The sequence below is a fragment of the Panulirus ornatus genome, chromosome 55 (genome assembly GCF_036320965.1).
Source record: "Panulirus ornatus isolate Po-2019 chromosome 55, ASM3632096v1, whole genome shotgun sequence".
NCBI lineage: Eukaryota > Metazoa > Arthropoda > Malacostraca > Decapoda > Palinuridae > Panulirus > Panulirus ornatus.
This window is the reverse complement of record NC_092278.1, coordinates 14,273,892-14,418,070: the sequence shown is the minus strand read 5'-3', so window position 1 is coordinate 14,418,070 and position 144,179 is coordinate 14,273,892. Positions and strand designations below refer to the sequence as shown.

The window sequence follows — 144,179 nt, the reverse complement described above, 5'->3', positions numbered from 1 at the left end:
GAGAGTAAGTGAGCTTGGGAAGGAGACTTGTGTGAGGAAGTACCAGGAGAGACTGAGTGCAGAATGGAAAAAGGTGAGAACAATGGAAGTAAGGGGAGTGGGGGAGGAATGGGATGTATTTAGGGAATCAGTGATGGAGTGCGCAAAAGATGCTTGTGGCATGAGAAGAGTGGGAGGTGGGTTGATTAGAAAGGGTAGTGAGTGGTGGGATGAAGAAGTAAGAGTATTAGTGAAAGAGAAGAGAGAGGCATTTGGACGATTTTTGCAGGGAAAAAATGCAGTTGAGTGGGAGACGTATAAAAGAAAGAGACAGGAGGTCAAGAGAAAGGTGCAAGAGGTGAAAAAAAGGGCAAATGAGAGTTGGGGTGAGAGAGTATCATTAAATTTTAGGGAGAATAAAAAGATGTTCTGGAAGGAGGTAAATAAAGTGCGTAAGACAAGGGAGCAAATGGGAACTTCAGTGAAGGGCGCAAATGGGGAGGTGATAACAAGTAGTGGTGATGTGAGAAGGAGATGGAGTGAGTATTTTGAAGGTTTGTTGAATGTGTTTGATGATAGAGTGGCAGATATAGGGTGTTTTGGTCGAGGTGGTGTGCAAAGTGAGAGGGTTAGGGAAAATGATTTGGTAAACAGAGAAGAGGTAGTAAAAGCTTTGCGGAAGATGAAAGCCGGCAAGGCAGCAGGTTTGGATGGTATATATATATATATATATATATATATATATATATATATATATATATAGCCCACGCCTCGCAACCATATAACATTGTTGGAACCAATATTCCTTCAAACATACCCATTTTTGCTTTCAAAGATAACGTTCTCGCCTTTCACTCATGTTTCAACGCTCCCAGAACTTATGCCCCCTCCCCCACCCTATGATTCACTTCCGTTTCCATGGTTCCATCCGCTGCCAAATCCACTTCACTTCCTCCAGTTTCTCTGCATTCAAACTTACCTCCCAATTGACTTGTCCCTCAACCCTACTGTACCTAATAACCTTACTCTTATTCACATTTACTCTCAGCTTTCTTCTTCCACACACTTTACCAAAGTCACTCACCAGCTTCTGCAGTTTCTCGCACGAATCAGCCACCAGCGCTGTATCATCAACGAACAACAACTGACTCACTTCCCAAGCTCTACCATCCACAACAGACTGCATACTTGCCCCTCTTTCCAAAACTCTTGCATTCACCTCCCTAACAATCCCATCCATACACAAATTAAACAACCATGGAGACATCACACACTCCTGCCGCAAACCAACATTCACTGAGAACCAATCACTTTCCTCTCTTCCTACACGTACACATGCCTTACATCCTCGATAAAAACTTTTCACTGCCTCTAACAACTTGCCTCCCACACCATATATTCTTAATACCTTCCACAGAGCATCTCTATCAACTCTTATCATATGCCTTCTCCAGATCCATAAATTCTACATACAAATCCATTTGCTTTTCTAAGTATTTCTCACATACATTCTTCAAAGCAAACACCTGATCCATACATCCTCTACCACTTCTGAAACCACACTGCTCTTCCCCAATCTGATGCTCTGTACATGACTTCACTCTCTCAATCATTACCCTCCCACATAATTTTCCAGGAATGCTCAACAAACTTATACCTCTGTAATTTGAGCACTCACTTTTATCCCCTTTGCCTTTGTACAATTGGAATAGTTAATTGGAATAATGTCGTATACTGGGGGCAACGTGCTGTCAGTGGACTAAACCATGGCAAATGAAACGGCCGGGGTAATCTATGGAAAGTTCTGTTGGGCCTGGTTGAGAACAGGGAGCTGTGTTCTCGGAGCATTACACAAGATAGCTAGAGAATGGATGTTAGCGAATGAAGCCTTTTCTTCGTCTGTTTCGCGCGCTGCTTCGCTAATGCAGGAAACGGCGAACAAATATGAAAGATTCCCCCTATACTTGATAGCCGTTTCCCACGTTAGCGAGGTAGCGCCAGGAACAGACGAAAAAAGGCCACATCCGCTCACATCCACAGCTCCCTATACACCAGACCACATACTCATATTCACAGGTTACACCAGACATTTCACTTGCCCTGGCTCAGTCCACTGACAGCATTTTGACCCCGGTATGACACATCGTTTCAATTCACTTTACGCCGTGCACGCCTTCCATCTTTCTGCATATTCAGGCTCAGATCGCTCAAAATCTTTTTCACCCCAGCCTTCCATCTCCTTTTTGGTCTCCCTGATTTCCTCGTTTCCCCCAATTGTTACACATATATTGTCTATGTCAACCTTCTTCATTTTCTCTCCATGGATCCAAACCATTTCAGGACACCCTCTTCTGCTCCCTCAAAAACTCTTTATTACCACACACCTCTCTTACTCTTTCATTACTTACTCGATTAAACCACCTCATTACATATTGTCCTCAAAAATCTTATTTCTAATACATCCACAATTCTCCGCGCGGCCCATGCCTTGCATGTATATAATACTGTCGGAACTACTATTCCTTGAAATATACCCATTTTTGCCCTCACAGATAGCGTTCTCTCGCTCCACACATTCTTCAACGCTCCCAGAACCTTCTCCTCCCTCCCCGTCCTATGACTCACTTCCGCTTCCATAGTTCCATCCACTTCAAGATATCTAAGACACCTCATTTCCCCAAATTTTTCTCCATTCAAACTCGCACCTCGATTTTGTTCATAATGACTCAGATTTCTCCTTTCATATACTCTTCCAAACTCAGTCACAAGCTTCTGCAGTTTCTCACTCGAATCAGCCACCAGCGTTGTATCATCGGCGAACAACACCTGACTCACTTCCCAAGCCCTCTCATACCCATCAGACTGCACACTTGCCCCTCTCCCCAAGACTCTTGCATTTACCACCTCTCCATAACCACCCCATCCGTAGACAAATGGAACATCCATGGTCACATCATACACCTCAACAGCAGACCAAACTTCATCTAGAACCATTCACTCTCCTCTCTTCCTAGTCGTGCACACGCCTTCTTGCAGCTTTCCTCCCACACCGCAAATTCTTAAGCCCTTCCAAAAATTATCATCATCAACCCTATCATACTCCTTTTCCAGATCCATAGATGCCACAGACTAATCCACCTGTTTTTCTAAGTATTTCTCGCACATGTCCTTAAAGCAAACACCTGATAAACACATTCTCAACCACTTCTGAAACCACAATGCTGCTCCCCAATCTGATGATTTGTTCATGCCTTCATCCCTTCACTCAATACCCTCCCATACAACTTACAAGGTATACTCAACAAATGTATACCTCTGTAGTTTGCCTTTATACCTTGGGATTATACATGCATTTCGCCAATCCACAGGCACCTCACCAGGATCCATACATACATTAAAAATCATAACCAACAACACAGTCACCCTCGTAACAAATTCAACTGCAATACCATCCACTCCAGCCGCCTTGCCTCATACAATCTTGCTCAAGGCTTTCACAACCTCTTCTCTCTTCACCAAACCACGCTCACTGACTCTGACTTCGCTACCAGCCCGACCAAAGTACCCTACATATGGCACTCTATCAGCAAACACATTTAACAATCCTTCAAAATACTCATTGAATCTCCTCCTCACTTCATCACTACCTTTATCACTTCCCTTTTGCCCCCTTCACCAATGTTCCAATTTGTTCTGTCTTTAGCACATCATCTATTCCCTTCCGCATCATCTTATTCTCTCTAAAGTTTAATGATACTCACTCACTCAAACATTCATCAAACATTCAATAATATTGCAAAAGTCTCTCTTATACACGTTTACTAATCAATGTGTAATCTAGTAATGCCCGTTGAAAATCTCTCCTAAGGACTTGAATACGTATACTTGTGTATATCGCTATTTCAAAACCAGGTATTACCAATTACCAGTCCATTTTCAGCACACAACTCCACAAGCTCTTCACCATTTCCATTCATAACGCTGAATACCCCATGTGCAGTAATTATACCCTCAACTGCTTTATTGCTTACGTTCGCATTTAAATCACTCATAGCTGATACTCGGTCTCTTACATCAAATCTGCTGACACACTCACCCATCTGTTCCGAAAACATTTGCAACTCGGTCTTTTTGCTCATGGATAGATGCATTAAGCACCCTTAATCACCCATCTCTTGCTACTTACTTTCAGTTTTACCACCAACAATCTAGAATTTATTTCACTACATTCTATCACACACTCCCCCAGCCCCTGCCTCAGTAGTAGTGCTACTCCTTCCTCAGCTACTGTCTTCTCGCCAACATTCCCATACCAATCTTCCCTTTTACCCTTGAGCTTTGTTAACTCAGAGCCAGAACATCTAGGTTTCTTTCCTCAAATACACTACTTTTCTCTCCTCTCTTCTCACCTTGATTACAGCCATACACATACAGACAACGCAACCCGATCCTTCGAGGTGGATGAGCACTCCCTGCCTGGCTCTTTCTATTTCTTCTTTCAATGAACTGAAATACAAAAAGGAAGCTGGGGGTTTCCAGCCACCCTCTCCCATACCCTCTAATCTCCTTCTACGACACACGGAGAATACTGAGGTAAAATTCTTTCTCCCATATCCCTTTTCATACAATCCTGTATTTGGACGAAACTAACCCCAGAAGGACCATAACAAGACGGACGCCAGATTTCACCAGACGAGACCTGAGGGTGCTGCTGGTGCTAGTGTTGACCACGCTCTCTCCAGCTGCAATCATCACCATCACAACATTATTTTCGCTTCTTACTAACTGAAACAAAAACAAAGATGGTGCATTAAACCACACTTACCTGTTAGTGAAGACACAGCCAGTGCAATTTACATATACTTTTACGGATGTAGCTGATAGTATATATATATATATATATATATATATATATATATATATATATATATATATATATATATATATATATATATATATATATACGTATATATTTATTTTTTTATTATTTTATTATACTTTGTCGCTGTCTCCCGCGTTTGCGAGGTAGCGCAAGGAAACAGACGAAAGAAATGGCCCAACCCCCCCCATACACATGTATATACATACGTCCACACACGCAAATATACATACCTACACAGCTTTCCATGGCTTACCCCAAACGCTTCACATGCCTTGATTCAATCCACTGACAGCACGTCAACCCCGGTATACCACATCGCTCCAATTCACTCTATTCCTTGCCCTCCTTTCACCCTCCTGCATGTTCAGGCCCCGATCACACAAAATCTTTTTCACTCCATCTTTCCACCTCCAATTTGGTCTCCCTCTTCTCCTTGTTCCCTCCACCTCCGACACATATATCCTCTTGGTCAATCTTTCCTCACTCATCCTCTCCATGTGCCCAAACCACCTCAAAACACCCTCTTCTGCTCTCTCAACCACGCTCTTTTTATTTCCACACATCTCTCTTACCCTTACGTTACTCACTCGATCAAACCACCTCACACCACACATTATCCTCAAACATCTCATTTCCAGCACATCCATCCTCCTGCGCACAACTCTATCCATAGCCCACGCCTCGCAACCATACAACATTGTTGGAACCACTATTCCTTCAAACATACCCATTTTTGCTTTCCGAGATAATGTTCTCGACTTCCACACATTCTTCAAGGCCCCCAGAATTTTTGCCCCCTACCCCACCCTATGATCCACTTCCGCTTCCATGGTTCCATCCGCTGCCAGATCCACTCCCAGATATCTAAAACACTTCACTTCCTCCAGTTTTTCTCCATTCAAACTCACCTCCCAATTGACTTGACCCTCAACCCTACTGTACCTAATAACCTTGCTATTATTCACATTTACTCTTAACTTTCTTCTTCCACACACTTTACCAAACTCAGTCACCAGCTTCTGCAGTTTCTCACATGAATCAGCCACCAGCGCTGTATCATCAGCGAACAACAACTGACTCACTTCCCAAGCTCTCTCATCCCCAACAGACTTCATACTTGCCCCTCTTTCCAAAACTCTTGCATTTACCTCCCTAACAACCCCATCCATAAACAAATTAAACAACCATGGAGACATCACACACCCCTGCCGCAAACCTACATTCACTGAGAACCAATCACTTTCCTCTCTTCCTACACGTACACATGCCTTACATCCTCGATAAAAACTTTTCACTGCTTCTAACAACTTGCCTCCCACACCATATATTCTTAATACCTTCCACAGAGCATCTCTATCAACTCTATCATATGCCTTCTCCAGATCCATAAATGCTACATACAAATCCATTTGCTTTTCTAAGTATTTCTCACATACATTCTTCAAAGCAAACACCTGATCCACACATCCTCTACCACTTCTGAAACCACACTGCTCTTCCCCAATCTGATGCTCTGTACATGCCTTCACCCTCTCAATCAATACCCTCCCATATAATTTACCAGGAATACTCAACAAACTTATACCTCTGTAATTTGAGCACTCACTCTTATCCCCTTTGCCTTTGTACAATGGCACTATGCACGCATTCCGCCAATCCTCAGGCACCTCACCATGAGTCATACATACATTAAATAACCTTACCAACCAGTCAACAATACAGTCATCCCCTTTTTTAATAAATTCCACTGCAATACCATCCAAACCTGCTGCCTTGCCGGCTTTCATCTTCCGCAAAGCTTTCACTACCTCTTCTCTGTTTACCAAATCATTTTCCCTAACCCTCTCACTTTGCACACCACCTCGACCAAAACACCCTATATCTGCCACTCTATCATCAAACACATTCAACAAACCTTCAAAATACTCACTCCATCTCCTTCTCACATCACCACTACTTGTTATCACCTCCCCATTTGCGCCCTTCACTGAAGTTCCCATTTGCTCTCTTGTCTTACGCACTTTATTTACCTCCTTCCAGAACATCTTTTTATTCTCCCTAAAATTTAATGATACTCTCTCACCCCAACTCTCATTTGCCCTTTTTTTCACCTCTTGCACCTTTCTCTTGACCTCCTGTCTCTTTCTTTTATACATCTCCCACTCAATTGCATTTTTTCCCTGCAAAAATCGTCCAAATGCCTCTCTCTTCTCTTTCACTAATACTCTTACTTCTTCAACCCACCACTCACTACCCTTTCTAATCAACCCACCTCCCACTCTTCTCATGCCACAAGCATCTTTTGCGCAATCCATCACTGATTCCCTAAATACATCCCATTCCTCCCCCACTCCCCTTACTTCCATTGTTCTCACCTTTTTCCATTCTGTACTCAGTCTCTCCTGGTACTTCCTCACACAGGTCTCCTTCTCAAGCTCACTTACTCTCACCACCCTCTTCACCCCAACATTCACTCTTCTTTTCTGAAAACCCATACAAATCTTCACCTTAGCCTCCACAAGATAATGATCAGACATCCCTCCAGTTGCACCTCTCAGCACATTAACATCCAAAAGTCTCTCTTTCGCACGCCTGTCAATTAACACGTAATCCAATAACGCTCTCTGGCCATCTCTCCTACTTACATAAGTATACTTATGTATATCTCGCTTTTTAAACCAGGTATTCCCAATCATCAGTATATATATATATATATATATATATATATATATATATATATATATATATATAGAGAGAGAGAGAGAGAGAGAGAGAGAGAGAGAGAGAGAGAGAGAGAGAGAGAGAGAGAGAGAGAGAGAGAGAGAGAGAGAGAGAGAGAGATAGATCCCTATGAGTCCACGGGGAAAATGAAACACGGTAAGTTTCCAAGTGCACTTTCGTGTAATAATCATATCATCAGGGGAGAAACAAGAAAGAAATACAAGTGCTGGAAATGAGATGTTTGAGGACAATATGTTTTGTGAGGTGGTTTGATCAAGTAAGTAATGAAAGGGTAAGAGAGATGTGTGGTAATAAAAAGAGTGTGGATGAGAGAGCAGAAGAGGGTGTGTTAAATGGTTTGGTCACACGGAGACAATCAGAAAGAAAAGATTGACCAAGAGCATATATTTGTCAGAGGTAGAGGGAACAAGGAGAAGTGGAAGATTTTGAGCGATCGAGGCCTGAAGATACAGAGGGGTGAAAGGCGAGCAAGGAATAGAGTGAATTGGAACGATGTGGTATACCGGGGTCGACGTGCTGTCAATGGATTGAACCAGGGCATGTGAAGCGTTTGGGGTAAATCATGGGAAGGTCTGTGGGGCCTGTATGTGGAAAGGGAGCTATGGTTTCGGTGTATTATGCTTGGCACCTAGAGACTGAGTGTGAACGAATGTGGCCTTTGGAATCATTTGAGGAAAAGAAAGAAATGGAGAGTTTCAAATGCTTCGGAGACAATGAAGGTGAGAGCGGCCTCCTTTCTTAGGAGTGGGTTGTACCAGAGCAAGATTCCGAGAAGAAAGAAGAATTTGTCTTCATGGAAAAAGACAAAACAGGCAAGCAAAGGATCGGATCCAGCTCAAAGGCACGATCCTTTGGAAGAGAACATTAGCCACCTGGGTTACACACCTTGTCAAGCTGCAGCTGGCAAAGTACTCTGAAGGTCCTGCTTGAAGAAAAAATGAGATGTCTTATCTTTAGTGGGACGAGGCAGCAGGGGCAAAAGATTGAATGCAGAATCATCCAAAGGCTTTCCAGTGTATGTATACCTAAAGGCGAGGTGCTTTATTCCTGACAGAATGCCTGTAGAGTGACATTATATAAAGGCAAGGGAATCAAAACTGAGTGTTTGAATAACACGAAGTGAAAGTCTGTTGATTATACCTGGCAAGGTGTACTGGGAGAGTGGTGGCTGAAGCATCAGACTAGGGAGGATCACTGTGGCTTTACCCTTAATAAAGAATACGAGGACTGGATGTTTACTCGGAGGATTTGTGTGGAAAATTCTCAAAGAGAGAGAGAGAGGAATTTACGTGTGGCATCGATAAACATGGAAACACCGTTTGACATGGTTGACAAATAAGCCGTGTGGAAGGTGCTACGAATATTTGGAGTGATAGAAAAGCTACCCGATACAATGAGGAGTTTTTAATAAGAATGAGTAATGTGTGCTAGTAGGAAGGAAGGAGATTGAGTGGTTTCAAAGTAAGCATGGTTCCGCGTCAAGGGTATGTGACTTCACCATGGCTGTTTAATCCTTCAAAGGGCAAGGCCCTGAACTTTTTCAGTTTAGAAAAAAAAAAAGTTAATCAAGTATCCCTTACGAGATAAATCATTGCAAGGGTTTTGGAGAAAGGTGCGGGTCCATAGTACGCTGGTAGTCCTAGAACCTGAGGTGAGTCAGTTGCTGTCTGCAGATGACGCGGCTCTAGTGGCAGACGAGAGAGAGAAAGAAAATCCAGAAGTTGGTGACCAGATTTGGGGATAGTACATATGTAAGGAGGAAGCTGAGCTTTCATGAAATAAAGCAAGGTGATGAAGTAAAAAGAGGGTCGAGGCAGGATGGTTTGAGGGTGTGTTTGAAGAGGAAGAACCCTTGCTATCTAGTAAATGGCAAACAAGGGGTGACTCACCTGTGTGAGGGTCAGTAAGATGCCTTCAGTTATATTGATGCTCCCCGACAAGTGGCCAAAGGTCATGCTGGCCACTGACTTGCGAACGCCCATGTCGGTGAGTTGGGTCAGGTTCTTCACCATCCTGGTCTCGTTTCTGTTGAAAGCACACAACACCATCATCCCTTCACCATTATAAACACAGTTTCTTTCTTTCCATTGTTGAATTTCTTGAGTGTAGTCAAGTTATGCCACATATTGTAATATTTTTAAAAACTATTTTTGCTGGTAAGAATCATACCCAAAATTCAAAATACTAAAGCCTTATGTGAAACAATTTGAGACTGGATAAAAATGGAATAATGTAGAAAATATGTCTGCCATAAATCCCATGCACATATGTTGCTGAAAACAAATGTTGAATCAAATATAAACGAATGTTGCTTCCAGACAAAGGTCTTTACAAAATGTTCAGAATCCATCTGCTTCAAATCATACAGTGTCCAAAGCTGTGTTGTGGAGTTGAAGCAAAAACATTTACATAAGGGTCTAGAGACTCGCAGGCCCCAGCCTCTGACAATCGTTGAAGGAAGAAATTCTGAAGTTCTGAGCGGGAACTGGGCCAAGTGTTGTCTGTGATCTAACAGGTAGATGTATTGCTTCGTAACTTCCCTCATGTTCTCTTAACTTCCCCTGAATATAACGATAGTTATCATGTCTGTCAAACATTTCAGAAAGTTCTCCTTCAAAAGCCTGTCAAACACAGACTGAATCCATTTTCCCTTTTACTGTTTTCCGATCTCCTCAGCCCTGTTTCCTCAGAACCCTGTATCATTCCAATGATTCCTGACTTATCATTCCCATCATTCCGGACTCTTTCACCTTTACATTCCTTTCCTTCTATGCACGGAAGAGAAACAATCCGTTTACACTGATAATACCGATTACAATTCTTCTTAAGTTCAGTTTCGTCGTACCATGTCAACGTTTAATCTGATCACGGACGGGCTGGCGGAGGAGGTAAATGGAAGGGTCTCGGAGATACAGGCGGGTCTACAGTCTGTTAGGGATGTAGGTGAGGAGGGCTGCTGGTAGGAAGGTCAGTCGCTGTTTGCAGATGACACCGTTCTAGTGGTAGACTCGAAAGAGAAACTCCAGAAGCTGGAGTCCAAACTCGCGTGAATATGTGAAAGGAGAATACTGGGAGCTAATGAAAATAAAAGTGTACTTTTGAAGGGAGAGTACCTGGAGGAAGGGAAGTGATCTAGGTACCTGGAAATGGACGTGGCAACTAAAGTGAGTCAAAGGGTAAGAGTGGGTTTGCAAGAGGAAAAGTCTATCAGGACAAAAATGGTTATGTTTGAAGGTATAATAGTCCAGGTGGTGTTGTATAGTTGAGAGTCTTGGGTCCTAAATGCAAAAAATAAGAAAAAAGAAAATGCCTGAGGACAGTATGTAGTGTGCAGAGGTGTTAATCAAGTAAGGAACAACAGTGTAAGAGTGGTATGTGGTAGCAAGTGCAGCCTAACAGAGGGAGCTGCCTGGGGTGTCCTGAGGTGGTTAGGGAATCTAGAGAGGATTAGTGAAGAAAGACGGACGAAAAAGGATCTATATCAACGGAGAGGAGGGGGTAAGAGGAAGGCGAAGGAGAGAGAAAGATGAAGGGAGTGAGAGGCTATGAGGTGCCGGGACTTGAACATTCTGGATAGAGGAGGGCATGTATTGAATAGAAAAATCAGAGAGATGCGATATACGGGGAGCGATGTTATATCAGTGGATCGGGCAAGGACAAATGACACTGACAAAAGAAACCACGACAATCATCAGCGGAGCTTGGCCGTGGATGCAAGCTAATGAAGCCATTAATTTGCTTGTTCCTGGTGTTACCTGTCCAAAGAAAGAAACGGCAGAAAAGAATGTGTTTGTGCATAAAAAGAAGAGGAGAGTTGCAATACGCTGTGTCTCATCAGATGCTCACATTGCATTCATGAACTTGCTTGTGCATACTGCTGTGTATGGCGTATGTTTATTTGCAAATTCATGGCATTCAGTCGGTACGTCTGTTGAGCTAGAGGTAGTGTATTCTGCCCTGAGTCCAGACTTTTGACATGCCTTGCATACGTTCACGGACGGCTCTGCAACCCATGACCTTTCCCAACACCTCACAGTTCCGGACACCTACCCTAGAGTTACGATGCCGACGAAGGAGCCGGACGCCACCTTATGTAGGATCCACCAGCGGGTCGTCTGGTTCACTTTCCTCATCCTGTCGAACTGGGCCATGCTGCTGGAGTGGTCCAGAACCAGGATAAACTTGGTCATCTCCTGACGGAGCACCCTGAAGGTGGGAGGTGACCACGTCTTGGTGGAAGGGTTCCTGAAGGAGAGGAGGAGGAGGAGGAGGAGGAAATGGATTACTGAAAGGTAACTCAGGTTATATTAGTTTATGAGGAGAAAAGTAAGTTTCATTTTTGGCAGACGAATACTTTATAACATGTAAGTAGGGAGAACTTTATTAGAAGTGGCCCACCAGACGATATGGGTCCTCAGATGTTCCTGAAGTAAGCCGCTTCAGACGGTCGACTGATTGAATACTACAGTCGGCACATTCCACCTTCTGACTTTTCTTAATCTAGCAACTTTCAAACGTTTATTATGTATTCAGTAAAACTTCTGGTTTATACCACACGAGTTGAAGCAGTTATGAGCATGCACGTGACTATATGCTCCAGGAGAAAGACACAAGAATCTCCCCGGTATCTGTTCGAATCCCGGATATGTCGATCGGCTCTTAAGCAAGACAGCTGTTTCCCCTTAGGGGTGGTCGATGAATGGCGTAGGCTAAGGTGTGAACGTGCGTATGCATGTGTATATATACTGAAGGTTAGGACACGTCGTATACGCACGGCTAAGAAACGGGGCAACAAGAGTGCTAAACCTCCTCCCCGCAACACATAAATATTCATATACTGGAATTAGGACTCCTCCCCGCAACACACATATAATCACATACTGGAAACAGAATACTAACGTTCCTTTAGCGAAGTCTGGGTGGCGGCGGATCACGTCCCACACGGAGCGGCCGCCACACAGCTCGTTGTGTCTGGTGGGAGCAAACTGATTGTGCTGGTGACCCGCCTCCTGAGCAGAGTCGCAGAATCTCTCAGTCTGTGAAGATGAAGAGCAAAGTGAGGTAGACATCCGTGTCATACATAGTCTACTACTTCTACCTGAAAATGAGAGAGAGCGAGTTATGTCGAAAATGACGTCACCAGAATCGTACCCACAATATCAAAATTTTCTGATTCATCAAGACGTGCAATAGTGCAGGTTTTAAAGGATAAGAACCTATGTCTCTACCGAACATATAGCTCAATGAGCATCTGAGAGGGAGGTGGTCGACTGGAACGGGTTCAAAAACCATCACTGTTCAGACCCATGACGTCGCACAGCAATGGTTACGTGACAGGGACGGAGTGAATCCCGCTATTGTCAAAGACCAAAAGATGGTATTTTCGTAAAAGGGAAGAAGGGAAAGGATGGGAAGTGAAACAAAATCGATGCTCGAAGAGTTCTGCCTCCGGTAGAAAAAAAAAAAAAAAAGTGTTTTTTTTTCATCTTTCTGAAAATTCACATTCCTCACCTACGGACAGCGTCGCGTGAACATCAGGTGGAGGAAAAGGGACTTAATTCCATAAGAAAAAACATACAAAAACCGACCCTTTATGATGATAGGCCTGCCGCTCCAGACTGTCCTTTTCTAAAGATGACACACCCAATGCCACATAAGGGAGGCAATCAGACCCATAGATACATCATGGAATGTTTACCCAATAACAAAATTCCTATTTGTTGATCTTGTCTAATGAAAGACGTCTTTAGAAGGCCATGGTAGATGCCCCCTGGCGTAGAGCCCAAGATGTGAAAGTAGACCCCACAATTAGATACATCCCATGCTATCCGATTTTCAAGGAACCAGAATGAACCAATCGCAGATGGTATGTAAGGAGGAACCATCGACCAGAGGGATACTAGTTATCTTCTCACTTTAATCTGAATTACTCTACAGGTCGCCATCCTTCACCACCTCGTCAATACCGTGTTCTGTATCTTCCTCGTGGAAAGTCTTCCATAGATTCTGCTAACCACACGTGGGCAAGAGAGATATGGTCCGGATAACATACTTCTTCATGTCCTTAAGGGGTTTAGTCGCCACTTCTCGCACGCCCATTTCGTCTAAGTCATAAACCGAAAAAGTTTCCCATCTTGGAGTCATTTTCTGGTGCAGCCCAGCCCCCGAGAAACACATTGTGACAGCCGTCATCCTTCCCATTAACGTCCCGTTGCTCTCACGTCTACTGTTTATAAACTGTCTTACATCTGAAGGGAGAGACTTACACCTGAGGAGAGGGACGTACACCTGAGGGGAGAGATGTACACTTGAGGGAAGAGACGTACACCTGAGGGGAGAAACTTACACCGCTGAGGTAGTAGAAGGCCATGAGGGAGGAGGAGGAGGAGGACGAGGAGGAGGCCATCTTCTGGCCACTGTCGGGGACGAAACGGCAGTTGTTGTCAGGCAGACCATTGTGGTAATGACAAGGTCCGTCGCTCTCCCTGTCTCTGTACAATAGGAAATATACTTTACAGTTAGCAAGGGATAAGTAATGCAATGAGTTCTGACCAAACACCTTCAAGAAGGAATCAAATGCCGTGTCTTACGTGATTGTAGCCTGAACATTAATGATCTCGGGTAGGCTACTGTAGGCTCAGACTCTATTGAAAATCTTAAAACCGTTGCGGATGTAAGATAATACTCCTATCTTTTTTGATCCTACAAGAATTATACTGACAGTTTTAATCTGTACTTGTCATTTTTCAGCCATCCCACAATGACCTAAGATGTCTTAATCTCATGCGTCACAACACTTATATCATCTCTATCTTTTGGGAAACAAGATTTTTTTTTATTCTATATATTCTACCACAAAAAAAACTGTATTTCCTATTATGTATAGCTGGAAAGAATGAAACACGAGAAGGTGAACGTTGAGCCATGGAGGACCTTAGTATCCGATAGACCTCTCTAGGTCAAGAGTGGGTTGCCGTAGCTGTGATGGACCGGGGCTGAGAGTGAACACCACCACTACCTAAGCTACTTCTATCGAGGCAGAGGACACAGACAAGCGGAGCCTCTCCAGTTTGTTTAAGACTAATGACACCCTCTGAATTCTCCTCAGGTGACAACGCCATCTAGATCCACTGGAGGATTTATCTCGTCCCCACGAATGTCACACGAATGACGCCTTTCACCAGCACATCTTGCGTCCCTCAACAAAATCTGCCATCTTTAGTCCCATAGGAAGCCTCTGTCATCTACCTTCGCCCTAACTTGTCCAAACTCACTTCATTACTCTCATGGCTGAGTCTACTCGACCAACTACAATAACCTGACCTGAGCGAGCCTTTGGGCTTCTCGTTGGTGCAGTAGTTGGGCATCACGACTGGCTTCTCTCCCTCACCGCTGGTCCAGTACAGTAGTGGGAACAATGTATCGTTTGGGTAACCAAACTCCTCAAAGACACCCCACCGCAGTTTGGCCCACTCGTGCACCAGCGCCTTCCCTGTCGGTGGACAGACTGGTCAATTAGTAATGGTCAGCCAGCGATGGGTCATGTGACGGAAGGTGTAGACAGTCAGCGGAGCTTCCCTGCCTGACAGGAGGGGAACGATACTCACCCCGAGGGCCCCACCATGCAGCCAGCTGGTCATCAGTCAGGTACTCTGGAGTCAAAACGACGTGCTGGCCCGGCTGGCCACAGCCGCCCGCCCTCACCGTGTATGGCTGGTCCCCATACAAGCTCCTGGCCTCCACTCGTATGTCGCTCTCCTGTAAATTAGCCAAATTTTGATCTGTAAATAGAAAGGCTCGTCCTTTGCCCTGACTCGTCAATGAGATACAAATCTTCAAATACGTATATTGCATGAGCGACCAGATTTTTCGGAAATCATTTCATGTGAGATAAGTTGGCATAAGACGATGAAGACTCTTGGTAGCGTCAAACTATTAATGAATCATAGTTTTAAAGTCGTAAACCGTTATGTGTGACTGTAATAGAGTGTAGGAGGCTTTACCTAAACCTGCTTGATAATGCCCTAATGTAATTGATAAACCTATGGCCGACAAGGATATATCAGGTTTAGTTCTAACTACAAATGAGGATCTTGTTAACAATGTTGAAGTTGGAGAAAAGTTTGGTACAAGAGATCACCTGCCAATTACCCTTGAGTTAACGTTTAACATTACATGTGATGCTGGTCAACATGACAGTTGTAAAAATATATCAAATTTTAGACTTGCTAATTCTAAAGACCTTCGCATTGCTTTTGACGGGCAAACTTGAGATATTATTATAAATGAAAGAGATACGGACGTAGCTTGGGAAGAGTTTCAGTAAAACGTTCAAAGCAGTGGAGGGTTCATTTGTCCCGACTCGTAGAAGATGGAGGCTTTTTGTCTTTCTTTATCCAATACGAAGCCGAAATGGTGGAACGATGACATGAAGAAGTGTCTGTTGTCTACGAAAGCATCACATAAGAAACTCAAAGAGACCAATAACCAGCTTGATAAAGCAAACTACGTAAGTCTGCTTTAAGAAACCAACGACTTACACGTCAAAGTAAACGTCAGTATGAGGCGTATATTGTTGAAAATAGAAAAAGAAACCCAAAGGCGTTTTATGGGTATGTTAGAAGCAAGAATCTAATCACCCAGTCAATTGGTCTACCAATAAATGAAAATGGTGATATGGTTCACAACAACGACAACAAACAGATTTTACATGATTTCTTTTTTTTTTCTTTTATCTGTGTTTACAATTTAAGATACTGCTCATGTTCCAAATCCGCCTCCAATGCTAAGTGAGGAAAGCATTTTGCAACACATTATGGATATAAGTGCTGAAGATATAGTATCAGCACTAAATGAAATAAAGATAAATAAAAGAGGAGGCCCAGATAATATGTATCCGAGGACAGTGAAAGAGGCGAAAAACGAGATAGTTAAACCCTTGATTCGTCTCTTCAATAAGTCACAAGCTACGGGGAAAGTACCAGACGAATGGAACCTTGCTAATATAACACCCAGTTACATGAAAGGTCATAAATCACTGCCCGGAAATTACCGTCCTATCAGCTTAACGTCTGTAGCTGATAAACTAATGGACTATAAACCATTGATAGGACTACCATTAAATCAATGACTATCAGTATGGATTGCGACAACATGGTTCATGTCTGACAAATCTGCTTCAATTCTTTGATGATATAATCAACATGTATGACGAAAATAAAGCTGGTGATGTGATCTATTTTGATTTTCAAAAAGCATTCGATGAAATTTGACATCAAAGGTTACTAATTGAACTTAAGTCACATGGTATAGAAGGCGTTGTACTACTGTGGTTAGGAAAGTGCTTAAGTGGTCGTAACCAAAGAGTTGTAATCAATGGTCAAGCCTCAGAATAGTTAAACGTAATAAGTGGTGTACCGCAGGGATCAGTCTCGGGACCACTTCTCTTTTTCATATATATATATATATATTTTTTTTTTTTTTTTTATACTTTGTCGCTGTCTCCCGCGTTTGCGAGGTAGCGCAAGGAAACAGACGAAAGAAATGGCCCAACCCCCCCCCCCCCCCATACACATGTACATACACACGTCCACACACGCAAATATACATACCTACACAGCCTTCCATGGTTTACCCCAGACGCTTCACATGCCTTGCTTCAATCCAATGACAGCACGTCAACCCCTGTATACCACATGACTCCAATTCACTCTATTTCTTGCCCTCCTTTCACCCTCCTGCATGTGCAGGCCCCGATCACACAAAATCCTTTTCACTCCATCTTTCCACCTCCAATTTGGTCTCCCTCTTCTCCTCGTTCCCTCCACCTCCGACACATATATCCTCTTGGTCAATCTCTCCTCACTCATTCTCTCCATGTGCCCAAACCATTTCAAAACACCCTCTTCTGCTCTCTCAACCACGCTCTTTTTATTTCCACACATCTCTCTTACCCTTACGTTACTTACTCGATCAAACCACCTCACACCACACATTGTCCTCAAACATCTCATTTCCAGCACATCCATCCTCCTGCGCACATCTCTATCCATAGCCCACGCCTCGCAACCATACAACATTGTTGGAACCACTATTCCCTCAAACATACCCATTTTTGCTTTCCGAGATAATGTTCTCGACTTCCACACATTTTTCAAGGCTCCCAAAATTTTCGCCCCCTCCCCCACCCTATGATCCACTTCCGCTTCCATGGTTCCATCCGCTGACAGATCCACTCCCAGATATCTAAAACACTTCACTTCCTCCAGTTTTTCTCCATTCAAACTCACCTCCCAATTGACTTGACCCTCACCCCTACTGTACCTAATAACCTTGCTCTTATTCACATTTACTCTCAACTTTCTTCTTCCACACACTTTACCAAACTCAGTCACCAGCTTCTGCAGTTTCTCACATGAATCAGCCACCAGCGCTGTATCATCAGCGAACAACAACTGACTCACTTCCCAAGCTCTCTCATCCCCAACAGACTTCATACTTGCCCCTCTTTCCAGGACTCTTGCATTTACCTCCCTTACAACCCCATCCATAAACAAATTAAACAACCATGGAGACATCACACACCCCTGCCGCAAACCTACATTCACTGAGAACCAATCACTTTCCTCTCTTCCTACACGTACACATGCCTTACATCCTCGATAAAAACTTTTCACTGCTTCTAACAACTTGCCTCCCACACCATATATTCTTAATACCTTCCACAGAGCCTCTCTATCAACTCTATCATATGCCTTCTCCAGATCCATAAATGCTACATACAAATCCATTTGCTTTTCTAAGTATTTCCACATACATTCTTCAAAGCAAACACCTGGTCCACACATCCTCTACCACTTCTGAAACCGCACTGCTCTTCCCCAATCTGATGCTCTGTACATGCCTTCACCCTCTCAATCAATACCCTCCCATATAATTTACCAGGAATACTCAACAAACTTATACCTCTGTAATTTGAGCACTCACTCTTATCCCCTTTGCCTTTGTACAATGGCACTACGCACGCATTCCGCCAATCCTCAGGCACCTCACCATGAGTCATACATACATTAAATAACCTTACCAACCAGTCAACAATACAGTCACCCCCATTCTTAATAAATTCCACTGCAATACCATCCAAACCTGCTGCCTTGCCGGCTTTCATCTTCCGCAATGCTTTTACTACCTCTTCTCTGTTTACCAAATAATTTTCCCTAACCCTCTCACTTTGCACACCACCTCGACCAAAACACCCTATATCTGCCACTCTGTCATCAGACACATTCAACAAACCTTCAAAATACTCATTCCATCTCCTTCTCACATCACCGCTACTTGTTATCACCTCCCCATTTACGCCCTTCACTGAAGTTCCCATTTGCTCCCTTGTCTTACGCACCCTATTTACCTCCTTCCAGAACATCTTTTTATATATATATATATATATATATATATATATATATATATATATATATATATATATATATATATATATATATTTATATATATATATATATATATATATATATATATATATATATATATATATATATATATATATATATATACATCTTTATATATATATATATATATATATATATATATATATATATATATATATATATATATATATATATTCTTTCAAACTATTCGCCATTTCCCACATTAGCGAGGTAGCGTTAAGAACAGAGGACTGAGCCTTTGAGGGACTACCCTTACCTGGCCCAATTCTCTGTTCCTTCTTTTGGAAAAAAAAAAAACGAGAGGGGAGGATTTCCAGCCCCCCGCTCCCTCCCCTTTTAGTCGCCTTCTACGACACGCAGGGAATACGTGGGAAATATTCTTGCTCCTCTATATATATATATATATATATATATATATATATATATATATTCTTTTGCTTTGTCGCTGTCTCCCGCGTTTGCGAGGTAGCGCAAGGAAAGACGAAAGAAATGGCCCAACCCACCCCCATACACAATGTATATACATACACGTCCACGCACGCAAATATACATACCTATACATCTCAATGTACACATATATATACACACACAGACACATACATATATACCCATGCACACAATTCACACTGTCTGCCTTTATTCATTCCCATCGCCACCTCGCCACACATGGAATACCATCCCCCTCCCCCCTCATGTGTGCGAGGTAGCACTAGGAAAAGACAACAAAGGCCCCATTCGTTCACACTCAGTCTCTAGCTGTCATGCAATAATGCCCGAAACCACAGCTCCCTTTCCACATCCAGGCAACACAAAACTTTCCATGGTTTACCCCAGACGCTTCACATGCCCTGATTCAATCCACTGACAGCACGTCAACCCCGGTATACCACATCGATCCAATTCACTCTATTCCTTGCCCTCCTTTCACCCTCCTGCATGTTCAGGCCCCGATCACACAAAATCTTTTTCACTCCATCTTTCCACCTCCAATTTGGTCTCCCACTTCTCCTCGTTCCCTCCACCTCCGACACATATATCCTCTTGGTCAATCTTTCCACACTCATTCTCTCCAGGTGCCCAAACCATTTTAAAACACCCTCTTCTGCTCTCTCAACCACGCTTTTTTTTATTTCCACACATCTCTCTTACCCTTACATTACTTACTCGATCAAACCACCTCACACCACACATTGTCCTCAAACGTGTAGGAAGAGAGGAAAGTGATTGGTTCTCAGTGAATGTAGGTTTGTGGCAGGGGTGTGTGATGTCTCCATGGTTGTTTAATTTGTTTATGGATGGGGTTGTTAGGGAGGTGAATGCAAGAGTTTTGGAAAGAGGGGCAAGTATGAAGTCTGTTGTGGATGAAAGAGCTTGGGAAGTGAGTCAGTTGTTGTTCGCTGATGATACAGCGCTGGTGGCTGATTCATGTGAGAAACTGCAGAAGCTGGTGACTGAGTTTGGTAAAGTGTGTGAAAGAAGAAAGTTAAGAGTAAATGTGAATAAGAGCAAGGTTATTAGGTACAGTAGGGTTGAGGGTCAAGTCAATTGGGAGGTAAGTTTGAATGGAGAAAAACTGGAGGAAGTAAAGTGTTTTAGATATCTGGGAGTGGATCTGGCAGCGAATGGAACCATGGAAGCGGAAGTGAATCATAGGGTGGGGGAGGGGGGCGAAAATCCTGGCAAAAATGGGTACGTTTGAAGGAATAGTGGTTCCAACAATGTTGTATGGTTGCGAGGCGTGGTCTATGGATAGAGTTGTGCGCAGGAGGGTGGATGTGCTGGAAATGAGATGTTTGAGGACTATGTGGTGTGAGGTGGTTTGATCGAGTAAGTAATGTAAGGGTGAGAGAGATGTGTGGAAATAAAAAGAGTGTGGTTGAGAGAGCAGAAGAGGGTGTTTTGAAATGGTTTGGTCTCATAGAGAGAATGAGTGGGGAAAGATTGACCAAGAGGATATATGTGTCAGAGGTGGAGGGAACGAGAAGTGGGAGACCAAACTGGAGGTGGAAAGATGGAGTGAAAAAGATTTTGAGTGATCGGGGCCTGAACATGCAAGAGGGTGAAAGGCGTGCAAGGAATAGAGTGAATTGGAACGATGTGGTATACCGGGGTCGACGTGCTGTCAATGGATTGAACCAGGGCATGTGAAGCGTCTGGGGTAAACCATGCAAAGTGTGTGGGGCCTGGATGTGGAAAGGGAGCTGTGGTTTCGGTGCATTATTACATGACAGCTAGAGACTGAGTGTGAACGAATGGGGCCTTTTGTGTTTTTCCTAGCGCTACCTCGCACACATGAGGGGGGAGGGGGATGGTATTCCATGTGTGGCGAGGTGGCGATGGGAACAAATAAAGGCAGACAGTATGAATTATGTACATGTGTATATATGTATATGTCTGTGTGTGTATATATATGTGTACATTGAGATGTATAGGTATGTATATTGTGCGTGGGCGGGTTGGGCCATTCTGTCGTCTGTTTCCTTGCGCTACCTCGCTAACGCGGGAGACAGCGACAAAGCAAAATAAATAAAAATAATATATATATATATATATATATATATATATATATATATATATATATATATATATATATATATATATATATATATAAAAGGAGAGATAGGTAGTGTGTTTGAGGAAAGGAACCTGGATGTTTTGGTTATGAGTAAAACGAAGCTCAAGAGTAAAGGGGAAGAGTGGTTTCGGAATGGCTTGGGAGTAAAGTCAGGGGTTGGTGAGAGGACAAGAGCGAAGGAAGGTGTATCACTACTGAAACAGGAGTTGTAGGAATATGTGATAGAGTGCAAGAAGGTAAACTCTAGATTGATGTGGGTAAAACTGAAAGTGGATGGAGAGAGATGGGTGATTATTGGAGCCTATGCACCTGGTCATGAGAAGAAAGATCATGAGAAGCAAATCTTTGGGAGCAGCTGAGTGTGTGGTGTACATGGGGTGTTCAGCGATGTAAATGATATGGTGAAGAGCTTGTAGATTTGTGTGCTGAAAAAGGACTGGTGATTGGGAATACCTGGTTTAAAAAGAGATATACATAATCAGACGTATGTAAGTAGGAAAGATGAACAGAGAGCGTTATTGGATTACATGTTAATTGATAGGTGTGTGAGAAAGAGACGTTTGGATGCTAATGTGCTTAGAGGGGCAGCTGGAGGGATGTCTGATCATTATCTTGTGGAGGCGAAGGTGAAGATTTGTAAAGGTTTTCAGAAAAGAAGAATGTTGGGAAGAAGAGAGTGGTGAGAGTAAGTGAGCTTGGAAAGGAGACTTGTGTGAGGAAGTATTAGGAGACATTGAATGAAGAATGGCAAAAGGGAGAGCAAATGATGTAAGGGGAGTGGGGAGGAATGGGATGTATTTAGGGAAGCAGTGATGGCTTGCGCAAAAGATGCCTGTGGCACGAGAAAGGTGGGAGGTGGCCAGATTAGAAAGAGTAGTGAGTGGTGGGATGAAGTAAGATTGTTAGTTAAAGAGATAGGCGTTTGGGCGATTTTTGCAGGGAAGTAGTGCAAATGACTGGGAGATGTATAAAAGAAAGCAGCAGGAGATCAAGAGAAAGGTGCAAGGGGTGAAAAAGAGGGCAAATGAGAGTTGGGGTGAGAATCATTAAATCTTAGGGAGAATAAAAAGATGTTTTGGAAGGAGGTAAATACAGTGCGTAAGACAAGGGAACAAATGGGAACATCGGTGAAGGGGGCAAATGGGGAGGTAATAACAAGAAGTGGTGAAGTGAGGGGGAGATGGAGTGAGTATTTTGAAGGTTTGTTGAATGTGTTTGATGATAGAGTGGCAGATATAGAGTATTTTGGTCGAGGTGGTGTGCTAAGTCGGAGAATGATTTGGTAAAGAGAGAAGTAGTAGTGAAAGCTTTGCGGAAGATGAAAGCTGGCAAAGCGGCGGGTTTGGATGGTGTTGCAGTGGAATCTATTAAAAAAGGGGGTGACTGTGTTGTTGACTGGTTGGAAAGGATATTCAATGTATGTATGGATCATCGTGAAGTATCTGAGGATTGGCGGCATGCATGCATAGTGCCAATGTACAAAGGCAAAGGAGATAAAGGTGAATGTTCAAATTATAGGGGTATAAGCATGCTGAGTATTCTTGGGAAATTATATGGGAGGGTATTGATCGAGAGGATAAAGGCATGTACAGATCATCAGAGTGGGGAAGAGCAGTATAGTTTCAGAAGAGGTAAAGGATGTGTGAATCAGGTGTATGCTTTGAAGAATGTATGTGAGAAATACTTAGAAAACAGGTAGATTTGTATGTAGCATTTATGGATCTGGAGAAAGCATATGATAGGGTTGATAGAGATGTTTTGTGGAAGGTATTAAGAGTATATGGTATGGAAGATAAGTTGCTAGAAGCAGTGAAAAGTTTTTACCAAGGATGTAAGGCATGTGTATGACTTGGAAGAGAGAAAAGTGATTGGTTCCCAGTAAATGTCGGTTTGCGGCAGGGGTGCGTGATGTCTCCAAGGTTCTTTAATTTGTTTATGGATGGGGTGGTTAAGGAGGTGATTGCAAGAGTTTTGGAGAGAGGGACAAGTATATAGTCTGTTGAGGTTGATAGGGTTTGGGAAGCGAGTCAGTTGTTCTTCGCTGATGGTAATTCGCTGGTGGCTGATTCGGGTGAGAAACTACAGAAGCTGTTAACTGAGTTGGGTAAAGTGTGTGAAAGAAGAAAGCTGAGAGCAATTGTGAATAAGGGCAAGGTTATCAGATTCAGTAAGATTGAGGGACAAGTATATTTGGAAGTAAGTTTAAATGGAGAAAAACTGGAGGAAGTGAAGTGTTTTAGATATATGAGAGTGAATTTAGCAGCAGATGGAACCATGGAAGCGGACGTGAGTCACAGGATGGGAAAGGTGGCGAAGAAGAATGTGTGGAAGGCGAGAACGTTATTTCGGAGAGCAAAAATGGGTATGTTTGAAGGATTAGTGGTTCCAACAATGCTATATGGAAGGGAGGCATGGGCTACAGATAGAGTTGTGCCGAGGAGGGTCCATGAGTTGGAAATGAGATGTTTGAGGATAATATGCTGTGTGAGGTGGTTTGATCGGGTAAGTAATAAAAGGGCAAGAGAGATGTGTGGAAATAAAAAGTGTGTGGGTGAGAGAGCAGAAGAGGGTGTATTGAGATGGTTTGGTCACATGGAGAGAATGAGTGAGGAAAGATTGACAAAGAGGATATATGTGTCAGAGGTGGAGGGAGCGAGAGAAGTGGGAGACCAAATTGGAGGTGGAAGGGTGGAGTGAAAAAGATTCTGAGCATTCGGGGCCTGAACATGCAGGAGGGTGAAAGGCGTGCAAGGAATAGAGCGAATTGGAACGATGTAGTATACTGGGATCGACGTGCTGTCAATGGATTGAACCAGGGCATGTGAAGCGTCTGGGGTAAACCATGGAAAGTTTTGTGGGGCCTGTTTGTGGAAAGGGAGCAGCGGTTTCGGTGCCGACTTAACAAAAAGGTTTCAAGACCTCTCTCTCTCTCTCTCTCTCTCAACACCCATTTCCCACTCCCAACAAAAAACGAGAGCCTCGATACAGATACACCGTGTACATTACTCAAGGATCTTTTAGCTAAAGATGTGGGCAAAACTAAGGAGGGCAAGAGGAAAAGAGTCCTATACAGAGTCAGTAAAAATGGAATAAGCTCTTTCAACTAATGTCATCACTGCCAAAACAATAGATTCATTAAAGACGACACAAGACGATAATCTTCCAGTCAACACAAGACGATAATCTTCCGGTCAAAGTTACAATTATATATGTAAAAATAAATAGAAATCCCTCAGCGAGTAAACTCTAGATATACCAATAGGTTTTCTGTTGTTCGTTTGTTGCATGTATCTATGAATGACCGTAAGTTTACTGTATTAGAAATTGAAAGCAAATCGACTGAGTTTTCTCAAATTCGGTGACCACAGGATCGAGGATAACATGTAACGCTGGCTCAGAGGACATCATCTTGTGTCTACGGCCAATTCTCTTCCTCATAACCTTCAGATAAAAATGCACAAATGAGCTGGTGGACTGCCGTTGAAAACCTTTGCATAACCGTCTGGTCCTCCAGTGGTGCAAATATCAGCTGCCCCTCTCAGCACATTGACATCCAAGAGTCTCTCTCTTTTTCACGCTTATCATTAGTAAATAATCTAGCAATGTCCGATTTCCATCACCCCTTACTTTCCCGCGTATACTTCTGTGCGCATTAACTATCGTTTTGTTTTTACACCTACTGAGGGAGTTTCTAGCAGTCAAGAGTTATAAAGACAGCTTCCCTGCCACTTCTACAGAAGAACTGTATACAGAGCACGTACCTCGCTGTATGATATACTAAAAGAGTCTAAAGCAGATGAGCATGATCAGCAGCTGGAAAGAAATTATAAGATTGAATACCATACATAAACCTGCGTCTAGGAAGGCAAGGCTGTAGGAGACAGCACAAGGACTGCTGGTACGTGCAAGGCAGCTTCTGTCTGCACCCATTTACATATATGTTGATCAGAGTTGAAACTTTTCCTACGTGTGTGTTTAAGACCTTACTTGGCGTGTCTGTGTTACTTGGCGAGATGTTCTATTCGTTTACTGTATTTCTGAACGATTATTTACCTATTTCTTCCATGACCCAAAATATCTTCAAACCCATAATAATTGTGAGTTCTGTGCCATGCTAAATATATCACTTCAAACTCATAAAAATTGTGAGTTCTGTATACACCATGCTAAATGTATGGGCACACTATCCATGATCCCTTTATCTATCACCACTTTTCAAGTGTCTGCATCTATCACACTTTCCCTCACCGAGCACCTCTCCAGAAAAAGTAAGTCTAGGTTTTTAATGACTTTATAAGAAAGATTCCTAATGCCTGGTATCAAATCTATCACCGCCCAGCATCATGCTCCACTCACACATCATTGTATCTCTGAAGTCTCAGGATGATAAATACTTATTATCACCCAACTCGATAACATCAAGTTAACATGGCTCTGTGGGCGAGTTTATTTCAGGAAACAGCTACTCACATGAGCGCCAGAGACTTCGCCAGAGCGTCAAGCACTTCAGCACACACACACACACACACACACACACACCCGACATAACTGGCTCTGCGTTCCTTACTTCAAGGGACACACCACAGCCTTCCACACCACACGTATGGCCCACGTCAGTGTCACTCACCTCAAAGTTCTCGTCAAGGGCGGATTCATCATAGGACGTGTTGGCCCAGGTCACGGGAAGGAGGACCTTGATATCCTTAAAGTAGGTCCTGTTGCGTGTGGCACGAAAGAGCACAGCAGAGGCCTCCGTCATCACTGTCTGGGGAAGGAGGATACGATTCACGTTACCTGCGAAGGCATGGCCAACTGAATGCCTCAAGGCCATCTCAATGACTTCCTCCAATTTTTCTTCATCTAAACTCGCATCCCAACTAACTTAACCCTCAACCCTGCTGAACCTAATAACCTTGCTCTTATTTACATTTACTCTCAGCTTTCTCCTTTCACACACTTTTCCAAACTCAGTCACCAACTTCTGCAGTTTCTCACCTGAATCAGCCACCAGCGCTGTATCATCAGCAAACAACAACTGACTCACTTCCCAGGCACTCTCATCTCCAAAAGACAGCAAACTCGTCCCTCTCTCCAAAACTATTGCATTTGACTCCCTAACCATCCCATCCATAAACAAATTAAACAACCACACCCCTACCGCAGACCGAACTTCAGTGGGAACCAATCACTCTCCTCCCTTCCTTCTCGTACACATGCCTTACACCCTTGATGAAAAATTTTCACTACTTCTAGCAGCTTACCTCCACATCGTATACTCTTAAGACCTTCCACAAAGCATCTCTATCCACCCTATCATATGCCTTCTCCAGATCCATAAATGCCACACACAAATCCACCTGTTTATCAAAGTATTTCTCACACACATTCTTTAAAGCAAACACCTGATTAACACATCCTCTACCACTTCTGAAACCACATTACTCCTCCCCAATCTGATGCGCGGTACATGCATTCACCCTCTCAATCAATACTCTCCCACACAATTTTCTAAGAATATTCAACAAACTTATACCTCTGTAGTTTGAACACTCACCTTAATCTCCTTTGTCTTTGTACAATAGCACTATACATGCATTCCGCCAAAAATCAGGCACTTCACCATGATCTATACATTCATTGCATAACCTAACCAACCAATCAACAGCACAGTCACCCCCTTTCTTAATAAATTCAACTGCAATACCATCCAATCCCGCCGCCTTGCCAAAATTCATCTTCCAAAAGGCTTTCACCACTTCCTATCTCTTCACCAAACCACTCTCCCTTACTCTTTCACTTCGCACACCACCCCAACCAAAACACCTTACATCTGCTACTCTATCATCAAACACATTCAACAAACCTTCTCAGTCCTTCAGTCCTTCTCACTTCATCACTAACTGTTATCACTTCCCCCCTTCGTCGATGTTCCTATTTGTTCTCTTGTCTTTCGCACGTTATTTACCCCCTTCCAAAACATCTTTAATTCTCTCTAAAGCTGAATGATACTCTCACTCTACCTCTCATTTGCCCTCTTTTTCAACCCCTACACCTTCCTCTTAGCCTCCTGCCGCTTTCTCTTATACATCTCCCGGTTATTTGCACACCTTCCCTGCAAGTATCGTTCAAAAGCCTCTCTTTTCTCTTTCACTAAAACTTTACTTCCTCATCCCACCACTCACTATTTCTAATCTGCCCACCTCCCACCTTTATAATGCCACATGCATCTGTTGCCAATGCCATCGCTGCTTCCCTAAATACATCCCATTCCTCACCCACTCCCCTCACGTCATTTGCTCTCACCTTTGCCATTCTACACTCAGTAATAATAATAAGAATGATAATGATAACCGGGATTCCAAATCACTTTCAGATATTACATATTAGACTTCCAATAAAGATAATTCAGACAAAATACCACATAAAACATTGTCGAATTAAAGCACACATTGTGGAAATTGAAACTGTGCATAGCTAGTGGACTTGGTCACAGTTAAGAACCACTCTGTGGTATTAAATGAGGAAGCATCCTGTGGTTTTTAAGGAATAAATCACAGTCAACAAGCGAAAGCTTCGCCAAAGTCAGCAGGAACGGATTGGCACTTTCCTACCTCAGTTTCCACTCACCTTAATGGAAGATATGATATCATTAGCCAAGCTTTCGTTCAAGGCGGGAGAGATGGCCACGACTATGCCATCATAGCCATTCTTGACCAATGAAACCCTGCTGCTGCTGCTGCAGTAGACCACAGCCACAGTTGCCACCACTGTCAACACGCCAACCAGGCTCGTCAGACGCATCCTGAAAGATCCATTGCATAGCCATCTTTACCATCACTTAGAGGGCATACGAAAGCTGAAAAACCCCGGGAATACGTAAAACAACCAGCTTCAATCTTTTGTCTTGGGGAAAGGATTGGCTGAGGAAGCGTTAAGCATGAACATTAGGGTGTCTGTAAAGTGTGCCGCGAAGCGTAGCTTTGCGCAAATCCGACACCTGCACCATGATCAGTTAGAAGCCTCGAGGTTTTAGGGGCAGAAAATTAATGGAGAAAGTCAGCCGAGGACACAAGACAAAATGAGAACGGAAGGGGGGCGAAAAAGCGTCCATAAAGCAAAGCATCAGAATAACAAAATAGCTGAAAAATCGTTAAGTATACACGAGACGATGAGTGGGGAAAAAAAAAAGTGTGAATCGTAGGTAAGACAACTGTGGTATATGGTATAGTCCAAGACCAAGACAATTCTAAATATAGATACCAGGACTATGAAACATGCCATATGAAGATACATGACGTTATAGTCTTTAAACCGTTTAAATAGATACTAACCGGCACAGATACACTGTCTGGAGTACCAAGAATGCAATTATTACGGGAAACACTACACTAAAACTTTGGGGACAGGTTTACCTACAGATGTTAAGGCAGTGACGAATAAGATGATTCAAAGCTGGAACATTTTGTCTACTTACGTTATAAACACTCATTGACGAAGTCTCTACAATACTACTTTCAGCTACTCTAATTGGTACCCAATCCTAGCCCCTACTATTAGAGAAAATGACGCTTTACAATGCAACAAAGCAGGTTAGGTTTGAAAAGATTAACGTGTTCACTATGGGACTAAGGCTTATGATCTTAGAAGCCTTGTAAACTAGTTCCACTTGAAATATACAGTCCACCTCTGGGAAAGAATGAAATCCCAGGTGCAAAATGCATCTGTATCAAAACCGAAGATATGGAAGTTGCAAACGAAACAAGCCCACTGCGTGACGAAAGCGTCCAAATGTTTGAACTGGCCAAGTACACTTCAAATGTCTTCTCTCCACACCGGGGATATGGATAATTGACGATGGCACTTAGAAATTACTAGCATTTTTCTTGTTACGGACAGGACATCTAAACTATACTACACACTTTATATCATAACATTTTTGTACTAACATATCATTATATTTCATGTGTGTTCAACGACACCATAGAATTCTCATACTGGAGAGAAAGATACAACCAAATTCTGAGCATTTTGACGAATAACAAATCAAGTTTTCTACGGATATCAATCTTCTAATGCACCAATGTGTGCATCAGCCATGTAGCTTCGTAACCTACTATTTTCAAATTCACGTTTTTGTATATAGCAAGGAAACTGTATAGTATAATAAATCCCAACGATTCATTAGAATCTAAAAACAGACATGATCTAACACAATTCAAGCTAAGCAAACTATAAGATGAATGTGATTTCTATATACAGTATGAACTTGATGTTGCTCTTACCAGTGCCCTTGGAGAAGTGGCATCACTTACGACAATATTAATCTTCTAAGACGTGTGCCTTGTAACCCAATATCAAAGCTGTATAATGATGGTTACCTTCTTCATGATCCAACAGTCGAACTGTACCATAACAAAACACAATCAACTTAATGGATTTCGCCCCATGTCCGTGGCGAGTTGACTCTTCAAAATCTTTGAGATGATGGTACTCAATAGACGACTACAGAGAATCAGAGAACATTTGTTACATTATATTAATGGTTTCACATATGTCAAAAGTGTACGCTACTGTATCATTACTTCCCTAACAGTTCTAGAGGACAGACTGCTTAAGTACGAAACATTTCTTGACCTAAATACTGCTTTTGATAGTGTAAATAAGGAAATTATTTTGAATGGGCTACCTAACCTGGATACATGTGGTCGGCTCTTGCACTGGATACTCGGATATCTCTCTAACTGCTGTTCTTTAAAGGTGACAAAAGTGTAAAGATACGTCGCTTGGCACACCTCAAGGTGGAGTACTATGCCCCACCTTGTCCAATGTATTAATTAATGCATTACTGAAATAAATCCCAGAAAGTCCCAGGGATATTACCATCGGTTGTGCTGATATTTTTGTGTACACTAAAACATGTTGCGATATACAAACCGTTCGTAACTGCATAATTTCTGGCCTTATGATTTTTACAGAGAAACCCCAAGGCGTTCGATAATCGAATACGTAACGGGAGGAGCGGACCATTTTGATTGAAAATTGAGGAAAAACCCATTGACTCAGTCTTATCTACTGCAGCTGCTGTGCGATAAAAACAAGCAGACAGCGTTTAAATAGAGTTCTCAAAGAGTTGTTGTAGGATTTAGTCCAAATCCTGGTGCAAATATCAGGATTGTTAAAAATATATATTTGGCTCATATAAGGTCCTCTTTGCTTCTATTACTGAAGGTTTCCTCTCCCATCGTATTCTAGGAACACCTTACACAAAAACAGCACCTCTATTACCTTCATCATATGCTGCCTCAAGATCCATAAATGCCACGTCCAAGTCCTTTTGTTTCTCCTGACATTTCTCACACACATTGTTCGAAGCAACAGCTGGTCCACGCATCCCTTGTCACTCCTGATACCGCATTGTTCCTCCTCAGTCTGATGCTCTGTACATGCCACCACACTCTCAATCAGCACTCTTCCATACAGCTTACAGGTACACTCAACACAAACACGCACCTTTGCCCCTTTGCCTTTTAGACAATGGCACCTGTATTTGCATTGTCAATCTCAAGCATGCATACATACATTGAAAATCCTAATTAACTAATCAACAACACAGTCGCTTCCTTTCTTAAGAAATTCAACGGCTATACCATCCATTCCAGCCGTCGTACCACATTATCATCAGCAAGGCATTCACCTCCTCTTCCCTCCTCACGAAACCACTCTCCGTGACCCTCTCACTTTGCATACCTCCTCGACCCAAACACCCTACATATGCCATCATATTATCAGACACATTCAACAGTTCTTTCCAGATATCATCTCATCTTCGATTCACCAGATCACTAACTGTTATGACTTGCCATTAGCTACCATCACCAATGTTCCCATTTGTCTCTTCTTTTTCTCGCGCCATTAATTTCCAACATTCATTCATATTCTACCTTAAGTTTGCTGGTATCGCTTACCACAACTCTCATTTGCCCTCTTTTTTCAGCCCCTCCTCATTCCCGATTTGCCGCTTTCTCTCGTACATCTCTGAGGAACTCGCACTCCTTCCCTGTAAGTACCACCCAATACATCTTCCTTTTCTCTTTTACTAGGAAATCTACTTCGTCATCCCACCACCTCCGACCTAGATATGCCATACACTTCTCATGCACATTCCAGAACTGCTTCCCAAAATATTTCTCAGTTTTCTCTTATCTTCGTTTTACTCTCACCTCTTTAGGATTCTACCCTCAATCTCTCCTGGTGTTTCTTCACACAAGCCTCTTTTCCAAGCTCCCTCACTTTCACTACTCTCCTCTCACTCATAATTTCCTCTATTCCGAAAACCTTTTTTGATTTTTCACACCTCGCCTCTACCAGGTAATGATCAGACATCCCATCAGCACATTCACATCCAAAAGACTCTTTTGCACTCCCATCGATTAGTATGTATACCAGCCATGCACGCTGACAATCTTTCCTATTCACTCACGCATATACGTCCCTCTTTCTAAAGTATATATTCCCAGTCACCGGTCCTTTTTCAGCACACAGCTTGATATGCTCTTCACTATTTCTATTCATCTCACAACCAAGAGAAAGACTCCCCATCTCTTCCAACGAGACAAGGAGCTTTGACGTAGAGCACTATACTTTATCGAGCGATATTAGTGAGGGTTATGCACAAGGTACTAGTGACGGTTATGTACAAGAAAAACATGGTTTATTATCAAAACCATGTAATATTCTCGTAAGATATCAACACAACTTACAGAACCCTCAACTTGTCGCAGAAGCGGAAGAAAAAATATAAATACTTCTGCTGCTGAGGGTCGCCTGGCCGCTCAGTCTGTCGTCTGCATATGCGCGTGTCACACCCATGAATTGGTCGAACTATACCACTCACATCCCGTGATTTCCTATGTTTTGACTACAGTTTGAAGTTGAATACCAGTCTGTTCAAATGAGAATTTTAGGTTCTGTTTTATTACGGACATATTACCTACTTTTACATTAATCAACCCTACATTCTAATTACTGTCGCCTTATTTAGTACCGTTCAATTAAACGTGAAACTCAAAACCATGCTTTGAAACTTTTAGGTTATTTCTAAACCAGTACTGCGGAACCATCACTCAATATCTAATTAGGGCTACTACTAATGCGGAGCCAAATTCAGACTTTTACCGACGTACTGCATCCAAGATACGCCTTGCCCCCAGCCATCCCTTGCTATGTGACCTTCACCCACACCCTCACTGAAATATTCTGTGCATTCTTACACAAATACAGATGCACAAATAGTAAACAAAACGGCAACTGGTAATCACCAGCAAGCAATTTATGTCGCAAACAATTGTATGTATAGTTATCTCATTCTCAGATGTTCTGTAGTGACCTACAGGATTCATGTTGCTAGTATTAATATTCATTTCTTTTTTCATACTTGTTCGCAGTTTCCCGCTTTAGCGACGTAGCACCAGGAACAGACGAAGAAAAGGCCTCATTCGTTCTCATGAATAGTGTACATTAGGATGATTTTCTTAAAACCTAATACTAGTGTACTTGTTTCTACGAAGTTTACTGAAAGCATTATCTTATCTTGAATTGTTTCATGTTATCGTTCATGTATTGCTTTGCAACCTAGGATGATATTACGTCCCTGGCATTTTTCTTAACTTAGTTTTCGCTACTATTGGTGTTGCTTAGGTGTCCAAACAGTTTTCCTCTCATTGGCGGTCGTAAGTGCATAGTGTCCACTATCTAACCAAGTTTGTTCTTCCACACACAAATGAACTATGCAAGAAAAAACGATTACCTGAATTACTAGTGCGAGCAGAACAAGAGTCTGCAGATTCGCCTTCGTAGTAGTCACTTGTGGATGCAGTTTGAACCTGTTTGACGAGTCTCACACCCACCAAACTGACTTGTCACAAATGACTGGACGACTAAGTGGACGTTCGTAGGGCAGTATTGACTCGATGACGTGAAGGATTTGTCAGTTCTCGAAGCAGTGAACTGGGAGACTCGGACCTACCCAACTAAAAACACACTCACAAAAATAAGTGAACGTCACAGTCTCATTCTTGGGTTCGTCACCGTCTCATTCCTCGGTTCGTTTGCTAGACTCGCAATATGTAACATTTCTCGAACTGCAGTGAAAGAATTTTTAAAAGCTTTGGAATATCATACGAACACCCAGCACTCTTATCAAATAACATAAGGTGTAAATTTTAATCTCTTGGCCAGTTATACATTTCTGCCATGAACTAATATGATAAATCGAACATGACTTTTCTGTGTGATCTTTAAGAAGGATAACAGTTATGACTGATAATATTTCAATAAAAAGGTGTTTTATGTTTTTTACAGACTTAACATAGTTCCAACAACATGGCTACATTAATGTTATATTTCGCCAATGGAAATAGGGTTATGCTCGGTCTGGGGGGACAAAAGTGATCGTTTGAAAATTCGTTTGCCAATGTGAAGCCTTCCCACTGCTATTAATGAGCCAAACTCTGTAGAAATTAACTAAATTTAGAAAACAATTTCCGTCTTTTTTTTTAAATATGCTAATGATATCTAAATAACTGAATGTAAAAGCCATAAGATTAAGTTATATAACAAACCACGTATCTAACAGACATACGATTCTAATACATTACATACTGTTTTTCATTTATCAAGAATTAACTTCATTGTTGTTTGCTTGACATCTATCCACACCACTCCTATACCTTTTTAAATAAGGAGTCCGTAGTGTGCCTGGATGCAAACTACACCATATTTTTCCGTGGGAGTATAACACACACAAACCCTGTTCTCCAAAAGCTTACGTTCTACTGATACCTCTTGAAAAAAGAAAGATAAACTTTTGAACTTGCAAGTTAAACGATTCTGTAATTGTTTATGTCTGATACAATATATATAATCGAGGTGGTGTGCAAAGTGAGAGGGTTAGGGAAAATGATTTGGTAAGCAGAAAAGAGGGAGTGAAAGCTTTGCGGAAGACGAAAGCCGGCAAGGCAGCAGGTTTGGATGGTATTGCAGTGGAATTTATTAAAAAAGGGGGTGACTGTATTGTTGACTGGTTGGTAAGGTTATTTAACGTATGTATGACTCATGGTGAGGTTCCTGAGGATTGGCGGAATGCGTGCATAGTGCCATTGTACAAAGGCAAAGGGGATAAGAGTGAGTGCTCAAATTACAGAGGTATAAGTTTGTTGAGTATTCCTGGTAAATTATATGGGAGGGTATTGATTGAGAGGGTGAAGGCATGTACAGAGCATCAGATTGGGGAAGAGCAGTGTGGTTTCAGAAGTGGTAGAGGATGTGTGGATCAGGTGTTTGCTTTGAAGAATGTATGTGAGAAATACTTAGAAAAGCAAATGGATTTGTATGTAGCATTTATGGATCTGGAAAAGGCATATGATAGAGTTGATAGAGATGCTCTGTGGAAGGTATTAAGAATATATGGTGTGGGAGGAAAGTTGTTAGAAGCAGTGAAAAGTTTTTATCGAGGATGTAAGGCATGTGTACGTGTAGGAAGAGAGGAAAGTGATTGGTTCTCAGTGAATGTAGGTTTGCGGCAGGGGTGTGTGATGTCTCCATGGTTGTTTAATTTGTTTATGGATGGGGTTGTTAGGGAGGTAAATGCAAGAGTCCTGGAAAGAGGGGCAAGTATGAAGTCTGTTGGGGATGAGAGAGCTTGGGAAGTGAGTCAGTTGTTGTTCGCTGATGATACAGCGCTGGTGGCTGATTCATGTGAGAAACTGCAGAAGCTGGTGACTGAGTTTGGTAAAGTGTGTGGAAGAAGAAAGTTAAGAGTAAATGTGAATAAGAGCAAGGTTATTAGGTACAGTAGGGTTGAGGGTCAAGTAAATTGGGAGGTGAGTTTGAATGGAGAGGGACTGGAGGAAGTGAAGTGTTTTAGATATCTGGGAGTGGATCTGGCAGCGGATGGAACCATGGAAGCGGAAGTGGATCATAGGGTGGGGGAGGGGGCGAAAATTCTGGGGGCCTTGAAGAATGTGTGGAAGTCGAGAACATTATCTCGGAAAGCAAAAATGGGTATGTTTGAAGGAATAGTGGTTCCAACAATGTTGTATGGTTGCGAGGCGTGGGCTATGGATAGAGTTGTGCGCAGGAGGATGGATGTGCTGGAAATGAGATGTTTGAGGACAATGTGTGGTGTGAGGTGGTTTGATCGAGTGAGTAACGTAAGGGTAAGAGAGATGTGTGGAAATAAAATGAGCGTGGTTGAGAGAGCAGAAGAGGGTGTTTTGAAGTGGTTTGGGCACATGGAGAGAATGAGTGAGGAAAGATTGACCAAGAGGATATATGTGTCGGAGGTGGAGGGAACGAGGAGAAGAGGGAGACCAAATTGGAGGTGGAAAGATGGAGTGAAAAAGATTTTGTGTGATCGGGGCCTGAACATGCAGGAGGGTGAAAGGAGGGCAAGGAATAGAGTGAATTGGAGCGATGTGGTATACCGGGGTTGACGTGCTGTCAGTGGATTGAATCAGGGCATGTGAAGCGTCTGGGGTAAACCATGGAAAGCTGTGTAGGTATGTATATTTGCGTGTGTGGACGTATGTATATACATGTGTATGGGGGGGGGGGCCATTTCTTTCGTCTGTTTCCTTGCGCTACCTCGCAAACGCGGGAGACAGCGACAAAGTATAAAAAAAAAAAAAAAATAAACAAACTGGAGTCGTAAAAAATTCATCTTTAAAATTTCTATATATTTTATGACTGGAATGTATATAAATAATGTGAATTCAAAATATTGCCAATATACTCCCCGAATAGTGGAGTTTGATCCAAAATTAATTCCTTCCAAGCAATGTTACGTTAAGTTGTACCCGAGCCATCCTAGCCTAGCTGAGCTTTTGTGATGTATTTCCAAGCAATGATACGTTGATTATGTAAGCTACCCATCCTAACCTAGCCTACAATAAAAACAGTATATCAATATTATTTAGTATTTCCCCTGAACTACAGTAATTGCTAGTTGGGCTAAGCGATACGGCAACACTCACGTTTTTCTTAATTTCACAGATGTCTGTACATCTGTTTGCCAAACATGTCGTCCATACCATGAGGGCAATAACAGCTTTTGATCTTGAATATAACACGTTCCCTCTCTGTCTCATATGAGATCTTCACCAGCTCCAGGCATTAGCAAGAATGAAAGAAATTTCTTATAATATGTAGATGAACACATATACCAATTCGAGTCTGGAGGAAATTCATTTGAGTGATACCGATGTAGGAAAGGACATTAGTCCATGAACGTCATTCTAATAAAATCGTATATAGAAAACAATGGTAAAAAGTTCTGGAATATTCTAACGATCGGTTTAGAAATATCTCCTAGTTAGAGGGGTCGTTTACAGCATTAAATTGCTCCAGTACTTCAAATCGTTGGTTATTTGCTTACAGGGTGGTATTGTTAGACCTAATTTACATTATTATGCGCAGAAATAATAGTAATGTTGATATTTAGCTGTTTTTCCATTACACTAGGCTACCATTCCTGCCGCATTATACTTTCTGGAAACTTTTTTTTTTTTTTTTTTAATACATAGGCGTCAGCCATACATAATATTGCAAAACTGTGAATCTTAATTTTTCATGTCCAGTAGTTTTAACCAAAACTATTTTTTCACCAATTTCACTCACTGTTTGACTCATTGTCATATAAAAAATTCAAGGGTGTTTCGTCCATGTTTCCAATACAAGTCTATATACGCTCATATTCCAGTGTTTGATTATGGATATATGAAATCATAGACTTATAGAATTATGAACCTATGAAAACTATGATATTATGATCTTATGAAATTCAATGACCTTGTCATCAAGTTCTTGTGGAAGACACGGTGATATTTTCCATCCACGTCTCAATACAATCGACTTTCGCTTTCTTTCTCTCCTTCAAAAAAATGTTACCGTAATCGCTTCTCGAACGATTTTCGCTTAAAAATGATAATAATACTGTATCCTAATTAATTTGAATATGTATTCAAACGGAAAATATATTCACTTTTGCTGACATTACCCGAGTTTCGGTGTAAAGTGCCGTAATAAGAAATGGTAAAGAATATGCCTTCGACGTTTGAGGCAACAGATTTATATCAGGCAACAGATTTACATCCAATACAGAGAACAAATACTTTCACATGAAATGAATCTTTAATGAAAGCAACAACTGTGGATGATTAGATTCAGATTTATCTTTGAGTTTAACTTCAAGTCTGTTAACCGAAACAAATCAGTAACTTAATGGATATTTTTCGTTAAAAATGTGGGAACATCAAATATTAAAATCTTAGTGCATTTCTCCCTTGTTGGAATTCATATATTGCATCCATTGTTGCTGGCTATTGATCGTTCACTTAGAAATCACTACTGGAAAGCTGCAGGTCTTCCTTCAGTCTGGCAATATATGTAGTGTTTACTTCTTCAGCCATAAGATTTCTCCATTTCTCCTTGTCCACACGTCCGACCCTCACTATCTGTACAACTCATTGGTTACCTTTTGATCAACAACCATATCAAAGACTACAATCTTCCCCTGATTTCACACTTGAGTGCAAAGTAAGAAGCGGTTGAAATTTTTCCAAATGCTGATTGTGACGCTGTTTGCCGAGCAATATAGAGCCTAGCTAATACCTTCACAATAATTACTGTGTGGAAAATACACTAGATACAAAGTAGAGGGAATTTCATTTTGAGAGTCATGTTCCATATTGGTCTTCCAACAAAGGAATTGTGTACTTGTACGCGTTAGGCTTGAGCAAGAAATGACCATGTAAATGTTCTGGAGATGAATGGTAGTGAAGGCGTTTAATGTGATCTCTCCTAAAACGGTCTAAGCCAGGTTCAAGGCCAGGCCACACACCACACAAGGAAGCAATCACACATAACGTGTTTCTGTATATGCGTCCGCATATATGAAGTGTATGTATTTGTGCATGTGACCACTGTTAACCTTTGAGGGTTAGAATTCCCTCAAAGTTGTCCGCCAAACGACTTCTGGGTGCACTTTTCTTCTAATATTAACAATAAGCCAGGTTCAACGCAGCCACATACCTGAACCAAGAAGCTATCTCACATATCGTGTTTATGCATATATGTCTGCATATGTGAAGGAGTGTATTTTGACCTTGGTACCGGCCCTGTATATACCTAGGCAGCTGAAGCGCCTGGACGTTTAATAGAGTCGTCTCAATATAGTCAAATCTATGTTCCTCAATAGTTCAAGATATTATATTCTCTCTTCCTCAAAATTTCAATTTACTTATATTCATTTCCTTAGTAATATAACATAGTGAAATATGTCTTTCTCAATGATTTGATAAGGTTAAATGTATCTTCATTATTAGTATACTATAGTTTTTGCGATGTCTGAACAGTTCACCCGTAAAACGTGTTGCTACAGAATACAGGTATTACCCTCATATTTTGTTTTTCTCAGTAGATATTAGATGAAACAGACTAAAGATAAGTGGTTTAAGATGTCTTTTATAATATCCTGTTGAACTAGGAAGGAGAACAACCATCAGGCTCACTGTGAAGAGACGCCATCATATTATCTGGAAAATATCTTCCTTGGACTCGATTTTACTTTAAAGACGGCAAACTCATCTTTACTACGCCCAAGACACCTAACAACCCTTATGTGTGTTCTCTGACCTTATATTATAATTTATTTTCAACTGTTGAAGAAACTTCTTAACTAACTAAAGAAACACTATGGAAGAGTCCTTATAATAGCTAAATTTAACCCTTTACGAGAGCAGTGCTGCATTTTTGGGATCAGTAAGTTACAGAAACATATATATAATTTCCACTGCTTGTCCAACAGCAGGTATTGTATGGTCTGCGCGGCATTATTCCTTGTGAATGTAGATTCTCTTGGGTATTGCGTATATGATTCGATATATTTTAAAGCAATGGTACATTAAGTTGTACCCGAGCCATCCTAGCCTAGCCAAGCCTTGTGATGTATTTCCAAGCAATGATACGTTATGTATGCTAGCCATCCTAACCTAGCTAACAAAAACAGTATATCTATATCATTTATCATTTCCCCTGAACTGCAGTAATATCTATATCATTTATTTCCCCTGAACTGCAGTAACTGCTAGTTGGGCTAGGCTATATGGCAACACTCATGTTTTTCTTAATTTCTCAGATGTGTGTATATCTGTTTGCAAAACATACTATCCATACCATGAGGGCAATTGCAGCTTTTGATCTTGAATATAACACGTTATTCTCTTTTGAGAATCATATTTTTTTTTCCTTTTTTTGTGTAATGTGTATTTCTTTTTCAGCCATAAAATTTTTGCATTTTTCCTTATCAACACATCCGACCCTAACAATCTGTACAACTCATTGGTCACCTTTTGATCAACAACCATATCAAAGACCACAATCTGCCCCTGATTTCACACTAGAGTGTAAAGTAAGAAGCGGTTGAAAATTTCTTTTACATGCTGATTGTGACGCTGTTTGACGAGCAATATATAGCGTAGCTAATACCTTCACAATAATTACTGTGTGGAAAACAAACTAGATACAAAGTAGAAGGAATTTAGGTTTAGAATACCCTCAAAGTTATCCGCCAAACGACGTTTAAGTCTCTTTTCTTCCCTTATTAATTAACAAAGATTATAAATATGTATACTGCATATGTGAAGGAGTGTATTTATGTGTGTATGTGAGTACTGTTGACTTCTGAGGGTTAGAATTCCCTCAAAGTTGTCCGCCAAACAAGTCTTGGGTCTGTTTTCTTCCAGTATTAATATAGGTTATAACTATCTATACAGAACACTTCGGGTCACCGAGAGCCTTTCCTTATCCGTTTGGTATCAGTCCGTTTCCATCTCGTCTTCATCACTCTCCACTACCTCCATCATCTCGAAATCGAAGTATTCAACTTCCATATCAACACAATCACCCTCCACTACCTCCATCATCTCCACATGAAGGTATTCCACCTCCATATCAAAACAATCACCCCCCACTACCTCCATCATCTCCTCATCAAAGTACTCCACCTCCATGTCCACACAGCCATAGTCCATCTCAGATACCTCGACATAGGCAACTTCCATCACCTCCACAGGGGAGAATCCTCCTACCTGCACGGAGAACATTGCTGTTCAAGAGTTTGTGAAAAGATATAGGGAATCTGCCAGACGGAGCACAGATGTGTGCCGTATGGAAATCAGACCTCAAATGATGCTTCTGACCTTGGTACCGGCCTTATATACCCAGGCAGCTGAAGCGCCTGAACGTTTAATATAGGCGTCTCAACATAGGCAAATCTGTGTTCCTCAAATGTTTACCAAATGGCGTCCTAGCTTCGTCTCTTCGATGTATATCAACTGACTTATATTTCTCTCTTGTGTCTCCCCTGATGATGTGATTATTACACAAAAGTGCACTTGGGAACTTTTCGTGTTTCATTTTCCCCGTGGACTCATAGGAATATCTTGATCACGCGCAAAATTGTGATCCTTTCCAATATATATATATATATATATATATATATATATATATATATATATACATATATATATATATATATATATATATATATATATATTATCCCTGGGGATAGGGGAGAAAGAATACTTCCCACGTATTCCCTGCGTGTCGTAGAAGGCGACTAAAAGGGGAGGGAGCGGGGGGCTGGAAATCTTCCCCTCATTATTTTTTTTTTTTTTTTTTAGTTTTCCAAAAGAAGGAACAGAGAAGGCGGCCAGGTGAGGCTATTTCCTCAAAGGCCCAGGTCTCTGTTCTTAACGCTACCTCGCTAACGCGGGAAATGGCGAATAGTTTGAAAGGAAAAGATATATATATATATATATATATATATATATATATATATATATATATATATATATATATATATATATAGAGAGAGAGAGAGAGAGAGAGAGAGAGAGAGAGATATCTTTTTTTTTCTTTTTTTTTTTGCTTTGTCGCTGTCTCCCACGTTTGCGAGGTAGCGCAAGGAAACAGACGAAAGAAATGGCCCAACCCACCCCCATACACATGTATATACATACGTCCACACACGCAAATATACATACCTACACAGCTTTCCATGGTTTACCCCAGACGCCTCACACGCCTTGATTCAATCCACTGACAGCACGTCAACCCCAGTATACCACATCGCTCCAATTCACTCTATTCCTTGCCCTCCTTTCACCCTCCTGCATGTTCAGGCCCCGATCACACAAAATCTTTTTCACTCCATCTTTCCACCTCCAATTTGGTCTCCCTCTTCTCCTCGTTCCCTCCACCTCCGACACATATATTCTCTTGGTCAATCTTTCCTCACTCATTCTCTCCATGTGCCCGAACCATTTCAAAACACCCTCTTCTGCTCTCTCAACCACGCTCTTTCTATTTCCACACATCTCTCTTACCCTTACGTTACTTACTCGATCAAACCACCTCACACCACATATTGTCCTCAAACATCTCATTTCCAGCACATCCATCCTCCTGCGCACAACTCTATCCATAGCCCACGTCTCGCAACCATACAACATTGTTGGAACCACTATTCCTTCAGACATACCCATTTCTGCTTTCCGAGATAATGTTCTCGACTCCCACACATTCTTCAAGGCTCCCAGAATTTTCGCCCCCTCCCCCACCCTATGATCCACTTCCGCTTCCATGGTTCCATCCGCTGCCAGATCCACTCCCAGATATCTAAAACACTTCACTTCCTCCAGTTTTTCTCCGTTCAAACTCACCTCCCAATTGACTTGACCCTCAACCCTACTGTACATATATCTATGTATTTATTATACTTAGTCACTGTCTCCCGCCCGCGTTAGCGAGATAGCCCAAGAAAACGGACGAAAGAATGGCCCAACCCAACCACATACACATGTATATACATAAACGCCCATACACGCACATATACATACCTATACATTTCAACGTGTACGCACATATACTCAGACATATACAAAAGTTGAGGGCAAAGGACGTAAGGGTAGTGGGGGAGGAATGGGATGTATTTAGGGAAGCAGTGATGGCTTACGCAGAAGATGCTTATGGCATGAGAAGCGTGGGAGGTGGGCAGATTAGAAAGGGTAGTGAGCGGTGGTATGAAGAAGTAAGATTATTTGTGAAAGAGAAGAGGGATTCGTTTGGACGATTTCTGCAAGGAAGCAGTGCAAATGACAGGAAGATGAATAAAAGGAAGAGGCAGGAGGTCAAGAGAAAGGTGCAAGAGGTGAAAAAGAGGGCAATTGAGAGTTGGGGTGAGAGAGTATCATTAAACTTTAGGGAGAATAAACAGATGTTTTGGAACGAGGTAAATAAAGTGCGTGAGAAAAGTAAACAGATGGGAACATCGGTAAAGGGGGCAACTGGAGAGGTAATAACAAGTAGTGATGAAGTAAGGAGGTGGAGTGAATATTTTGAAGGTTTGTTGAATGTGTTTGATTGTAGAGTGGCAGATACAGGGTGCTTTGGTCGAGGTGGTGTGCGAAGTGAGAGGGTCAGGAAGAATGGTTTGGTAAACAGAGAAGTAGTGAAAGCTTTGCGGAAGATGAAAGCCTGCAAAGCGGTGTTTTTAATTGTACTGCAGTCGGAATTATCAAAAAAGTTGGTGACTGTGTTGTTGATTGGTTGGTAATGATATTCAGTGTATGTATGGTTAATGGTGAAGTGCCTGAGGTTTGGCGGAATGCATGTATAGGGCCATTGAACAAACCTAATGTGATGGGGTGAATGTTGAAACTACAGGGCCATAGGTTTCTTGAGTATTCCTGGGAAATCATATGGGAGGGTATGGACTGAGAGGGTAAATGCATGTACAAAGCGTCAAATTGGGGTAGTGCAGTGTGGTTTCAGAAGTGGTAGAGGATGTGTGGATCAGGTGTTTGCTTTGAAGAATGTATGTGAGAAATAGTTAGAAAAACGTATGGATTTGTATGTAGCATTTATAGATCTGGAGAAGGCATATGATAGGCTGGATAGAAAGCTTTGTGGAAGATTTTAAGAGTATCGGGTGTGGGAGGAAAGTTGCTAGAAGCAGTGAAAAGATCTTACCAAAGATGTAAGGCATATGTACGAGTAGGAAGAGAGCAAGGTGATTGGTTCCCAGTAAATGTCAGTTTTCGGCAGGGCTGCGTAATGTCTCCATGGTTGTTTAAATTGTTTATGGATGGGTTGGTTAGGGAGGTTAATGCAAGAGTTTTGGAGTGAGAGGCAAGTATGCATTCTATTTTGGATGAGATGGCTTGGGAGGTGAGTCAGTTATTGTTTGCTGATGATACAGCGCTGGTAGCTGATTCGGGTGAGAGACTCCGCAAGTTGGTGACTGAGTTTGGTAGTGTATGAGAGAAGAAAGTTGAGAGTAAATGTGAATAAGAACAAGGTTATTCGGTTCAGTATGATTGAGGGAAAAGTTGATTTGGAGGTAAATTTCATTGGAGAAAAACTGGAGGAAGTGAAGTGTTTTAGATATCTGGGAGTAGATTTACCAGCAAATGGAACCATGGAAGCGAAAGTGAGTCACAGGGTGGGGGAGGGAGCGAAGGTTCTGGGAGCGTTGAAGAATGTGTGGAAGGTGAGAAAGTTATCTCAGATAGCAAAAATGGGTATGTTTGAAGGAATGCGGTTCCAACAATGTTATATGGTTGCGAGGCATAGGTTGTGCAGAAGAGGGAGGCTGAGTTGGATATGAAATGTTTGAGGACAATATGTAGTGTGAGGTGGTTTCATCGAGTAAATATTGAAAGGGTAAGAGAGATGTGTGGTAATAAAGAGAGTGTGGTTGTGAGAGCAGAAGAGGGTGTGTTGAAATGGTTTGGTCACATGGAGAGAATGAGTGAGGAAAGCTTGACAAAGGAGTTATGTGTCAGAATTAGAGGCTACGAGGAAAAGTGGGAAACCAAATTGGAGGTGAAAGGATGGAGTGAAAAAGATTTTGAGTGATCGGGGCCTAAACATACAGGATGGTAAAAGGAGTGCAAGGAACAGAGTGAATTGGAAAGATGTGGTATACCGGAGTCGACGTGCTTTCAACGGATTAAACCAGGGCATGTGAAGCATTCTGGGGTAAACCATGGAATGTTTTGAGTTCCATGTATGTGGAAAGGGAGCTGTGGTTTCGGTGCATTACACATGACAGCTACAGACTGAGTGTGAACGAATGTGGCCTTTTTTGTGTTTTCCTAGCGCTACTTCCTAGCGCGCGGGGGTACGGGGGTACTATTCCATGTGTGGCGGGGTGGCGACGAGAATGGATGAAGGCAGCAAGTATGAATATATATATATATATATATATATATATATATATATATATATATATATATATATATATATATATATATATATAAAACGTAAGGGGAGTGGGAGAGGAATGGGATGTATTTAGGGAAGCAGTGATGGCCTGCGCAAAAGATGCTTGTGGCATGAGAAGCGTGGGAGATGGGCAGATTAGAAAGGGTGGTGACTGGTGGGATGAAGAAGTAAGATTATTAGTGAAAGAGAAGAGAGAGGCATTTGAACGATTTTTGCAGGGGAATAATGCAAATGAGTGAGAAATGTATAAAAGAAAAAGGCAGGAGGTCAAGAGTAAGGTGCAAGAGGTGAAAAAGAGGGTAAATGAGAGATGGGGTGAGAGAGTATCATTAAATTTTAGGGAGAATAAAAAAATGTTTTGGAAGGAGGTAAATAAAGTGCGTAAGACAAGGGAACAAATGAGAACTTCTGTGAAAGGGGCTAATGGGGAGGTGATAACAAGTAGTGGTGATGTTAGAAGGAGATGGAGTGAGTATTTGGAAGGTTTGTTGAATGTGTTTGATGATAGAGTGGCAGATATAGGGTGTTTTGGTCGAGGTGGTGTGCAAAGTGAGAGGGTTAGGGAAAATGATTTGGTAAACAGAGAAGAGGTAGTAAGAGCATTGCGGAAGATGAAAGCCGGCAAGGCAGCAGGTTTGGATGGTATTGCAGTGGAATTTATTAAAAAAGGGGGTGACTGTATTGTTGACTGGTTGGTAAGGTTATTTAATGTATGTATAATTCATGGTGAGGTGCCTGAGGATTGGCGGAATGCTTGCATAGTGCCATTGTACAAAGGCAAAGGGGATAGGAGTGAGTGCTCAAATTACAGAGGTATAAGTTTGTTGAATATTCCTGGTAAATTATATGGGAGGGTATTGATTGAGAGGGTGAAGGCATGTACAGAGCATCAGATTGGGGAAGAGCAGTGTGGTTTCAGAAGTGGTAGAGGATGTGTGGATTAGGTGTTTGCTTTGAAGAATGTATGTGAGAAATACTTAGAAAAGCAAATGGATTTGTATGTAGCATTTATGGATCTGGAGAAGGCATATGATAGAGTTGATAGAGATGCTCTGTGGAAGGTATTAAGAATATATGGTGTGGCAGGCAAGTTGTTAGAAGCAGTGAAAAGATTTTTATCGAGGATGTAAGGCATGTGTACGTGTAGGAAGAGAGGAAAGTGATTGGCTTTCAGTGAATGTAGGTTTACGGCAGGGATGTGTAATGTCTCCATGGTTGTTTAATTTGTTTGTGGATGGGGTTGTTAGGGAGGTGAATGCATGGGTTTTAGAAAGAGGGGCAAGTATGAAGTCTGTTGTGGATGAGAGAGCTTGGGAAGTGAGTCAGTTGTTGTTCGCTGATGATACAGCGCTGGTGGCTGATTCATGTGAGAAACTGTAGAAGCTGGTGACTGAGTTTGATAAAGTGTGTGAAAGAAGAAAGTTGAGAATAAATGTGAATAAGAGCAAGGTTGTTAGGTACAGTAGGGTTGAGGGTCAAGTCGACTGGGAGGTAATTTTGAATGGAGAAAAAGTGGGGGAAGTGAAGTGTTTTAGATATCTGAGAGTGGATTTGGCAGCGGATGGAACCATGAAAGCGGAAGTGAATCATAGGGTGGGGGAGGGGGCGAAAATCTCTGGGAGCGTTGAAGAATGTGTGGAAGTCGAGAACGTTATCTCGGAAAGCAAAAATGGGTATGTTTGAAGGAATAGTGGTTCCAACAATGTTGTATGGTTGCGAGGCGTGGGCTATGGATAGAGTTGTGCGCAGGAGGGTGGATGTGCTGGAAATGAGATGTTTGAGGACAATGTGTGGTGTGAGGTGGTTTGATCGAGTAAGTAATGTAAGGGTAAGAGAGATGTGTGGAAATAAAAAGAGCGTGGTTGAGAGAGCAGAAGAGGGTGTTTTGAAATGGTTTGTTCACATGGAGAGAATGAGTGAGGAAAGATTGACCAAGAGGATATATGTGTCGGAGATGGAGGGAACGAGGAGAAGTGGGAGACCAAATTGGAGGTGGAAAAATGGAGTGAAAAAGATTTTGAGTGATCGGGGCCTGAACATGCAGGAGGGTGAAAGGCGGGCAAGGAATAGAGTGAATTGGATCGATGTGGTATACCGGGGTTGACGTGCTGTCAGTGGATTGAAGCAGGGCATGTGAAGCGTCTGGGGTAAACCATGGAAAGCTGTGTGGGGCCTGGATGTGGAAAGGGAGCTGTGGTTTCGGGCATTATTGCATGACAGCTGGAGACGGAGTGTGAACGAATGGGGCCTTTGTTATCTTTTCCTAGCGCTACCTCGCACACATGAGGGGGGAGAGGGATGGTATTCCATGTGTGGCGAGGTGGCGATGGGAATGAATAAAGGCAGGCAGTGTGAATTGTGTGCATGGGTATATATATATATATATGTATGTGTCTGTGTGTGTATATATATGTGTACATTGAGATGTATGGGTGTGTATGTTTGCGTGTGTGGACGGGTGTGTATATACATGTGTATGGGGGTGGGTTGGGCCATTTCTTTCTTCTGTTTCCTTGCGCTACCTCGCAAATGCGGGAGACAGCGACAAAGCAAAATAGATAAAATATAAATAAGATAATATATATATATATATATATATATATATATATATATATATATATTTTTTTTTTTTTTTTTTTTTTTTTTTTTGCCGCTGTCTCCCGCGTTTGCGAGGTAGCGCAAGGAAACAGACGAAAGAAATGGCCCAACCCACCCCCATACACATGTATATACATACGTCCACACACGCAAATATACATACCTACACAGCTTTCCATGGTTTACCCCAGACGCTTCACATGCTTTGATTCAATCCACTGACAGCACGTCAACCCCGGTATACCACATCGCTCCAATTCACTCTATTCCTTGCCCTCCTTTCACCCTCCTGCATGTTCAGGCCCCGATCACACAAAAACTTTTTCACTCCATCTTTCCACCTCCAATTTGGTCTCCCTCTTCTCGTTCCCTCCACCTCCGACACATATATTCTCTTGGTCAATCTTTCCTCACTCATTCTCTCCATGTGTCCGAACCATTTCAAAACACCCTCTTCTGCTCTCTCAACCACGCTCTTTTTATTTCCACACATCTCTCTTACCCTTACGTTACTCACTCGATCAAACCACCTCACACCACACATTGTCCTCAAACATCTCATTTCCAGCACATCCATCCTCCTGCGCACAACTCTATCCATAGCCCACGCCTCGCAACCATACAACATTGTTGGAACCACTATTCCTTCAAACATACCCATTTTTGCTTTCCGAGATAATGTTCTCAACTTCCACACATTCTTCAAGGCCCCCAGAATTTTCGCCCCCTCCCCCACCCTATGATCCACTTCCGCTTCCATGGTTCCATCCACTGCCAGATCCACTCCCAGATATCTAAAACACTTCACTTCCTCCAGTTTTTCTCCATTCAAACTCACCTCCCAATTGACTTGACCCTCAACCCTACTGTACCTAATAACCTTGCTCTTATTCACATTTACTCTTAACTTTCTTCTTCCACACACTTTACCAAACTCAGTCACCAGCTTCTGCAGTTTCTCACATGAATCAGCCACCAGCGCTGTATCATCAGCGAACAACAACTGACTCACTTCCCAAGCTCTCTCATCCCCAACAGACTTCATACTTGCCCCTCTTTCCAGGACTCTTGCATTTACCTCCCTAACAACCCCATCCATAAACAAATTAAACAACCATGGAGACATCACACACCCCTGCCGCAAACCTACATTCACTGAGAACCAATCACTTTCCTCTCTTCCTACACGTACACATGCCTTACATCCTCGATAAAAACTTTTCACTGCTTCTAACAACTTTCCTCCCACACCATATATTCTTAATACCTTCCACAGAGCATCTCTATCAACTCTATCATATGCCTTCTCCAGATCCATAAATGCTACATACAAATCCATTTGCTTTTCTAAGTATTTCTCACATACATTCTTCAAAGCAAACACCTGATCCACACATCCTCTACCACTTCTGAAACCACACTGCTCTTCCCCAATCTGATGCTCTGTACATGCCTTCACCCTCTCAATCAGTACCCTCCCATATAATTTACCAGGAATACTCAACAAACTTATACCTCTGTAATTTGAGCACTCACTCTTATCCTCTTTGCCTTTGTACAATGGCACTATGCAAGCATTCCGCCAATCCTCAGGCACCTCACCATGAGTCATACATACATTAAATAACCTTACCAACCAGTCAACAATACAGTCACCCCCTTTTTTAATAAATTCCACTGCAATACCATCTAAAGCTGCTGCCTTGCCGGCTTTCATCTTCCGCAAAGCTTTCACTACTATATATATCATACATATTCGCAATTTTCCGCGTTAGCAAGTTACCGTTAAGAACGGAGGACTTAGCCTTAGGAGGAATATCCTCATTTAGCCCCGTCCATGATCTTTCTTTTGGAAATTGTTAAACGAGAGCAGGGGATTTTACAGTCCCCACGCTCCCTCCCCTTTTAGTCGCCTTCTACGACATGCAGGGAATACGTGGGAAGTATTCTTTCTCTCCTATCCGCAGGGATAAGGTAAATTGTGTGAAAAAAGAAAGTTGAGAATAAATGGGAATAAGAACATGGTTATCAGGTTCAGCAGGGTTGAGGGACAATCTACTTGGGAGGAAAGTTTGAATGTAGGAAAACTGGAGGAAAGGAAGTGTTTTAGATATCTGGGAGTGGATTTAGCAGCGGATGGAACCATGGAAGCGGAAGTGAGTCACAGGGTGGGGGAGGGGGCGAAGGTTCCGGAAGCGTTGAAGAATGTGTGGAAGCGAGAACGTTATCTCGGAGAGCAAACATGGGTATATTTGAAGTAACAGAGGTTCCAACGTTATATGGTTGCGAGGCATGGGATATAGATAGGGTTGTACGGAGGAGGGTGGATGTGTTGGAAATGAAATGTTTGAGGACAGTATGTGGTGTGAGGTGGTTTGATCGAGTAAGTAATGAAAGTCTAAGAGGGATGTGTGGTAATAAAAAGAGTGTGGTTGAGAGAGCAGAAGGGGGTTTGTTGAAATGGTTTGGACACATGGAGAGAATGAGTGAGGAAAGCTTGACAAAGATGATAGATGCGGATGACCAAATTGGAGGTAGAAAGATGGAGTGAAAAAGATTCTAAGCGATCGGGGCCTGAACATACTGAAGGATGAAAGGTATGCATGGAATAAAGTGAATTGGAACGATGTGGTATACCGGGGTCGACGTGCTGTCAATGGATTGAACCTGGGCATGTAAAGCGTCTGGGGTAAATCATGGAAAGGTCTGTGGAGCCTAGATGTGGAAAGGGAGCTGTGGTTTCGGTGCATTACACATGACAGCTAGAGACTGAGTGCGAACGAAAGTGGTCTTTTTTTTTTTTTCTTTTTTTGTCTTTTCCTGGTGCTACCTTGCTGGATGGGGTGGGAGGTTTAATGCTATTTCGTGTGTGGCGTGATGGCGACGGGAATGGATGAAGGCAGCAAGTATGAATATGCACATGTGTATATATTGGAAAGGATCACAATCTTGCGCGTGATCAAGATATTCCTAAGAGTCCACGGGGAAAATGAAACACGATAAGTTCCCAAATGCACTTTCGTGTAATAATCACATCATCAGGGGAGACAAGAAATATACGTCAGTTTCTCTCGTCAGCTTCGTCTCTTCGATGTATATCAACTGACTTATATTTCTCTTGTGTCTCCCCTGATGTGATTATTACACGAAAATGCACTTGGGAACTTATCGTGTTTCATTTTCCCCGTGGACTCATAGGAATGTGTGTATATGTCTGGGTATGTGTATATATGCATACGCTGAAATGTATATGTGCGTTTATGTGCTTGTATGGGCGTTCATATTAAAAAAAAAAATATATATATATATATATGTATATATATATATATATATATATATATATATATATATATATATATATATATATATATATATATATATATATATATATATATATATATATATATATATATTTTTTTTTTTTTTTTTTTTTTTTTTCTTTGACGCTGTCTCCCGCGTTTGCGAGGTAGCGCAAGGAAACAGACGAAAGAAATGGCCCAACCCACATCCATACACATGTATATACATACGTCCACACACGCAAATATACATACCTACACAGCTTTCCATGGTTTACCCCAGACGCTTCACATGCCTTGATTCAATCCACTGACAGCACGTCAACCCCGGTATACCACATCGCTCCAATTCACTCTATTCCTTGCCCTCCTTTCACCCTCCTGCATGTTCAGGCCCCGATCACACAAAATCTTTTTCACTCCATCTTTCCACCTCCAATTTGGTCTCCCTCTTCTCCTCGTTCCCTCCACCTCCGACACATATATCCTCTTGGTCAATCTTTCCTCACTCATTCTCTCCATGTGAACAAACCATTTCAAAACACCCTCTTCTGCTCTCTCAACCACGCTCTTTTTATTTCCACACATCTCTCTTACCCTTACGTTACTTACTCGATCAAACCACCTCACACCACACATTGTCCTCAAACATCTCATTTCCAGCACATCCATCCTCCTGCGCACAACTCTATCCATAGTCCACGCCTCGCAACCATACAACATTGTTGGAACCACTATTCCTTCAAACATACCCATTTTTGCTTTCCGAGATAATGTTCTCGACTTCCACACATTCTTCAAGGCTCCCAGAATTTTCGCCCCCTCCCCCACCCTATGATCCACTTCCGCTTCCATGTTTCCATCCGCTGCCAGATCCACTCCCAGATATCTAAAACACTTCACTTCCTCCAGTTTTTCTCCATTCAAACTCACCTCCCAATTGACTTGACCCTCAACCCTACTGTACCTAATAACCTTGCTCTTATTCACTTTTACTCTTAACTTTCTTCTTTCACACACTTTACCAAACTCAGTCACCAGCTTCTGCAGTTTCTCACATGAATCAGCCACCAGCGCTGTATCATCAGCGAACAACAACTGACTCACTTCCCAAGCTCTCTCATCCCCAACAGACTTCATCCTTGCCCCTCTTTCCAAAACTCTTGCATTCACCTCCCTAACAACCCCATCCATAAACAAATTAAACAACCATGGAGACATCACACACATATATATGTGTGTGTGTGTGTGTGTGTGTGTGTGTGTGTGTGTGTGTGTATGTGGGTGGTTGGGCCATTCTTCATCTGTCTTTCTTGCGCTACCTCGCTGACGCGGGAAACAACGATTAAGTATAATAATGATAATAATGATACTAATAATCATAATAATAATAATAATAATAATAATAATAATAATAATAATATGATGATGATGATGATGAAAATAATGATGATAATGATAATCATGATAATGAGCAGATGGGTTGCCTGTGGACCGACTACCTTAACCTGGATTAGAAGATATGCACCGGCACATGAATGCGTCACGACCAGGAACGCTAATCACGGAAGTCCATATGTTAGTGGAGGTATAACATGTCCCGCAGGAGGAACCTTGGAAGAATTACCCTCCATTGAAACATTCAATCACGACTCATACCATGACCTGTTCTACAATACAGAACGAAGATGTAATGGACAATGAAAAACCTAGTGACAATAATACTCATTTATTTGAATAATACAAATCCATTTCATATTGTATAACAAGCAGGGATGAAAGCCTCCACTCCATCCATTTCTGGATGGTTGAGTCAGAAAATGAGATTAAAATCATTATACCTACAGCTAGGCTTGAGACGGTGGCAGGGGAAGTATTGCTTCATGACAGCGCGTCTGGCCCGCACACGCTCCTGGGGAAGGAGAGGTAAACAAAGAAATTCAATCTCAACAGATAGACAATTTCTAAATTCACTGATTTAAACTCATTGAAGATGAAAGCTAAAACCCATTTAGATATACGTTAACGAAATTCAACATACTGCTACATGATCTTGAGCTAACAAATGCCAAAACATTGAAAAAAGATTTCTGTTTTGTTTACAAGTTCAGGTTAGGATATCTAGCAAAGGGTATTGGGCGTCCCTGCCCTCCGCTATAGGGGCTACGAATCACAGTTCTGTAAAATCAGTTCTCACAAGTGCACGGAGATGTGTACTTGACCCACCTCACGTCAACGAGAAGGAGAAGAGAATCATACATAAAGATTCTCAAATACATGAGGATATATGACTGACTTACCTGACGGAGGAGTCTGGAGAGGTCTCTCAAGCTCTGGCTTATTATGCTCACATTGGCGGGCGATGCACGTTTTCTGATTACCGTAGACGAAGGGGTCCTTTGAGCTCTCCTCCCTTTGATATACTTTCTGGAGAGTGATCTATGTCTTGAGGATAAAGGTCTTGTAAACCATGAGAACCTCCTCATCATTCGACGTTGTAGAAGTGCCCGCTCCATTCCAGCTATCTTCTGAAGGCAGAAGTCCTTGTCCCTCGTGAGGGTGTCGGCTAAGAAGTCTGCTTGATTCAGCTCCACCTGCCAGGCCGAATGACCGACCGTGTCCGTCGACCGAGGCTTATTATACCCATAGAAGCCACAAGGAAGGAAAGTAGTCAGCAGTGTTCCCCAACACCATGCCCGACCTCACCTTCACTTGGTCATTATGATTATTTCCTTTTTTTCTTTAAAGGGAAAATAAATACGGCATTATTCCTTTCCACTTTTTAAATAAATTTTTAATTAATCGTTTTCCAATAGAATATATATATAAGAAAAATATGAAAGCGAGGGAGAGTTAACCATTCACATTTTAAGCAACAGGTCAACTGGAGAGAGACGCCTAGCCATTCTTCTGAGGACAGTGATAGTACACTAAAACATATTAGTAATTTAAGAATAATGTTAGTCATATTGGTATCTTATAAGTACACGAGAAACATCCTTTTGAAGCAGATCCAAACAAATCGCTACCATGGAGGAACATAAGAGCCATGCACGCGAGATGGGCTAAGATCAAAAGAAAGATTGGAGCTGATATGGATCCTGGCAGGTTAGGTTTGAGATCAAGTGTCGGTAGTTAGAGTCGCTGGTAGCTAAATGGTCCCACCCCAGGAACAGCCAGGGAGCAGGACAGTCAGGATAACAGAAGGATATGATAAGTTTACTAAAGTCTTTCTACTCCTTACGAGCCCTGTGATCTATTGCTGTTTGAACTCAGCCATACTTGGAGAGGACTTATTAGATCATAGTTCAGAAAATAAAAGTAGTCACTGTTGTCTTAGTGCCAGGATGGAACATTTCAAGAACAAAAATGATGACATTTGGTCTGGAAGTTTGAGCAAGCTCGTTGTTCCACTCAGATCAGCTGACAATGATTTAGGAAATCTGAGTATATCATATATTATGAGGGAATCTAATTGGTAAAGGTTGGTAGGCCTGCGGCGTGGTGGAGGGAAGGACAAGAATCAAATGGTTTGTTTAATCATATCAAAAATCATAATCGTTCTATTGACTGGAGTAATGTCGGGTGTAGGCCGAGCGCCCAACATACGAAGAAGAATAAGTGGCAGTCAGTGTTCAACGACTGATGTCAACAAGGCTGAAATTCAGTTTCCTGGTAGTCGTGAGGTCAACACAACGGAGCTCAGAGCAGTGTTTCCTCCTTGTTTGGCGTGAGGTCATATCTACCAAGCAGTGCAAGTGGTGTGGGGTTAGGGTCAGCCAAGTGTCTCGAATCAACTGAGCGGTAGTGTCAGGTCAGGTGTGGGTGAGGCAGGCCAGACCATTAACAGCGTGGAAACTTCCGTAGAAAGGTTCCAGGTAACAATGAAAAAGGGACAAGAATTGAATATTCTATATAGGATTAAGACTGATGACCCAAAATGGCTGAACAATAAAATAAAACGCCTTATAGTGCAGAAGAAAGGCTTGTACAACAAGGTTAAACGGGGGTAAACACAGTTTACTGATCAGCTAACGCAAATCAAGAGAATGGTAAAACCAGATATTAGGAAGGCTAAAAGAAATTACGAAATTAAGGTAGCTAACGAAGCACAAAACAATATCAAAGGATTTTCGCCAATGTACAGAACGAAGGTTAAGGAGAAAATTGGACCTATCAAATCGCATTCTGGAAAATTAATTGATAGTAGCATTGAAATGTGTGAAGTCGTAAACAATCCCTTCATATCAGTATTTACGCAGGAGGAGAATACAAACATTCCAGTTCAAGAGCAAATTTACAGCGGGATGAAAGCGGGAAGATGTGCGATAAAAGAATAAGTAAATTTGATATCTTGAAACAAATAGAACGATTAAAAGTAAACAAGAGACCTGGGCCAGATGGCATTTATGCAAGGGTCTTGAAAGAATGTAAAGAAGAAGCAAATGTTCCGATTCTAAATGCTTAAACAGTCTCTGGAATCAGCCGTAGCTGCTAAGCAATGGAGGACAGCAAATGTCGTTCCCATCTTTAAGAAAGTGGATAGATCCATTGCCTGTAATCATCGTCCTATTAATATGAAATCTATTGAGGGGAAATTTCTCGAATCAATTAGAGCGGACACAATACGGGAACACTTGGAGAATCGTAATCTCATTAAGGATTCTTAATATGCTTCACAAAAGGGAAGTCATGTCTCAGTAACATTCTCTCCTTTAATAGAATGTTTGAAACTGTTGATCAGGGTAAGATATTGTGTACTTAAACTGAAGTAAGGCTTTTTCCAGTACCTCACGAGCATCTACTTAGAAAAAATAGTGGCACACGACATCGGGGATTGTGTATTGAGTTGGATTAGGGAGTGGCTCACTGACAGAAATAAGCGGGTATACATCAAGGGAGATACATCGGATTGAGGCAATGTAACCAGTGGTGTTCCTCAGGGGTCAGTCTTGGGACCGCTCTTGTTCGTTATACATATACATATTAACCATTTGGATACGGGAATACCAACGACTTAAGCAAATTTGCCACTGATACAAAAATAGGAGCCGTAATTAACTCAGACGAAAATTCAGTGAATTTGCAGAGGAACTTAAATAGATTATCAAAATGAGCGGGTACTTGGAAGATGATATTCAACATAAATAAATGCATAACACTTAGTGTGGGTAAATACTAAAGCACTGCTTACAAACTGGACAATATCACTATTGGTAAAACAAAATGCGAAAGAGAGAGATGTAGGGGTACTAGTGAGCAAGGATCTTAAGCCGTGACAACAATGTATTAAAGTGTGTAATAACGCTAATCGGATGTTTGGGTTCATTACTAGTACTGTTAGCAATAAGACTTCCAGCGTATCATTACAATTATATTTTGCGTTGGTGAGAGCACATTTGGATTATTCGGCACAGTTTTCCGCTCCATATTATGCAGCTGTCAATGGACTGAACCAAGGCATGCGAAGCGTCTGGAGTAAACCATGGAAAGGTCTGTGGGGCCTGGATGTAGAAAGGGAGCTGTGGTTTCGGTGTATTACACATGACAGCTAGAGACTAATTGTGAGCGAATGTGGCCTTTCTTTGTCTTTTCCTAAAGCTTCCTCGCTGTATGGTGGTGGTGGTGGTGGGGGGGGGGGGGGGGGTGCTTTTCCCTGTGTGGCGGGGTGGCATCAGAATGGATGAAGACAGCACGTATGAATGTATACATATGTATATATGTGTGTTTGTGTATGTTGATATGTACATGTATGTATATGTGCGTGTATGGGCGTATATATATATATATATATATATATATATATATATATATATATATATATATATATATATATATATATATATATATATATATATATATATATACACGAACATTGTGCAGAGCAACGCACACCTTCATAGAACATACAAACCTCCAACAGCCAGGATCGAACCCGGGACCCCTGTGCAAGAGGCTATCTGCTGGCTATGTGCTCCAGTTGGGAACTGACCGGTGTAGACCCCGTTGCTCACCAACGTGAGACGAAGGGTATTCGAGTACATACTATTCGAATAGTTATTTCCTATTAGCCAGGCTCATAGCCTATCGGTTAGCATTCTCGCCTCTTGCACCGGGCTGGTAACTTTATCTTATCTCGCCTTGACTTTGTGCACGTATATTACATAATAAAACTATTCAATCTGACATTATATTCATTAAGGAGTGTGAAGTAAACTTCAGGTATTATTGTGAGGTAAGGTGCTAGGGAACACTGCTGACTGCATTCCCCGGGATCGCTTACTCGCCGATATAACCTGCCGCTCTGGTTGTAGCTGCTTGTGCTTAAGAACGAGTCTTCATCTAGTGACTTCCTATTATTGGTGAGATAGAAAAAACACTTCTAGAGAATTCTCAGTGTCGGTGCAAACGAAGGCCTTCACCAGCACTTCCCATCCACCCGTTCACAGCTCCTCGGTCCTTGTCTACTCTCCTCCTGCCCATCCTGCCATTCGTCGTGTTAAGTCTGATATCTCACAGCCCATGGCTCACCATCTTACGCAGCCACATCTTGCGGTATCCTACGAGATGACGCAAACTCCTCACATCAGCCATGGTCCACATCCTCAAATGGGCAATATAATCAAGTCTTTTGCCCACCAAGTATATCATTTAAAAGTCTTCAAGCCAAATACTTATGAAGTGCATGACCTAAAGTATACATAAGTGGACGTATTACCCCAATCTTATCAAACTTTTGGATTACCTCTGAGTTCTCGTCTGTGATGTGTCCAGCTGGCAATAAAATTCTTCCCCAGATGGTGCATGACGCGTCCAATCATCTTGCCTGGCCGCTGGAGCTAAGTGAAACGCTCTCCTTAGCCATCATAATCAAGAGGGACAGGAACTTCACCTTTGAAAAGATAGTAGGACTACAATATGCTCTTGTGCAACGTAAGGTCTGGAAGAATCTTTCATCGTTTCCAAAACCTTGATTCTCCAGACGTGGACCAGAAAACAGACGAAGAATGGCCCAACCACTCATGTACACACACACACACACACACACACACACACACACACACACACACACACACATACATGTATATATATATATATATATATATATATATATATATATATATATATATATATATATATATATATATATATATATATATATTTTTTTTTTTTTTTTTATACTTTGTCGCTGTCTCCCGCGTTTGCGAGGTAGCGCAAGGAAACAGACGAAAGAAATGGCCCAACCCCCCCCCCATACACATGTACATACACACGTCCACACACGCAAATATACATACCTACACAGCTTTCCATGGTTTACCCCAGACGCTTCACATGCCTTGATTCAATCCACTGACAGCACGTCAACCCCTGTATACCACATCGCTCCAATTCACTCTATTCCTTGCCCTCCTTTCACCCTCCTGCATGTTCAGGCCCCGATCACACAAAATCTTTTTCACTCCATCTTTCCACCTCCAATTTGGTCTCCCTCTTCTCCTCGTTCCCTCCACCTCCGACACATATATCCTCTTGGTCAATCTTTCCTCACTCATTCTCTCCATGTGCCCAAACAATTTCAAAACACCCTCTTCTGCTCTCTCAACCACGCTCTTTTTATTTCCACACATCTCTCTTACCCTTACGTTACTTACTCGATCAAACCACCTCACACCACACATTTTCCTCAAACATCTCATTTCCAGCACATCCATCCTCCTGTGCACATCTCTATCCATAGCCCACGCCTCGCAACCATACAACATTGTTGGAACCACTATTCCTTCAAACATACCCATTTTTGCTTTCCGAGATAATGTTCTCGACTTCCACACATTTTTCAAGGCTCCCAAAATTTTCGCCCCCTCCCCCACCCTATGATCCACTTCCGCTTCCATGGTTCCATCCACTGACAGATCCACTCCCAGATATCTAAAACACTTCACTTCCTCCAGTTTTTCTCCATTCAAACTCACCTCCCAATTAACTTGACCCTCACCCCTACTGTACCTAATAACCTTGCTCTTATTCACATTTACTCTTAACTTTCTTCTTCCACACAATTTGTATATGTATATATATATATATATATATATATATATATATATATATATATATATATATATATATATACATACATATACAAATTGGAGGTGGAAAGATGGAGTGAAAAAGATTTTGTGTGATCGGGGCCTGAACATGCAGGAGGGTGAAAGGAGGGCAAAGAATAGAGTGAATTGGAGCGATGTGGTATACCGGGGTTGACGTGCTGTCAGTGGATTGAATCAAGGCATGTGTATGGGGGTGGGTTGGGTCATTTCTTTCGTCTGTTTCCTTGCGCTACCTCGCAAACGCGGGAGACAGCGACAAAGCAAAAAAAAAAAAAAAAAAAAAAATATATATATATATATATATATATATATATATATATATATATATATATATATATATACACGTGAGGAGAAAGCATACTTCTCACGTATTCCCTGCGTGTCATAGAAGGAGAGAGTGGGGGGCTGGAAATCCTCCCCTCTCGTTTTTGATTTTCCAAAAGAAGGAACAGAGAAGGGGGCCAGGTGAGGATTTCCCTCAAAGGCTCAGTCCTCTGTTCTTAACGCTACCTTGCTAACGCGGGATATGGCGAATAGTATGAAAAAAAAAAAAAAAAAATATATATATATATATATATATATATATATATATATATATATATATATATATATATATATATATATTATCCCTGGGGATAGGGGAGAAAGAATACTTCCCACGTATTCCCTGCGTGTCGTAGAAGGCGACTAAAAGGGGAGGGAGCGGGGGCTGGAAATCCTCCCCTCTCACTTTTTTTTTCTTTTTTTTTTTTTTTTTTTTTCCAAAAGAGGGAACAGAGAAGGGGCCCAGGTGAGGATATTCCCTCAAGGGCCCAGTCCTCTGTTCTCAGCGCTACCTCGCTGATGCGGGAAATGGCGAATAGTATGAAAGAAAAGAAAGAATATATATATATATATATATATATATATATATATATATATATATATATATATATATATATATATATATATATATATATATATGAGTCGCCGACAGTGTGGGCATAATAAAGAAGAGCTTGGCAGAGCTCTCTCTCGCCTCCTTAAGGTAAGTGAAATGTATACCAAAGGAATTCACAGCGAGTCCTTTCTGGGCTGTTTGTGGGAGTGGAAGATACCAGAATCTCACAGATAAGGGTGGTAAAAGCTGGAACCCATAGAGATGATACAGGGTGAATAGGAAAGTGCAAATAGTGTAAGTCGTGGAAAAGAAGAGAAAGATTTATTGTTTAACCTTAAATCACTTAAACCACTCTAACTGGTAAATCATTCCATGTTAACTATACTTCGCCTCATTCGAGGTAAAATGTTTGGCTACGAGTTTGTAATCATGGCTACGAGTGAATTCAGGCGAATCAAGTCTCCAGTGAGGGACATCTGATGTACATACCTGAGTGGTTTCTACTTCTTTACTTCAGTATAGAAATATTTATCGGTCATTTTTTTCTAAAGGAATTACAGTTCTCTTAATGTTGATCTCTCCTTACGCCAGGAACGTCTGTGGGCCAGGAGCACCGCTAGGACTCAGTAGCTGCCTTTCAATCGCCTCCGAGGTTGAAGACAATGACTCCGGCGCCGTTAGCCTATATGAACCTTTTTGTACTTATGACATGACGATCAGCTAATCGGCTGAGCGGAGGCTTGCTCCCCTCCTTGTTAAGAAAGCACGAAACGAAGCTGTACCATGTGAATTCATGTGAATTCTCACCACTGTGTGTTCCACTGTCCATCATATCTTCGTTCTGTTACGTAATGCAGGTCATGTGTGGGTTATGGCTGACGTATGCAATTGCGGTTACTCCCAGCAAGGCTTCCCATGTGGAATATATATTATATCTGCACTAACTTCTACATGCCATGTATCCTCCTGGACCCAGCTAGACCAATATAGGTAATTTCCTCCACTGCCAAAAAATGGGGCCACCTTACAACAATTAAGGCGATATCGAACACCTCAGGTTAATATTATCAAACTTTTTGACAATAAAAATAGCAAATTGTCTTTTCTTTAATGAGTACAACATTAAACCAATCCTGATTATAAGTGGTTTGATTCTAAAAGGTAAGGGTCCGGCACTGCTGTTTGAATATAATTGTGATGTATACTCTCAGTACTCTTCGTGGTTTTAAATGTGGGGTTGATGGTTTTGATTCTTAACCAGCGTAGATCACATTCATTTATATGTGTGTCAATTTGAGGGAGACCTTCGGAACCAGGTGTCCTGGAACCTTTTATTACTGGGAAGAAAAAGTTTTTTGGCCAATATGAGCTTATCTACGATGAAGTATTCTTGTGTTTTTATTCCATAACCTTCTGATGATAAAGTGAAGTTCCATCTTTTATTATCTTAACCCCTTGGACCAGTACATCTGTACTCGTAATAGAAAATTGAACATTTGACCGTGCGAAAAATATTGTCTAAAAAAAAGTTCATCTTTCATTTAATATTGATTGCTGTATAACTTTTTCTGTTGTAAGAATTTTTTAATGACTAAAGTAATGAGAGGAGATAATTCTCTTCTTTGCCCAGTCAGGACCAGACCCAACTATAGCTCCAAATGTCTGTAATATAATACAGTATTACTCTCTCCTCGTATTTCATTATATTAAAAGTGGAATCAGAAGAAGGAGCCAAGTTAGGAGTGGTCATCCTCCTCAAAGATTCAGGCTGAGGTGGAAGGATGTGCGTGGATGTAACCAATATGAAAACGAGGGAAAATCAGGTAGTACGTTTGAGGAGAAGAACCTGGGTGTTCTGGCCCTGAGTGAATCTAAGCTCAAGGGGAAGGGGGACAGTTGTTAAGAAATGTCCCGAGGGGTAAACTTTAAAGTTAGTGAGAGGGTGAGAGTACAACAGGGCGTGGCACTACTGCTAAAGGAGCTATGGGAATGTGTAAGCGTTTAAAGAAATTAGTTCCAGAATGAAAGTGTATTACGAGAGGTAAGAACGTATGCACCTGATGGTGAGAGGGGTGAGGAAGAGTGATGGCGTGAGAAATGCTTAATGAATGTATGGGTTTTGAATGTGGCATTTGTGGATTTGGAGAAAGTGAATAGTATTGATAGAGATGACGCGTGAAAAGTGTTAAGAATTTACGGCTTAGGAGGAAAGCTACTAAAGACAGTAAAGAACTCTTAAGAGAGAGTGATAATGTGTGCGAGTAAGATTTCGGGGGGATAAGTGGTCCCAGGTGAAGACAGCCACCATGGCTGTTTGATCTGTAACTCTTAAGAGAGAGTGATAATGTGTGCGAGTAAGATTTCGGGGGATAAGTGGTCCCAGGTGAAGACAGCCACCATGGCTGTTTCATCTGTATATAGATGGGGGGGGGGGGGTTATTAAAGGGTCTCAGGAAGATGGACGGTTCTAGAGTATGGTGGGAAGGGGGAGGTCTGAGAACTGAATCAGTTGCTGTTTATGGATGACGCAGCTTTGGTGGTAGACTCAACTCATAAACTGCAAAAGCTGTTGCCTGAGTTTGGAAAAGTAAGTGAGCGTTAATGTGTGGCTTGGCAGGAGGGAGAGACAGTTTGGTTGAGTGTGAGTTTGAATGGAGAGAATATGGAGGAACCGGAGGAGTCAGATAGCTGGAATGGACATGGCACCTGAAGGTACTTGGGGAACTGCCGTAATCAAAGGATGGGTGAAGGGCAGAGGTTCTGGAATTAATATGTAATGTGCGAAAAGGGGATCACTGTCTGTGAGGGCACAGGTGGGTATGTTCGATGGTCCAGAAGTCCCTTCGGTGTTGTATGAATCTCAGTCGTGGGCTGTATATACAAAAGTGCAGAAGAGGGTAGATGTGTGGGAAATTTGAGGCAGTGTAAGGAGGGCTGGTTGTGTAAGTAATGATAGTGTAAGAGAGGTGTGGTAATAAGGTGATTTTAACTGATAAAACTGAACAGGATGTTCTGAAATAGTTTGGCCGTGAAGAGAGGATGAGTAAAGAGAGACTATGAAAATATGTGTTAAAAGTGGAGTGAGTAATGGGTAGATAGAGAAGATGGATGGATTGGGACTTTGATATACAGGAGCGTGAGCGACGTGCTCGGGACAGAGCGATGTGGCAAATAGCAGGTAGAGTGCTGTCAGTGGACTGTACTGGGGAATATGAGGTGGACTGGAAAAACCATGGGAAGGGGCTTGGCTGTGGATGGAAACTGGTTGTGACCAAACGAGGCAGTTCGTCTATTTATGGCGCTACCTCGTTATGCGAGAAACTTAGAATTAATAAAAAAGAATTGTAATCAAATCTTGAATGGTTGAGACTTCAACATAGTCCTGTCAGTACAAAAGAAATTGTTGTATCTGCTATTCAATACATTTGTGGTTTTCCCAAATAAACTAAAATCAGCCTCAAACGAAGTGATGGCTGGTTTGAGGGTTTTAGCTGCCAAAGACGTCGGATAATAACAGCCAGCAGATTTCCCTTGTTTACCAAACAGTCAGTAAAAAGATGTAGATATCCTTCATAAGTAGAATATTCTTGATCTGTTGATTATATGATTCTTGCTGATTAACTTTCATGTAATAGTTTATGATTGTGATATTCGTAATAATCAATTCTTCCCTCCAGGTACTTAATTCATTCGTAGTATTGTATTCCCAGTTGTTAGGGTTTCGATTATTCTGTGTATTTAACTTGGTAATGTTAGTTCAACCATTTGTAGCTTTCCGGTAGATCTTCCATTCAAGACATCAGTGATCGAATTCGTAATGATGTGAAACTGCCTTACTCAAAAAAAAAAAAAAATAAATAAATAATAAAGCTCAGGGGTAGATGTCATTTGTTAGATATGTGACTCAGTTTCCACGGTTATGCATAGGTAAGTCTGTAAAAGGTAAAGAAAGTCTCGTCCTCCATATGTGTCATCATAGTTTACAAATACAGCAAAACACGACAGTGTATTGTTGAGTTTATCATACAACACAGTTGAAAACTTACATTTAACATTAATGTCACATGAAACTAACATTATCTCTCTACAAGATTATTATCATGTATGGACCTTTTGGTACCTAGAGTGTTGATCATAAAACAAAGAATAGACATCTATTCTGAATAGTGAAAAGTCTAACGAGAACTGATTTCTTAATATACATACTGAATTCAGATTTTTTGATAGATGTATAGCGTATCTGAATGATAGATAGATTTGATAATGGTAATATAAGATAATTGTTATTCTGAAATCTTTGCCTACAAAATCTGAACAGATTAATAGATATATAGAAAAGCGGTAAAGTCTAGGAAATTTTCATGTAAATACAAAACTGTAGCGACATCCCATACCAGGTTATTTAAAAGGTGGAAATGGTCTTCATGAAAACTTAATGTATTAGGAGAAAATAACGGCTAATTAGAGAACAAGGTTTAAGCATATAAGGTGATAAATTCAGGAAGTAAAATGGGAAAGAAGAAGGATAAAGAATGCAGTGATCAGACCCAACCGATGACAGTGGAATCCCATAGCCATGCTCAGGGTAAGTATACTTGGCTGATTATGTATTATTCATTTAACAGTTGGCTGGGGGCCTTAAAAAAAATACCTGTACGAAAGGTAAATGGTGAAATAACAGTTTATTTAAGTGTTTTGCTTTATTTTTGAAAAAATGGCATTTTACCAGTTTAGCTCCGCATTGCTCTTAGCATTGAATATGGAATAATTATCTTTTGCAGTGCTAGTGTAGTGTTTAAAGGATATAGTAATAAGAATTTGTCCATATAAGCTTCTCATCGATTTTAGTTGTAATACTAAGTAATTTTGTTGATCATTGTTAGTTTAGAAAATGCAATAACATTTGTAAAGCATTGTACAGAGCATTATATCTTTTCGAACAATGTTATATATGACTATATCATAGTAGTTTTACAGCTGACACCCTACAGAAGCTATCAAATTCCTGATATGTGCTGTGTATTGAGAAGACATTTTTAGGTCCCGTCTGGGAACACCCATCCCCTAGGTTAGTTAAGGATTAGGATGTTTATCATCGCTTTCCAAGAAATCGCAGTTGGGGTAGCTGTAAAATTACTCAGTACTTTAAAGAAAATGCGGGGTTTATGAAACTTTAGTTATACACTATGAAAACCTCAATCAGCCTCTATAGCTGACAAGATTTATCCTGTTTTTGATATTTTGTATGAAGTATACCAATTACACTCATAAATGAACACCACTAAGGTGACACTGTGTGATCACCAGTAGCAAGTAAATTTGTTTTTATATTTTTACTGCTAGTATCATTTCGGTAATAGGTTTGGCTTGATGAGGTTTTAGTGGTAATTTAAGTATCACTTTAAATGTGTATGTGTTGTAGCTCTGGAATTTTGGCTGTGGGTCTATTGATTGATGTAAAGATAAGGAATCGACAGTTGCTTTGACATCAACAAGATTATTTCTTATATTTCAATAACAAATACTGTAATTTGATATTGAGGAGGATATTCAGGGGGAGGGAAAATTTATGGTCAAATGTTTAAAAATAATGTAAAGTACTGTAGAGTGAAATATTAAAAAGCCATCCTAATTTCCTCTTCACACTAGTTAGGTAAAGTATGCATTCTGTTATTGCATGATTTCCCTCATTTCATAAGGAACATGATTCTTTGGCTATCCAGTGGATGGTACCATGCATCATAAGATGTGGAATGTGAACAGAGGGATGAATGACTTAAGTGAAGCGTGTGCACCTTTAGTTTTTGCTGAGATGTACCTTTCTGTGGATATCCAGTGGATGGTTTGGTGCATCATAAGTTTCCTCCTGTGCCACATGATTACTGTTTGGCAGTTGGCATCTCAAGGGAGGGTCATTTTAATAACTATTTCTTTCCCTGCATCTTGAAGCTTTGAAACTCTCTACCCTCTCATATTTTTACCAATAAAGGTGGGTTTTTCACTTCCTCCTAAGTTCTTGAAGACTTTCTCTTGTTTCTTCTTTTGCCCTTTAATTAATTAACCTCTGTATTTCAGTAAAGTTTGACCTTGATGTGGACTTTTGTCTGTGATTGGAGCATCTAAGGAAAACAAACAAATAAAAGAAAAAAATAAGATGTAGACAACTTGACTGAAGTGTTCTAGAAAATAAGAGGTTTGGCTTTTTTTTTAAATAGAATCTGACATCTTTAGTCCATGTTGTTTTGTCTGCTAGCTTTTTGTAGCAATATGTAGTAATTTTTGACAGCTTCCTGAGGATCTCAAAAGTGGTGTGCACATAAATTACTGGTCCTATAGTTGGCAGAGAGTATGCATTCATATGACTCATTTTTCAGATTCTATAGAACTATTCAGCTTGTACTTGGATCCACAAATGCAGGTAATCCAATTCCTTGGAGCACATTTGTAACATTTTGTTGGTTTCTAACCATAAGGGATCAGATTACTGCATAAGTCTGCATAAGGGAATGATTTAGTATCTGAATAAGCTTTCTAGAATCTGAACACAAGTGTAGGTGGATATATGTTGTTGGCCATCCACAGCATGGGTAATTTATAAAGGTCATTGCACATAAGCATAATGCCTGAGACCATTTCTTTCAGATGACTTCTATCATCCCTCTTGTGGGCAGCCCAGTCCTTTAAGTAAAACTTTTTCCATATGTGTCAGAAAACAATGTGGCTTAAGATAGAGTAATAAAATTCTATTTGAAAGGCAACAAAATGTATCAGCTTCTCTTATGTATTTGAAAATCTTCAGTTAGGTCATTTATATATTTCTGTACATCTTGAACTTTAAGATACATGGTAGCAGCCACTGGATATCAGGGAATTTTGTCATTGCAAACTGCACATTTCATCTTTAGTGCTCTGAATTGGAAGTTATAGGTTTTTTAAAATCTTGTTTTACTTTACAGTACTTATTTATAAATTGATCCCACATTTTTCTTGTCCTTCATGATCCTCATTGCTATTGGTTAGTCATTATCAAAAGATAAGAAATAATCTTATAGATGAAAAAGTACCATGCTCCGAGTTCAATTCAGTGCATTCAAGTAGCCATTCAGTCCTCAGCACCTGGCAGATTTTATGTGGTATATTTCAGCGATCCTTTTGCTACGAGGTGAACTTCTTATGAATTCAGTTGACTTCCTTTTTAAATGTATTACCTATTTGTACATCAGTTAACCCCTACAGTTTTCCTGGTATACATAACTCTTACTATTACCCTTTAATTTTGTTTCTATTTTTCATACATATTTGCCATTTCCTACATTAGTAAAGTAGCTCCAGGAATGAATGTCATGTTTAAAGCCAGAAAACCTGAGCACCCAATCCACAACCAGTCCCCAGTTGCTTCATATGACGTTTCAGTCTGTAGATAGCACATCATCCCCTGTAAACTACATCGCTCCAATTTGCTCTATCCCTTGTACACCTCACGCCCTCCTGTATGTTCAGGCCCTGAGCCTTCAAAACATTTTTCAATCCATCTTTCCACCTCTTTCTTGGTTTTCCCTTTTCACTATTCCTTCCACTTTAGACAAGTAAAACCTAGTCATCCTTTTTTCACTCATTCTTTCTGTATGTCCAAACCATTTTATTTCACCATCTTTAGCTTTCACACATACTCCTCTTACCACTACACTTCTTTCTTACCCTATCATTTCTTATTCAACCTCCATACACCACATATTTCCCCAGACATTTCACTTGCAGTAAATTCACCCTATCCTTTACATTTTTTTTTGCAAGGCTCACACCTCACATGATTACCATCAAACATATCTATCTTTGCCATTAAAGATGGTGACCTCTCTTTCCACCATTCCTAAGTGTGCTGAAGACCTTTTCCCCCTTGCCCATGCTATGGCTCCCTTCAGCTCCTTTGGCTCCATTTTCTGCCATATCCACTCTCAGGTATCTTAAATGCTCCACTTCCAAGAAATTCTCTCCATTCAAACACACTCTCCAAATAACCTGTTTCATTTTCACTGCTAGATCTAATAACCTAATAACCTTGATACCCTATCCCTGGGGATAGGAGAGAAAGAATACTTTCCATGCATTCCCTGTGTGTGGTAGAAGGCGACTAAAGGGGATGGGAGCAGGGGCTAGAAACCCTCCCCTCTTTGTATTTTAGCTTTCTAAAAGGGGGAACAGAAGAAGTAATCATGTGGGAATTGCCCATCCTCCTCAAAGGCTCAGATTAGGGTGTCTAAATGTGTGTGGATGTAATCATGATGAGAAAAAAGGTAGTATGTATGAGGAAAGGAACCTGGATGTTTTGGCTCTGAGTGAAACGAAGCTCAAGGGTAAAGGGGAAGAGTGGTTTGGGAATGTCTTGGGAGTAAAGTCATATGTTGGTGAGAGGACAAGAGCAAAGGAAGGAGTAGCACTACTCCTGAAGTGGGAGTTGTGGGAGTATGTGATAGAGTGTAAGAAAGTAAACTCCAGATTGATATGGGTAAAACTGAAAGTGGATGGAGAGAGATTGGTGATTATTGGTGCCTATGCACCTGGTCATGAGTAGAAAGATTGTTAGAGGCAAGTGTGTTGGGAGCAGCTGAGTGAGTGTGTTAGCAGTTTTAATGCACGAGACCAGATTATAGTGATGGGTGATTTGAATGCAAAGGTGATTAATGTGGCAGTTGAGGGTATAATTGGTGTCATGGGGTGTTCAGTGTTGTAAATGGAAATGGTGAAGAGCTTGTAGATTTATATGCTGAAAAAGGACTGGTGATTGGGAATACCTGGATTAAAAAGAGAGATATACATAAGTATACGTATGAAAGCAGGCGAGATGGCCAGAGAGTGTTATTGGATTATGTGTTAATTGATAGGCGTGTGAAAGAGAGACTTTTGGTTGTTAATGTGCTGAGAGGGGCAACTGGAGAGATGTCTGATCATTATCTTGTGGAGGCGAAGGTGAAGATATGTAGAGGTTTTCAGAAAAGAAGAGAGAATGTTGGGGTGAAGAGAGTGGTGAGAGTAAGTGAGCTTGGAAAGAAGACTTGTGTGAGGAAGTACCTGGAGAGATTGAGAGCAGAATGGAAAAAGGTGAGATCAAATGACATAAGGGGAGTTGGTGAGGAATGGGATGTATTTAGGGAAGCAGTGATGGCTTATGCAAAAGATGCCTTTGGCATGAGAAAGGTGGGAGGTGGGCAGATTAGAAAGGGTAGTGAGTGGTGGGATGAAGAAGTAAGATTGTTAGTGAAAGAGAAGAGAGAGGCATTTGGATGATTTTTGCAAGGAAATAGTGCAAATGACTGGGAGATGTATAAAAGAAAGAGGCAAGAGGTAAAGAGAAAGGTGCAAGAGGTGAAAAAGGGGGCAAATGAGAGTTAGGGTGAGAGAGTATCGTTAAATCATAGGGAATATAAAAAGATGTTTTAGAAGGAGGTAAATAAAGTGGTAAGACAAGAGAACAAATGGGAACATCGGTGAAGGGGGCAAATGGAGAGATAATAACAAGTAGTGGTGATGTGAGAGGGAGATGGAGTGAGTATTTTGAAGGTTTGTTGAATGTGTTTGATGATTGAGTGACAGATATAGGGTGTTTTGGTCAAGTTGGTGCGTGAAGTGAGAGTGTCAGGGAGAATGATTTGGTAAACAGAGAAGAGATAGTGAAAGCTTTGCAGAAGATGAAAGCCGATATTGCAGTGGTATTGTGACTGTGTTGTTGAGTGGTTGGTGAGGATATTCACTGTATGTATGGTTCATGGTGAAGTGCCTAAGGATTGGCGGAATATGTGGAGGGCAGTTTAATCTTGATTTTGTCTTGAAAGAAATTAATAGGCAACTGATAGCCATTTGGAGATAGAAATGGAGGGTAATTAGTGAGGAAATAATTAAGATTAAAGCAGGCAGAAATATTTTTGTTATAGTTATAGATTATAGTTATAGTTATAGGGTTGAGGGTCAAGTTGATTGGGAGGTAAGTTTGAATGGAGAAAAACTGGAGGAAGTAAAGTGTTTTAGATATCTGGGAGTGGATCTGGCAGCGGATGGAACCATGGAAGCGGAAGTGAATCATAGGGTGGGGGAGGGGGCGAAAATCCTGGGAACCTTGAAGAATGTGTGGACGTCGAGAACATTATCTCGGAAAGCAAAAATGGGTATGTTTGAAGGAATAGTGGTTCCAACAATGTTGTATGGTTGCGAGGCATGGGCTATGGATAGAGTTGTGCGCAGGAGGGTGGATGTGCTGGAAATGAGATGTTTGAGGACAATGTGTGGTGTGAGGTGGTTTGATCAAGTAAGTAATGTAAGGGTAAGAGAGATGTGTGGAAATGAAAAGAGTGTGGTTGAGAGAGCAGAGGAGGGTGTTTTGAAATGGTTTGGGCACATGGAGAGAATGAGTGAGGAAAGATTGACCAAGAGGATATATGTGTCGGAGGTGGAGGGAACGAGGAGAAGTGGGAGACCAAATTGGAGGTGGAAAGATGGAGTGAAAAAGATTTTGAGTGATCGGGGCCTGAACATGCAGGAGGGTGAAAGGCGGGCAAGGAATAGAGTGAATTGGATCGATGTGGTATACCGGGGTTGACGTGCTGTCAATGGATTGAATCAGGGCATGTAAAGCGTCTGGGGTAAACCATGGAAAGTTGTGTGGGGCCTGGATGTGGAAAGGGAGCTGTGGTTTCGGTGCATTATTACCTGATAGCTAGAGACTGAGTGTGAGCGAATGGGGCCTTTGTTGTCTTTTCCTAGCGCTACCTCGCACACATGAGGGGGGAGGGGGATGGTATTCCATGTGTGGCGAGGTGGCGATGGGAATAAATAAAGGCAGACAGTGTGAATTGTGTGCATGTGTATATATATATGTGTCTGTGTGTGTATATATATGTGTACATTGAGATGTATGGGTATGTATATTTGCGTGTGTGGACGTGTATGTATATACATGTGTATGGGGGTGGGTTGGGCCATTTCTTTCGTCTGTTTCCTTGCGTTACCTCGCAAACGCGGGAGACAGCGACAAAGCAAAATGAATAAATAAATAAATAGTTATAGATTCAATTAGAACTCATTTTGGAATAAATCCTGTAAATGGTGGTTATCCTCCTGGCGATAGTAAAGAAAAAGAGTTAATTGAATTTGTTTAGGGGTTGAATTTGTATTTAAAAAAGTTGCGGTATATAAAATGTTTGCTTAAAGTTGAATTAAAGGCAAATGGACACGGATATGATGCAGTAAAACAAAAAATAGGTTAGTCAAGAGGATTCTCTAATTGTAAATGCAGTTAGCATTCACCCAATTTAGGGAGGAGAATGCTAATATTTTTCGTAAAGAGGTCTGATTTAATCCATCTACTGATGCAGTCATGGTAGAAAGTATAGCATATAGAATGATTATATTGGAGATTAGGGGATTTGTAATAATGTGACAAAATAGAAATATTGGGGTAATTTTCTGAATTGTTATAATAATAATGACTTGAATTCAATTTAAGCCCTATATTACTGCCAGGCATCTTTTGCGCAATCCATCACTGATTCCCTAAATACATCCCATTCCTCCCCCACTCCCCTTACTTCCATTGTTCTCACCTTTTTCCATTCTGTACACAGTCTCTCCTGATACTTCTTCACACAGGTCTCCTTCCCAAGCTCACTTACTCTCACCACCTTCTTCACCCCAACATTCACTCTTCTTTTCTGAAAACCCATACTAATCTTCACCTTAGCCTCCACAAGATAATGATCAGACATCCCTCCAGTTGCACCTCTCAGCACATTGACATCCAAAAGTCTCTCTTTCGCACGCCTGTCAATTAACACGTAATCCAATAACGCTCTCTGGCCATCTCTCCTACTTACATAAGTATACTTATGTATATCTCGCTTTTTAAACCAGGTATTCCCAATCATCAGTCCTTTTTCAGCACATAAATCTACAAGCTCTTCACCATTTCCATTTACAACACTGAACACCCCATGCATACCAATTATTCCCTCAACTGCCACATTACTCACCTTTGCATTCAAATCACCCATCACTATAACCCGGTCTCGTGCATCAAAACCGCTAACACACTCATTTAGCTGCTCCCAAAACACTTGCCTCTCATGATCTTTCTTCTCATGCCCAGGTGCATATGCACCAATAATCACCCACCTCTCTCCATCAACTTTCAATTTTACCCATATTAATCGAGAATTTACTTTCTTACATTCTATCACATACTCCCACAACTCCTGTTTCAGGAGTATTGCTACTCCTTCCCTTGCTCTTGTCCTCTCACTAACCCCTGACTTCACTCCCCAGACATTTCCAAACCACTCTTCCCCTTTACCCTTGGATTGCGCAAAAGATGCTTGTGGCATGAGAAGAGTGGGAGGTGGGCTGTTTAGAAAGGGTAGTGAGTGGTGGGATGAAGAAGTAAGAGTATTAGTGAAAGAGAAGAGAGAGGCATTTGGACGATTTTTGCAGGGAAAAAATGCAATTGAGTGGGAGAAGTATAAAAGAAAGAGACAGGAGGTCAAGAGAAAGGTGCAAGAGGTGAAAAAAAGGGCAAATGAGAGTTGGGGTGAGAGACTATCAGTAAATTTTAGGGAGAATAAAAAGATGTTCTGGAAGGAGGTAAATAGGGTGCGTAAGACAAGGGAGCAAATGGGAACTTCAGTGAAGGGCGTAAATGGGGAGGTGATAACAAGTAGTGGTGATGTGAGAAGGAGATGGAATGAGTATTTTGAAGGTTTGTTGAATGTGTCTGATGACAGAGTGGCAGATATAGGGTGTTTGGGTCGAGGTGGTGTGCAAAGTGAGAGGGTTAGGGAAAATGATTTGGTAAACAGAGAAGAGGTAGTAAAAGCTTTGCGGAAGATGAAAGCCGGCAAGGCAGCAGGTTTGGATGGTATTGCAGTGGAATTTATTAAAAAAGGGGGTGACTGTATTGTTGACTGGTTGGTAAGGTTATTTAATGTATGTATGACTCATGGTGAGGTGCCTGAGGATTGGCGGAATGCGTGCATAGTGCCATTGTACAAAGGCAAAGGGGATAAGAGTGAGTGCTCAAATTACAGAGGTATAAGTTTGTTGAGTATTCCTGGTAAATTATATGGGAGGGTATTGATTGAGAGGGTGAAGGCAGGTACAGAACATCAGATTGGGGAAGAGCAGTGTGGTTTCAGAAGTGGTAGAGGATGTGTGGATCAGGTGTTTGCTTTGAAGAATGTATGTGAGAAATACTTAGAAAAGCAAATGGATTTGTATGTAGCATTTATGGATCTGGAGAAGGCATATGATAGAGTTGATAGAGATGCTCTGTGGAAGGTATTAAGAATATATGGTGTGGGAGGCAAGTTGTTAGAAGCAGTGAAAAGTTTTTATCGAGGATGTAAGGCATGTGTACGTGTAGGAAGAGAGGAAAGTGATTGGTTCTCAGTGAATGTAGGTTTGCGGCAGGGGTGTGTGATGTCTCCATGGTTGTTTAATTTGTTTATGGATGGGGTTGTTAGGGAGGTAAATGCAAGAGTCTTGGAAAGAGGGGCAAGTATGAAGTCTGTTGGGGATGAGAGAGCTTGGGAAGTGAGTCAGTTGTTGTTCGCTGATGATACAGCGCTGGTGGCGGATTCATGTGAGAAACTGCAGAAGCTGGTGACGGAGTTTGGTAAAGTGTGTGGAAGAAGAAAGTTAAGAGTAAATGTGAATAAGAGCAAGGTTATTAGGTACAGTAGGGTTGAGGGTCAAGTCAATTGGGAGGTGAGTTTGAATGGAGAAAAACTGGAGGAAGTGAAGTGTTTTAGATATCTGGGAGTGGATCTGTCAGCGGATGGAACCATGGAAGCGGAAGTGGATCATAGGGTGGGGGAGGGGGCTAAAATTTTGGGAGCCTTGAAAAATGTGTGGAAGTCGAGAACATTATCCCGGAAAGCAAAAATGGGTATGTTTGAAGGAATAGTAGTTCCAACAATGTTGTATGGTTGCGAGGCGTGGGCTATGGATAGAGTTGTGCGCAGGAGGATGGATGTGCTGGAAATGAGATGTTTGAGGACAATGTGTGGTGTGAGGTGGTTTGATCGAGTAAGTAACGTAAGGGTAAGAGAGATGTGTGGAAATAAAAAGAGCGTGGTTGAGAGAGCAGAAGAGGGTGTTTTGAAATGGTTTGGGCACATGGAGAGAATGAGTGAGGAAAGATTGACCAAGAGGATATATGTGTCGGAGGTGGAGGGAACGAGGAGAAGAGGGAGACCAAATTGGAGGTGGAAAGATGGAGTGAAAAGGATTTTGTGTGATCGGGGCCTGAACATGCAGGAGGGTGAAAGGAGGGCAAGGAATAGAGGGAATTGGAGCGATGTGGTATACAGGGGTTGACGTGCTGTCAGTGGATTGAATCAAGGCATGTGAAGCGTCCGGGGTAAACCAAGGAAAGCTGTGTAGGTATGTATATTTGCGTGTGTGGACGTGTGTATGTACATGTGTATGGGGGGGGTTGGGCCATTTCTTTCGTCTGTTTCCTTGCGCTACCTCGCAAACGCGGGAGACAGCGACAAAGTATAAAAAAAAAAAAAAAAAAAAAATTACTGCCAGGAATCAGAAATGAAATTGGCTTGCCCCTAATTTCAAGATTAAAGCAAATAGGATTGTAGAATAAAATATTTCTGAATTGATTGAAATCGGTGCTGCAAAGATGATAAGAGCTGATCCAATAGCTTGAATTAGAAAATACTTAAGCGCTGCCTAACAAGAAAATTTATCTTTTCCTCTCGTTAAAATTGGGATGAATGATATTAGATATAGTTCTAGTCCAATTCAAGCCATGAGCCAAGAGTTAGAAGATAAAGCTAGAATTGTTCCTGTGATTGGGAGAAATCCAAATAATATTTCCTGTGAAGATAATAACATCAAAAAGAGTGAAAATTCATATGAATGGGGTATGAGCCCCCTAGCTTAAGTTTAGCCTATCTTTTTAAACCTTACTATAAGTTCGTGTAAAGAGCATAAGAATTTTTGATATTCTTGGAATTGGTGTAAGTCCATTACTTGTGATATGAGCAGATTGACCTGCTTTACTTGTCCTATCAAAAGAAACCTTTTATCAGGCATCATGTTTAACAAATAAAGATCTTAATAAAAATTATAAGATTAGATTAACTAAATGAGTTCTATGAAATTAAGAAATTTTAGTAGGGGGGGGGGTAATTAGATTTAGGATTTTAGTTGAATTTAAAAGAAAATATAATTGAAGCTTTTATCAGGATAATGTTCTATATAAAGTATAGTTTAAAAACATTATCATATATATACATTTGATTTATTATTTCATTATGTAGTTTTTGTTGAGTAAATTTATGTAAACCTAAAATGTTTGTAAAAGCTTATCTTTAGTATATACGGATGGATTATAGGAAGGACCCCAACTACTTTCTTGGAAGTAAAAGTAGGGGATCCTTCTATAGTCCATCTCAAATATAGACTACTTTAGATAGTTTTTTTTTTATAAATCTACTTTGTCTTATTATAAGTGTTCTATTTATTTGTATTTTTAAACTTAAGATATACCTTAGTTCAATATTTATTGTATTGTTATATAAATTTAAGCTCTTTATTGTGAAGTTTTCAATTACATATATTTTAATGTATGTATAATTGTGAATGTGTGAATTACCAAAAAATGATTGATATGAATTTATTGGTTATTGGGTAAAAATGGGATTTTTTTTGTGGTTCTATTGGAATGTTGTTAATTAGTTGGTAAGTTAGTTTAAAGTCAATTGATCTTTGCAAAGAATTTTTTCAGGAAAAAAATTCTTGTTAAGTTACTTAATCAAAATTCAAATTTTGATTAATTTGCAAAATATAGTGTACATGGTTTATAGTTTGATTTTGCTACGGCTTGAAAAATACATGTGAATTTTGGTTTGTAATTTGTAGCATTATTTGTTAAATATGAAAATGTATAAACATGGTAGTAAAGACTATGATTTTTGGAAGAGCAGTATTAAAAATTTAATTTTCAAATAAATGTGGATTAAGCAAAGCTTATTCAGGTCAGGTTAAAACTTGTGCCAGCAGCCACAGTTAAACTTGATGTCCCAGTAAAGGTGGATAAGTGTAAAAGTTAGATGTATATTGTTCTATAAAATTATGTTTTCATTGTAATAATAGGTGAAATTTGTTTATTGAGTAAAAAAGAAAATAGAATGCAAATTTTATTGGACTTTAATTGAGGCCTAGAAAATTTAGGCAAGGACCAGGATTAGATACCCTGTTACTTTAAAATGAGCAAATATTATAAAACTTGAGCATTAGTAATAAATTGATTTTAAGTTCAAAGAACCTGTCTAGTTGGAGGAACCTGTTTTATAAACAATAAACCACGTAAAATCTTCCTTATTCTTGTATAGTTAATATAACTTCATTACAGATAATTTTGATTGATTAATTATTGTAATTGGCAATCAAGCCAAATAAATTAGATCAAGGTGCTGCAAATGGATAAGTAAAAATGGGTTACAATGATTTTTGTATTAAGCGGATTATATTTAGGATGAATATATGAAGATGGACTCAATTATAATTTTAACTTTAATAAGGTAAAATGGTAATAGCTCTAAAGTGTGTACAAATTGCTCGTCACTTTCATTAAGTTAGATAAGTCGTAATATAGTACTAAAAAGTGCACCTAGAAGTAAAGCAAAGCTTTTTAGTTAAGTGTTTCACTTACGTTGAAAAGATATATCGTACGACTCGATTTGTTTTAAATTCTGGTTAATTGATTAAGATATAAAGTAATATGATCAAATTTATTTTAATTAGGCTTAGATGTATCTATGTTGATAAAGTGTTTTAACTAAAATTATTGATAGGTAGTATTTATATCACTTTTGTTTTGTTATATGAAATTTTAGTAATAGATGTTATTAGGAATAATGATTTTGTTAGTAAAATTATCTTTGTGATGAAATAATTAAAGGAAATAAGAATAATTTTTTGTTTTAATTTAAGATACAGTAAAGGAATTCGCTAAATGAAATTTCTGCCTGTTTATAAAAAACATATCTTTATGAGAATTTATATAAAGTCTAGCCTGCTTAGTGATGTTTAAGTTTGATGGCCGCGGTAGTATGACCGTGCTGAGGTAGCATAATAATTTGTCCTTTAATTGGGGACTGGCATGAATGGCTGAACAAGAAATTGACTGTCTCTATTGTAAATTTTGACATTTACTTTTAAGTGAAAAGGCTTAAATAAGATGGGGGATTTTTTTTTTTTTTTTTTATACTTTGTCGCTGTCTCCCGCGTTTGCGAGGTAGCGCAAGGAAACAGACGAAAGAAATGGCCCCCCCCCCCATACACATGTACATACACACGTCCACACATGCAAATATACATACCTACACAGCTTTCCATGGTTTACCCCAGACGCTTCACATGCCTTGATTCAATCCACTGACAGCACGTCAACCCCTGTATACCACATCGCTCCAATTCACTCTATTCCTTGCCCTCCTTTCACCCTCCTGCATGTTCAGGCCCCGATCACACAAAATCTTTTTCACTCCATCTTTCCACCTCCAATTTGGTCTCCCTCTTCTCCTCGTTCCCTCCACCTCCGACACATATATCCTCTTGGTCAACCTTTCCTCACTCATTCTCTCCATGTGCCCAAACCATTTCAAAACACCCTCTTCTGCTCTCTCAACCACGCTCTTTTTATTTCCACACATCTCTCTTACCCTTACGTTACTTACTCGATCAAACCACCTCACACCACACATTGTCCTCAAACATCTCATTTCCAGCACATCCATCCTCCTGCGCACATCTCTATCCATAGCCCACGCCTCGCAACCATACAACATTGTTGGAACCACTATTCCTTCAAACATACCCATTTTTGCTTTCCGAGATAATGTTCTCGACTTCCACACATTTTTCAAGGCTCCCAAAATTTTCGCCCCCTCCCCCACCCTATGATCCACTTCCGCTTCCATGGTTCCATCCGCTGACAGATCCACTCCCAGATATCTAAAACACTTCACTTCCTCCAGTCCCTCTCCATTCAAACTCACCTCCCAATTGACTTGACCCTCAACCCTACTGTACCTAATAACCTTGCTCTTATTCACATTTACTCTTAACTTTCTTCTTCCACACACTTTACCAAACTCAGTCACCAGCTTCTGCAGTTTCTCACATGAATCAGCCACCAGCGCTGTATCATCAGCGAACAACAACTGACTCACTTCCCAAGCTCTCTCATCCCCAACAGACTTCATACTTGCCCCTCTTTCCAGGACTCTTGCATTTACCTCCCTAACAACCCCATCCATAAACAAATTAAACAACCATGGAGACATCACACACCCCTGCCGCAAACCTACATTCACTGAGAACCAATCACTTTCCTCTCTTCCTACACGTACACATGCCTTACATCCTCGATAAAAACTTTTCACTGCTTCTAACAACTTGCCTCCCACACCATATATTCTTAATACCTTCCACAGAGCATCTCTATCAACTCTATCATATGCCTTCTCCAGATCCATAAATGCTACATACAAATCCATTTGCTTTTCTAAGTATTTCTCACATACATTCTTCAAAGCAAACACCTGATCCACACATCCTCTACCACTTCTGAAACCGCACTGCTCTTCCCCAATCTGATGCTCTGTACATGCCTTCACCCTCTCAATCAATACCTTCCCATATAATTTACCAGGAATACTCAACAAACTTATACCTCTGTAATTTGAGCACTCACTCTTATCCCCTTTGCCTTTGTACAATGGCACTATGCACGCATTCCGCCAATCCTCAGGCACCTCACCATGAGTCATACATACATTAAATAACCTTACCAACCAGTCAACAATACAGTCACCCCCTTTTTTAATAAATTCCACTGCAATACCATCCAAACCTGCTGCCTTGCCGGCTTTCATCTTCCGCAAAGCTTTTACTACCTCTTCTCTGTTTACCAAATCATTTTCCCTAACCCTCTCACTTTGCACACCACCTCGACCAAAACACCCTATATCTGCCACTCTGTCATCAGACACATTCAACAAACCTTCAAAATACTCATTCCATCTCCTTCTCACATCACCACTACTTGTTATCACCTCCCCATTTACGCCCTTCACTGAAGTTCCCATTTGCTCCCTTGTCTTACGCACCCTATTTACCTCCTTCCAGAACATCTTTTCATTCTCCCAACTCTCATTTGCCCTTTTTTTCACCTCTTGCACCTTTCTCTTGACCTCCTGTCTCTTTCTTTTATACTTCTCCCACTCAATTGCATTTTTTCCCTGCAAAAATCGTCCAAATGCCTTTCTCTTCTCTTTCACTAATACTCTTACTTCTTCATCCCACCACTCACTACCCTTTCTAAACAGCCCACCTCCCACTCTTCTCATGCCACAAGCATCTTTTGCGCAATCCATCACTGATTCCCTAAATACATCCCATTCCTCCCCCACTCCCCTTACTTCCGTTGTTCTCACCTTTTTCCATTCTGTACACAGTCTCTCCTGGTACTTCCCCACACAGGTCTCCTTCCCAAGCTCACTTACTCTCACCACCTTCTTCACCCCAACATTCACTTTATTTTAAATGTAAACTTGTTTATATTAGAATAGATTTTTTATTATTAAGAAAAATAGTTTTTAGGTTGAAATTAATTAATATTTTGTAAATCTAAATTTGTGCTATAGTTTAAAAGTACCGTGAGGGAAAAGTTTAAACATGATGAAAAGCTTAATTTAAAAAAAAAAAATAGAACTTTGTACCTTCTGTTTTTTTTTTTGTTTTTTTTTTCATACTATTCGCCATTTCCCGCGATAGCGAGGTAGCGTTAAGAACAGAGGACTGGGCCTTTGAGGGAATACCCTCACCTGGCCCCCTTCTCTGTTCCTTCTTTTGGAAAAAAAAAAAAAAAAAAAAAAAAAAAAACGAGAGGGGAGGATTTCCAGCCCCCCGCTCCCTTCCCTTTTAGTCGCCTTCTACGACACGCAGGGAATACGTGGGAAGTATTCTTTCTCCCCTATCCCCAGGGATATCAGGGATATCAGGAAGAATTATAATTTTCTCGATAGATTAGAAATCCTGAAAAAAAGAATAGTTAAAAAATTAAAGCTGTGCTTGTGGCAAATAAGTTTTTAATCATTTTTTAGTGGTGAATAATTTTTTAGTGGTTGTTTCAGAAAAAGATTTAATTTTATTTGAATGCAATAGTGTTGATTCGAGTAAATAATTGGAGGGGAAAGCTTCTGATTAATTGATTAAGATATAAAGTAATATGATCAAATTTATTTTAATTAGGCTTAGAAGTATCTATGTTGATAAAGTGTTTTAACTAAAATTATTGATAGGTAGTATTTATATCACTTTTGTTTTGTTATATGAAATTTTAGTAATAGATGTTATTAGGAATAATGATTTTGTTAGTAAAATTATCTTTGTGATGAAATGATTAAATGAAATAAGAATGATTTTTTGTTTTAATTTAAGATACAGTAAAGGAATTCGCTAAAGGAAATTTCTGCCTGTTTATAAAAAACATATCTTTATGAGAATTTATATAAAGTCTAGCCTGCTCAGTGATGTTTAAGTTTGATGGCCGCGGTAGTATGACCGTGCTGAGGTAGCATAATAATTTGTCCTTTAATTGGGGACTGGCATGAACGGCTGAACAAGAAATTGACTGTCTCTATTGTAAATTTTGACATTTACTTTTAAGTGAAAAGGCTTAAATAAGATGGGGGACAATGAGACCCTATAAATCTTTATTTTTTTTATTTTTTTTTTTTTGCTTTGTCGCTGTCTCCCGTGTTTGCAAGGCAGCGCAAGGAAACAGACGAAAGAAATGGCCCAACCCACCCCCATACACATGTATATACATACGTCCACACACGCAAATATACATACCTACACAGCTTTCCATGGTTTACCCCAGATGCTAGACAAGCCCTGATTCAATCCATTGACTGCACGTCAACCCCGGTATACCACATCGCTCCAATTCACTCTATTCCTTGCCCTCCTTTCACCCTCCTGCATGTTCAGGCCCCGATCACACAAAATCTTTTTCACTCCATCTTTCCACCTCCAATTTGGTCTCCCACTTCTCCTCGTTCCCTCCACCTCCGACACATATATCCTCTTGGTCAATCTTTCCTCACTCATTCTCTCCATGTGCCCAAACCATTTCAAAACACCTTTCTCTGCTCTCTCAACCACGCACTTTTTATTTCCACACATCTCTCTTACCCCTACATTACTTACTCGATCAAACCACCTCACCCACACATTGTCCTCAAACATCTCATTTCCAGCACATCCATCCTCCTGCGCACAACTCTATCCATAGCCCACGCCTCACAACCATACAACATTGTTGGAACCACTATTCCTTCAAACATACCCATTTTTTGCTTTCCGAGATAATGTTCTCGACTTCCACACATTCTTCAAGGCTCCCAGAATTTTCACCCCCTCCCCCACCCTATGATCCACTTCCGCTTCCATGGTTCCATCCGCTGCCAGATCCACTCCCAGATATCTAAAACACTTTACTTCCTCCAGTTTTTCTCCATTCAAACTTACCTCCCAATTGACTTGACCCTCAACCCTACTGTACCTAATAACCTTGCTCTTATTCACATTTACTCTTAACTTTCTTCTTTCACACACTTTATCAAACTCAGTCACCAGCTTCTGCAGTTTCTCACATGAATCAGCCACCAGCGCTGTATCATCAGCGAACAACAACTGACTCACTTCCCAAGCTCTCTCATCCCCAACAGACTTCATACTTGCCCCTCTTTCCAGGACTCTTGCATTCACCTCCCTAACAACCCCATCCATAAACAAATTAAACAACCATGGAGACATCACACACCCCTGCCGCAAACCTACATTCACTGAGAACCAATTACATTCCTCTCTTCCTACACGTACACATGCCTTACATCCTCGATAAAAACTTTTCACTGCTTCTAACAACTTGCCTCCCACACCATATATTCTTAATACCTTCCACAGAGCATCTCTATCAACTCTATCATATGCCTTCTCCAGATCCATAAATGCTACATACAAATCCATTTGCTTTTCTAAGTATTTCTCACATACATTCTTCAAAGCAAACACCTGATCCACACATCCTCTACCACTTCTGAAACCACACTGCTCTTCCCCAATCTGATGCTCTGTACATGCCTTCACCCTCTCAATCAATACCCTCCCATATAATTTACCAGGAATACTCAACAAACTTATACCTCTGTAATATGAGCACTCACTCTTATCCCCTTTGCCTTTGTACAATGGCACTATGCATGCATTCCGCCAATCCTCAGGCACCTCACCATGAGTCATACATACATTAAATAACCTTACCAACCAGTCAATAATACAGTCGCCCCTTTTTTAATAAATTCCACTGCAATACCATCCAAACCTGCTGCCTTGCCGGCTTTCATCTTCCGCCAAGCTTTTACTACCTCTTCTCTGTTTACTAAATCATTTTCCCTAACCCTCTAACTTTGCACACCACCTCGACCAAAACACCCTATATCTGCCACTCTATCCATGAGAATACTTTTTAGACTTATTTTTTGGGTGTTAATCTCTAGCTTTTTTTTCTATATTAAGATGGTAGGTGTAGCTTTTGTTTTCATTTGAGTAAGTGGAACGTTGCCTCATTTTTGTTGTGATAAGCTTATATATTTAGCTTGAAAGAGTTTTCTTCCAGTTTCATTAAATTATCTTGTTTTTTATAGGATTTAAGTCTTTATGTTATTGTTTATTTCTTATTTAGTTACTGATTAATGTAATATATTAGCAAACTCGATTGATAAGAGTAATATCTCTTTAAGCGTTTTCAAAATGCTGCTTTTTCATAAACTAATTAATCAACCTAGGAGGGAGTCTCATAAGTATATAGAAATCAGATTAAGCACAAGATAAGAAAAATATGAAATGATTAAAATTTATCCAGTTAAATGTAAGGATCTTCTACAGGTCATGCTCCAATTCATTTTAGTAGGATTAGGATTTATACTAAAGATCAAAATGAAAATTGTCTTAGGGGGTAAAATGCTAATCTTCGAAACTTTGAACAGGGAGTTGCAGGTATAATAATAGCAACTGATAGGACTAAAACAATTACTCCTCCTAATTTGTTAGGAATAGATCATAGAATAGTGTAAGCAAATAAGAAATATCATTCTGGTTGAATGTGTGCTGGTGTGGATACAGGATTGGCTGGGATAAGATTGTCTGGAGCTCCTAAAAGATAAGGGTCTAGTATGATTGTAACCAAAAGTATTAATAAAACAATAAATCCAACTAAGTCTTTGAAGGAAAAATAAGGATAAAAGGGAACTTTGTCTGGTTGACTTGAGATACCTAGTGGATTTCCTGATCCTCTTTGGTTTACGTAAAAAAAAGTGTGAATGCCTGATAGGGCTATGATTACAAAGGGTAATAAAAAGTGGTTTAAAAAATCGTGTTAAGGTGGCATTTCTTACTGAGAACCCCCCTCAAATTCACTGTACCAAATCAATGCTGATATAGGGAATTGCAGAGAATAGATTTGTAATTACAGTAGCGGAATGCATGCATAGTGCCATTGTTCAAAGGCAAAGGGGATAAAGGTGAGTGTTCAAATTACAGAGCTATAAGTTTGTTGAGTATTTCTGGGAAATTGAATGGGAGGGTATTGATTGTAAGAAGATTGATGAATCCAGTTATAAATTGGAAATAAAGAAAAGAGAACAGTTGATAAAATGTACAGTAATGCCGTGGCAGCAGCTAATCAGCAAAATAACTACTGCATACAATGCAAGATGTGTCTCAGCTGCTTGGGTCAGGTCTTCATGGGTTTGCTGCTTTCCACAAGATTATCACGTAATTTTGTTTTAGATAACACCACATTCTTCCTTGGTCTTCTTACCTCTCCCTGCAGTGATATTAACTCGTACATGGGTCCCTTGCTTAATGTAGTTTTACCAACCCCAGTTTGCGTATACACTCAGTTCATAAAACATCGTTTTATGAACCATGGTATCAAGTATTAAGTATCCACAGTTTTCCCTGGCATCACCAAAAAATTTTTTAAGTATTAGGCTGCTCATGGGTTGCAGAGCCAGGAGCAGAGCTTCTCATTTGGGGATATCCAGTAATGCACACCATAAGTATGAATGGTATGACTGTTTTACCCAAACACTTTCCAAAACCTTAAAAATGTTGACAAGTATGAGCTTTCCCATAACCTCAGTGGACTTAAGTCTGATTTTTGTATGATTTTTGTATGATTTTTGATATTTTCTGAAGCTTTTCTCCTGTAGAAAAAGTAGATAATCCAATAGTAATGGAAAATAAAGGAAAATAAAGTTGTCTCCTAAGTACTGTTTAATCCACCTTTTCTTTCTAGCCAGCAAAATTACTGCTGTATATTTATTGTCATTGAAGTAAAATTAATGCTCCAACAGCTTTATTATGTTCACAAGTAAAATATTATCATTGAAAACAAATTCAAGTTATAATACAAAATTGTGATATGTAACCAAACTGGAATTTTATCAGCAAATTTACCCAAATAAGCTACTGTATATCTAAAAGAAAGTCTTATAACTTGATGGAAGTGTCTACAGTGTAGAATTGCATAACATAGGATGTGTCTTCGGTACCAGTAGCACTACTCAGTTTCTTGTGACATGCATTTAGGTTAGAGACTGGGCAAGTTCTTAGGTTAGTTCCTCGGCAATGTTTCAGATTCATTTCTGACTTAATGTAGGACATAAAACCTTTCGCAGTAAGCTAACATATTACCTCAACTAAAGACCTAACCTAGAACTAACAGGAAATATAATGTACAGAGTAGTTGTATGGTCCATGTTGAATGATGTTGAATTAGTCTAGTAGCTTTGATTTAATGAGACCAAAAGTAGGACTATAAGTTTTGACACAAGGTTTAAGATGGGTCCAGATGCCACTGTAACACTCTCAGTTTAGGATGCTAGTACTATCTAGGATGTGGTAGCACTTCTCTAGGCGGCCATTACGGGAACTAACATTAAAGTAGCCCAGAGCATCATAGTACATTCTTTGTCCTGGATAGTTCCAGTAGATCTTGGATTAGAATTCATTCATGTGAATCCTGTTATTAGTGTTCATTCAAAGGTTGGATTTGAGTGCATTATATAAGCTCAGTTTGTACTGAATTCAATGAAGGAAGTTTTGTCTTTTTCATTTTCATAATCTTCTTTTAGTGGTGTTAAGCAGACTGGACCACTGCTGATCATAAGTAGGCTGAAGCATCCTGGGTGAACAAAGTTGTATTAGAAGTGCAGAAATCCGGTGAACCTTCCTAATTCATTATTATCCTCGGTGGGTGAACCAACCTTGGCCACCAGAGCTGTTCAGGAAATTCAAAAGTCCATTGGAACTTTCTGGTCCAACATTATCCCAAGAAATTCATGGGGTAATGCACACAAAGTCAGTCACTGGTTGTTTCTCGTGGACTTTCTAAGGAATCTTGATAATGAAAAAATTTTTCAGGTTGCAGTTATGTTGATGCAAAACAATAGGGATTCATCTTTGAGACAATGAAATGGAAGTGGCATTGTTTAGGCAATTTTAGCAATAAAGCAACTTTGTAAACTTTCAGAGGCAGCTCTTTTAAAAATATATGAGTGTTAATTCCATAGTAGTTATTTACAGTCAAATACAGTTTCATCATATAGGCCAGTGCTGATGGAGCTCATGGAATTAGGGTTTGGTATTTATCCAGAGATCTTTTATTGAAATTGTCAAAGGCATGTTTATATGCTGGGCATGTTCTTGTTAGAAGGGAATGTGAATGCATGTAAATGTCTTAAACTGAAATTAGGTTGTGCATCCATGTTGGTTCACACACACGTTGTGTTTAGATTTACATTTACTCCAAGTAAATCCATGGCCTATGGATCCCTTTCTTTTGTTTTAGTGCATACAATTGGCCACATCAATTTAGTGAATTCTTATAGAACTGTTCTAGACATTGCAGCAAGAGTTTTAACATAATCATGTATGGAACTTCATGGTGATTGAATTGTTTTATGAGGATTTCTCATATTCACTGCAGTGCTTTGAATGAAATTTTGATTTATTTGAGATAGGTTCCTTTTGTTTTGTGTATTTTTTTTAGTTAAAGGTTTAATAGTTTCAGTGCCTTGCAGATTGTAATTTTTTTTTTTATAAATCTTGTATTAATGAGTTCATTTTAGCAATTGCACTTTTTTGATCGAATGGGTGATGATAGGATGATAGGGAAGTGTGGTTGAGAGAGCAGAAGAGGGTGTTTTGAAATGGTTTGGTCACATGGAGAGAATGAGTGAAGAAAGATTGACCAAGAGGATATATGTGTCAGAGGTGGGGGGAACGAGGAGAAGTGGGAGACCAAATTGGAGGTGGAAAGATGGAGTGAAAAAGATTTTGAGTGATCGGGGCCTGAACATGCAGGAGGGTGAAATGCATACAAGGAATAGAGTGAATTGGAATGATGTGGTATACCGGGGTTGATGTGCTGTCAATGGACTAAACCAGGACATGTGAGCGTCTGGGGTAAATCATGGAAAGTTCTGTGGGGCCTGGATGTGGAAAGGGAGCTGTGGTTTCGGTGCGTTATACATGACAGCTAGAGACTGAGTGTGAACAAATGTGGCCCTTTGTTGTCTTTTCCTAGCGCTACCTTGTGCACTTGTGGGGGGAGGGGTTGTTATTTCATGTGTGGTGGGGTGGCGATGGGAATGAATAAAGGCAGACAGTATGAATTATTTTTTTTAATTTTTCATACTATTTGCCATTTCCCATGTTAGCGAGGTAGCATCAAGAACAGAGGACTGGACCTTTGAGGGAATATCCTCACCTGGCCCCCTTCTCTGTTCCTTCTTTTGGGAAATAAAAAAAAAAAAGAAAAAACCCAAGAGGGGAGGATTTCCAGCCCCCCGCTCCCTTCCCTTTTAGTCGCCTTCTACGACAAGCAGGGAATATGTGGGAAGTATTCTTTTTCTCCTATCCCCAGGGATAATGAATTATATACATGTGTGTATATGTCTATGTGTGTATATATTTGTATACGTTGAGATGTATAGGTATGTATATTTGCGTGTGTGGACGTGTATGTATATAAATGTGTATGTGGGTGGGTTGGGGCATTCTTTCCTCTGTTTCCTTGCGCTACCTCACTAATGCGGGAGACAGCGACAAAGTAAAATGAATGAAAAATATACTTTATTGAATATATAGTGAAATAGCCTTTTTTTACTTGAAGATTTAGTAAATATTCAGTGCTCCGTTGAATATGAGAGTTAATTGAAAAGCTGTTAGATGGTATATCCTCCCCCCAAAAAAATTCTGCATCTATCATATAATTCTTACATGTATTTCTGACTGCATTTGAGCATACATTTACTTGAAGAATAAATCTTACGCATAATGTGAAGTGTGCCAAAGCATATTGACTTGATTTTAGTGATATGATTACTGATGAATCCTTTGCTGTTTGTTTTTAGATCCAATGGTGAATACTGTCAAGAAACCAAAAAAGCATAAACATAAAAAGTCCTCCAAGAAGGAAGAAGTAGAAAGGATCATAAATGTAGAAGATATTGAAGATATGGACATATCAGTAGATGACATCGATGATTCTCTAGCCCAAGGTTTAAAACTTAAGATAAAGCTTCCAGATTCATCACCTGAAAAGCCGTAAGTTATTACTGTTTCTGTTCTGCTTGATTTTTGTAGTCTCTTGGTCCTCCTTTCACAACCAGGCTGTCTGCCAGAATGATTGAGTAAACTTTGCTTAAGGTTTCCTTTTTGTAGATCTGGTTGACATTCTAGGTTTTCTAAAATCTCTAGTTTTTCATCTAGTCATGTAGGTATCACTGGACTTCATCTGCAGGATGGATGAAAAGTCACCTTTGGTAAGTTTGTGTCATTAACTGTAGGTGAAAAGGAGTATTTAGAGTTTTTGATTAAGGAACTTTTCACTTCATAGGAGTCCATTATTCCCTGCTATTGGATGAAGCTCAACCTTGAAGCTGCAGGAGAGTGGTAAGAGTAAGTGAGCGTAGAATGGAGACTTGTGTGAAGAAGTATCAATAGAGACTGAGTGTAGAATGGCAAAAGGTGAGAGTAAATGAAGCAAGGGGAGTGGGTGAGGAATGGGAGGTATTTAGGGAAGCAGTTATGACATTTGCAAGAGACGCATGTCAGTTAAATGGGAATGAGATTAAAGATGATAGATGAATGGATGGACATCACTCTCTTGAATATACGGTATTGTAAAAATGTTGGATGATATTGGGTATTTTACAGGCTTGCAAAGAAAACTGCTGTTAATGCTCTTTTTGAATTTCAGAGCCACACCAAAGTCTATGAAAGTAAAATCTGAGAAAAGCAAGAGTTCAGGAAGCAAGAAGAGTGGAAAGAAGAAAGATGGTAAAGGAGAGGATGACACTGACAGTGAAGAGGAACGTTGGCTAGATGCTATTGAGTCAGGAAAATTAGAAGAAGTATGAGTAAATCATTTTATTAATAGCTAGTGTTTTTTAATTATATTAGTATTCAGTAAGAAGTTATCAAATATTAGTTGAAGTTATCAAATATTAGTTGTTAGATGATATTGGATCTAAGTTTTTTTACTTCTGCTCTGATTGTCTATGATATCATGAAGGAAGGAATCTTCAACTCATTAAGCCAGTTTGATTCTCTCCTAATCTCCTTTCAGGTTTGATCTTGGGATTGATGTACTGTTGAAATATCTTTATACAAAGATCTTTCTCTTCCTTATGATATTTATTGATAGTTCAGCTGTAGGAATTTTTGTATGGAGAAAGAGAATGAAAATGAATAAGGTTGTGATGAACGTATACATTCCTGATGTACTGACATATTATCAGTCCATCATTAGGTAAACTATAAAATGACATATTATCAGTCCATCATTAGGTAAACTATAAAACACTTAAACTTATTCCCTTTTCTAATTTTCTACTGTTTCTCTATTTAGCTACCTATGGCAAAGTGATAGTGTTGAAACATTTGGAATAAAGATGCTGTGCATCATGACCCTGGTTATAACAACAAGTAAATGGATTCCTAGCTTGTTTTGAGGGTTTATACCACTCCAAAGGTCATCTTCTTATGATTTATAGTATCAGTTGTGAATCATAATCAGTTAATAGTTTTGTTTATTATATTGTTAATGAGAAAAACATGTTTTTCAGAAAAAGTGCACATTTAAACTCAGGCTGTTTTTTCTATGAGGCTTGTTTTTATTCTAAATATTTACTGTGTGATGTTTGTTTTTGACACTTAAACAAAGGCCAACAAACAAAGGGTGTTCCTTTACAGGATGGTGGCCAACAACCATTGATGTTTTAAATTTCACAGCTTTATTATAGATATCCATCTGACATATTCAGTGATTAGTAGCTTCTACAGCTCTTTATTCACTGGTTAGGCATGGGGAAAAATTCTGTTATCCTCAGTACCCTTTCAATCACTATCGTAAGTGCTTGTGTTAACTTCTCAGGTTGTGTGTACAAGTGACCCCACAGAAAATCCATAGATTGTTACATGATCTAGGTGATGAGGAGGAACACCTATTGTCATATGTCTCAGTTGGTGAGGGAAGTGAAGGAAAGTGATTGGTGATATGAGAAGAAATAAACTCAGAGGAGGGTTTTTAGCAGGTTTCTGAGGAGGGAAGGAGGCAAGTATGGGACCCCTTTTTCCCCACTCTACTAGCTGTAATTTGGGCTTCTGCTTAGTCACTTGGAAGAAATTACAAAAGAATTGCACCCAATTTTCTGTTTATGTAATCCTGAGATTATGGAGGGCTATGGTAATGCAAAATCCCTTCACCAACCACATTGCTATGTTCCTGGAACACCCCATGGTTGGCAAGGTACAGGGCATGTTAGAAATGGGTAGTTAAGGGGGAGTTGTTCTGAGATATATAAGTCCTGTATGGAGCACTTCAGGGTTAAAGGTAAGCATGTTTATCTTTAAAGAGATATGGTTCATTGAAGGTGCAAAGAAAAGATATGCAAAACTGTAGAGTAATATTGCAATGTGATGGCATTTCACACTGCTCTCTCACACATGTCAGCACAGCATGTTACTTACCTAAATACCTCCCATTCCTCACCCACTCCCAAGGTTCATTTACTCTCACCTTCTGCCATTCTACACTCAATCTTACCTGGTATTTCTTCTTCTAAGTCTCTTTTTCCAAGCTCACTTAATTTACCACCTATATCCTATATTATTTGATCCTTTCTGAAAAATTCTATGACAATTTTTTTATATTTTGATTTCATCCTGTATACTTTTTTTTGTAATCATTCATTGCATTTTCTTTTGCTACTTAGGTTGATGATGAACTGAAGCGAATGAAAAATCCAAGATTGATGACAGCTCGACAGCGGGCAATGTTGGAGAAAGAAAAGAGAAGTGATGGAGCTGATGATGCCTTTCCAGTCATACCAGCTGAACCTCTCCTGTCTCTCCCTTCAGGTTAGTGTCTCTTCCACTGACTTAGTGTTGTGTTATAAGCTGTAGTTATATGGAAGAAATCCCTGCATTTACCCTTAGCTTATATGGCATTTTTAAGACTCTTAATGTCTAAATTTCTTTGACTCTGAAAGCAAGCTGGACACTTATTCTTGTAGCTCAATTCCAGGATTTGATGAAGTCATAGATTATGTGGAAAATCTTTCATAGAATAAGGTAAGGTGACCACAACACTGCCAGTATTTGTATGTCACTTGTTAGCCATTGATATGCATTGCAAAGAAAGGGCTGGTCTGCTAACATGTTACTGAAGATTGAAAATAGTTGACCTATTTAGTGCTCTTCATGTGATGCCAAGAACAGAAAGCCTTCATTCAGATGAGTACTTACATCTGTAGATAGCTCACTTATTCAGAAAGTTATATATTTCTTTTGTTTGTATTTGTTTAAAAATATGAGTCATCATTTGTGAGGTCAAAGTCTTGTAAACTTTCTGTCTGTGGTACAGTTCCAGCATTTCCGATATTTGTCCCTTAGTCAATAGTTGGTACATTGTAAGTGTAGAGCAAGTTATACAATCTCCTTCATGGTTGATTGTCATAAATTCTGCTCTGCTCCAGTCTGAAACAAGATGGTCTAAACAAAAGCAGCAAACAATACTCCAGTTTAGAGATACTGTTGCTGTTGTTAAATGTCTTCATGGTAACACTGAGAATTTCACTTAGAATCTGCCAGTTATGTTAAAGAAATGAATACGCTTTTAAGGTGAATAAAGAAAAGTTTGATTCCTTTCTGGTCATTCCTTTGGGTTAAGCAGAGGTCAGTGCCGGTCATATGAAATCACAGAGAGTGCTGGCAGTTCAGTATATCTCTGATGCCTATTCCCTCTTGGAACTCCCATCATGGGGTGGCCACAGCAAAAGAGCCTTTGCTTATCCCAGACCTTACATGCCTCCCTTGCATACACCATTCCATGCATGCTTCCACCATTTCTCTCCCTCCAATATTCCTCCACCCTATTTGTAAATTCCGTTGAACTTTTTTCTACAAACACCTTTCACTTTTTTTGTTATGAGGTGTCTCCCGTAGTGCTTATCCTTGACTTCATAGTTACTTGCAAGTCATCATGACTAAAGAAAGGGCGACACCTGTAGTTTAAACACCTGCCATGCTATTATTTTCTGTAATCTTGTCTAATGACCTATTCAGTGTCAGTTTGCCTTAATGGGATGGAAGTTAATGATACTTACTATTATGATGTTACTCAGTATATGAAATGACATTGTGTGAACGTAAATTTTTTGTTGGCCTCTAGATCAAGTTAACTTCTGGTTAACTACAAACAAAAATTAGAATCAAGGTTAAGAATAAGAAGGTAGTGATATCAAGGGTTGTATACACCTGATCCACCTCCTTAAAGTTGGGAATATCCTGAAAATTGGGAATGGAGTTGATAACGATAGATAGATAGATGATAGAAAATAAGATTAGCAATAACAGCTTTCATATGTCAGAAACATTACACTGTTACATATTTTGAAGTACATTCAGAAAATATCTTTTTCTAAGGATGCTGGACTTATAAAAAGTCTTACTGTAGATAATCTATCATAGAAATTTGATTTGACCATCTCAGATTGAAATACAACTTTCCCCTTTAAACTCATTCCTTTAAGAGTGCATGTGACGACGAGGAAAAGATTTTTTTTGTTTGTACTGTGTTTCTCTTTTAGTATGAAGCTTTCCTTTCCTTTGTGGTGTGTCCTGTAAGCATAAGATTATATTGCCTAGGAATACATGGGCCATGACACCTCCCAGCCCTCATGGCACTGATGAGCAGGCACCCACCTTAAGCATCCTTTATAAACAACATGAGGGTGATCATAGCTACTCGTTATCCAGGCTATGACTGGGCTGTCATGATGAACCTACTTGCTTCTAATTGTTTAGAGCTCACAAAATTCTTGAGGAACATGTCCTATCGAGACATAACATGTTGCTGGTGCCAGCAACATGTCAGCTTTCATTTTATTTATCATTTAGCTTATTTAGTCACAGGGTGGGGGAGGGTTGAAGGTTCTGGTAGTGATGAAGAATGTGTGGAAGGAGAGAATGTTATCTTGGAGAGCAAAAATGGGAAAAGATTTTTTTTATTTGTACTGTGTTTCTCTTTTAGTATGAAGTTTTCCTTTCCTTTGTGGTGTGTCCTGTAAGCATAAGATTATATTGCCTAGGAATACATGGGCCATGACACCTCCCAGCCCTCATGGCACTGATGAGCAGGCACCCACCTTAAGCATCCTTTATAAACAACATGAGGGTGATCATAGCTACTCACTTGTTATCCAGGCTATGACTGGGCTGTCATGATGAACCTGCTTGCTTCTAATTGTTTAGAGCTCACAAAATTCTTGAAGAACATGTCCTATCGAGACATAACATGTTGCTGGTGCCAGCAACATGTCAGCTTTCATTTTATTTATCATTTAGCTTATTTAGTCACAGGGTGGGGGAGGGGTTGAAGGTTCTGGTAGTGATGAAGAATGTGTGGAAGGAGAGAATGTTATCTTGGAGAGCAAAAATGGGTATGTTTGAAGGAATTGTAGTTATATGTTATATGGTTGCAAGGCTTAAGCTATAGATAGGTGTTGGAAATGAAATGTTTGGGGACAATATGTGGTGTGAGGTGGTTTGATTGAGTAAGTAATTAATGGGTTAGAGAGATGTGTGGAAATAAAAAGAGTGTGGTTGAGAGATCAGGAGAGGGTGTGTTGAAATGGCTTGGACATATGGAGAGAATGAGTGAGGAAAGACTGACAAAGAGGATATAGGTGTCAGAGGTGGAGGGAACAAGGAGAAGCAGGAGACCAAATTGGAGGTGGAAGGATGGAGTGAAAAAGATTTTGAGCAATCAGGGCCTGAACATACAAGAGGGTGAAAGGCATGCAAGGAATAGAGTGAATTGGAACAATGTGGTATACCTGGGTTGACATGCTTTCAATGGACTGAACCAGGGCATGTGAAGCATCAGGGGTAAACCATGGAAAGGTCTGTGGGGCCTGGATGTGTGTAGGGAGCTGTGGTTTCAGTGCATTACATGACAGTTAGAGACTTAGTGTGAATGATGGTGGCCTTTTTTGTCTGTTTTTCTGGCGCTACCTCGCTGAAGTTGGGGCAGTGATGCTGTTTCCTGTTGGGCAGGGTAGCGACAGGAATGGATGCAGGCAAGCAAGTATGAATATGTCTGTTTGTGTGTATGTGTAACCTTGCTCTTATTCACATTTACTTTCAACTTTATCCTTTCACACACTATTTCAAACTCAGTCACCAGCTTCTGCATCTTCTCACACGAATTAGCCACTAGAGCTGTATCATCAGGTAAACAACAACTGGATCACTTCCCAGGCCCTCTCATCCACAAGAGACTGTATACTTGCCCCTCTCTCCAAAACTCTTGCATTTACCTCACTGCCATCCCTCCCAATAAACAAATTAAACAACATGGGGAAATCACACATCCCTGCTGCAAACTGACATTCACAGGGAACCAATCAGAGTCCTCACTTCCTACTCATACACATACCTTACACCCTTGATCAAAACTTCTCACTGCTTCTAGCAGCTTACCTCCCACACCATATATTATACTCATAAGACCTTCTATAGAGCATTTATATCCACCCTGTCATATGCCTTCTCCAGATCCATAAATGCCTCATACAAATCCATCTGTTTCTCTAAGTATTTCTCATACACACTTCCTGTACCACTTCTGAAACCACACTGCTCCTCCTCAGTCTGATACTCTGTACATGCCTTCTAGTTCTCAATCAGTATCCTCCCATACACTTTTCCAGGAATACTCAACAAACGTAGGCCTCTGTATATATATATATATATATATATATATATATATATATGTTGTATGGTTGCGAGGCGTGGGCTGTGGATAGAGTTGTGCGCAGGAGGATGGATGTGCTGGAAATGAGATGTTTGAGGACAATGTGTGGTGTGAGGTGGTTTGATCGAGTGAGTAACGTAAGGGTAAGAGAGATGTGTGGAAATAAAAAGAGCGTGGTTGAGAGAGCAGAAGAGGGTGTTTTGAAGTGGTTTGGGCACATGGAGAGGATGAGTGAGGAAAGATTGACCAAGAGGATATATGTGTCGGAGGTGGAGGGAGCAAGGAGAAGAGGGAGACCAAATTGGAGGTGGAAAGATGGAGTGAAAAAGATTTTGTGTGATCGGGGCCTGAACATGCAGGAGGGTGAAAGGAGGGCAAGGAATAGAGTGAATTGGAGCGATGTGGTATACCGGGGTTGACGTGCTGTCAGTGGATTGAATCAAGGCATGTGAAGCGTCTGGGGTAAACCATGGAAAGCTGTGTAGGTATGTATATTTGCGTGTGTGGACGTATGTATATACATGTGTATGGGGGGGGTTGGGCCATTTCTTTCGTCTGTTTCCTTGCGCTACCTCGCAAAACGCGGGAGACAGCGACAAAGTATAAAAAAAAAAAAAAAAAAAAATGTGTATGTATGTACGTGTTTCACTCTTTGTTTCATGATAGTTTGCTATTTCCTGCACGAGCAAGGTAGCTTCCAAAGCAAAACACTGAGCTTTAGAGGAAAAAATATTCTTATGTGGCTCATTCCTGTGTTCCTCCTTCTGGAAAGAAATACAGGAGGGGAGGATTTTCAGCCACTTGCTCCCTCCCCTCTTAGTTGCTTTTTATGACGTGCAGGAAATATGTGGGAAGTTTTCTTTCTATCCTATATCTACAGCAGGACAGAGGGTCATATTAGCTGTGGTGTGAATTTGAATGGAGAAAATTTGGAGGAAAAAAAGTGCTTTAGATATGTGGAAGTGGACATGGCAGCAACTGGAACCATAGTAAGTTTAGGGTGGGTGAGGGGTCAAGGGTTCTGGGAGCTTTAAAGAATGTGTGGAAAGAGAAGTTGTTATCTGGGAATGCATGAATGGATATGCCTGAAGGTATAGTAGCCCCACCAGTGTTGTATGCATAAGAGGCAAGGGCTACAGGTGTGCATATATGGAAGAGGATGGATGTGTTGGAAATGAAATGTTTTTGAGGACAACAAATGGTGTGAGGAGGGTTGATCGAGTAAGAGATAAGGTTAGAGAGAAGTGTGGTAATAAGTAGAGTATGGTTGAGACAGCCTAGGAGGGTATGCTGAAATGATTTGAACATATGGACAGAATGAGCAAGAAATTGTTGACAAAGAGGATATATAGGCAAGAATGGAGGGGACAAGGAGAAGGAGGAAGCTGAATTGGAGATAGAAGGATGGAATGAATAAAATTTTGAGTGCTTGAGGCCCAAACATGCTGGAGGTGAAAGGCATGCACAAGATATAGCAAACTGGAGCAATCTAATATACAGGGGTTGATGTGCTGTCAGTTGAATGAAGAAGGGCAAATGAAGCAGTTAGAGGAAACCGCAAAAAAGATCTGTGGGACCTGGTTGTGGATGTGGGGCTTGGCTTTCAATGCATTACACATGACAGCTAGGGAATGGATGTGAACAAATGACTTTTCTTTGGCTCTTCCTGGCACTGTCCTATTAATTTAGGAAACAACAATCAAGTATGAAAGAAAGGAAAGAAAATATTGATTACTGGTGCTATAGGGAAAGGGAGGAGTACAATTTAAAGCTTAGCATGCCCCATTGATCCAGCAATGAATACTGTAGAGTAAAAAATGCTTTATAGTAAATTTTTAAAGCTTTTGCTTTCAGTTTTCACAGTGGAAGTATTTTGAGTGACACTCATTTGAGTCATTCAGGTTTAATGTGTTAACAGAAGGAAGTTTAGCAGAAAGACTATAATTGTTGATGAAATAAATGGAAAATGAGTCAGGTTTATTAGAGGGGCAAGGATCTTGGGAGAGGTTGGTACTTCTACTGGTTAGGTCCTTCCTCCTATCTGCAAGAATGCTGTTTGAGTTCTTTCATGTTTGTGTTTAAAGGTTTATAATGAGAAAAGGGAGGGGAATGATAAGAAAATGAAGAAGGGATCTGTTTATGGTTCATTTAAGGAGTTTAGGTCTTTGGGTCAGTCTTTACTTACCAATTATACATAGCTACAAATTTATCTTGAAAATGAAGAATAAGAGTGCTGCATTAGTGGATTGATAAACTTTTAACTGGGAAAGATTCTGAGAAGAGCAAGTGAGACACAGGTTGCCCAAGACTCAGTCTTTAGACCCTTCTCATGTGGACTTTGTCATTTCTAAAAGCCGCAAAAGAAGTGTAGAACCTGGGACCATAATTGCTTAGGATGCTAAAGCCATTTTGGTCAACGAAGGTCTGAAACTGGCAGGTTAGAAAGCTTCTCTTAACAATGTAAATCTAGTAGGACTTAAGGCATCTTTTATTAAAAAAAAAAGACTAACTGTACTTATGTGAGTGCTTGTTTGAAATTCAGAGACTCCTTTTCCCAGAGAGGAGTTTGAGAAAGAGGAAAGTCACAGGACAGAGCAAATCTGGTTCCTATGGACTGATTTCCAACTCAGAAATATTTCTAGGCTTGTACTGTTCACTGTGTTACAGGACCTGTGAACCACATTTATGAAAAAGTGAAATGGGGACTCAACTACCCTCCTCTCAGACTCATTTCTCTTTTCAGGGTAAGGCAGAACCAAACCTTCTAGACAAAGAACCAAGGAACATGCCCACGGACTGTTTAAAGTCAAAATGGTTTTAAGCTCTCAGCATTCAGATACGAATCTACTTGATCCATTCCTTAGATCTCAGGGTCTTGCTTCCAAAATTGAGGTCTGCTTTGGAACCCAATAGGGAAGATTGTCCTGCTGTGCAGCCACTTCCCAACATGCTGTAAAGCACTAATGTTGTTGCCATGTTGTGGCAGCTGACACCAGTGCTGTCCCCAGGTATGCTAGTTCTCAAGATATATTGCAGCAGAGTTATGAATCATGTAATAATAAACCCACTGATGAAAGACATTGATACTCATGTGACATTTCTTAAAGCCAGAAGTGAAAGTGAAGACTTGATATATTGATGATATGCAACAAATAGTAGATCTGGATAGTACACACATGTTTGTGCATAAGGATGTTATATGGTCATTGAATACTGTGAACAAGTACCTGCATAACTCGTAATTTTTATATTTACGAAATGGGTGAATTTTCATGGATTAATCTCATTTTGGAGGGGTCAGAATTGTGCCCCCCTCCCCCTGGAGCAAGTGCTCTCTCTGAGAATCTCTTAGGATATTGATGCTGGGTAAGAAATCACTCAAGTGGAAAGAAACTAAGGACACAGATCACAGAGATGCCTTTCTAAATTGGATCAAAGTAATCTTTGGTGTTTCACAGCATTTAGTTTTGGGGGCCATTTTTTTTTCTCATTATGGCTAGGCTTGAAGGAATGTAAAAAATGCTAAAGAAATACTCCTCAAGTTTTTGAGTGAAAATTTTGCCTTTTGTTGTAGTTGCTATGAAGAAAATGAAAGGTGGAAAAAGGTTCCATATCCTAGTCGGGACAGAAACCACAGTGATGCCCTTCTGAAACGGATAAAAATAATCATTGGTGCTTTTAGACTTGGAAACCATAGCTTCTTTTCTACTGTCTCAAGAGAGAGGTCCTCATCATGGCTAGTCATTGAAAGGAACATAAAAAATATTAAAGAAGTACCCTTCAAGTTTTTAGTGAAAAATTTGCCTTTTGTGTAGTTGTTACGGAGAACAACGAAAGGGGGAAAAGGTTTGCATTTTGTTGTTGTTATGAAGAACAATGAAAGGAAGAAAATGTTCCAAAGTCTAGCATTGTAGGAAAAGAAATTGATATTGCAACTCTATTTGGTACTGTAGTATATGTTTTAATGAAAAAATGATGCAGAAAATGTATTATTCTGATATATTCCATCAGTGTACAATACTGCTGGGCATGAATAAGTACATGGTATGTTACTGGTGGGATATTTGTAATCTTTAATGAGAATCACGTTATAATGTCAGTGAGTTATAAGGAGGTAAGTGGAAAACTGGACCAGTGAAGTTTCCATGGCCAAATGCCAAGGTAAAATTCTTCAGAGATATTTGCATAGACATGCTCTGTGATTTGTATTTGTTACTACTTGAGTGTTACAGGAAGAGACTCACATTCATGTTGCTGTCTTATTACCTTGTAGGTACCTTGGCCTTACTACTATTTGTATATACACATGTACCAACACACACCCCTGGCCAAACCCAGGTATCTATTCATTAGCCTTGAGGGAAGGATGAACTCCTAGGTTGGTTGTGGGGCAATTACCATGCCCACGATTCAACTCATGTGGACCTGACCCTGGACAGGCCTGTGCTAACTCATGGTCAGTAATACTAACTATTATGCCACAGAGGCCCATACATATTTGCAGATTATAACTACTAACCTCCAGACATGCATCTGCAGCCTTCAGAGGTGACCTCTGGTAATTACATTGCATTAGAAAAGCTTCATAAAGTATAAACACTAGAGGTTTCTAGTTCAGAGAGAATCGGTGTAATGAAAATTGTTTAGGTGAGGTAAGATTGATGGCAAACATAACAAATGGAAACCTATGAACATCATAGTGCCATTCTGTCAGCATTGCTGATATTTTTGAAAGTAAGATTCATTTGATGAAGTCTGCATACTGAGCAGGCTCCAGATTAAAGTTCTATAGAAGATGATAAAATGGATTAGCTCATATTTATGAAAGGGGCAAAGATTTAAGATTATCTTTGGCAGTTGCGATCTCTGATGGTCAGCTGCATCATGAGGAAAGTGGTTTTAGATGAGCTCGAGAGAGGATAATGTTTTTATGCAGATAGAGATGAGTGAATGAATTTTAACTATTTATACTGTAATTGTTTAATAGCTTTCCTACCTTTTAAAGATTTTGTTGCCTGCTTTGAGATTGCTTTGCCAGCTCTTAAAATCAATCAGATTATTGGGTAGAACATGTTTTATAAAGATAGTCAAATACTGTTCTTAGGTTTTATGCTATTCAAGAAAATATGATTTGGTATATCAACTGCAACATAGACTAATGTGAGTTCATTTACAGGGTTTAAAGAGAAAGTTGTGACCAAAGAAATGCTGGCCAAAAAAGCAATGAAGACACAGAAGAGGAGAGAACAAGCACAGGAGAAGAGAGAGGAAGACAAGGTATGTGCCTTGTGGTGGGGGTGTTGTTAAAAAGAATTAGGCATTTTGAGATACAGGTTTGAAGAACTGATAATGATGATTTTGATATGAATCATTGTTGACATTTTGTTTTAGGAATATATAAACCACAGTTTTCTTTCATGTCTATATTACTCTTTACCATTTTAGCATTATGATATATATATATGGGACCACCACATCCATAATATTTTTTTAACTTGCAGAAAAAAACTGTAGATCGATTGCTCAAAAAGCAGGATTCGAAAGTTGCAAAAATAAGTAGAGTTAAATCATCCAAAAAAGAAATTCCTATGTACTCCTACGTTAATAATCAAGATATGGTGGCATTGTCGGTTCCAGTTGCATTTCCATTTCCTATGGAGGCCCAGTGTGAAAGGTAGGAAAAAGACTGTTTTACATTATTCCAAGACAGTAACACCTAATGACAACATGTCAGTGACTTAATTGTCTTATTAATGTAGATGGTGAAAATATGATTGCTGAGTTGCAGAAAATCAAGCCTTGATGTGTTTAGTATCTATCTGTCTATCTATTTACCTATCTTTTTTTACCAAATATATATACCTCTGATGCGTGTTCCCATCGAGAACTCCCTCAAGGGGGAGGCCACAGAAAAAGTCTCCACAATTGTTGAACTAGGGTAGTGCTGCTTTTTAGCCTTTAGTGTTTCACCCTTAACAGGCCACTGGGAGAGGGCAACTTTAGTGCAGTGTTTTCTCAGCCTTCTACCTAGGTTCCCACTGACTACTTCTACCTAATATATCTCCCTAATATTCCAGCTTATTACTTCTACCTAATGTTCCCATCTAATGTTCTTATATACTCCTACCTAATACTCCTGTGCAGTGTTCTTACCTACTACTTATATCTATTGCACCTACCATTTTGCCAAAAGGCATGTTTTGCACACACTGCTCACTGCTAGGAAAAATTAGAGGTACTAAGAATGATTTGTATGTTGTCAAGGTTATATGTGATGAGAGGTGTGATAAGGCGAGATTGTATGTTTGTGAACAGAATGCCAGCAGTCCACTTGTGGGTGATACAGAAAGAGAAAACTACTACCTGAGTTAAGAGGAGTGCAGCCTGAAGTGGTGGCTCACCATACAGCCCTCACTAACCCTTCTGACACCCAGGCGAGTAGTACTGGTAGGGAATGTACCTCCCTGGATGGTTGCTGCCTAACAGCTATTAGTATCTAATGACTGTTATGATCTTCATTTATTTATGGAGTGCTGTATACACCGTTTAGTCATGTGTAATGCACCGAAACCACTTCTCCCTTTCCACATCCAGACCCCACAAAACTCTCCATGGTTTTACCCCAGACAGATGCTGTCATTCTATTGACAGCATGTCTACCATAGTATACAACATTGTTCCAGTTAAGTGTATTCCTTACATGCCTTTCACCTTCCTGTATGGTCAGGTCCCGATCACTCAAAATCTTTGTCACTCCATCCTTCCACCTCCAATTTGGTCTCCCACCTCTCCTTGTTCCCTCTACCTCTGACATATATAACCTCTTTGTCAATCTTTCCTGACTCATTCTCTCCATGTGACCAAACCATTTCAGTACACCCTCTTCTGTTCTCTCAACCACACTTTTTATTACCACACATCTCTCTTACCATTTCATTACTTACTAGATCAGACCACTTCACAAAACATATTGTCCTCAAGCATTTCATTTCCAACACATTCACTTCTTCCACACAACCCTATCTATAGCCCATGCCTCGCTACCATATAACATTGTTGGAACCACAATTCCTTCAAATATACCCGTTTTTGCTCTCTGAGATAACTTTCTCGCCTTCCACACATTCTTCAGGGCTTCCAGTACCTTCGCCCCTTCTCCCACCCAGTGAGTCACTTCTGCTTCCATAGGCTTATATGTACTTATGTTTTTTATCCATACTTGATCACAGTTTAGCAATGTAGCGTCAGGAACAGACGAAGAGCCACATCTAATAGCATTCACAAATATATACCTATATACACATAAAAGTATATTTTCTCCATACATATTCGCAATTTCCTGCATTAGCGAGGTAGTGTTAATAACAGAGGACTGAGCCTTAAGAGGGGAAAATCCTCACATCTCTGTTCCTTCTTTTAGAAAAGTAAAAATTGGAGCAGAGGATTTCCAGCCCCCTGCTCCCTCCCATTTTAGTTGTCTTCTACAACATGCAGGGAATATAGAAGTAGAATTCTTTCTCATCTACCTCAGGTGCATGTGAATGAATGTGGCCTTTTTTTCTCTGTTCCTTGTGCTACCTTGCTGGAGGGGGGAGATGCTATTTCGTGTATGGCGGGGTGGCGACAGAAATGGATTAAGGCAGCAAGTATGGATATGTACAAGTGTATATATGTATATCTTTGTGTATGTTGAAATGTATATGTATGTGTATGTGTGTGTGTGGGCGTTTATTTATATACATGTGGGTGGGTTAGGCCATTAATCGTCTGTTTCCTTGCAATACCACGCTAATGTGGGAGACGGCAGTTAAGTATAATAAAATATATATATATATATATATATATATATATATATATATATATATATATATATATATATATATATATATATATATATATATATATTTTTTTTTTTTTTTTCATACTATTCGCCATTTCCCGCGATAGCGAGGTAGCGTTAAGAACAGAGGACTGGGCCTTTGAGGGAATATCCTCACCTGGCCCTCTTCTCTGTTCCTTCTTTTGGAAAATTAAAAAAAAAAAAAAAAAAAAACGAGGGGAGGATTTCCAGCCCCCCGCTCCCTTCCCTTTTAGTCGCCTTCTACGACACGCAGGGAATACGTGGGAAGTATTCTTTCTCCCCTATCCACACGTTCTTCAACACTTCCAGAATTTTCGCCCCCTCCCCCACACTGTGATTCACTTCCATGGTTCCATCCCCTGCCAAATCCACCCCCAGATATCTAAAACACTTCACTTCCTCCAGTTTTTCTCCATTCAAACTTACCTCCCAATTGACTTGACCCTCAACCCTACTGTACCTAATAACCTTGCTCTTATTCACATTTACTCTCAACTTTCTTCTTTCACACACTTTACCAAACTCAGCCACCAGCTTCTGCAGTTTCTCACATGAATCAGCCACCAGTGCTGTATCATCAGCGAACAACAACTGACTCACTTCCCAAATCTCTCATCCACAACAGACTGCATACTTGCCCCTCTTTCCAAAACTCTTGCATTCACCTCCCTAACAACCCCATCCATAAACAAATTAAACAACCATGGAGACATCACACACCCCTGTCGCAAACCTACATTCATTGAGAACCAATCACTTTCCTCTCTTCCTACACGTACACATGCCTTACATCCTCGATAAAAACTTTTCACTGCTTCTAACAACTTGCCTCCCACACCATATATTCTTAATACCTTCCTCAGAGCATCTCTATCAACTCTATGCCTTCCCCAGAGCCATAAATGCTACATACAAATCCATTTGCTTTTCTAAGTATTTCTCACATACATTCTTCAAAGGAAACACCTGATCCACACATCCTCTACCACTTCTGAAACCACACTACTCTTCCCCAGTCTGATGCTCTGTACATGCCTTCACCCTCTCAATCAATACCTTCCCATATAATTTCCCAGGAATACTCAACAGACTTATACCTCTGTAATTTGAGCACTCACCTTTATCCCCTTTGCCTTTGCACAATGGCACTATGCAAGCATTCCACCAATCCTCAGGCACCTCACCATGAATCATACATACATTAAATAACCTTACCAACCAATCAACAATTCAGTCACCCCCTTTTTTAATAAATTCCACTGCAATACCATCCAAACCCGCTGCCTTGCCGGCTTTCATCTTCCGCAAAGCTTTTACTACTACCTCTTCTCTGTTTACCAAATCATTTTCCCTAACCCTCTCATTTTGCACACCACCTCGACCAAAATACCTTATATCTGCCACTCTATCATCAAACACATTCAACAAACCTTCAAAATTCTCACTCCATCTTCTCACATCACCACTACGTGTCATCACCTCCCCATTAGCCCCCTTCGCTGAAGTTCCCATTTGTTCCCTCGTCTTACACACTTTATTTACCTCCCTCCAAAACATCTTTTTATTCTCCCTAAAATTTAATGATACTCTCTCACCCCAACTCTCATTTGCCCTCTTTTTCACCTCTTGCACCTTTCTCTTGACCTGCCTCTTTCTTTTAAACATCTCCCACTCATTTGCATTATTTCCCTGTAAAAATCGTCCAAATGCCTCTCTCTTTTCTTTCACTAATAATCTTACTTCTTCGTCCCACCACTCACTACCCATTCTAATCTGCCCACCTCCCACGCTTCTCATGCCACAAGCATCTTTTGCACAAGCCATCACCGCTTCCCTAAATACATCCCATTCCTCCCCCACTCCCCTTATCTCCTTTGTTCTCACCTTTTTCCATTCTGTTCTCATTCTGTCTTGGTACTTCCTCACACAAGTCTCCTTCCCAAGCTCACTTACTCTCACCACTCTTTTCACCACAACATTCTATCTTCTTTTCTGAAAACCTCTACAGTTCTTCACCTTCGCCTCCACAAGATAATGATTAGACATCCCTCCAGTTGCACCTCTTAGCACATTAACATCCAAAAGTCTCTCTTTCAAGCGCTTATCAAGTAACACGTAATCCGATAACACTCTCTGGTCATCTCTCCTACTTACATACATATACTTATGTATATCGCTCTTTTTAAACCAGGTATTCCCAATTACCACTCCTTTTTCAGCACATAAATCTACAAGCTCTTCACCATTTCCATTTACAACACTGAACACCCCACATACACCAATTATTCCCTCAACTGCCACATATATATATATATATATATATATATATATATATATATATATATATATATATATATATATATATATATATATATGTTCAGTTGATGATACTGGATGGACGGAAGTTATCAGTACCTCTCACACCACATCTGCTCAGCCATTTGCTTTTCCTGGTAATAACACCGTCGACGGACGACCCTGAGAGGATTTAACAGAGTCTGCAGATTCGCTGCAACAACAGTGAACTGGTTTGGAACACAGGCAGAAACCTGGCTACAAGACCAGGATGCTGAAGCAAAGTGAACATAGATGGTTTTACACTACTGAGATCAGACAGGAGGGGTATTGTCAAGAGACAAGGAGATGGAGTAGCTGTTCTTATAAACAACAAATGATGTATGCAGGTAACAGTCAAAGAACCTTACTTTGGTAAAGACATTGAATTCCTTGTGATATCGTGTTGGCCTTTTTACCTTCGAAAGAATTTGGCAAGGTTATCTTTTTCACTTGATGAGAACTGCTATTGACGTTTGTGTGAATAAATTGTACATTTCCTTTTCCATAGCCAGAGGTTGAACCATTATGTGACGTTCATTTTTTCATTCATTTCAAGCTAAAAGTTTGTTTTCTAAATTGTTTCTTACATTTTTCATATGTATATATATGTATGTGTGTGTGTGTGTGTGTATGTGCGTGTGTGTGTGTATGTGTGTGTGTGTGTGTGTGTATATATATATGTATATTATCCCTGGGGATAGGGGTGAAAGAATACTTCCCACGTATTCCTCGCGTGTCGTAGAAAGCGACTAGAGGGGACGGGAGCGGGGGGCCGGAAATCCTCCCCTCCTTGTATTAACTTTCTAAAATGGGAAACAGAAGAAGGAGTCACGCGGGGAGTGCTCATCCTCCTCGAAGGCTCAGAGTGGGGTGCCTAAATGTGTGTGGATGTAACCAAGATATGAAAAAAGGAGAGATAGGTAGTATGTTTGAGGAAAGGAACCTGGATGTTTTGGCTCTGAGTGAAACGAAGCTCAAGGGTAAAGGGGAAGAGTGGTTTGGAAATGTCTGGGGAGTGAAGTCAGGGGTTAGTGAGAGGACAAGAGCAAGGGAAGGAGTAGCAATACTCCTGAAACAGGAGTTGTGGGAGTATGTGATAGAATGTAAGAAAGTAAATTCTCGATTAATATGGGTAAAATTGAAAGTTGATGGAGAGAGGTGGGTGATTATTGGTGCATATGCACCTGGGCATGAGAAGAAAGATCATGAGAGGCAAGTGTTTTGGGAGCAGCTAAATGAGTGTGTTAGCGGTTTTGATGCACGAGACCGGGTTATAGTGATGGGTGATTTGAATGCAAAGGTGAGTAATGTGGCAGTTGAGGGAATAATTGGTATGCATGGGGTGTTCAGTGTTGTAAATGGAAATGGTGAAGAGCTTGTAGAGTTATGTGCTGAAAAAGGACTGATGATTGGGAATACCTGGTTTAAAAAGCGAGATATACATAAGTATACTTATGTAAGTAGGAGAGATGGCCAGAGAGCGTTATTGGATTACGTGTTAATTGACAGGCGTGCGAAAGAGAGACTTTTGGATGTCAATGTGCTGAGAGGTGCAACTGGAGGGATGTCTGATCATTATCTTGTGGAGGCTAAGGTGAAGATTAGTATGGGTTTTCAGAAAAGAAGAGTGAATGTTGGGGTGAAGAAGGTGGTGAGAGTAAGTGAGCTTGGGAAGGAGACCTGTGTGAGGAAGTATCAGGAGAGACTGTGTACAGAATGGAAAAAGGTGAGAACAATGGAAGTAAGGGGAGTGGGGGAGGAATGGGATGTATTTAGGGAATCAGTGATGGATTGCGCAAAAGATGCTTGTGGCATGAGAAGAGTGGGAGGTGGGCTGTTTAGAAAGGGTAGTGAGTGGTGGGATGAAGAAGTAAGAGTATTAGTGAAAGAGAAGAGAGAGGCATTTGGACGATTTTTGCAGGGAAAAAATGCAATTGAGTGGGAGAAGTATAAAAGAAAGAGACAGGAGGTCAAGAGAAAGGTGCAAGAGGTGAAAAAAAGGGCAAATGAGAGTTGGGGTGAGAGACTATCAGTAAATTTTAGGGAGAATAAAAAGATGTTCTGGAAGGAGGTAAATAGGGTGCGTAAGACAAGGGAGCTAATGGGAACTTCAGTGAAGGGCGTAAATGGGGAGGTGATAACAAGTAGTGGTGATGTGAGAAGGAGATGGAATGAGTATATTGAAGGTTTGTTGAATGTGTCTGATGACAGAGTGGCAGATATAGGGTGTTTGGGTCGAGGTGGTGTGCAAAGTGAGAGGGTTAGGGAAAATGATTTGGTAAACAGAGAAGAGGTAGTAAAAGCTTTGCGGAAGATGAAAGCCGGCAAGGCAGCAGGTTTGGATGGTATTGCAGTGGAATTTATTAAAAAAGGGGGTGACTGTATTGTTGACTGGTTGGTAAGGTTATTTAATGTATGTATGACTCATGGTGAGGTGCCTGAGGATTGGCGGAATGCGTGCATAGTGCCATTGTTTAAAGGCAAAGGGGATAAGAGTGAGTGCTCAAATTACAGAGATATAAGTTTGTTGAGTATTCCTGGTAAATTATATGGGAGGGTATTGATTGAGAGGGTGAAGGCATGTACAGAGCATCAGATTGGGGAAGAGCAGTGTGGTTTCAGAAGTGGTAGAGGATGTGTGGATCAGGTGTTTGCTTTGAAGAATGTATGTGAGAAATACTTAGAAAAGCAAATGGATTTGTATGTAGCATTTATGGATCTGGAGAAGGCATATGATAGAGTTGATAGAGATGCTCTGTGGAAGGTATTAAGAATATATGGTGTGGGAGGCAAGTTGTTAGAAGCAGTGAAGTTTTTATCGAGGATGTAAGGCATGTGTACGTGTAGGAAGAGAGGAAAGTGATTGGTTCTCAGTGAATGTAGGTTTGCGGCAGGGGTGTGTGATGTCTCCATGGTTGTTTAATTTGTTTATGGATGGGGTTGTTAGGGAGGTAAATGCAAGAGTCTTGGAAAGAGGGGCAAGTATGAAGTCTGTTGGGGATGAGAGAGCTTGGGAAGTGAGTCAGTTGTTGTTCGCTGATGATACAGCGCTGGTGGCGGATTCATGTGAGAAACTGCAGAAGCTGGTGACGGAGTTTGGTAAAGTGTGTGGAAGAAGAAAGTTAAGAGTAAATGTGAATAAGAGCAAGGTTATTAGGTACAGTAGGGTTGAGGGTCAAGTCAATTGGGAGGTGAGTTTGAATGGAGAAAAACTGGAGGAAGTGAAGTGTTTTAGATATCTGGGAGTGGATCTGTCAGCGGATGGAACCATGGAAGCGGAAGTGGATCATAGGGTGGGGGAGGGGGCGAAAATTTTGGGAGCCTTGAAAAATGTGTGGAAGTCGAGAACATTATCCTGGAAAGCAAAAATGGGTATGTTTGAAGGAATAGTGGTTCCAACAATGTTGTATGGTTGCGAGGCGTGGGCTATGGATAGAGTTGTGCGCAGGAGGATGGATGTGCTGGAAATGAGATGTTTGAGGACAATGTGTGGTGTGAGGTGGTTTGATCGAGTAAGTAACGTAAGGGTAAGAGAGATGTGTGGAAATAAAGAGAGCGTGGTTGAGAGAGCAGAAGAGGGTGTTTTGAAATGGTTTGGGCACATGGAGAGAATGAGTGAGGAAAGATTGACCAAGAGGATATATGTGTCGGAGGTGGAGGGAACGAGGAGAAGAGGGAGACCAAATTGGAGGTGGAAAGATGGAGTGAAAAGGATTTTGTGTGATCGGGGCCTGAACATGCAGGAGGGTGAAAGGAGGGCAAGGAATAGAGTGAATTGGAGCGATGTGGTATACAGGGGTTGACGTGCTGTCAGTGGATTGAATCAAGGCATGTGAAGCGTCCGGGGTAAACCATGGAAAGCTGTGTAGGTATGTATATTTGCGTGTGTGGACGTGTGTATGTACATGTGTATGGGGGGGGTTGGGCCATTTCTTTCGTCTGTTTCCTTGCGCTACCTCGCAAACGCGGGAGACAGCGACGAGGTATAAAAAAAAAAAAAAAAATATATATATATATATATATATATATATATTTTTTTTTTTTTTTTTTTTTTTTATACTTTGTCGCTGTCTCCCGCGTTTGCGAGGTAGCGCAAGGAAACAGACGAAAGAAATGGCCCAACCCCCCCCCCCCATACACATGTACATACACACGTCCACACACGCAAATATACATACCTACACAGCTTTCCATGGTTTACCCCAGACGCTTCACATGCCTTGCTTCAATCCACTGACAGCACGTCAACCCCTGTATACCACATGACTCCAATCCACTCTATTTCTTGCCCTCCTTTCACCCTCCTGCATGTTCAGGCCCCGATCACACAAAATCTTTTTCACTCCATCTTTCCACCTCCAATTTGGTCTCCCTCTTCTCCTCGTTCCCTCCACCTCCTACACATATATCCTCTTGGTCAATCTCTCCTCACTCATTCTCTCCATGTGCCCAAACCATTTCAAAACACCCTCTTCTGCTCCCTCAACCACGCTCTTTTTATTTCCACACATCTCTCTCACCCTTACGTTACTTACTCGATCAAACCACCTCACACCACACATTGTCCTCAAACATCTCATTTCCAGCACATCCATCCTCCTGCGCACATCTCTATCCATAGCCCACGCCTCGCAACCATACAACATTGTTGGAACCACTATTCCCTCAAACATACCCATTTTTGCTTTCCGAGATAATGTTCTCGACTTCCACACATTTTTCAAGGCTCCCAAAATTTTCGCCCCCTCCCCCACCCTATGATCCACTTCCGCTTCCATGGTTCCATCCGCTGACAGATCCACTCCCAAATATCTAAAACACTTCACTTCCTCCAGTTTTTCTCCATTCAAACTCACCTCCCAATTGACTTGACCCTCACCCCTACTGTACCTAATAACCTTGCTCTTATTCACATTTACTCTCAACTTTCTTCTTCCACACACTTTACCAAACTCAGTCACCAGCTTCTGCAGTTTCTCACATGAATCAGCCACCAGCGCTGTATCATCAGCGAACAACAACTGACTCACTTCCCAAGCTCTCTCATCCCCAACAGACTTCATACTTGCCCCTCTTTCCAGGACTCTTGCATTTACCTCCCTTACAACCCCATCCATAAACAAATTAAACAACCATGGAGACATCACACACCCCTGCCGCAAACCTACATTCACTGAGAACCAATCACTTTCCTCTCTTCCTACACATACACATGCCTTACATCCTGGATGGGGTTGTTAGGGAGGTAAATGCAAGAGTTTTGGAAAGAGGGGTAAGTATGAAGTCTGTTGGGGATGAGAGAGCTTGGGAAGTGAGTCAGTTGTTGTTCGCTGATGATACAGCGCTGGTGGCTGATTCATGTGAGAAACTGCAGAAGCTGGTGACTGAGTTTGGTAAAGTGTGTGGAAGAAGAAAGTTGAGAGTGAATGTGAATAGGAGCGGGGTTATTAGGTACAGTAGGGTTGAGGGTCAAGTCAAAAAAAAAAAAAAAAAAAAAAAAAAAATATATATATATATATATATATATATATATATATATATATATATATATATTTTTTTTTTTTTGCTTTGTCGCTGTCTCCCGCGTTTGCGAGGTAGCGCAAGGAAACAGACGAAAGAAATGGCCCAACCCACCCCCATACACATGTATATACATACGTCCACACACGCAAACATACATACCTACACAGCTTTCCATGGTTTACCCCAGACGCTTCACATGCCCTGATTCAATCCACTGACAGCACGTCAACCCCGGTATACCACATTGTTCCAATTCACTCTATTCCTTGCCCTCCTTTCACCCTCCTGCATGTTCAGGCCCCGATCACACAAAATCTTTTTCACTCCATCTTTCCACCTCCAATTTGGTCTCCCACTTCTCCTCGTTCCCTCCACCTCCGACACATATATCCTCTTGGTCAATCTTTCCTCACTCATTCTCTCCATGTGCCCAAACCATTTCAAAACACTCTCTTCTGCTCTCTCAACGACGCTCTTTTTATTTCCACACATCTCTCTTACCCTTACGTTACTTACTCGATCAAACCACCTCACACCACAGATTGTCCTCAAACATCTCATTGCCAGCACATCCATCCTCCTGCGCACAACTCTATCCATAGCCCACGCCTCGCAACCATACAACATTGTTGGAACCACTATTCCTTCAAACATACCCATTTTTGCTTTCCGAGATAATGTTCTCGACTTCCACACATTCTTCAAGGCTCCCAGGATTTTCGCCCCCTCCCCCACCCTATGATCCACTTCCGCTTCCATGGTTCCATCCGCTGCCAGATCCACTCCCAGATATCTAAAACACTTTACTTCCTCCAGTTTTTCTCCATTCAAACTTACCTCCCAATTGACTTGACCCTCAACCCTACTGTACCTAATTACCTTGCTCTTATTCACATTTACTCTTAACTTTCTTCTTTCACACACTTTACCAAACTCACTCACCAGCTTCTGCAGTTTCTCACATGAATCAGCCACCAGCGCTGTATCATCTGCGAACAACAACTGACTCACTTCCCAAGCTCTCTCATCCGCAACAGACTTCTTACTTGCCCCTCTTTCCAAAACTCTTGCATTCACCTCCCTAACAACCCCATCCATAAACAAATTAAACAACCATCAAGACATCACACACCCCTGCCGCAAACCTACATTCACTGAGAACCAATCACTTTCCTCTCTTCCTACACATACACATGCCTTACATCCTCGATAAAAACTTTTCACTGCTTCTAACAACTTGCCTCCCACACCATATATTCTTAATACCTTCCACAGAGCATCTCTATCAACTCTATCATATGCCTTCTCCAGATCCATAAATGCTACATACAAATCCATTTGCTTTTCTAAGTATTTCTCACATACATTCTTCAAAGCAAACACCTGATCCACACATCCTCTACCACTTCTGAAACCACACTGCTCTTCCCCAATCTGATGCTCTGTACATGCCTTCACTCTCAATCAATACCCTCCCGTATAATTTCCCAGGAATACTCAACAAACTTATACCTCTGTAATTTGAGCACTCACTCTTATCCCCTTTGCCTTTGTACAATGGCACTATGCACGCATTCCGCCAATCCTCAGGCACCTCACCATGAGTCATAAATACATTAAATAACCTTACCTACCAGTCAACAATACAGTCACCCCCTTTTTTAATAAATTCCACTGCAATACCATCCAAACCTGCTGCCTTGCCGGCTTTCATCTTCCGCAAAGCTTTTACTACCTCTCCTCTGTTTACCAAATCATTTTCCCTAACCCTCTCACTTTGCACACCACCTCGACCAAAACACCCTATATCTGCCACTCTATCATCAAAGACATTCAACAGACCTTCAAAATACTCACTCCATCTCCTTCTCACATCACCACTACTTGTTATCACCTCCCCATTTGCGCCCTTCACTGAAGTTCCCATTTGCTCCCTTGTCTTATGCACTTTATTTACCTCCTTCCAGAACATCTTTTTATTCTCCCTAAAATTTAATGATACTCTCTCACCCCAACTCTCATTTGCCCTCTTTTTCACCTCTTGCACCTTTCTCTTGACCTCCTGTCTCTTTCTTTTATACATATCCCACTCAATTGCATTTTTTCCCTGCAAAAATCGTCCAAATGCCTCTCTCTTCTCTTTCACTAATAATCTTACTTCATCCCACCACTCACTACCCTTTCTAATCAACCCACCTCCCACTCTTCTCATGCCACAAGCATCTTTTGCGCAATCCATCACTGATTCCCTAAATACATCCCATTCCTCCCCCACTCCCCTTACTTCCATTGTTCTCATCTTTTTCCATTCTGTACTCAGTCTCTCCTGGTACTTCCTCACACAAGTCTCCTTCCCAAGCTCACTTACTCTCACCACCTTCTTCACCCCAACATTCACTCTTCTTTTCTGAAAACCCATACAAATCTTCACCTTAGCCTCCACAAGATAATGATCACACATCCCTCCAGTTGCACCTCTCAGCACATTAACATCCAAAAGTCTCTCTTTCGCGCGCCTGTCAATTAACACGTAATCCAATAATGCTCTCTGGCCATCTCTCCTACTTACATACATATACTTATGTATATCTCGCTTTTTAAACCAGGTATTCCCAATCACCAGTCCTTTTTCAGCACATAAATCTACAAGCTCTTCACCATTTCCATTTACAACACTGAACACCCCATGCATACCAATTATTCCCTCAACTGCCACATTACTCACCTTTGCATTCAAATCACCCATCACTATAACCCGGTCTCGTGCATCAAAACCACTAACACACTCATTCAGCTGCTCCCAAAACACTTGCCTCTCATGATCATTCTTCTCATGCCCATATATATATATATATATTTATTTGCTTTGTCGCTGTCTCCCGCGTTTGCGAGGTAGCGTATATATATATATATATATATATATATATATATATATATATATATATATATATATATTACAGAGGTATAAGTTTGCTGAGTATTCCTTGGAAATTATATGGTAGGGTATTGATTGAGAGGGTGAAGGCATGTACAGAGCATCAGATTGGGGAAGAGCAGTGTGGTTTCAGAAGTGGTAGAGGATGTGTGGATCAGGTGTTTCCTTTGAAGAATGTATGTGAGAAATACTTAGAAAGCAAATGGATTTGTACGTAGCATTAATGGATCTGGAGAAGGCATATGATAGAGTTGATAGAGATGCTCTGTGGAAGTTATTAAGAATATATGGTGTGGGAGGTAACTTGTTAGAAGCATTGAAATGTTTTTATCGAGGATGCAAGGCATGTGTATGTGTAGGAAGGGAGGAGAGTGATTGGTTCTCGGTGAATGTTGGTTTGCGGTAGGGGTGCGTGATGTCTCCGTGATTGTTTAATTTGTTTATGGATGTGGTTGTTAGGGAGGTGAATGCAAGAGTTTTGGAAAGAGGGGCAAGTATGCAGTCTGTTGTGGATGAGAGAGCTTGGGAAGTGAGTCAGTTGTTGTTTGCTGATGATACAACGCTGGTGGCTGATTCATGTGAGAAACTGCAGGAGCTGGTGACTGAGTTTGGTAAAGTGTGTGAAAGAAGAAACCTGAGAGTAAATGTGAATAACAGTAAGATTATTAGGTACAGTAGGGTTGAGGGACAAGTCCATTGGGAGGTAAGTTTGAATGGAGAAAAACTGAAGGAAGTGAAGAGTTTTAGATATCTGGGGTTGGATTTGGCAGCGGATGGAAACATGGAAGCGGAAGTGAATCATAGGGTGGGGGAGGGAGCGAAAATTCTGGGAGCATTGAAAAATGTGTGGAAGTTGAGAACGTTATCTTGGAAAGCAAAAATGGGTATGTTTAAAGGATTAGTAGTTCCATCACTGTTATATGGTTATGAGGCATAGGCTATAGATAGAGTTGTGCGAAGGAGGGTGGATGTGCTGGAAATGAGATGTTTGGGGAGTATATGTGGTGTGAGATGGTTTGATCAAGTAAGTAATGAAAGGGTAAGAGAGATGTGTGGTAATAAAAAGAGTGTGGTTGAGGGAGCAGAAGTGGGTGTTTTGAAATGGTTTGGTCACATGGAGAGAATGAGTGAGGAAAGATTGACAAAGAGGATATATGTGTCAGAGGTAGAGGGAATGAGGAGAAGTGGGAGACCAAATTGGAGGTGGAAAGATGGAGTGAAAAAGATTTTGAGTGATTGTGGCCTGGACATGCAGGAGGGTGAGAGGCATGCAAGGAATAGAGTGAATTGGAAAGATGTGGTATACCGGGGTCGACGTGCTGTCAATGGATTGAACTAGGGCATGTGAAGTGTCTGAGGTAAACCATGGAAAGTTCTGTGGGGCCTGGATATGGAAAGGAAGCTGTGGTTTCAGTGCATTATACATGACATCTCAAGACTGAGTGTGAACGAATGTGGCCTTTGTTGTCTTTTCCTAGCACTACCACGCGCACATGTGGGGAGGGGGTGTTGTTATTCCATGTGTGGCGGGGTGGCGATGGGAATGAATAAAGGGCAGACAGTATGATTTATATACATATTTATATATGTATATGTCTGTGTGTGTATATATATGTATACGTTGAGATGTATAGGTATGTATATGTGCATGTGTGGACATGTATGTATATACATGTGTATGTGGGTGGGTTGGGCCATTCTTTCTTCTGTTTCCTTGCGCTACCTTGCAAACGCGGGAGACAGCGACAAAGCAAAATAAATAAATAAATAGAATATATATGTACATAACTATAGGTATGTAAGTAGAAGAGGTGGCCAAAGAGCGTTATTGGATTACATGTTGATTGATAGGCACGTGAAAGGGAGACTTTTTAAATGTTAATGTGCTGAGAGGTGCAACTTGAGGGATGTCTGATCATTATCTTGTGAAGGCGAAGGTGAAGATTTGTAGAGGTTTTCAGAAAAGAAGAGAGAATGTTGGGGTGAAGAGAGTGGTGAAAGTAAGTGAGCTTGGGAAGGAGACTTGTGTGAGGAAGTACCAGGAGAGACTGAGTACAAAATGGAAAAAGGTTAGAAGAAAGGACGTAAGGGGAGTGGTTGAGAAATGGGATGGATTTAGGGAAGCAGTCATGGCTTGCGCAAAAGATGCTTGTGGCATGAAAAACGTGGGAGGTGGGCAGATTAGAAAGGGTAGTGAGTGGTGGGATGAAGAAGTAAGATTATTAGTGAAAGAGAAGAGAGGCATTTGGATGATTTTTGCAGGGAAATAATACAAATGAGTGGGAGATGTATAAAAGAAAGAGACAGGAGGTCAAGAGAAAGGTGCAAGAGGTGAAAAAGAGGGCAAATGAGAGCTGGGGTGAGACAGTATCTTTGAATTTTAGGGAGAATAAAAAGATATTATGGAAGGAAGTAAATAAAGTGCGTAAGACAAGGGAACAAATGGGAACATCAGTGACGGGGGCTAATGGGGAGGTGATAACAAGTAGTCGTGATGTGAGGAGATGGAGTGAGTATTTTGAAGGTTTGTTACATGTGTTTGATGATAGAGTGGCAGATATAGGGTGTTTTGGTCAAGGTGGTGTGTGAAGTGAGAGGGTCAGGGAGAATGATTTGGTAAACAGCGAAGAGGTAGTAAGCTTTGCGGAAGATGAAAGCCGGCAAGGCGGCAGGTTTGGATGGTATTGCGTAGAATTTATTAAAAAAGGGGGTGACTGTGTTGTTGACTGGTTGGTGAGGATATTCAATGTATGTATGGCTCATGGTGAAGTGCTTGAGGATTGGCAGAATGCATGCATAGTGCCATTGTACAAAGGCTAAGGGGATAAAGGATAGAGGTATAAGTTTGTTGAGTATTCCGTTTCCTTGCGCTACCTTGCTAATGGGAGACAGCGACAAAGTGTAATAAATAAATAAATATATAAATATTTTTTTTATACTAGCCATTTTCTGCATTAGGAAGGTAGCATTAAGACCAGACTACTGAGCCTAAGAGGGAAAATCCTCACTTGGGTCCCTTCTCTGTTTCTTCTTTAGGAAAAGTAAAAAAAAAAAAGATTGGAAGTGAGGATTTCCAGCCCCCCCCCCTTTCCCTCCCCTTTTATTTGTCTTTTACGACATGCAGGGAAAGAATACTTTCCACTTGTTCCCCATGTGTCATGAAAGGCAACTAAAGGGGGCCAGAACCAGGGGCTGGAAACCCTCCCCTTCTTGTATTTCAATTTCTAACAAGGGAAACAGGAGTGCTTATCCTCCTTTAAGGCTTAGATTGGGGTGTCTGAATGTGTGTGGATGTAATCAAGATGAGAAGAAAGGAGAGATAGGTAATATGTTTGAGGTAAGAAACCTAGATCTCCTGGCTCTGTGTGAAATGAAGCTCAGGGTAAAGGGGAAGAATGATTCGGAAAGTCTTGGGAGTAAAGTCGGTTTGGTGAGAGGACAAGAGCTAAGGAAGGTGTAACACTACTACTGAAGCAGGATTTTGGTTGTGTGTGATAAGAGTGTAAGAAAATAAATTCAAGATTGCTGTGGGTAAAACTGAAAGTGGATGGAGAAAGATGGATGATTATTGGTACTTATGCAACTGGTCATGAAAAGAAAGATCATGAAAGGAAAGTGTTCTGGGAGCAGCTGAGTGAGTGCATCAGCAGCTTTGGTGCACAAGACCAGATATTAGTGATGGGTGATTTAAATGCAAAGGTGAGTAATGTGGCAGTGGAGGGTATAATTGGTGTACATGGGGTATTCAATGATGTGAATGGAAATGGTGAAGAGCTTGTGGATTTATGTGCTGAAAAAAGACTGGTGATGGGAATATGTTGTTTAAAAAGAGATGTACCTAAATATATGCATGTGAGTAGGAGAGATGGTCAAAGGGCTATACTGGATTAAGTGTTAATTGATAGGTGTGTGAAAGAGACTTTTGGATGTCAGTGTGCTTGCTGAGAGGGGCAGCTGCAGGGATGTCTAATCACTATCTTGTGGAGGTGAAGGTGAAGATTTGTAGAGGATTTCAAAAAGAAAGGGAGATTGTTGGGGGGAAGAGAGTGGTGAGAGTAAGTGAGCTTGGAAAGGACACTTGTTTGAGGAAGTACTAGGAGAGATTGAGTGTGGAATTGCAAAAGGTGAGAGCAAATGAAGTGAGGAGAGTAGGTGAGGAATGGGATGTATTTAGGGAAGCCATGATGGCATGTGCAAAAGATGCATGCGACATGAGAAAGGTGGGAGGTGGGTAGATTAGAAAGGGCATTGAGTGGTGGGAGGAAGAAGTAAAGTTGTTAGTGAAAGAGAAACGCAAGGTGTTTGGATGATACTTACAAGAAAGGAGTACAAATGATTGGGAGATGTATTAAAGAAAGTGGCAGGAGGTCGAGAAAGGTGCAAGGGTTGAAAAAGAGGGCAAATGAATGGCAAATGAGAGTTGGAGTGAGAGAGTATCATTAAACTTTAGGGAGAATAAAAAGATGTTTTGGAAGGATGTAAATAATGTGTGAAGACAGAATAAAATGGAACAACAATGAAGAGGTCAAGGGGGGAAGTAATAACTGGTAGTGAAGAAACAAGTATTTTTCAAAGATCATTGAATGTGTTAGATGATAGAGTGGCAGGTGTAGGGTTTATTGTTCAAGGTGGTGTGCAAAGTGAGTAAGTCAGGGAGAGTGGTTTGGTGAAGAGAGAAGAGGTGGTGAAGGCCTTGTAGAAGATGAAATTCAGCAAGGTGACAGGAGTGGATGTTATTGCTGTTGGTTGGTTGGTAAGGATTTTCATTGTATGGATCATGTTGAAGTGCCTGATGATTGGAGGAATATATGTATAGTGCCATTGTGCAAAGGTAAAGGAGATAAAGGTGAGTATTCTACAGAGGCATGAGTTTGTTGAGTATACCTAGAAAATTGTATGCGATTGTATTGATTGACATGGTGAATGCATGTAAAGAGCATCAGATTGGGGAGGAGCAGTGTGGTTTCAGAAGTGGTGGAGGATGTGTGGATTAGGTGTTTACTTTAATGAATGTATGTTAGAAATACTTAGAAAAATGGGTGGATTTGTATGTGGCATTTATGGATCTGGAGAAGGCATATGACAGGATTGATAAAGATGCTTTGTGGAAGGTCCTAAGATTATATGGTGTGGGAAGTGAGCTGCTTGAAGCAGAGAAGTTTTTATCAAGGGTGTAAGGCATGTGTATGAGTAGGAAGAGAGAAGAGTGATTGGTTCTCAGTGAGAGATGGTCACAGCAATGGTGTGTGATGTCACCTTAACTGTTCAATTTGTTTATGGAGGTAAATGTAAGTTTTGGAGAAAGAGGCGAGTATGCAGATGTTGGGGATGAGAGGGCCTGGGAAGTGAGTCAGTTGTTGTTTGCCAGCAATAAAGCTTTGGTGGCTGATTCAAGTGAGAAACTGCAGAAGTTGGTTACTGAGTATGGAAAAGTGTGTGAAAGGAGAAAGTTGAGAATAAATGTGAATAAGTGCAAGATTATTTGGTTCAGCAGGGTTGAGGGACAAGTTAGTTGGGATGTAAGTTTAAGTGGAGAAAAATTGGAGGAAGTAAAGTGTTTTAGATATCTAGGAGATGGGGGAGGGGGTGAAGTTCTGGGATTGATAAAGAATAAGTTAAAAAAGAGATCATTATCTTGGAGAGCAAAAATGGGTATGTTTGAAGAATGGTAGTTCCAACAATATATGGTTGCGAGGAGGGTGGATGTGTTGGAAATTAAATGTTTGAGGACAATATGTGGTGCGAGGTGGTTTGATTGAATAAGTAATGAAAGGATAAGAGAGGTGTGTGGAAATAAACAGTGTGGTTGAGAGCAGAAGAAGGTGTGTTGAAATGGTTTGGACATATGGAGAGAATGAGTGAGGAAAGATTGACAAAGAAGATATATGTGTTAGAGGTGGAGAGATCAAGAAGCAGGAGACCAAAGTGTAGGAGGAAGGAAGGAGTGAATAAGATTTTGAGTGGTTGTTGCTTGAACATGCAGGAGGGTGAAAGGTGTGCACAGAATAGAGTGAATTGAAAAAATGTGGTATACTGGGGTCGATGTGCTGTCAATGGACTGAACCAGGGCATGTGAAATGTCCAGGGTTAAGCATGGAATGGTCTTTGGGGCCTTGATGTGAGTAGGGAGCTGTGGTTTTGGTGCATTACACATGATACCTAGAGAATGAGTGTGAGCAGATGTGGCCTTTCTTTGTCTGTTTCCAGGTGCTACCTCACTGACGCAGGGGTGGCAATGCTGTTTCCTGTCGGGCAGGGTGGTGCTGGAATGGATGAGGGTAAGTGTATATATGTATGTGTATGTATGTTTATGTTGATATGTGTATGTATGTACATAGGTATATGTATGTGCATATATGTATATGTGTTTGTGTATATGAATGGATGGGTCTTTCTTCACCTGTTTCCTGGCACTACCTCACTAATGCAGGAAACGGTGATCAAGCATTATAATAAAAAATTTATAATAATAATAATATATTTTTATTTTTTTTTTTATTATACTTTGTCGCTGTCTCCCGCGTTTGCGAGGTAGCGCAAGGAAACAGACGAAAGAAATGGCCCAACCCCCCCCATACACATGTATATACATACGTCCACACACGCAAATATACATACCTACACAGCTTTCCATGGTTTACCCCAGACGCTTCACATGCCTTGCTTCAATCCACTGACAGCACGTCAACCCCGGTATACCACATCGCTCCAATTCATTCTATTCCTTGCCCTCCTTTCACCCTCCTGCATGTTCAGGCCCTGATCACACAAAATCTTTTTCACTCCATCTTTCCACCTCCAATTTGGTCTCCCTCTTCTCCTTGTTCCCTCCACCTCCGACACATATATCCTCTTGGTCAATCTTTCCTCACTCATCCTCTCCATGTGCCCAAACCACTTCAAAACACCCTCTTCTGCTCTCTCAACCACGCTCTTTTTATTTCCACACATCTCTCTTACCCTTACGTTACTCACTCGGTCAAACCACCTCACACCACACATTGTCCTCAAACATCTCATTTCCAGCACATCCATCCTCCTGCGCACAACTCTATCCATAGCCCACGCCTCGCAACCATACAACATTGTTGGAACCACTATTCCTTCAAACATACCCATTTTTGCTTTCCGAGATAATGTTCTCGACTTCCACACATTCTTCAAGGCCCCCAGGATTTTCGCCCCCTCCCCCACCCTATGATCCACTTCCGCTTCCATGGTTCCATCCGCTGCCAGATCCACTCCCAGATATCTAAAACACTTCACTTCCTCCAGTTTTTCTCCATTCAAACTCACCTCCCAATTGACTTGACCCTCAACCCTACTGTACCTAATAACCTTGCTCTTATTCACATTTACTCTTAACTTTCTTCTTCCACACACTTTTCCAAACTCAGTCACCAGCTTCTGCAGTTTCTCACATGAATCAGCCACCAGCGCTGTATCATCAGCGAACAACAACTGACTCACTTCCCAAGCTCTCTCATCCCCAACAGACTTCATACTTGCCCCTCTTTCCAAAACTCTTGCATTTACCTCCCTAACAACCCCATCCATAAACAAATTAAACAACCATGGAGACATCACACACCCCTGCCGCAAACCTACATTCACTGAGAACCAATCACTTTCCTCTCTTCCTACACGTACACATGCCTTACATCCTCGATAAAAACTTTTCACTGCTTCTAACAACTTTCCTCCCACACCATATATTCTTAATACCTTCCACAGAGCATCTCTATCAACTCTATCATATGCCTTCTCCAGATCCATAAATGCTACATACAAATCCATTTGCTTTTCTAAGTATTTCTCACATACATTCTTCAAAGCAAACACCTGATCCACACATCCTCTACCACTTCTGAAACCACACTGCTCTTCCCCAATCTGATGCTCTGTACATGCCTTCACCCTCTCAATCAATACCCTCCCATATAATTTACCAGGAATACTCAACAAACTTATACCTCTGTAATTTGAGCACTCACTCTTATCCCCTTTGCCTTTGTACAATGGCACTATGCACGCATTCCGCCAATCCTCAGGCACCTCACCATGAGTCATACATACATTAAATAACCTTACCAACCAGTCATAATAATAATATTTATTTATTCATTATACTTTGTCGCTGTCTCCCGCATTAGCAAGGTAGTGCAAGAAAAGAAACGATAGAATGGTCCAACCCACCCACATACACATGTATATACGTACACGTCCACACATGCATATATACATACCTATACATTTCAATGTATACATATATATACATACACAGACATATACATTTATACACACGTATGTACATAATTCATACTTGCTGCCTTTATTCATTCCCGTTGCCACCCCGCCACACATGAAATGACAAACACGTCCACACATGCATATATACATACCTATACATTTCAATGTATACATATATATACATACACAGACATATACATTTATACACACGTATGTACATAATTCATACTTGCTGCCTTTATTCATTCCCGTTGCCACCCCTGCCACACATGAAATGACAAACCTCTCCCCCTGCACACGCGTGAGGTAGCACTAGGAAAAGACAACAAAGGCCACATTCGCTCCACTCAGTCTCTAGCTGTCATGTATAATGCACCAAAACCACAGCTCCCTTTCCACATCCAGGCCCCACAAAACTTTCCATGGTTTACCCCAGACGCTTCACATGCCCTGGTTCAATCCATTGACAGCACGTCGACCCAGTATACCACATCATTCTGATTCACTCTATCCTTTGCATGCCTTTCATCCTCCTGCATGTTCAGGCCCCGATCGCTCAAAATTTTTTCACTCCATCCTTCCACCTCCAGTCTGGTCTCCCACTTCTCATTCCCTCCACCTCTGACACATGTATCCTCTTTATCAATCTTTCCTCACTCATTCTCTCCATGTGACCAAATCATTTCAATACACCCTCATCTGCTCTCTCAACCTCACTCTTTTTATTACCACACATCTCTTTTACCCTTTCATTACTTACTCAATCACACCACCTCACACCACATATTGTCCTTAAACATCTCATATCCAACACATCCACCCTCTTCCACACAACCTTATCTATAGCCCACACCTTGCAACCACATAACTTGTTGGAACCACTGTTCCTTCAAACATACCCATTTTTGCTCTCTGAGATAACACTCTCGCCTTCCACATATTTTTCAATGCTCCCAGAACTTTTGCCCCCTCCCCCACCCTGTGACTCACTTCCTCTTCCATGGTTCCATCTGCTACCAAATCCACTCCCAGATATCTATAACACTTGACTTCCTCCAGTTTTTCTCTATTTAAACTTACTTCCCAATTGACTTGTCCCTCAACCCTACTGTCCCTGATAACCTTGCTCTTATTCACATTACTCTCAGCTTTCTTCCTTCACACGCTTTACCAAACTCAGTCACCAGCTTCTGTAGTTTCTCACCCGAATCACCACCAGTGCTGTATCATCAGCGAACAACAACTGACTCACTTCCCAAACCCTGTCATCCACAACAGACTGCATACTTGCCCCTCTCTCCAAAACTCTTGCATTCACCTCCCTAACAACCCCATTCATAAACAAATTAAACAACCATGGAGACGTCATGCACCCTTGCCGCAAACCGACATTCACTGAGAGCCAGTCACTTTCCTCTCTTCCTACTCGTTCACATGCCTTACATCCTCGATAAAAACTTTTCACTGCTTCCAGCAACTTGCCTCCCACACCAGTATCATATGCATTCTCCAGATCCATAAGTGCTACATACAAATCCATTTGTTTTTCTAAGTATTTCTCACATACATTCTTCAAAGCAAACACCTGATCCACACTTCCTCTCCCACTTCTGAAACCACACTGCTCTACCCCAGTCAGATATTCTGTACATGCCTTCACCCTCTCAATCAATACCCTCCCATATAATTTCCCAGGAATACTCAACAAACTTATACCTATGTAATTTGAACACTCACCTTTATCCCCTTTGCCTTTGTACAATGGCACTATGCATGCATGCATGCATTCCGCCAATCCTCAGGCACTTCACCATGAGCCATACATACAATGAATATCCTCAACCAGTCAACAACACAGTCACCCCTTTTTGATAAATTTCACTGCAATACCTGCTTTCACCTTCTGCACAGCTTTCACTACCTCTTCTCTGTTTACCAAATCATTCTCCCTGACTTTCTCACTTCACACACCACCTTGACCAAAACACCCTATATCTGCCACTCTATCATCTAACACATTCAACAAACCTTCAATATACTCACTCTATCTCCTTCTCCCATCACCACTACTTGTCATTACCTCCCCATTAGCCCCCTTCCCCGATGTTCCCATTTGTTCTCTTGTCTTACGCACTTTATTTACCTCCTTCCAAAACATCTTTTTATTCTCCCCAATATTTAATGATACTCTCTCATCCCAACTCTCATTTGCTCTCTTTTCACCTCTTGCACCTTTCTCTTGACCTCTTGCCTCTTTCTTTTATACATCTCCCACTCATTTGCACTATTTCCCAGCAAAAATCATCGAAATGCCTCTCTCTTCTCTTTCACTAATAATCTTACTTCTTCATCCCACCACTCACTACCCTTTCTAATCTGCACACCTCCCATGCTTCTCATGCCGCAAGGGTCTTTTGCACAAGCCATTACTGCTTCCCTAAATGCATCCCATTCCTCAACCACTCCCCTTACGTCCTTTGCTCTCACCTTTTTCCATTCTGCACTCAGTCCCTCCTGGTTCTTCCTCACACAAGTCTCCTTTCCAAGCTCACTTACTTTCACCACTCTCTTCACCCCAACATCCTCTCTTTTCTGAAAACCTCTACAAATCTTCACTTTTGCCTCAGCACATCCAAAAGTCTCTCTTTCACACGCCTATCAATTAACATGTAATCCAATAATGCTCTCTGGCCATCTCTCCTACTTACATGCGTATACTATGTATACTACGAGGAATATGAAACATGATATGTTCCCAAGTGTACTTTTGTATAATGATCACATCATAAGGGGATATACAAGTATGAGATAGAAGACTTAGACCAGTCAGTTTATATACAAAAGAAGAGGTAGAGCAAAGAAGCTTTTGGTAAACAAGTATTTCAGTTGATGATATTTGGGTTGGTGGTGTTCAGGTCTGGTACCATGCTTGTCATAAAATTTCATTATGTGGACAGGACAGGGAACTGTTTATAAATTTTGCCTACGACAGAGCTATCCAGTTTATATGGATCTTCACTAATATTCATGTTAGTTTTTTGTGTATATAAAATAAAAGTAGATTCAATATTTCTCTTGGTCAAATTTGAAATAATTTTACAGTTAAACCCAAACCTCCCTTTGATACTAAGAATCTTTTAGTTCTCCCATTTAGTGATAATTTAATTTTACTCCCCAGGTTGCTTAAATCCTTCAGTGTAAATGTAGCATGCAGCAATAATAATACTAAAAAGAATTTCTCAGTTGAAAACTCTACAGAAAATTCTACAGGCTATGTTTAAAGAATACCTTGTGAAAGCTATAAAATGCTTTAGATTGGGCAGGCTGGTGAGGATATCTGTGTTAGACTTAAGCAACATAAATATAAGAACAGGAGAAGAATTGTATTAGAAATTATTACCATTGCATTGACTGGAGTAATGCTAATTCAGTTATTAACTGTAAATCCTTGATCAAGAGAAATATCATTTAATCTTCTCTTTTTAAATGCATGCCTCAAGGACCTTGAGTCCCCAAACTTTGATGTTATGTGGCTCATGGTCTGTCACCTTCAACCACAATTTTCCTGTTTCTCCTATTGCTCTCCTAATTCTACAAATTTTATATCCTTCTTTGACTGTCTGAGGTCCTGCCATGAGACTAAGACATCCTCTCACCCACAAGTCTAGATCCTCTACCTCATGGATTTCAAAGTTCTCCATAGGGAATGGTTGAATTTCACCTATACAGATGGTGGAGGGATCAAAGCCCTCATGGTCTCACCATTCTTAATGATTTGGAGCAAATTATCTCCCACCCTACCCCCTGACTGCTGTGACCACTTTCATAATATTCTGGATTTGTTTTTCATCTCTAGTCCATCCCATTATAAATACACAATATCACTCCCAGTTGGTTCATAACACTCATAGTACCTCCCCCTCCAGCAGCCTGTTCTGAGTGTAAATACTGGCACCTCAACAAAGCTAACTAGAATAATTTATGTAACTTCTTTTCTGACTTTCCCTGGGTAAATTACTGTCTCTTATGTGGTGATGCTTCTAGCTCCACCAAAAGCATAGCAGAGGTTATTCTTGGGAATGGAAGCATTCATCCCCTCTTCCTCCAAGACAACCTCTTCATCCAATCCATGGTTCAACTGTTCCTATTCTGAGGCCATTCTAAGGCATCATGAATATCGGGCTTGAAAATTCTCCTTCCTCTGGCTCCCATTCAGCTTTTATCACTGCCCGTAATCAATGCAAGCATGTTATCCGTGAGGTGAAGCATTCCTTTATTCAGAGGAAGGGTGATAACCTCTCCTTGTCTTCCAGTGATAGGTCTTTCTAGTCACCTTGGATGACTTTAACATTCCTTCACTCCCTGATGCTCCTCTTACTAATCCTATACCTCTTTCCATAATCTCTTTTAGGACTGGCTGAAAAGCGCTTCTTTCTCTAGACTTAAGCAAGGCTTTTGGTCCTGATGGCATAAATCCCCATGTACAGAAAAAGTGTGCCTCTAAATGCATCTGTTCCATTTCTGCTTAAAAATCAAAACTTTTCTTTCTCCATGGAAACATGCATTGAGACATCCCATGCCCAAGAAGGGTGACCATTCTGAACCCTCTAACTATTGTCCTATTGCTTTGACATCTACCATTTCCAAAGTGTTTGAATACCTCCTTGACTCCCATATCCTTAAACACCTCAAAAATCACAGTCTTCTCTCATCACCAGTATGGCTTCCATAAGGAGAGATCAACTGAAAGATTTAGGGGAGTCATGTGTAGTTGCCCTCGGCATATCTAAGGCTTTTGACAGGGTGTGGCATCAGGGTCTTATCTCTAAGCTCCCTGCTCTGGGCTTCTCTCCCTCATTTTGCCTCTTCATGCATATTATATATAAAATCACAATGTTCTCAAAAGTTTTGATGTCATTACAGAGAAAAACCAGCGGTAAAATTGTGTGGTGTTCCTGGTTGCTCCAATCAAAAGAAATATTCGTGCTCCAAAACTGGTGTGCCACTCTGCAGTCTTGAGTGTTATAAAGTCAACATGTCTCTCCATAAACCTTTTATTGTATCATGAAACATATATATATATATAAAAAATAAATTACTATATTGAGGCTTAATCTTATGATTACAATGGGTACATTAATCAATAAGGACACTTTAAACCTTACATCAAGATCATGTATTGAGGTTTCAAATTTTACTTTCTGCTGAGGTGTGGTCTGTATGGTAAATAATACCATACAACAGGAATATCAGGTTACAATCAACAATCTTCTTAGCAGTGAAATAATTTTTATACAGACAAAAATCAAGACGACGACTATGTACAGCTGTATTACATTTTACTGATGTGCTGAAGTAATATACAGTAATATAAACTAGTGTTATAAGAAATAGAATTAGTTGTAAACTTGTCAGTCTAATTTGTATTAAAGAAACACTTTGCTAGTAATAGTGTGACTCAAACCAAAAAAATCCACACCCAACCATTCTGTAAAAGTATCAATAGAATAGAAAAAAAAAGCTATCAACACTAAACCTGACATATTCTCTTTTGTTGTAGATGATGCTCAACATTACATAAAAATACTTTAAAAAGCAGCAAGCCAACATCAATATTTGGTCACCAAAAAAACCGTCAACTTCGGTCACCAAAAAACTTCAAACTCTACAACCAAGTCCCACAAGAAATTATTTATCCAACTTCCTGCATTTTCTTCCAATGCAACCTTTCTACAACCCCCTACAAAGCAACATGAAAGACTTCTCATATGTAAATAACCATCAATTACACAACTGTGCCCTTACACTATACAAGCAAAAATAACAAACATGCAGAACTACATCACAACACTAACAATGACTCTGAAAAAATCTCATTCCCAACTAAAATCCACCGAATCTTCACCACTGACAAACATGAATGCAACCTTCGTCAACCAATAACCCTGAATGATCACCACTCTTATACAACAAAACTCTACGTATACATCACAAATGACCCACTCCCTACAACACACACAAAGGCCAAAACTAAAACTGAATTCCTTCAAAACATAAACAGGTTGATCATCTCTAATCTTAACTGCTCCAGAATCTAAGACTTTTTGAGCAGCAACATATTACAAATGGAAAATTCCTCTGGCTCATACTGGGCTCTGACACTCAGTGCCAGTTTGTTACAAAAGGCCTGGAAGATACCCCTATGGATAATAGTGAAACGGTTCTGAATTAAGGTGATCGTGATAAGAGAGATGATAGGGATTATTTTGTTAACACTGCTGAAAAAGTAACTACAGACGACATGGTGAAAATGTGTGATGGACTTGCTGAAGGACTAGAGCAGCATGCATTCATAACAGAACAAGAAATCATGTCAGTTTATAAAATCAGAGAGAGACTCCTAAGACAAAAACCATTGTTAATGAGGCAGATGACTCTGGAGGAAACATTTAAAAAAGCCATCCAGCAGAATACCTCAACCCTAGAGGACCCACTTCCAGATCCCTTAACTTCTGATGCCCCTTCTCGCGATGATGTCAACAGTGATGTACCCTTTCCCTTAAGTTTCTCAGGCCATATGTAGTTCTAGTGTTTGTTGCTGCATTTATCTTCTTTAGTAAGCAGAGATCAATTTTTATTTTTTTATTTTCATGTGAAATCTGAATTTCATCACCTACAATGCCATGTCTGAGCATAACATGACCAGCAACATTATTGAATTGAAATTTTTCTCAGTAAGTTTTCATTACATTTATTTACCTGTAATCAAATTAAATGCCTATTTGTCTTTCTATCAAATAAAACCTAAAAAAAATAAAATACAGTGTACCTTTTAATCAGAACACATCGTCATAGGTGGAAACTGAAAACCTGCAGTTGTTTGTTGTTATTGTTTAACAGATGATACTGTTATTCTGTTGATGCTACTGTGCTGCTTAGTTACCCTAAACCCATTATTTTTTCATTGTATTGCTTCTCAGTAGCATATAAATTCAGAGTCAGGCATGAAAGTGATGCCAAACAACCACAAGATCGTCCACATGGGTGGCTGAAGTCGTGACACCTTAGCTTTTTGATGGTTCAGTGTTACACAAACTTTGTTTTAGCACAAAATTATTAAAAAATTGTATAAATTACCTTTAGGCTATGTATATAAGGTGTATATGAAACATAAATGGATTTTGTGTTTAGACTTGGGGTCCCATTCCCAAGATATCTCATTATGTATATGCAAATATTCAAAATTCCAAAAAAATTCAAAATCTGATAAACTTCTGGTTCCAAGCATTTCAGATAAGATATACTCAACCTGTATTACCATCAGCTTTAGACAAGTATACATCAGTATCTTCTACAAATGAATCATATGCTTCACTCTGGTCATACAAAACTACTTACCATGTAAAACAGCTTAAAAATGAATCACTCTGCTTAGCAACCACCAACACCTAACTACTATCTAATTAAACAAAAAGACTCCTAATACAATCCCACCTCAACACTCTTGGTACACAATTCTTTGCAAAGCACATGACCCCTCCCATCCAAACCAATTTACAGACTACCATCAAAATCCAAAGCTGAAATATAAAGATCACCAATGCCTCAAGCTTTAGCAACCTATACTCAATGATGCCCACACTCTTATCGAATACAACACTGACAAAACAGAATTGACCAGCATTTAATAACTGGATCCATAACTAAAGTCTTAACGCCAATAGATAAAAAAACTTTTATGATGACACTCCTCTGACATTTATGAGTTACACTACCTTGTCTACACAGAGGAGACACCAATCATCTTGAACATTACAAATATTGATTTCACATGTACTAAGATATGTTAAAGATGAAGACAATGAACAACTACTCCTCAACTGCCCTGCTGTTGTCCACATTTGAGAGGATATTGCTTGAAACAGGCAAAGAATGATCTCTTTCACTCACAAGCTTTCATTTATAATGCACCATATCCACAAACCTTTCCATGCTTTTCCCCTGACCACTTTATATGCCCTAGTTCAGTCCATTAACAGCTTGTCACCCACGGTATACCACATAGCTTCAAGTCATACTGTCCCTTGCATGCTTTACTGCTTCCTGCATGTTCATGCCATGAGCAATCACAGCCTTTTCTCTTCATCATTCCATGTCCAATTTAGCCTTCCCTCTTCTCATTGTCCTCTCCACCTTTGACAAAAATATGCTCTCAATCAGCCTAGCCTCATCCATCCACTACTTATACCCAAACAATTTCAGCATACCCTCTTAACTCTCTCAGCAATAGCCTTCTTACTACCACATCTCTTTCATAACCTATCAATTCAGTGGTGGTGGCACGGGGTGTGTGTGTGTGTGTGTGTGTGTGTGTGTGTGTGTGTGTGTGTGTGTGTGTGAAGAAGCTCCCCACTTTGAAAAGCAGGGGGCTCAGCCCTCATTCTGTTTAGACTTACTTGTATAGGACTGTAGTATGGTGTGAAAGCTTTTGCTCCACTGAGCCCCCCACTTTTCAGAAGCTGCTGCAGCCCCTGCAATTCTTATGTGATCAACCATCCTCACATCACATATGACCTCAAGAATTTCATTGCCGCTGTATCCACTATTTTATCATGGGCCCACACCTTGCATCCTAACAAAAACTCTGGGACTAAGATGCCATTAACCATACCAATCTTTGCCCTTAAAGAAAGTGCCCCGTCTTTCAACACACTCTTCAATGAGCCCAGGACCATAGCCCTCTCATCCACTCTGTTGCTCATTTCAGCTCCCATGGTTACATACACTGCCATATACACTTTCAGGTGCCTACAACACTCCACTTCCTCCAGTTTCTCTCCATTCAAACTCACACTCCAATCAATCTGTCATTCTCCCCTGCTAAACTTAATAACCTTGCTTTTATATACATTAACTGTCACACACTCTCCCAAACTCAGCTGCCAGCTTCTACAGCTCCTCCATCGAGTCTGAAACCATAGCTGTAATCAGCAAGCCACTTCTGACTCATCTTCTAAGCATCCCTATCCCAAACATACAACAGACCTACCCCATTTTCCACAATCCTCACTTACCTACCACACCATCCCATCCATAAACTGATTAAACAGCCAGGATGACAACATACACACGTCACTGCAGACCCAACTTCACCTAGAACCACTAATCCTCCTCTTTTGTACTTGCATACATGCCTTACTTTCTTGACAAATTCCTCACTCATTGCAGCTTTCCTCCTACATCATATATTCAAAACACCTTCCATACAGCATCTCCATCAAGTTTATATGATTTTTCAAGATCCATAAATTCCACATAAAAATCCTCTTCTAGTTCTCCAACAAACTCTTCAAAGCAAACACCTGATTCACATCCTCTACCACTCCTAAAACCATATTGCTTCCCAAAGTCTAATGCACTGTGCATGCCACCACCCTCTCAAGCACTAATCTCCCATGTAACTTACCAACTTATCCCTAAGGATTGGGGAAAAGAATACTATCTTTGTATTCCCTGTGTCAGAGAAGGAGATTATAAGGGGTAAGATTAGTGGTTGAAACTGACTAAGATTCGTGTTTCAATTTTTAAATGATGGTAAATAATTAGCCAAGTAAGGAGTTCTCATTCTCCTAGAAGGTTCAATCTGGCATGTTGGAATGTGTGTTAATGTTACCAGGATGACAAAAAATGATAGATGGTCTGGTTGGTTCTGAGTAAAACTAAGCTCAAAGGAAAGGGGGAAAAATGGTTTGGGAATTTCCTAGATAAGGGCAAGAGCAAAGGAAGAGGTAGCACTTGTGTTGAAAAAGTTGTAGGACTATGTGACAGCTAAAGAAAGTGAGCCCCAGATGCATTACAAGATGGATGACTGTTAGTGCTTATACATCTTGCAGAGAAGAGTGGTGAATATTTTGGGAGAAGCTGGGCAAGTACAACAGCACTTTCGATGCAAAGGATAATGTTATAGTGATGAGTTATTTTAATGCAAGAGTGTGTGATGTAGTAGATGATAGTTAAAGTGGAGGAAAGCTTATGGGGTTGTGAGCTGAAAAAGGATGGGTTACGAGAAGTACATGGTTTAAAAAGAGAGACACAGAAAGTATATTTGAGTGGATGGGCATTGTAGGTTTAAGTATTATTCAATAGGCATGCTAAAGAGACTTCTGGATGTATAAGTGCTGAGAGTAGAAGCTTATGAGATGTCTGCTCACTACTTGGTGGAGGCCCAAGTGAAAGTTTGTGAAGGCTTTTGGAAAATATGAAATGATATGGGTGGAAAGACAGTCTTGCATTTACAAAGAAAAAGAAAGAGTATCACTGCACTTCTTTACCTGTGATCTACACTATTAGACATGTAAAGGGGTCCTGGGGCAGGGAGATAAGATGTAAATATGGTTTTCCGAACTTCACCTGTGAGGCCTATCACAAGTAAGAATGTCTCCTTCAATGAGGATATTTGGTGATCAATGGATGGAAAGAGTAGAGCTTTGTCATGGAGATTCCTAGCCCTACTCTCATGTGCAGTGCAGCCTTGAAGGAAGAGGAGCCTCAAAAAGGGGATTCTGGGATTGTAAAAGAAACCAACTATGCACTATTTCAGTTCAGGAAATACAGATTTCTTAAATATAATTTAATGTATATAAAATAATGGCAACCTGAAAATTTTGGGAACCTAATAATCCTACATGAGCCCTAAAATTTGAACTGAGTTCCTGAGCATCAAAATATGTCAAATGACCTTTAAGACATATTCTGTTCTTACACAGAACAATGAATGTTAATTCTTAAATCTACTCATGAAGTACGGCTTAATTAATGACATACCAATGCAATCTTATTTACACTCACCTGTCATTAACAAACAAAACCTCAAGACCTTATCATACCATTACATTTGGAACTTCTGAATTAGTTATTAATGGTGGCTGTTCAGCAGGATGTCACAGGCATTCTTGCATTCACTATTATCAAAATAAACATGTTAAAAATGCTTTTCAAATTAAGTTTTCAAAGCTATCACTAACAAGCTGGTTTTCAAGAGAGGTATACTGAATGAACATGATTTTTTTGTATATTCAAATCAAAAATAAACATAAATACTCAGCAATGATTGGCTGAAATTTAATTTTGGTTACTTGAACTTCACTCATGATTTCATGTACAGAGACTTCCATAAGATGATTCATAAATGTTTAAAAGCCTGCCTATTCTTTAGACTATTTACAATAATGCAGTCTTAATAGTAATTAATATTATCTCTCATCCTAATATGTGGCCTTAATATAAAGCAGCTCTTTTGAAAGAAAATATCTCTTAGAGACACAATCATATAATCAAGATTGCAGATGAACACATTTGGGGATTATTTAAGATATGAACCAGGTGAGTCATGATTCCTGGTAATGGAACTTTACATTTTTCATTCAAAGTTTGCAGAAAATTCCAGTGGACGTTAAACTTTCAGCTTCTTTGTGCTGGGCTCCTCTGTGGGGTCTTCATTATTGTCCCCAAGCTCGTTGAAGTAATTCATAATGCTCTCCTGCTGAGATCCCTACCAAGAAAATAAAGAAACATTAGATTGCATAAAAGTAAATTCACTGTCATTCATTGGCAATCCACTAAATTAAATAAATTAATAAATAAATAAATTAAATAATTATTTGGTCTACTGAAGAGAAATCCATCAAATTCATTTTTCATTTTCATATCTTCTAACACAATAAAGAGTGTGGCTGAGAGAGCAGAAGAGGGTGTGGTGAAATGGTTTGGACATATGGAGAGAATGAGTGAGGAAAGGTTGACTGATAAAGAGGATATATGTTTCAGAGGTGGAGGGATCAAAGAGAAGCAGAAGATCAAATTGGAGGTGGAAGGATGGAGTGAAAAAGATTTTGAGCAACTGGAGCATGAACATGCAGGAGGATGAGAGTCATGCAAGGAATAGAGAGAACTGGAACAATGCGGTATACTGGGGTTGACATGCTGTCAATGGACTGAACCAGGGCATGTGAAACATCTGGGGTAATCCATGGAAAGGTCTGTGGGGCCTGGGTGTGAATAGGGAGGGAGCTATAGTGCATTACACATGACAGCTAGAGACTGAGTGTCAACAAATGTGGCCTTTTTGTCTGTTTTCCTACCTCGATGAAGCAGGGGGTAGCAATGCTGTTTCCTGTGGGACTGGGTAGCATCAGGAATGGATGAAGGCAAGCAAGTATGAATATGTATGTGTGTATATGTCTGTGTATGTGTATGTATGTATATATATTGATATGTATATGTATATGTAAAGTAATGTGTGTGTGTGTATAGGCATTTACGTATATGTGTATATGAGTAGATGGTCCATTCTTCGTCTGTTAACTGGTGCTACCTCGCTAACGCATGAAACAGCAATCAAGAATAATAATAATAATAATATTAATAATAATAATAATAATAATAATAATAATAATAATAATAATAATAATAATAATATAACATTGTTGGAACCACTATTCCTTCAAACATACCCATTTTTGCTTTCCAAGATAATGTTCTTGCCTTTCATACATTCTTCAATGCTCCCATAACCTTTGCCCCCTCCCCCATCCTGTGACTCACTTCCGCTTCCATGGTTCCATCTGCTGCCAAACCACTCCCAGATATCTAAAACACTTCACTTCCTCCATTTTTTCTCCATTCCAACTTACCTCCCAACTAACTTGTCCCTCAACCCTGCTCTTATTCACATTTACTCTCAGCTTTCTTCTTTCACACACTTTACCAAACTTAGTCACCAGCTTCTGCAGTTTCTCACCTGAATCAGCCACCAGTGCTGTATCATCAGCAAACAACAACGGACTCACTTCCCAAGCCCTCTCATCCACAACAGACTGCATACTTGCCCCTCTCTCCAAAACTCTTGCATTCATCTCCCTAACAACCCCATCCATAAACAAATTAAACAACCATGGAGACATCATGCACCCCTCCCATAAACTGACATTCACTGGGAACCAATCACTTTCCTCTCTTCATACTCGTACACATGCCTTACATCCTTGATAAAAACTTTTCAGTGCTTCTAGCAACTTGCCTCCCACACCGTATTCTCTTAATATCTTCCGCAGAGCATCTCCATTAACTCTATCATACGCCTTCTCCAGATCCATAAATGCTACATACAAATCCATTTGTTTTTCTAAGTATTTCTCACATACATTCTTCAAAGCAAACACCTGAGCCACACATCCTCTACCACTTCTGAAACCATACTGCTCTTCCCCAATCTGATGCTCTTTACATGCCTTCACCCTCTCAATCAATACCCTCCCATATAATTTTCCAGGAATACTCAACAAACTTATACCTCTGTAATTTGAACACTCAATTTCATTTTCTTTGCCTCTGTACAATGGCACTATGCATGCATTCCGCCAATCCTCAGGCACTTCACCATGAGTCATACATACACTGAATATCCTCACCAACCAGTCAACAATACAGTCACCCCCTTTTTTAATAAATTCCACTGCAATACCATCCAAACCCGCCGCCTTGCTGGCTTTCATCTTCCGCAAAGCTTTCACTACCTCTTCTCTGTTTATCAAATCATTCTCCCTGACCCTCTCACTTCGAACACCACCTTGACCAAATCACCCTATATCTGCTACTCTATCATCTAACACATTCAACAAACCTTCAAAATACTCACTCCATCTTCTCACATCACCACTACTTGCTGTTACCTACCCATTAACCCCCTTCACTGATGTACTCATTTGTTTTCTTGTCTTATGCACTTTATTTACCTCCTTCTAAACATCTTTTTATTCTTCTTAAAATTTAATGATACTCTCTCACCCCAACTCTCATTTGCCCTCTTTTTCATCTCTTGCACCTTTCTCTTGACCTTCTGCCTCTTTCTTTTATACATCTCCCAGTCATTTGCACTATTTCCCTGCAAAAATCATCCAAGTGGTTCCAACAAAGTTATATGGTTGCAAGGTGTGGGTTATAGATAGGATTGTGCAGAGGAGGGTGGATGTGTTGGAAATGAGATGTATGGGGACAATATGTGGTGTGAGGTGGTTTGACCTGAGTAACTAATGAAAGGGTAAGAGAGATGTGTGGTAATAAAAAGAGTGTGGTTGACAGCACAGAAGAGGGTGTATTGAAATGGTATGGTCACATGGAGAGAATGAGTGAGGAAAGATTGACAAAGAGGATATATGTGTCAGAGGTGTAGGGAACGAGGAGAAATGGGAGACCAAATTGGAGATGGAAGGATAGAGTGAAAAAGATTTTGAGTGGTCGGGGCCTGAACATGCAGGAAGATGAAAGGTGTGCAAGGATTAGAGTGAACTGGAATGATGTGGTATACTGGGGTCGACGTGCTGTCAATGGATTGAACCAGGGCATGTGAAGCATCTGGGGTAAACCATGGAAAGATTTGTGGGGCCTGGATGTGGAAAGGGAGCTGTGGTTTCGCAGCATTATACATGACAGCTAGAGACTGAGTGTGAAGAAATGTGGCCTTTGTTGTCTTTTCCTAGTGCTACCTCACGCATGTTCAGGGGGAGGGGTGTGTCATTTCATGTGTGGCAGTGTGGCGATGGGAATGAATAAAGGCAGCAAGTAGGAATTAAGTACATGTGTATATATGTATATGTCTGTGTACGTATATATATGTGTATGTTGAAATGTATAGGTATGTATATGTGCGTGTGTGGACGTGTGGGTACATACATGTGTATGTGGGTGGGTTGGGCCATTCTTTCATCTGTTTCCTTGTGCTACTGTGACTAAGTATAATAAAAAAAAAAAAAAATAATAATAGTAATAATAATAATAATAATAATAACAATGAAAATAAATATCCCTGGGGATGGGGAGAAAGAATACTTCCCATGCATTCCCCAGGTGTCATAGAAGGCGACTAAAGCAGATGGGAGGGAGGGAGAGGGGTAGAAAACCATCCCTCCTTGTATTTTAACTTTATAAAAGGGGAAACAGAAGAAGGAGTCATGTGGGGTGTGCTCACTCTCCTCAAAGGCTCAGATTGGGGTGTCTAAATGTCTATGGATGTAACCAAGATGAGACAAAAGGAGAGATAGGTAGTTTGTTTGGGGAAAGGAATCTGGATGTTTTGGCTCTGAGTGAAACAAAGCTCAAGGGTAAAGAGGAAGAGTAGTTTGGGAATGTCTTGGGAGTAAAGTCAGGGGTTGGTGAGAGGACAAGAGCAAAAGAAGGAGTAGCACTACTCCTGAAGCAGGAGTTGTGGGAGTATGTGATAGAGTGTAAGAAAGTAAACTCTAAATTGACATGGGTAAAACTGAAAGTGGATAGAGAGAGATGGATGATTATTGGTGCCTATGCACCTGGTCATGAGAAGAAAGATCATGAGAGGCAAGTGTTTTGAGAGCAGCTGAGTGTGTGTGTTAGCAGTTTTGATGAACGAGACCAGGTTACAGTCATGGGTGATTTGAATGGAAAGGTGAGTAATGTGGCAGTTGAGGGTACAATTTGTGTACATGGGGTGTTCAGTGTTGTAAATGGAAATGGTGAAGAGCTTGTAGATTTGTGTGCTGAAAAAGGACTGGTGATTGGGAATACCTGGTTTAAAAGAGATATACATAAGTATACGTATGTAAGTAGGAGAAATGGCCAGAGAGCATTATCGGATTACGTCTTAATTGACAGGCACATGAAAGAGAGACTTTTGGATGTTACTGTGCTGAGAGGGGCAATTGGAGGGATGTCTCATCATTATCTTTTGGAGGCAAAGGTGAAGATTTATAGAGATTTTTAGAAAAAAAGAGAATGTTAGGGTGAAGAGAGAGGTAAGTGAGCTTGGAGAGGAGACTTGTAAGAGGAAGTACCAGGAGAGATTGAGTGCAGAATCTAAAAAAGGTGAGAGCAAATAACGGGAGTGGGGGAGGAATGGGATGTATTTAGGGAAGCAGTGATGGCTTGCACAAAAGATGATTGTGGCATGAGAAAGGTGGGAGCTGGGCAGATTAGAAAGGGTAGTGAGTGGTGGAATGAAGAATAAGATTATTAGTGAAAGAGAAGAGGGAAGCATTTGGATGATTTTTTTAGGGAAATAGTGCAAATGACTGGGAGATGTATAAAAGAAAGAGGGTAGAGGTCAAGAGAAAGGTGCAAGAGGTGAAAAAGAGAGCAAATTAAAGTTTGGGTGAGAGAGCACATTAAATTTTAGGGAGAATAAAAAGATGCTTTGGAAAAAGTTAAATAAAGTGCGTAAGACAAGAGAACAAAAGGGAAAACTGGTGAAGGGGACAAATGGGGAGGTAATAACAAATAGTGGTGAAGTGAGAGGGAGATGGAGTGAGTATTTTGAAGGTTTGTTGAATGTGTTTGATGATAGAGCGAGAAATAAAGGGTGTTTTGGTCGAGGTGGTGTGCAAAGTGAGAGGGTCAGGGAGAATGATTTGGTAAACAGAGAAGAGGTAGTGAAAGCTTTGCAGAGGATGAAAGCCAGTAAGGTGGCAGGTTTGTATGGTGTTGTTGCTTTGGAATTTATTAAATAAGGGGGTGACTATGCTGTTGACTGCTTGGTGAGGATATTCAACGTATGTATGATTCATGGTGAAGAGCCGAAGGATTGGTGGAATGCATGCATAGTGCCATTGTACAAAGTCAAAGGGGATAAGAGTGAGTGTTCAAATTACAGAGGTATAAATTTGTTCAGAATTCCTGGGAAATTATATGGGAGGGTATTGATTGAGAGGGTCAAGGCATGTATAGCATCAGATTGGGGAAGAGCAGTGCGGTTTCAGAAGTGGTAGAGGATGTGGGGATCAGGTGTTTGCTTTGAAGAATGTATGTGAGAAATACTTAGAAAAACAAATGGATTTGTATGTGGCATTTATGGATCTGGAGAAGGCATATGATAGAGTTGATAGAGATGCTCGGTGGAAGGTGTTAAGAGGATATGGTGCGGGAGGTAAGTTGCTAGAAGCAGTGAAAAGTTTTCATTGAGGATGTAAGGCATGTGTACGAGTAGGAAGAAAAGGAAAGTGACTGGTTCTCAGTGAATGTCAGTTTGCGGCAGGGGTGTGTGATGTCTCCATGGTTGTTTAATTTGTTTATGGATGGGGTTGTTAGGGAGGTGAATGCAAGAGTTTTGGAGAGAAGGGCAAGTATATATTCTGTTGTGGATGAGAGGGCTTGGGAATTGAGTCAATTACTGTTAGCTGATGATACAGCACTGGTGGCTGATTCGGGTGAGAAATTGCAGAAGTTGGTGACAGTTTGGTAAAAAGTGTGAAAGAAGAAAGCTGAGAGTAAATGTGAATAAGAGCAAGGTTATTTGGTACAGTAGGGTTGAGGGACAAGTAAATTGGGAGGTGAGTTTGAATGGAGAAATACTGGGGGAGGTGATGTGTTTGAGATATCTGAGAATGGATTTGGCAGCAGATGAAACCATGGAAGTGGAAGTGAATCACAGGGTGGGGGAGGGGGCGAAGGTTCTGGGAGCGTTGAAGAATGTGTGGAAGGCGAGAACGTTATCTTGGAGAGCAAAAATGGGTATGTTTGAAGGAAAGTGTTTCCAAGAATGTTATATGGTTGTGAGGTATAGGGTTGTGCGGAGAAGGGTGGATGCATTGGAAATGAGATGTCTGAGGACAATATGTGATGTGAAGTGGTTTAATTGAGTAAGCAAGGAAAGGGTAAGAGAGATGTGTGGTAATAAAAAGTGTGGTTGAGAGAGCAGAAGAGGGTATATTGAAATGGTTTGGTCACATGGAGAGAATGAGTGAGGAAAGATTGCCAAAGAGGATATATATGTCAGAGGTGGAGGGAACAAGGAGAAGTGGGAGACCAAATTGGAGGTGAAAGGATGGAGTGAAAAAGATTTTATGCGATCAGGGCCTGAACATACAAAAAGGGTGAAAGGCAAGCAAGGGATAAAGCGAATTGGAACGATGTGGTATACTGGGGTCGACAGTCCATGGATTGAATCAGGGCATGTGAAGCGTCTGGGGTAAACCATGGAAAGTTTTGTGGGGCCTGGATGAGGAAAGGGAACTGTGGTTTCGGTGCATTATACATGACAGTTAGAGACTGAGTGTGAACGAATGTGGCCTTTGTTGTCTTTTCCTAGCAATACCTTGTGCGCACATGGGGGGAGGGGTGGGTGCCATTTCATGTGTGGCGGAGTGGCAGTGGGAATGGATGAAGGCAGCATGTATGAATATGTACATGTGTATATATATGTATATGTATGTATACAATGATATGTATAGTTATGTATATGTATGTATACAATGATATGTATAGTTATGTATATGTATGTATACAATGATATGTATAGTTATGTATATGTATGTATACAATGATATGTATAGTTATGTATATGTGATGTGTCAGCATTTATGTATATACATGTGTATGTGGGTGGGTTGGGCCATTCTTTCATCTGTTTCCTTGCGCTACCTCACTAACGTCGAAGACAGCGACAAAGTATAATATAATAATAAATTATTTATTCATTTATTATACTTAATCACTTTCCGTATCAGTGAGGTAGCGCCAGACTGACCTTCACTTGGAACCAATCACTCTCCTCTCTTTCTACTCAGACACATGTCTTACACCCTTGATAAAAACTTTTCACTGCGACTAGCAGTTTACATCCCACACCTTATACTCATAAGACCTTCCACAAAGTATCTCCATCAACCCTATCATATGCTTTCTCCAGATCCATAAATGCTACATACAAATCAATATAGTTTTCCAGGTGTTTCTCACACACATTCTTTAAAGGAAACACCTGATCCACAAATGCAATACCACTTCAGAAACCATACTGCTCTTCCCTAGTCTGATGCTCTGTACATGCTTTTAATCTCTCATACCTTCCCATACAATTTTCCAGAATAATCAACAAACTCATGCCACTGTAGTTTGAACACTCACCTTTATTCCCCTTGCCTTTGTTCAATGGCACTATACATTCATTCTGCCAATCCTCAGGCACTTCACTATGACCCATACATACATTGAACTCTGAAAAACGTTTGGATGGATCTTTCACCTTTTGGTATGTTGAATCCACAATGGAGAAGCTGTCCTTAGAAAGTCCCGCTTTACTTAAAACCTCCAATTTAGACTGAACCAATGGCCAGATATAGTCATCAGCTGTTCCTTTAGCTACAAGATATTGCACCATCACACAATCTTCTTGTCCAATTCTATGAACTCGATCCTCAGCCTGCACAAGAATCTGTAAGAAATGATAACAAAACTGAGTAAATTTTTTTTTCTACAACATAAGCAATAAGAAAATCTACTAAAACTGTTGGATAATTAGGTACCAGAGCTATATTCCCTATAAATAACATATACAATTCTACAGTAATTTATTAAGATACAGATTACTGTGTACATGAATACTGTTTCTGATTACAGCACACAGCTTTACAACAATATCCTTGTGGACAAGGGAGAAAGAATACGGCCCAAGTATTCAATAAATGTCATAAAAGGCAACGGGGGGGGGATCCTCCCCTCCAGTTTTACTTTTCCAAAAGAAGGAACAGATCAGTTTTTAAGCTATCAGTGACTCCCTGCTACTGCACTTCAGCCCTTTACTGTCTCCCTTACTGCAGTTGTTTATACAGTTTATTTCTGGCATTTTTCTCAAGAGTATACATAAATTTATAAAATATATGTATAAACAATTTTTGAAGGGATTTCTAGCCTTAGCATTCACTACATCTGACAGTAACTTATTCCAGTGCTCAACTCCTATAGAAAAAGAAGCTTCTTACGACATTAGTACATCTTTTAGCTTTGAGTTATATTCCATTTCTCCTAGTAATGATTCTTTCTTGTATTTCGAAAAGATGTTTGTGATTTACGTTAATGAATTTGTTCAAAATTTTGAACACTTGGATAAATTGCTGCGAAGTTTATTTTTTTTTAAGGGAGAAGAGATCCAGTCATTTAAGCCTCTCTTCTATCCAGATTCCTAAGGGAAGGGATCAATTTTGTTGTGTGTCTTTCTTTGTATTCGCTCTAATTTTTCCTCGTCTTATTTATGGCTTGGGGACCAAACTGGACTGCATATTTGTGTGGTCTTACTAGAGAATTATAAAGTGTTAGAATTGTGTCTAGTGTCTTGTAATCTATGTTCCTGGCTATGAAACCTAACATTTGGTTGCCTTTTTTACATGCTGCTTGATACTGTTTAGTGTACTTCAAATCGCAGCATAATCCCAGTCAGGAACTCTATAGTCAGACATCAGGACCAGGAGTTCTGTGCACAGGGTAGAAATAGGAAGAACCTGTGTCATCCAGGTGCTAGGATAGAACATGTCCTAGATAAGTTTGATGATACAGAGTCAAATTTTATGTGTGTGTTTAGTACAGACCTGTGGGACCATTTAAGTCATGACAGATCTCTGACCATTAGGGATGGTTTTCATTCAAATGGAATACGGACAACCCACCTTGGCAGAATATTAGATGAGAATATTAGGCCTTTTTTCGATATAGTTAAACTACTCAGGACAGCAAATCATGGTCGAGCTAACAAAGGAACTAGCAGAATGGGGAAGGGTTAGGGGGCTACTGTGGGAGGTGGGTCAGTGTTGGGAGAATCTAAGTGTGAAAGGGATCTGAGGAACAAGGCATCCAGTTTAACCACTATAGAGGCAGCGGTAGAGGATGGGTGGGACTTTGGCGGTAGGGATTCTCAGAGATTAGCGGTAACCTCAAAGGCAGAGGAATTAGCAAAGAAAGGCCAAGTAGAGTCAGTTGAAGACAACTTTGGCAGAATAAACAGCGGGTTGGCATAACTACAGGTCAACTCTCAGGTAACTCTAGGACCAAGGCTGGTAGGGTCCAGTGCAGGGAGGGTCAAAGTAAGGAAGTGAACCCAAAACAGTTGGAGAACTGTTTCTTTCCCACTGCTGCATACAGACATTAACAGTGATAATAAAATCACGCATACCAACAGTAAAAATAAAGGCAAATTCAGTCCAGAAATCAACTCCAAGGAAAATAAGTTTAGTATACACAAATGCCTAGAGCATCATTAAGAAATGTGGTGAACTTATATGCAGTTACTGAAAAGTAACAATATTGCAATCGCAGACGTGGGTAAACTCTGAGATTAAACACTTAATCGCTGAGTTAGCAATACTCTAATACAAAAGATTGCTTATACAGGGTAGATAAAGGAGTTCTGATCTAAGTTGATAACAATCTAAGTGATATCAAGATAAGCAAAATAGACAAAAGACATTTACATCTCTTCATATTGACATTTCTGGCAAGTTCAAAATCAAAACATGTCTCGGCGTTATTTACAGACCTCCTATGCAAAAAAGATGATGACAATAAGAAATTATACAATAAAATCTCAAAACTTTTGTAAACAGTAAAGAGGTTACAATTGTAAGAGACTTCAACAGTCCAAACTTAAACTGGAACATGTTAACAGGAGACCAAGAGGAAATGAGACTAACGTAACTAACTGAAGATGTTTTTCTCGAAAAGCTAATCAAAAAACCAACTAGAGGTAAAAACAAACTTAATCAACTCTTTCAAAGTAGGCGAGAGTTTGTCAAACAGGAATAACAGTCTCATTAGATTAGAGATAAGTTTAGATTTTGAAGTAAATGACAACAAACTCTTGATTCCAGATTATAGGAGGGCAAATTTTGAAAACATTAGACATGAAACCTGTAGTACCAATTGGACAAAATATCTTAATGTTCACACAATAGAGGAAATGTGGAATAATTCTAAAAACATACTGCTCGAGATTGAAAATAAACATACCCCATGAATTATGAAGAGAACTTGCAATATCTTAAAATAATCATGGATGAATAGGAGAATAGAAAGACTGATTTGTCAAAAGAAGAAAACATATAAGAAATTCAAATCAATGGGAACTGATGAAAATTGCCAGGAATTAATCAAAATCCAAAGAGTGTAGGAAGGTCATAAGACAGTATAAGAGAGGAAGAAAAAAGAATTTCCTTGAAAGTTAAGAATAATCCTAAGGAATTCTTCAAATATATGATGAAGGAAAACTGTAAAACAAGGAAATGTACCATTATGAAATGAACATGACACACTATATACTGACGACAAAGAAATGGCCACCGTACTAGGTTATTCTTTTAACTATGTATTCACAATTGAAGAAACTCAAATATCACAACTATTGAAGATGTTTCAAGGATCTGATAAAGACGAGTTGAAGGTTCGAGAAACAGAGCTCTGAAGTACTTGAATACCTGGACCAATTAAATCCTAACAAATACAATGGCCCAGATAACCTAGCTCCAAGCTTTTTAAAGGTCAGGAGACAGCTGATATACCCCATATCAAAAATATTCAACAAATCTCTATCAGATGGTCAGGTGCCAATTGACTGGAAACTAGCAAATGTTACTCCTATCCTCACATAAAAAGGAGACAAATAGTGTGCCTTAAACTACTGCCCAATTAACCTTATATCAGAAACAGGTAAAATGATGAAAAAAAATAATATTTTGCTTTGTCGCTGTCTCCCGCGTTTGCGAGGTAGAGCAAGGAAACAGACGAAAGAAATGGCCCAACCCACCCCCATACACATGTATATACAATACATACATGTCCACACATGCAAATATACATACCTATACATCTCAATGTACACACATATATACACACACAGACATATACATATATACACATGTGCATAATTCATACTGCCTGCCTTTATTTATTCCCATCGCCACCTCCCCACACATGGAATAACATCCCCCTCCCCCCTCATGTGTGCGAGGTAGCGCTAGGAAAAGACAACAAAGGCCCCATTCGTTCACACTCAGTCTCTAGCTGTCATGTAATAATGCGTGAAACCACAGCTCCCTTTCCACATCCAGGCCCCACACAACTTTCCATGGTTTACCCCAGCC

General features: G+C 40.5%; 3 protein-coding genes and 1 pseudogene across 5 annotated transcripts in view; 1 reads left to right on the top strand and 3 right to left on the bottom strand.

The window, feature by feature from the left end:
* The window catches only part of LOC139765403 (calcium-activated chloride channel regulator 1-like), a 43,778-nt gene extending 10,210 nt beyond the window's left edge, over window positions 1–33,568 (bottom strand). The window contains exons 1-10 of the mRNA XM_071692761.1: window positions 33,450–33,568; window positions 28,271–28,445; window positions 26,271–26,408; window positions 15,211–15,361; window positions 14,927–15,095; window positions 13,950–14,094; window positions 12,503–12,639; window positions 11,654–11,848; window positions 9,493–9,628; window positions 4,631–4,764 (exon numbers count right to left, since the gene is read on the bottom strand). Coding sequence (XP_071548862.1) covers window positions 4,631–4,764; window positions 9,493–9,628; window positions 11,654–11,848; window positions 12,503–12,639; window positions 13,950–14,094; window positions 14,927–15,095; window positions 15,211–15,361; window positions 26,271–26,408; window positions 28,271–28,444 — 1,379 coding nt within the window. The 5' untranslated portion in view covers window position 28,445; window positions 33,450–33,568. The remainder of the gene's footprint in view (window positions 1–4,630; window positions 4,765–9,492; window positions 9,629–11,653; window positions 11,849–12,502; window positions 12,640–13,949; window positions 14,095–14,926; window positions 15,096–15,210; window positions 15,362–26,270; window positions 26,409–28,270; window positions 28,446–33,449) is intronic.
* A 30,115-nt stretch (window positions 33,569–63,683) lies between these two features.
* On the top strand, window positions 63,684–128,067 carry LOC139765464 (INO80 complex subunit B). Of its 3 annotated transcripts, XM_071692842.1 has the most exons (8): window positions 64,038–64,462; window positions 87,435–87,627; window positions 88,283–88,436; window positions 90,300–90,444; window positions 99,519–99,619; window positions 99,844–100,016; window positions 119,206–119,276; window positions 126,172–128,067. In XM_071692842.1, exons 1-8 carry the CDS (start codon window positions 64,387–64,389, stop codon window positions 126,186–126,188), a joined length of 930 nt encoding a protein of 309 aa, XP_071548943.1. In that variant the 5' UTR covers window positions 64,038–64,386; the 3' UTR covers window positions 126,189–128,067. The 3 variants fall into 3 exon arrangements, with proteins under 3 accessions (XP_071548942.1, XP_071548943.1, XP_071548941.1); XM_071692841.1 differs by lacking the exons at window positions 64,038–64,462; window positions 119,206–119,276 and adding an exon at window positions 63,684–63,804; XM_071692840.1 differs by lacking the exon at window positions 119,206–119,276 and having other exon boundaries at window positions 64,086–64,462.
* LOC139765459 (cytochrome b-like) lies at window positions 82,809–83,510 on the bottom strand (annotated as a pseudogene).
* A 4,238-nt stretch (window positions 128,068–132,305) lies between the features above and the next one.
* The window catches only part of LOC139765735 (SWI/SNF-related matrix-associated actin-dependent regulator of chromatin subfamily A-like protein 1), a 280,919-nt gene continuing 269,045 nt past the window's right edge, over window positions 132,306–144,179 (bottom strand). The window contains exons 11-12 of the mRNA XM_071693552.1: window positions 140,297–140,485; window positions 132,306–132,799 (exon numbers count right to left, since the gene is read on the bottom strand). Coding sequence (XP_071549653.1) covers window positions 132,701–132,799; window positions 140,297–140,485 — 288 coding nt within the window. The 3' untranslated portion in view covers window positions 132,306–132,700. The remainder of the gene's footprint in view (window positions 132,800–140,296; window positions 140,486–144,179) is intronic.

What these genes read in the sequence shown, in the direction of transcription:
- LOC139765464 (XM_071692840.1), top strand. Translation starts at nt 64,387, where the DNA reads ATGGGAAAGAAGAAGGATAAAGAATGCAGTGATCAGACCCAACCGATG. An exon ending in ATCCCATAGCCATGCTCAGG is followed by an intron (nt 64,463 to 87,434) that starts GTAAGTATACTT and finishes GTTTGTTTTTAG; the next exon opens with ATCCAATGGTGAATACTGTC. An exon ending in GATTCATCACCTGAAAAGCC is followed by an intron (nt 87,628 to 88,282) that starts GTAAGTTATTAC and finishes TTTGAATTTCAG; the next exon opens with AGCCACACCAAAGTCTATGA.